General features: G+C 43.8%; 1 protein-coding gene across 2 annotated transcripts; it reads left to right on the top strand.

Annotated features, from left to right (window-relative positions):
- Positions 1-34,850: 34,850 nt before the first annotated feature.
- Positions 34,851-133,838, top strand: galnt12 (UDP-N-acetyl-alpha-D-galactosamine:polypeptide N-acetylgalactosaminyltransferase 12). Of its 2 annotated transcripts, XM_070881088.1 has the most exons (10): positions 34,851-35,557; positions 64,504-64,673; positions 80,163-80,352; positions 95,186-95,371; positions 107,193-107,310; positions 110,421-110,597; positions 114,211-114,342; positions 122,011-122,124; positions 130,093-130,248; positions 130,720-133,838. In XM_070881088.1, exons 1-10 carry the CDS (start codon positions 35,175-35,177, stop codon positions 130,858-130,860), a joined length of 1,767 nt encoding a protein of 588 aa, XP_070737189.1. In that variant the 5' UTR covers positions 34,851-35,174; the 3' UTR covers positions 130,861-133,838. The 2 variants fall into 2 exon arrangements, with proteins under 2 accessions (XP_070737189.1, XP_070737190.1); XM_070881089.1 differs by lacking the exon at positions 122,011-122,124.
- Positions 133,839-140,521: the final 6,683 nt, after the last annotated feature.

The raw sequence follows: 140,521 nt of genomic DNA, 5'->3' as shown, positions 1-140,521 counted from the left end.
AGATCTCTTATAAACTTATAAATTTATATAACTTATCAAAACCTTTTAATTTGAGGACAATTACATCAGTAACAACTATTATGTATGAATAAATAGTCTGACTGGATACTGTGAGCTCAAACTAAAGTGTGACCGTAGTCTTTTATTGCAGGTATCACAATGCAGATTTCGTTGCCTACAGGGCACAACAGACATGATCTTTGCAGCGCGAAAATTGCAGCAAAAAGGCAGGAAGCAGCGCCAGCCCTTATACATGGCCTTTTTCGATCTTACAAAGGCCTTTGACATTGTCGACCGAGAGGGTCTAAGGAGCATCCTCCTCCGTTTCGGATGCCCCCAAAAATTTGTCAACAGCCTTCGCCTGCTTCACGATGACATGCAGGCCATGATCCTTACCAATGGATCCACTACAGACCCAATCCACGCCCGGACCGGGATCAAACAGGGCTGCGTCATCGCTCCAACCCTCTTCTCAATCTTCCTCACTGCCATGCTCCATCTCACAATCAACAAGCTCCCCGCTGGAGTGGAACTAAACTACAGAACCAGTGGGAAGCTGTTTAAACTACGCCGCCTCCAGGCCAAGTCCAAGATCACCCCAACCTCTGTCGTTGAGCTGCAGTATGCGGACGACGCCTGCGTCTGCACATTCAGAGGCTGATCTCCAGGATATAGTCAATGTATTCACTGAGAAATATGAAAGCATAGGCCTTACGCTTAACATCCATAAGACATAGGTCCTCCACCAGCCTGTCACCACCGTTCAGCACTGCCCTCCAATCATCAAGATCCATGGTGCGGCCCTGGACAACGCGGACCATTTCCCATATCTCGGGAGCCTCGTCAACAAAGGCAGACATTGATGCGGAGACTCAGCATCGCCTCCAGTGCGCTAGTGCAGCCTTCGGCCATCTGAGGAAAAGAGTGTTTGAAGACCAGGCCCTCAAATCTACCACCAAGCTCATGGTCTACAGGGCTGTAGTAATACCCGCCCTCCTGTATGGATCTGAGGCATGGATGATGTATAGAAGGCACCTCAAGTCGCTGGAGATATATCACCAACGATGTCTCCGCAAGATCCTGCAAATCTCCTGGGAGGACAGGCGCACCAACATCAGTGTCCTCGACCAGGCTAACATCCCCAGTATTGAAGTACTGACCACACTCGATCAGCTTCGCATGCCATATACGAGACTCCCTAAGCAAATGCTTTATGCGGAGCTCCTTCATGGTAAACGAGCCAAAAGAGGACAGCGGAATTGTTATAAGGACACCCTCAAAGCCTCCCCAGTAAAGTGCGACATCACCATTGACACCTGGGAGACCCTGGCCAAAGATCGCTCGAGGTGGAGAGAGTACATCCGGGAGGGCGTTGAGCTCTTCGCAAAGAGCATGAAGAGTCCAAGCGCAGGCAGCGGAAGGAGCGCGCGGCAAACCAGCCCCACCGACCCCTTCCCTCGACGAATATCTATCCCACCTGTAACAGGGTCTGTGGCTCTCGTATCGGACTGTTCAGCCATCAAAGAACTCACTTTGGGAGTGGAAGCAAGTCTTCCTCGATTCCGAGGGACTGCCTATAATGATGATGATTGCAGATCTCCCGAGTGCCTCTCCAGACTGTGAGATCTCCTTAAGTACATGTGCTCCCAACTATTTAGAAGGTGAGTCGATCTGGGGCCTTTCTTTCCCTGGTTGATCGTCTCGGTGCAAATGCTGGTTTTGGTGAGTCGTTTGTTGGGCCCTCGCTGGGCTGCCATGCAGCTGGCCTTGCTGGGCTGCCTGGTGTGGTGAGTCCTGCTGGGTTGCTGCGGGTGATGGGTTCTGCTTCATGGCCAACCGCTGTGTCGGTTGTCACTGGTGTGTATGTTGGGGGGGCTCAAAGAAGGTAGGGCCCAAAGTGAACTGCTCAGGATAGTTTGTGAATCTGAGTTTGATTTGGTCCAAGTGTTTCCGGTGAATGAGTCCATTTGAAAGTTTGACCCGAAACACCCAGCTCCCCTCTTTGGTCACAATAGTGCCAGGCAGCCACTTGGGACCTTGTCCATAGTTCAACACAAATACAGGATCATTGATTTCAATTTCGCGTGACACATTTGCGCTATCATGGTATGTACTTTGTTGAAGCTGCCTGCTCTCTACCTGTTCGTGTAGATCAGGGTGAACTAACGAGAGCCTTGTCTTAAGTGCCCTTTTCATGAGCAGTTCAGCAGGTGGAATCCCAGTGAGCGAGTGGAGTCTCATGCGATAGCTAAACAGAACTCGGGATAGGCGAGTCTGCAGTGAGCCTTTAGATACCCTCTTCAAGCCTTGCTTGATTGTTTGAACTGCTCGTTCTGCCTGACCGTTGGACGTTGGCTTAAACGGGGCAGATGTAACATGTTTGATCCCATTATGGGTCATGAACTCTTTGAACTCGGCACTGGTGAAACATGGCCCATTGTTGCTCACAAGGATATCAGGCAGTCCGTGCGAGACAAACATGGCCCGCAGGCTTTCAGTGGTAGCAGCGGACATACATGCCGACATTATCTCACAATCAATCCATTTGAAGTACGCATCTACAACAACAAGGAACATTTTACCCAAAAACGGGCTTGCATAGTCGACATGAACCCTGGACCAAGATTTGGAGGGCCAAGACCATAAACTTAGTGGCGCCTCCCTGGGTGCATTGCTTAACTGCGAGCATGTGTTACATTTGTGCTTGCAGGACTCTTAAGTCTGCATCGATACCGGGCCACCACATTCAGGATCTGGTATCGCTTTCATCATTACGATGCCTGGGTGAGTACAGTGGAGGTCACTGATGAAAGTGTCCCTGTCCTTCTTGGGGACCACTACCCGATCACCCCACAGAAGGCAGCCTGCCTGTATAGACATTTCATCTTTGCGCCGCTGGTACGGCTTTATCTCTTCCTGCATTTCCACTGGGACACTGGACCAACTCCCGTGAAGCACACAATTTTTTACTCGGGACAGTAAGGGGTCCTGGCTCGTCCCGGTTCTAATCTATCGGGCTGCGATGGGTGATTGCTCACGCTCGAATGCTTCCATAACCATAACTAAATCTGCAGGCTGCGCCATTTCCACCCCCGTGGTGGGCAATGGCAGCCTACTGAGAGCATCGGCGCAGTTTTCTGTGTCTGGCCTGTGGCGGATGGCGTAGATGTATGCGGACAACGTGAGCGCCCATCTCTGGATGCGGGCCGATGCATTCGTATTTATCCTCTTACTTTCGGAAAAAAGGGATATCAGTGGCTTATGGTCAGTTTCCAATTCAAATTTGAGCCCAAACAGATATTGATGCATTTTCTTTACCCCATAACACACGCTAACGCTTATTTTTCAATCATGCTGTAGGCTCTCTCAGCCTTAGACAGACTTCTGTATGCATAAGCAACCAGTTGCAATTTCCCAAATTCATTAGCTTGTTGCAATACACACCCGACGCCATATGAAGACGCATCACATGTTAGTACATGGATCATACAACACAAGCAATTTGAGCATAACAATTTTCTCGCTTTTACAAAGGCATTTTCTTGGCTTTTGCCCCATACCCATTCATCTCCTTTACACATAAGGCGTGCAATGGTTCTAACAGTGTGCTGAGACCCGGTAAGAAGTTACCAAAATAGTTCAGGAGTCCTAGAAACAACCGCAGCTCCGTCACGTTCTGTGGCCTTGGTGCGTTCTCGATTGCCTCCGTCTTCGAATCACTGGGCCTGATGCCGTCCGCCGCGATCCTTTTTCCCAGGAACTCCACTTCAGGCGCCAGGAAAATGTTTTAGCCTGAGCCCCACGCAGTTGAGTCGACTAAGAACCTCCTCCTAGGTTCTGCAGATGCTCGAGTGTGTCCCGACCTGTAACCAAGATGTTATCCTGGAAGATCACCATGCGCTTCAGGAAGCTTTCCATGTTTCTCTGGAATATCGCCGCGGCTGATCGAATTCCAAATGGGCACCAGTTGTAGATGAAGAGATCTTTGTACGTGTTGATGCAGGTGAGACCCTTCGATGATTCCTCCAGCTCCTGCGTCATGTAGGCCGAGGTGAAGTCCAGCTTCGTGGACGTCATTCCACCTGCCAGCTTCGCAAAAAAGTCATCAGCCTTTGGTCGTGGGTATTGACCCTGCAGGGAGAAACTATTGATAGTTACTTTGTAATCACCACAGATTCTGACAGTGCTGTCTCCTTTGAGGACTGGAACAATCGGACTGGCCCACTCGTTGAATTCGATCGCCGAAATGATGCCCTCTCGTTGCAGCTGGTCTAGCACGATTTCTACCCTTTCTCTCATCATGTACGGTACTGCTCTCGCCTTGTGATGGATAGGTCGCGCCCCCGGAATTAGGTTAATCTGCACTTTTGCTCCTTGGAACTTCCCAATGCCTGGTTCGAACAGCAAAGGGAACTTGTTTAAGATCTGGGCACACGAAGTGTCATCAGCTGACGAGAGCGCTCGGACGTCGTCCCAGTTCCAACGTATCTTTCCCAGCCAACTCCTGCCGAGTAGCGTGGGACCATCACCCGGTACCACCCAGAGTGGTAACTCGTGTACCGCTCCATCATAGGAGACCTTTACGCTAACACTGGCAATTACGGGAATCAGTTCCTTTGTGTAAGTTCTCAGTTTCGTGCAAGTGGGAGTCAAGACTGGCCTTGAGGCCTTGCTGCACCACAATTTATCGAAAGTCTTTTTGCTCATAATGGACTGGCTCATGCCCGTGTCCAGCTCCATTGACACCGGGAGTCCATTTAATTCAACCTTCAGCATTATCGGGGGACACTTTGTGGTAAATGTGTGCACCTCATATACCTCTGCCTCCTCAGTCTGAGGCTCTGATTGGTCGTGATCTGCCGGGGATCTATCCTCTACAACATGCTGGTTTGCAGGATTAACAGGGTATGCAGCTTGCCTGCACATACATTGGAGGTGTCCCATTGTTCCACAGCCCTTGCAAACGTACCCTTTGAAGCGGCATGAATGGAAACGATGATCACCCCCGCAGCGCCAACAATGTTAATGGCCTTGCATTCATCACCCTTGATGGTGGACTCTGAGACATCTGTGGACATGTAGCTGCAGGCATGTGGGGCCTGCCCTGTACGTTGCGATTTGAAAACAACATCACTTTGTTCACAGTACTTGTAGCAGCACTCGTGTGCTGAGAGATTTGCTTAGTATTGTCACTGGTGGCAATGAACGCCTGGGCTATCGCTATGGCTTTACTCAAGGTTGGGGTCTCGACAGTCAAAAATTTGTGAAGTATCACTTCATGGCCAATGCCAAGTATGAAAAAGGCTCTGAGCATGTGCTCCAAATGTCCTTCAAATTCGCAATGTCCTGCAAGGCATCTTAGCTCTTGCCTAGGTGTAGAACCGGTACCTTGCCATCAGAATGCTTTCCTTCAGGTTCAGATGCTCCCAGACCAGTGTGCCCAAATCATTGTATGATTTCTCTGTGTGTTTCTCTGGAGCAAGCAGATTTTTCATGAGGCCGTACGTTGGTGCCCCGCAGACGGTGAGGAGAATCGCCCTTCGTTTGGCGGCGTTTGCTTCTCCTTCCAGCTCGTTGGCCACAAAGTATTGGTCGAGTCGCTCCACGAAGGTTTCCCAATGATCTCACTCCGAGAATTTCTCCAGGATGCCCACTATTCTCTGCATCGTTGGGTTCGTCATCTGTGTCTCATCACCAGTTGTTATGTATGAATAAAAAGTCTGACTGGATACTGTGAGCTCAAAGTAAAGTGTGACCTTAGTCTTTTATTGCAGGTCGCCCGAGTGCCTCTGCAGCCTATGGGCCTCCTTAAGAACCTGTGCTCTCAAGGAATTGTGGGATCCCTTGGGACTCCAGGGGATGAGCCCTCTGGTGGCTACACAAGGTATATACAGGTTTACATATATAACAACATCATCAACAACAGCAGCAAAGAAAGGCTGCACCCATCTCTCATCCCCCTTCGTCTAACCCCCCGGCTGCACTTGGTCTTGGACTCTCCACTACCCCTGCCCGCTGGCGCAGTGATTTTGGGCTTGGTACCAAGATTATTCCTTCTAACATCTCTGGTAATGCGTACTTCTTGATGTGGATGGGGGGGGCGGGGTCAGGTGGTAATGTGGAGGGCCCAGCTTGGGACTCTTCAGAGGCTGGTGTGGGGATTGCTGTGGGAGTGGCAGTTGATTCTGTCAATGGGCGCATGGTCTGGGCGTGTTCCCTTATTGCAGCAGCTAACTCACACATGCCATCCCTCATGCACCCTGACAGTTTCTCAGCGGACTGAAACATTCCCTCCTTGATGGCCTGTACTACCCCGACATTCCCTCACTCAATGCCAGTGCCATGCTTTGCACTACCTCTGACATTCCCTCCTTCACGGCCAGTCCCATGCTTTGCACTACTTCTGACACTCCCTCCCTCATGGCCATTGACGTGGTTTGCACTACCTCTGACATTCCCTCCCTCATGGACACTACTTGCTCACTGATAGTCCCAGACATTGTTCCCATTTCCCGTGTCAGTGTTGTTACTTCTCCCGACAGTCCCGCTACCTTATCACTCACCTCACTGATTGTGTCCAGGAGTGATCGGGTAAGGTCAATGCTCTCCGCATTCAATGACATCTTCTGAACCACATAGAAACATAGAAAATAGGTGCAGGAGTAGGCCATTCGGCCCTTCGAGCCTGCACCACCATTCAATAATATCATGGCTGATCATTCACCTCAGTACCCCTTTCTTGCTTTCTCTCCATACCCCTTGATCCCTTGAGCCATAAGGGCCATATCTAACTCCCTCTTGAATATATCCAATGAACTGGCATCAACAACTCTCTGTGGTTGGGAATTCCATGGGTTAACAACTCTCTGAGTGAAGAAGTTTCTCCTCATCTCAGTCTTAAATGGCTTACCCCTTATCCTTAGACTATGTCCCCTGGTTCTGGACTTCCCCAACATTGGGAACATTCTTCCTGCATCTAACCTGCCCAGTCCCATCAGAATTTTATATGTTTCTATGAGATCCCCTCTCATCCTTCTAAACTCTAGTGAATACAGGCCCAGTCGATCCAGTCTCTCCTCATATGTCAGTCCTGCCATCCCGGGAATCAGTGTGGTGAGCCTTCGCTGCACTCCCTCAATAGCAAGAACGTCCTTCCTCAGATTAGGAGACCAAAACTGAACACAATATTCCAGGTGAGGCCTCACCAAGGCTCTGTACAACTGCATTAAGACCTCCCTACTCCTATACTCAAATCCCCTAGCTATGAAGGCCAACATACGATTTGCCTTCTTCACCGCCTGCTGTACCTGCATGCCCACTTTCAATAACTGACGTACTATGACACCCAGGTCTCGTTGCACCTCCCCTTTTCCTAATCTGCCGCCATTCAGATAATATTCTGCCTTCCTGTTTTTGCCACCAAAGTGGATAACCTCACATTTATCCACATTATACTGCCATGCATTTGCGCACTCACCTAACTTGTCCAAATCACCCTGCAGCCTCTTAGCATCCTCCTCACAGCTCACACCACCACCCAGCTTAGTGTCATCTCCAAACATGGAGATATTACACTCAATTCCTTCATCTAAATCATTAATGTATATTGTAAAGAGCTGGAGTCCCAGTACTGAGCCTTGCGGCACTCCACTAGTCACTGCCTGCCATTCTGAAAAGGACCCGTTTAACCCGACTCTCTGCTTCCTGTCTGCCAACTAGTTCTCTATCCACGTTAGTACATTACCCCCAATACCATGTGCTTTAATTTTGCACACCAATCTCTTGTGTGGGACCTTGTCAAAAGCCTGTTGAAAGTCCAAATACACCACATCCACTGGTTCTCCCTTGTCCACTCTACCAGTTACATCCTCAAAAAATTCTAGAAGATTTGTCAAGCATGATTTCCCTTTCATAAATCCATGCTGACTTTTACCGATCCTGTCACTGTTTTCCAAATACGCTGCTATTTCATCTTTAATAATTGATTTGAACATTTTCCCCACTATTGATGCCAGGCTAACTGGTCTATAATTACCCCTTTTCTCTCTCCCTCCTTTCTTAAAAAGTGGTGTTACATTAGCTACCTTCCAGTCCATAGGAATATCTGTCACATCCTGCATCTCAGGAGAGCATGGTCGAGTTCTCCTTCCCCTCACCCTGGATGTGCCTCGCTGCATCTTACTGTGACCCGCAGCCTCAGACGGTGGGGCCCTGAGTGTGCCTCGCTGCATCCCACTGGGACCCGCAGCCTGGGATGGTGGGGCCCTGGGTGTGACTTGCTGCACCCCATTACTGGGACCCACACCTTACTCGGAAGGTGTGAAACCATGGAATGTCCCACCAATACTCAAACCACTAGTCACGGAAGGGGCTGTCAACTCCAAACCCGCCACCTCCTCAGGATTCAGTATAACAGTGTGGCCTTCATCCATCTCCATCCCCTCCCCCTCCCATTCATGCCCATGTATGGATTGGAAGATGTTCTCCTCTTCAGGCTTGTCCGCGTTTGAATCTTCTTCTACATCTTCAGGATTGGCCTCAAGTTCTGCAAAATAAAGCAGAACAGTCAAATAGTTAGCAGCAGAGGAGGGGGCAGAATGGGTGGCATGAGCAGGCTCATACATAGCAGGCCAGGCAGCAGGTTGATTTGAAGGGCCACGATTAATTTTCAGGACTTACCCTCTCCCTCGAGTGTGGGCCCAGCTTGTGCAATACTAACTGTTTTTCTCCAAGCAGGACCCATCAAAGCAGCATCCCTCTCTTCCAAGGGTGTCAGTGGGTGCAGATTTGGCGGGCCTCCTACTGTTCGAGTTCATTCCCTTTTGTTGTGGGCGAATTTTCTCTGCAAAGATGAAAATGCAACTTTTTAGAGAGGGTGCCTTTCTGCTGGGTGGGACATATACAGCTGGTCACATTTACAATTGCATTGAATAAATGAAAATATTACTTACACTAACTACTTGACCAAGGTCCTGCCATTTCTTTTTACACTGACTTCCAGATCTATTGGTGTTCACCATTGCGCAATAATCTTCTGCAACTTGGTTCCAGCGTTTATTCATTTCTTTTGGTGGCACTTTTATATGATCTCTGCTGGTATCCAGTTCCTGCTAACTGTTCTCAATCACAGTAACTAGTGCCTCCACTTCTTCCAGCAATAAATTCTTTGTCCTTGGTCTGCATTGCTGCATTGCTGTATTGCTGCAGCTGCTCTCAGCCACACACATCACTTTTTCAATGCTCTGAGACACACACAGCACTCCTTCTGGCGCACACACACACACGCTGCTCTTTAAAATTGGCCGATTGCCAACTTGGAGCGCTACTGCGCATGCGCGGCCATTTCAGAGACGTCAGGAATGTCACTTTTTTCCACCACGCTCGCGCAGAAGTCCCGGCACCTTTTTTCGGCGCAGACCGCGGGCTCCACTCCCGCCCCCCCGCGGCAACTGGCCACACTGCGCAGCTGCGGAGTAGAGGCCAAACATTGGGGAAACTAGGAAGGTGTTTACCTGGCACATCTACTGACGTAATGAAGCGACGCTACTCGGGCAACTACGCCAGAAATCAGGCTCAGGGAAAATTGAGCCCATTGTCAGGACTGAAAGATTGGATAGGTTGGGTTGTTTTCTTTGGAACAACTAAGGTTGAGCGGAGATTTAATTCAGGTGTATAAAACTATGAGGGGCCCAGTTAGAGTGGATAAGAAGGACATATTTCCTTCAGCAGAGAGGCCGATAATGAGGGGGCATAGATTTACAGTAATTGGTGGAAGGATTAGAGGGGAGATGAGATTTTTTTTCACCTAGAGGATGATGGGTGTTTGGCACACACTGTGTTATGTATTTAACCCCTTGAACCTGTATTACACTACCACCATCCCAGCATCCCTTGGGAGCACGGTATGAACATAAGAACATAAGAATTAGGAACAGGAGTAGGCCATCTAGTCCATCGAGCCTGCTCCGCCATTCAACAAGATCATGGCTGATCTGGCCGTGGACTCAGCTCCACTTACCCGCCCGTTCCCCGTAACCCTTAATTCCCTTATTGGTTAAAAATCTATCTATCTGTGATTTGAATACATTCAATGAGCTAGCCTCAACTGCTTCCTTGGGCAGAGAATTCCACAGATTCACAACCCTCTGACAGAAGAAATTCCTTCTCAACTCGGTTTTAAATTGGCTCCCCTGTATTTTGAGGCTGTGCCCCCTAGTTCTAGTCTCCCCGACCAGTGGAAACAATGTCTCTGCCTCTATCTTGTATATCCCTTTTATTATCTCAAATGTTTCTATAAGATCACCCCTCATCTTTCTGAACTCCAACGAGTAAAGACCCAGTCTACTCAATCTATCATCATAAGATAACCCCCTCATCTCCGGAATCAGCCTAGTGAATTGTCTCTGTACCCCCTCCAAAGCTAGTATATCCTTCCTTAAGTAAGGTGACCAAAACTGCACGCAGTACTCCAGGTGCGGCCTCACCAATACCCTATACAGTTGCAGCAGGACCTTCCCTGCTTTTGTACTCCATTCCTCTCGCAATGAAGGCCAACATTCCATTTGCCTTCCTGATTACCTGCTGCACCTGCAAACTAACTTTTTGAGATTCATGCACAAGGACCCCCAGGTCCCTCTGCACCGCAGCATGTTGTAATTTCTCCCCATTCAAATAATATTCCCTTTTACTGTGTTTTTTTTCCAAGGTGGATGACCTCAGACTTTCCGACATTCTATCCCATCTGCCAAACCTTAGCCCATTCGCTTAACCTATCTAAATCTCTTTGCAGCCTCTCTGTGTCCTCTACACAACCCGCTTTCCCACTAATCTTTGTGTCATCTGCAAATTTTGTTACACTGCACTCTGTCCCCTCTTCCAGGTCATCTATGTATATTGTAAACAGTTGTGGTCCCAGCACCGATCCCTGTGGCACATCACTAACCACCGATTTCCAACCCGAAAAGGACCCATTTATCCCGACTCTCTGCTTTCTGTTAGCCAGCCAATTCTCTATCCATGCTAATACATTTCCTCTGACTCCGCGTACCTTTATCTTCTGCAGTAACCTTTTGTGTGGCACCTTATCGAATGACTTTTGGAAATCTAAATAACCACATCCATCGGTACACCTCTATCCACCATGCTCATGATATCCTCAAAAAATTCCAGTAAATTAGTTAAACATGATTTCCCCTTCATGAATCCATGTTGTGTCTGCTTGATTGCACTATTCCTATCTAGATGTCCCGCTATTTCTTCCTCAATGATAGCTTCAAGCATTTTCCCCACTACAGATGTTAAACTAACTGGCCTATAGTTGTCTGCCCCCTTTTTTAAACAGAGGCGCTACATTAGCTGCTTTCCAATCCGCTGGTACCTCCCCAGAGTCCAGAGAATTTTGGTAGATTATAACGAATGCATCTGCTATAACTTCCGCCATCTCTTTTAATACCCTGGGATGCATTTCATCAGGACCAGGGGACTTGTCTCCCTTGAGTCCCATTAGCCTGTCCAGTACTACCCCCCTAGTGATAGTGATTGTCTCGAGGTCCTCCCTTCCCACATTCTTGTGACCAGCAATTTTTGGCATGGTTTTTGTATCTTCCACTGTGAAGACCGAAGCAAAATAATTGTTTAAGGTCTCAGCCATTTCCACATTTCCCATTATTAAATCCTCCTTCTCATCTTCTCAAGGACCAACATTTACTTTAGTCACTCTTTTCCATTTTATATATCTGTAAAAGCTTTTACTATCTGTTTTTATGTTTTGCGCAAGTTTACTTTTGTAATCTATCTTTCCTTTCTTTATTGCTTTCTTAGTCATTCTTTGCTGTTGTTTAAAATTTTCCCAATCTTCTATTTTCCCACTAACCTTGGCCACCTTATACGCATTGGTTTTTAATTTGATACTCTCCTTTATTTCCTTGGTTTTCCACGGCTGGTTATCCCTTCTCTTACTGCCCTTCTTTTTCACTGGAATATATTTTTGTTGAGTACGATGAAAGAGCTCCTTAAAAGTCCTCCACTGTTCCTCAATTGTGCCACCGTTTAGTCTCTGTTTCCAGTCTACTTTAGCCAACTCTGCCCTCATCCCACTGTAGTCCCCTTTGTTTAAGCATAGATGCTCGTTTGAGACACTACTTCCTCACCCTCAATCTGTATTACAAATTCAACCATATTGTGATCACTCATTCCGAGAGGATCTTTTACTAGGAGATCGTTTATTATTCCTGTCTCATTACACAGGACTAGATCTAAGATAGCTTGCTCCCTTGTAGGTTATGTAACATACTGTTCAAAGAAACAATCCTGTATGCATTCTATGAATTCCTCCTCAAGGCTACCCCAGGTGGCCTGCACTCTGGAATCTTATTAAAGGAGCTAAGTTCACACTTGCTCATTGTACACAGTACTCAGTTTCATTCTTTATTGTGAACGCATCAATTGGCGACGAGGTAACAAACAACCGAGCGAAAATGCAAAGAACAGTTGATAACCTGGAGAAGTTCTCAGAAGGGGACGATTAGGAGGCCTTCGTGGAGAGACTCGACCAATACTTCGTGGCCAACGAGCTGGAAGGGGACGAGAACGCTGCCAAACGAAGGGCGATCCTCCTAACTGTCTGTGGGGCAACAACCTATGGCTTCATGAAGAATCTGCTAGCTTCGGCAAAACCAACAGCTAAGTCATATGAAGAATTGTGTACGCTGGTCCGGGAGCACCTAAATCCTAAGGAAAATGTTTTGATGGCGAGATATCGGTTCTACACGTGTCAACGATTGGAGGGTCAAGAAGTGGCGAGCTATGTCGCTGAACTAAGGCGCCTCATAGGACATTGCGAATTTGAGGGATTCCTAGAACAAATGCTAAGAGACCTTCTTGTACTGGGCATTGGCCATGAGGCAATCCTTCGCAAACTGTTGACTGTTGAAACTCTGAATCTAAGTAAAGCCATAACGATAGCCCAGGCATTTATGTCCACCAGCGACAACACCAAACAGATTTCGCAGAGTAAAGAAGTTTCGGCCAGTACTGTGCAGAAGTAACGTCATTTTCAAGCAGGAATATACATGGCAGAACGTACACGCCAGCTGCTGCTGCACGACCTCAGATAATCCAGAGTCCGCCATCAATCATTAATGTGAGGCAGTTGATACCTTAATGGCGCTGTGGAGGTGATCATCGGCCCCATCAATGCCGCTTCCAGCACTATACGCGCAACCGTTGCAGAACAATGGGACACCTCCAGTGAATGTGCAGGCGAGCTGCAAATCCTGCAAACCACCACGCTGCAGAAGAAGATCGATCCACTGTGGATCAGGCTGAATTGGAGACTCGTACCGAGGAGGCAGAAGTATATGGGATACACACATTCACCACGAAATGTCCAACAATAATGTTGAAAGTTGAACTGAACGGAATTCCAGTATCTATGGAACTGGACACGGGTGCGAGTCAGTCCATAATGAGTAAAAAGACCTTTGACAGGCTGTGGGACAACAAGGCACACAGGCCCAAGCTCAGTCCCATTCACATCAAACTAAGGACTTACACCAAGGAACAAATCCCTGTTATTGGCAGTGCAGAAGTCAAAGTCTCCTATGATGGAGCAGTACACGAACTCCCGCTGTGGATTGTGCCAGGGGATGGCCCCACATTGTTAGGCAGAAGCTGGCTGGGAAAAATCCGCTGGAACTGGGACAACATCCAAGCGCTTTCGTCCGTCGACGATGCCTCATGTGCCCAGGTTCTGAGCAGGTTTCCATCGTTGTTCGAGCCAGGCATTGGAAGCTTCTCGGGGGCAAAAGTGCAGATCCATTTGGTTCCCGGTACACGACCCATCCACCACAAGGCATGGGTGGTACCATATATGATGTGTGAGAAAGTGGAAATTGAGCTAGACAGGCTGCAGCGAGAAGGCATCATTGCGCTGGTGGAGTTCAATGAGTGGGCCAGTCTGATTGTCCCGGTACTTAAAGAGGACGGCACGGTCAGAATTTCTGAGAACTTTCAAGTAACGATTAACCGTTTTTCGCTACAGGACCAGTACCTGCTACCCAAGGCAGACGACCTATTTGCGACCCTGGCTGGAGGAAAGACGTTCACCAAGCTGGACCTGACCTCGGCCTACATGACGCAGGAGCTGGAGGAGTCTTCGTGAGGCCCACCTGCATTAACACGCACAAAGGTCAGTTCATCTGTAACAGATGTCCATTCGGGATTCGGTCCGCCGCGGCAATCTTCCAACGGAACATGGAGAGCCTGCTAAAGTCGGTTCCTCGCACCGTGGTTTTCCAGAACGACATACTGGTTACAGATCGGGACACCGTTGAACATTTGAAGAATCTGGAAGAGGTTCTTAGTCGGTTGGATCGCGTTGGACTCGGGTTGAAACGCTCAAAGTGCGTTTTCCTAGCGCAGGAGGTCGAGTTCTTGGGCAGAAGAACCACAGCAGACGGCATCAGACCCACCGACGCCAAGACGGAGGCCATCAAGAACGCGCCGAGACCACAGAACGTGACGGAGCTGCGGTCGTTCCTGGGACTACTTAACTATTTTGGTAATTTCCTACCTGGGTTAAGCACCTTGCTGGAACCCCTACATGTGCTACTGCGCAAGGGAGATGACTGGGTATGGGGGAATTCACAAGAGGCTGCCTTTAATAAAGCCAGGAATCTGTTATATTCAAACAAACTGCTTGTCCTGTATAACCCTTGTAAACGATTAGTGCTAGCTTGCGATGCGTCGTAATACGGGGTCGGGTGTGTGTTACAACAGGCTAACGAATCAGGGATTTTGCAACCGGTCAATTATGCGTCCAAGAGTTTGTCCAAGGCTAAAAGGGCCTCCAGCATGATTGAAAAAAAGGCTCGGGCATGCATTTATCGGGTAAGGAAAATGTACCATTACTTATTTGGCCTCAAGTTTGAGCTTGAAACTGACCACAAGCCGCTCATATCACTGTTCTCTGAGAGCAAAGGGATTAACACCACTGCCTCTGCCCGCATCCAAAGATGGGCGCTCACACTGTCGACATACAATTATGTAATCCGCCACAGACCGGGTACAGACAACTGTGCTGATGCTCTCAGTTGGTAGCCATTGCCCACCACCGGGGTGGAAATGGCACAGCCTGCAGACTTGCTCATGGTAATGAATGCATTCGAAAACGAAAAGTCCCCCGTTATGGCCCACCAGATCAGGACCTGGACCAACCAGGATCCTTTACTGTCCTTGGTAAAAATCTGTGTCCTCCATGGGAGCTGGTCCAGCGTTCCAGTGGAGATGCAGGAGGCAATTAAGCCGTTCCGAAGGCGCAAAGACGAAATGTCCCTGCAGGCAGACTGTCTGTTGTGGGGTAATCATGTAGTCTTGCCCAAGAAAGGCAGAGATACGTTCATTTGTGAACTGCACAGCACCCACCCAGGCATTGTAATGATGAAAGCCATAGCTAGATCCCATGTATGGTGGCCCGGCATCGACTCAGATTTAGAGTCCTGCATGCGCCAGTACAACACTTGCTCTCAGCTGAGCAATTCACCCAGAGAGGCACCGCTAAGTTTGTGGACGTGGCCCTCCAAACTGTGGTCGAGGATCCACGTGGACTATGCAGGCCCATTTCTAGGCAAAATGTTCTTGGTTGTCATGGATGCTTACTCAAAATGGATTGAATGTGCAATAATGTTGTAAGCATGTCCACGGCCACTATTGAAAGCCTATGAGCCATGTTTGCCACGCACGGCCTGCCTGATGTCCTCGTCAGCGACATTGGGCCATGTTTCAACAGTGCTGAATTCAAGGAAATCATGAACCGCAATGGGATCAAGCTCGTCACATCTGCCCCGTTCAAACCCACATCCAACGGCCAGGCAGAACGGGTAGTTCAGACCATCAAGCAAAGGTTGAAATGCGTGTCGGAAGGCTCCCTGTCGACCCGACTATCCCGAGTGCTGCTCACCTACCGCACCAGACCCCAATTACTCACTGGGGTTCCACCAGCCGAGCTGCTCATGAAAAGGGCGCTCAAAACAAAGCTCTCTCTTGTCCACCCTGATCTGCATGATCACATGGAGAGCAGGCGGCATCAACAAAGTGTGTACCATGACCGCGCAAATTTCTCACGCGCTATTGAGGTCAAGGACCCTGTGTTTGTACTCAATTATGGATATGGTCCAAAATGGCTCTCTGGCACGGTCATAGCCAATGAGGGGAGTAGGATGTTTCAGGTCAAATTGGTCAATGGGCTAATGTGCAGAAAATATTTGGATCAAATCAAATTGCGATTCACCAACAGCTACGAACAACCCGAAGAAGACACCACCAACTTTGACCCTACAATACACACACAAGTGGCAACTGACATCACGGTTGACCATGAAGTCGAACTCACCATCCCCAGCAGCCCGGCAAGGCCGGCTGTCCACCAGCCCAGTGAAGAACTAACCAACTCACCCACAACCTTTGAATTACCCGCATTTGTACCGAGACGATCAACAAGGGAGCAAAAAGCCCCAGATCGCCTCACTTTGTAAATAAGTGTACATTTGACTTTATGGGGGAGTGATGTTATGTATTTAACCCCTTGCAACCCGTATTACACTATCACCAGAGGGCCTACCTGTTGGAGTTCCAAGGGATCCCAGCATCCCTTGGGAGCATAGTATATAAGCAAGCCACCCACAAGATACCTGCACTCTGGAATCTTATTAAAGGAGCTAAGGTCACATTTGCTCATTGTACACAGTACTCAGTTTCATCATTTATTGTGAACGTGTCACACTGCAGAGATGGTAGAGGCAGAAATCCTCTTGGCATTTAAAAAGTACCTGGGTATGCACTTGGAAGTGCCATAACCTACAAGATTACAGACCAAGAGCTGGAATGTGGGATTAGGCTTTATAGCTCTTTTTCGGCCGGCATAGACACAATGGGCCGAATGACCTCCTGTGCCGTAAACCTCTATGATTAAGAGCAGTGAGGCATATGACAATAGGAAATGTCAGCCTTCATTTAAAATAACACATTAAAATAAAAGATGTTTTCCCTCACTCGGTTTCAAAATAGAGGATGGGAGATGGGTTGTTTTTGAAATTGAGCTGGGAAACAGGGAGTTAATTCTGGGTGCAAATTGAATGTGCCTTGTCAAAACTTTAGCAGGCACCTGAGATTTAGATGATGGATGATAAATTACTCTTGGCATTCTGTGCAATATTTCCTACTTACTGAGACGTTAATCAGGGGTGATTAATAGCATTGTCCTCTGGAACCACTTAAAATTGTTTAAAAATTATGAAGTTCTCCTCAATTGTTTTGTTCTGGCAAATGATCCGAACTCTGGATGAATTGGAATTCATGTCAGCTATGTACATTTGAAAGGCATACCAAGAGAAAAACTTGTCTATTTCATCCAAAAGTCCTGTTGCTCATCAGACTCCAAGAAATATATTTTTAAAAGAGTATATTGATACTATTTCAATTAGTTTTCAGAGCTTACTATTACAGTATTTTGTGGGGTCTTACTGCTTTTATATATTCAACCTGTAATCAAATCTGACCACCTAATTTAGCCTGTATGCAGTGGTCTGACAAAATCTTATTTTTCATGCACCAGAAGTGACAGGAGAATGTGGTGGACATCCCATGTATTCTCCTTGACCAATATACCACAACTAGAAGGTAATTTTTAAACCCATATATGACATGTGCAAGGGTTTGGTCATAGAAGGTTCATGCTGTTTATGGAAATCAATCTTTTCCATGAAAACAAGGCAGAAGTGTTGGGAAAAGATCTGAACCATAACAAGTAGCTCTTATGGTCCCCTCATCAGAAGCTGTTGCCCCTCCCTTTCAAAGGCACAGACACTACCCCCGCCTCAACTGGAGGACTTCTAACATTGCACCATTATTTAAAAGGGAGAAATAGATAGACTGAGTAATTACAGGCCAGTCAGCCTAATCTCAGTGGTAGGCAAATTATTGGAAAAAATTCTGAGGGACAGTATTAATCGTCATTTAGAAAGGCATGGATTAATCAAGGACAGTCAGCATATATTTGTTAAGTAAAGGTCGTGTCTGACTAACTTGATTTAATTTTTTGAGGAGGGTTGAACATAAGAATTAAGAGCAGGAATAGGCTACACAGTCCATTGAGCCTGCTCTGCCATTCAATAAGACCATGGCTGATCTTTGACCTCAACTCCACTTTCCTGCACTATCTCCATATCCCTTGATTCCCCGCGAGTCCAGAAAGCTATTTATCTAAGCCTTGAATATACTCAATGACTCAGCATCCATAGCCCTTTGGGGTAAAGACTTCTAAACATTCCCAACTCTCTGAGTGAAGAAATTCCTCCTCATCTCAGTCTTAAATGGCTGATCCCCTATCCTTAGAATATGTCCCTAGTCCTAGACTCTCTAGCCAGAGGAAACAAGCTCTTAGCATCTACCCTATCAATCCCCCTCAAAAACTTATATGTCTCAATGAGATCACCTCTCATTATTCTAAACTCCAGAGAATATAGGCCCAATCTACTCAATCCCTCCTCGTAGGACAACCCTCCCATCCCAGGGATCAATCTAGAAACCTTTGTTTCACCGTCTCCAAGGAGACTAAAACTGTTCACAGTACTCCAGGTGTGGTCTCACCAAAGCCCGGTACAATTGTAGTAAGACTTCCTTACTCTTGTATTCCAACTCCCTTGCAATAAAGACCAACATATCATTTGCCTTCCTAATTGCTTGTTGTACCTACATGCTAACTTTCTGTGTTTCCTGTCCGAGAACACCTAAATCTCTCTGAACACCAGAGAGTTGATGAGGGTAGGGTATTTGATGCAGCCTACATGAATTTTAGCAAGGCTTTTGACACGGTTCCACATGGCAAAAAAGTAAAAACCCATGGGATCTAAGGCAAGTTGGATCCAAAATTGGCTCAGCGGCAGTAAGCAAAGGGTAATGGTCGACGGGTGTTTTTGTGACTAGGAGGCTGTTTCCAGTGGGGTTCTGCAGGGCTCAGTAGTAGATCCATTGCTTTTTGTGGTAAATATCAATGATTTAGACTTCAATGTAGAGGGCACGATTAAGAAGTTTGCAGATGATACAAAAATTGGTAATGTGGTTGATATTGAAGAAGAAAGCTGTAGACTGCAGGAAGATATCAGTGGACTGGTCAGGTTATATGGGGGAGGTGCAGTGGAATCTCCCATCAAATGCCTCTATACTGGGGTGGTGGAGGCTTGCCGCGACCATCCCGGGTGAGGTCTTTATACCGGCGCTCCACCTCACATACAAGCTCCTCCAGCTCGTCATCATTAAACCAGGGAGCTCTGGCCTTGGCGCCATCAGACTTCTTGGAAGCTTTTTTTATACTCATTATTACTTTCCTTGATGGATGGCTGATGATGAATTTGTATCGCTCTCTCCAAAACTGACTCCTCTCCAACTGCAGGTGCAAGTGAGTGCACAGCTTTTATGAGCATGCACAGCTGTGCCATCAGCCCCAATCGCGGGAAAAATGATGTCATCGTCCAAAGGAAACTACAAAAAAAAATTCCAAGTCTCGCACATACGCGGTGCATGGCCTCCGATGATTGCCGAGTCGAGAGGTCTGCACCTAGCACCCGCTGCTGCCGTCGCCCGTTCGCTCCCGCCCGCCGACTTCCGCTGCCTGCCGCTGCCGCCGACATAACCGCAGCGAAACTCGCTCCCGACTGGCCCCAGCGGCAGCGGGCAGCAAAAAGGTACTTTCCGCCCGGGGACCGCCAAGAAATAGGCGGGCCTTAGCATTCACCAAGTTCGGGCCCTCTGTTCCCTTCACTCCAGCCTCTTGTACAGTCCCCTCCTTCCTTTGCTTTATTTTTGGCAGTTGTGCCATCAGCTGCCTAAACCTCACCCTACTATACTGCTCCACCTCCCTCTCCTCCTTCAAGATCCTCCTTAAAGCTCACCTCTGGCCAAGGTTTTCATCACCCCTCCTAATACTCCTTCTTTAATTAGGCAGCTTTTCAATTGAGAGTTGCAATTAACCTTTAATCGTGTACTGTAATGCTTTTAGTGGTTACTAACTGAGCATAGGGTCAACTTTCAACATTTGCTTTGTTGTGTTATTCTATTTCGGATTAGGATGGAAGAAGAAAGTTGTCCATTCTATTTATATGAACAAAACCTTAATTTCCATATGAATATAAACTTAATAAAATAGCTGTGTGACAAAAGCAGAAATTTTGTCTTTGAAAGGACATCATAGCAGTGAGCTTTTTGGGATGATTTGCCCCTTACAAGGCCATTGTTATATGGGGGAGGTGCAGTGGAATTCCCTAGTTCCAGACCTTCAGAGGGAGCTAGTGAATGAATGGCAGACAAAGAGACTACCTGAAGGTCCAAGCTGGGATTGAACCTGGGATCCCTGAAGATTTGCACACAATTCATTAAAAAAAACCATTTTAATCAACCCCCTTTTTAAGGGGACTATGAAAGTCCCTGTGGGTTTCTTTCAGGATTATCATGCCTCCCGATCCAGCATTCCTCTGATGGAATTTCTAGCCTTTCTGCTATGAGGGGCGCCAAATAATGGCACTCTAATTAGGAATCCTTTCCTGATCCAGGAAGGTCTACGGGAATCATAATGGAGGCGTCCAGGATTGTGTGATCCCAGCATAAGTTCCCAGATTGCTGAGAATGGATTTTTAGGGAAATGACCTTTAGTAAGTGCATGAATTTATGGTCTTTTAGCAACAATGTAAGAGAAACTTGGGCAAATGATGCCCAATTCACATTACTTCTTAAGGAATTACACTGTGCTTTGTATTATTTCATGATTTCACCCTAAAATGTTCTTTGATTTTTATATCAATTAAGCGAATATTACAGTGAAAAAAACTCACCTTAGTTTGGGGGCGGAAAATATGGAATGGCCTAAAAGATTGTCAATTTTTTTTAAATTTTGCACATTTTTAGGCAGAAAGGAATTAGAAAAGACCGGTTAGGCCTCAGCTGGAGTATTATGTCCGATTCTGGGTCCCACACGTTAGGAAGGCTGTCAAGGCCATGGAGTGTGTGCAGAGGAGATTTACTAGAATGGTACGAGGATTGAGAGACTTTAGTTATGTGACGAGACTAGAAAGCTGAGATTTTTCGTCTTAAAGCAGAGAAGGTTAAGGGAGATTTACTAGAGGTGTTCAAATGTTAAACTTTTTGATCGATAGGGAGAAACTGTTTTCACTGGCATGAGGATCAGTTACCAAAGGACACAGATTTATGATAATTGGCAAAAGAACCAAAGTGAGGAGAATTTATTTTATGCAGCAAGTTGGTATGGTCTGAAATACAGATTCAATAGTAACTTTCTAAAGGGAATTGGATATATACATGAAAAGGCAAAATTTTCAGGTGTATGGGAGTAGAACAGGCGAGTGGGATTAATTAGATACCTGTTTCAAAGAGCTGGCACAGGCACGTTGGGCTGAATGCCATTCCAACCCCTCCTCCACTTATGAGCTGTAAGATTGTATGAAGAGTTACATTAAAATGTTAAGCTTTTAAAGCAAAATATATCCATATAATTGCTAAAAAATTACTGTTGCAATGTAGGAAATGCAGCACAAGCAAGCTTCCACAAAAGCAATGTGTTTCCCCTCTTCCACTAATTTAAGGGGCAGCTCAATTTTTGGTTGCATTTCAGTCCCATGCTCTTTATCTTTTGCTCACCTGGTGCGGGAGGGAGCAGGTAAGTCAGAAGACCGCCTTGTAGGATTGCTCATGGGCCTGGCCATGGTGGCTATTAACAGGTCCAGGCAACAGGCGGTCAAGGGGGTCGTTCGGCCTAACTGGCTGCCTCCCGTCTGCAGCTATCTTCACACCTGGGTGACCCTGGAGATGGAGCACGTGGTGTCCACCGGCCTGCTTGAGGCCTTCCGGACCAGTGAGCATCATCACCCCGGAAAAGAGAATTTTGAGAATTTGTTAAGTTTCCTTTAATTTTGGTTTAACTTACAGTTTTTATTTTTTTTAAAGCAAGGTGATAATGACCAGATAATCTGTTTTAGTCTTGTTAGTTGAGGGATGAATATTGGCCAGGACACCGGGGATAATGCCACTGCTCTTCTTCAAAATAGTGCCATGGGATCTATTACATCCACTTGAGAGAGTAGGCAGGGCCTTAGTTTAATGTCTCATCCAAAAAATGGCACCTCCAACAGTGCAGCACTCCCTCAGTACTGCACTGGAGTGTCAGCCTAGATTTTTGCACTTAAGTCTCTGGAGTGGGATTTGAACCTACAACCATGACTCTGAGGCGAATGTGCTACCCACTCTTGTCTCTTAGGCAGTCCCCCGGAGTCGAGGATGACTTGCTTCCACACTAATATGAGTTCTAAGGTGACTGATAAGACCAATGCAGGATCTACAGTCTCTATCACAGGTGGGGCAGGTGGTGGTTGAAGGGACGGGTGGAAGGGGTGCTTGGTTTGTCGCATGCTCCTTCCACTGTTTGTGTTTGGATTCCGCGTACTTCTGACGAAGAAACTCAAAGTGCTCCTTGGATGATTCACCTCCACTTTGAGCGGTCTTGGGCCAGGGAATCCCAAGAGTCAGTGGGGATGTTTTTCAAGGAGGCTTTGAAGGTGTCCTTAAAGCGTTTTCTCTGCCCTCCTGGGACTCGCTCAGAGTAGACGGAACTCGGAGTAGAATGCTTGCTTCGGGAGTCTTTCATCAGGCATGCAGACAATGTGGCCTGTCTATTGGAGCTAATCGAGCATAGTCAATGCTTCAATGCTGGGGATGTTGGCCTGAGAGAGAACACTGATGTTAGTGTGCCTATCCTGCCAGTGGATTTGCAGGATTCTGAAGGCAGCATTGGTGGTACTTCTCTAGTGCTTTGAGGTGACTACTGAACATAATCCATGTCTCTGAAGCACATGGGGCGGCGGGCGGGGATGGGTGGGTATCACTACTGCTCTGTAGATCATGAGCTTGGTGCTAGGTTTGAGATCCTGGTCTTTGAACACTCTTTTCCTCAGGCAGCCAAAGGCTGCACTAGCACACTGAAGGTGGCATTGGACTTTGTCAGCGATGTCTGTCCTTGCTGATAGTAGGCTCCTGAGGTATTGAAAGTGGTCCACATTGTTCAAGGTCTCGTCATGGACCTTGATAATTGGGGGGACTGGCGGGGGCAGGTTGGTACAGAACCTTTGTCTTACGAATGTTTAATGTAAGGCCCAGACTCTCGTATGCTTCAGTGAAGTTGTCAATGATGGTTTGGAGTTCGGCCTCCGAGTGTGTACAAAAGCAAACGTCATCTGCATATTGTAGTTCAATGACAGTGGTTGGAACAACCTCGGATCTGGACTTGAGGCGATGGAGGTTCAACAGTTTCCTGTTTATCCTGTAGATTAGCTCCAGCAGCAGTCGGAGGGGCCCATAAAAGGGCCCGACCATCGGGGAGCGGCCACAGGAGTAGCCAGCAGGAGTTCGAGAAGCGGCCCATAAAAAGACGCAACCATTGGGGAGCGGCCACAGGAGCAGCCAGCGGGAGTTTGAGGAACGGCTGGTGCAGGGGCAGGGGCAGAAGGTAAGCAAAGAAATAAAAAGAAATTGGAGTGTGATGTCACAGTCAAGCTGGTAAGTGATTGGCTGGTGGATTGGTGAGTATTTGATCTTTTTCTTCTTTTCTTATCAGTAGGAAACCTTTGGCATTGTTGCCAAATTAAGTTAATCTAAGGGTTAAGTCATGACAGGAGAGCCCAGACCCATGTCATGCTCCTCCTGTGCTATGTGGGAAATCAGTGATGCTACCAGTGTCCCTGACGACTATGTGTGCAGGAAGTGTGTCCAGCTGCAGCTCCTGACAGACCACATTGCAGCACTGGAGCTGCACATGGACTCACAATGGAGCATACGCAATGCTGAGGATGTCGTGAATAGCATGTTTAGTGAGTTGGTCACACCGCAGGTAAAGGTTAATCAGGCAGATAGGGAATGGGTGACCATCAGGCAGAGCAGTGGAAGGAAGGTAGTGCAGGGGCCCCTGCGGTCATCTCCCTCCAAAATAGATACACCATTTGGGTACTGTTGGGGAAGATGACTCATCAGGAGAAGGCAGCAGCAGTCAAGTTCATGGCACCATGAGTGGCTCTGCTGCACAGGAGGGCAGGAAAAAGAGTGGGAGAGCTATCGTGATAGGGGATTCTATTGTAAGGGGAACAGATTGGCGATTCTGCGGCCACAAACGAGACGCCAGGATGGTATGTTGCCCTCTGGTGCAAGGGTCAATGATGTCTCAGAGCGGCTGCAGCGCATTCTGGAGGGGGAGGGGGAACAGCCAGCTGTCGTGGTGCATATAGGTACCAACGATATACGTAAAAAACGGGATGAGGTCCTACAAGACGAATTTAGGGAGCTAGGAGTTAAATTAAAAAGTAGGACCTCAAAGGTAGAAATCTCAGGATTGTAACCAGTGCCACGTGCTAGTCAGAGTAGGAATTGCAGGATAGTTTAGATGAATATGTGGCTTGAGGAATGGTGCAAGGAGGAGGGATTCAAATTCCTGAGGCATTGGAACCAGTTCTGGGAGAGGTGGAACCAGTACAAACCGAATGGTCTGCACCCGGGCAGGACCGGAACCTATGTCCAAGGCAGAGTGTTTGCTAGTGCTGTTGGGGAGTGGTTAAACTAATATGGCAGGGGGATGGGAATCTGTGCAGGGAGGCAGAGGGAAGTAAAAAGGGGGCAGAAGCAAAAGGTAGGAAGGAGAAAAGCAAGAGTGGAGGGCAGAGAAATCAAAAAGGGCCACATTACAACATAATTCTAAAAGGACAAAGAGTGTTAAAAAAACAAGCCCGAAGGCTCTGAGTCTCAATGCGAGGAGGATTCATAATAAGGTGGACGAATTAACTGCGCAGATAGCTGTAAACGGGTATGATGTAATTGGGATTACGGAAACATGGCTCCAGGGTAACCAAGGCTGGGAACTCAACATCCAGGAGTATTCAATATTCAGGAAGGATAGACAGAAAGGAAAAGGAGGTGGGCTAGTGTTGATGGTTAAAGAGGAGGTTAACGCAATAGTAAGGAAGGACATTAGCTTGGATGATGTGGAATCTGTATGGGTAGAGCTACAAAACACCAAAGGGCAGAAAGCGTTAGTGGGAGTTGTGCACAGATCACCAAACAGTAGTAGCAAGGTTGGGGATGGCATCAAACAGGAAATTAGGGACATGTGCAATAAGGGTACAGCAGTTATCATGGGTGACTTTAACCTACATATTGATTAGGCTAACCAAACTGGTAGCATAGCAACATAGAAACATAGAAAATAGGTGCAGGAGTAGGCCATTCGGCCCTTCGAGCCTGCACCGCCATTCAATGAGTTCATGGCTGAACATGCAGCTTCAGTACCCCATTCCTGCTTTGTGTGGATATTGTGGAGGAGGATTTCCTGGAGTGTATAAGGGATGCTTTTCCAGACCAATATGTCGAGGAACCAACTGGAGAGCAGGCCATCCTCGACTGGGTCATATGTAGCGAGAGAGGATTAATTAGCAATCTTGTTGTGCGTGGCCCCTTGGGGAAGAGTGACCATAATATGATAGAATTCTTCATTAAGATGGAGAGTGACACAGTTAATTCAGAGACTAGGGTACTGAACTTAAAGAAAGGAAACTTCAATGGTATGAGGCGTGATTTGGCTAGGATAGACTGGCGAATGATACTTAAAGGGTTGACGGTGGATAAGCAATGGCAGGCATTTAAAGATCACATGGATGAATTACAACTATTGTACATCCCTGTCTGGTGTAAAAATAAAACAGGAAAGTTGGCTCAACTGTGGCTAACAAGGGAAATTAAGGATAGTGTTAAATCCAAGCAAGAGGCATATAAATTGGCCAGAAAAAGCAACAAACCTGAGGACTGGAAGAAATTTAGAATTCGGCAGAGGAGGACAAAGGGTTTAATTAGGAGGGGGAAAATAGAGTATGAGAGTAAGCTTTGCAGGGAACATAAAAACTGATTGCAAAAGCTTCTATAGATATGTGAAGAGAAAGAGTTTAGTGAAGACTAATGTAGGTCCCTTGCAGACAGAATCAGGCGAATTCATAATGGGAAACAAGGAAATGGCAGGCCAACTGAACAAATACTTTGGGTCTGTCTTCACTAAGGAAGGCACGAATAACCTCACGAAAATACTAGGGGACCGAGGATCTAGCGAGAAGGAGGAACTGAGGGAAATCCTTATTAGCCAGGAAATGGTGTTCGAGAAACTGATGGGATTGAAGGCCGATAAATCCCCAAGGTCTGATAGTCTGCATCCAAGAGTACTTAAGGAAGAGGCCCTAGAAGTAGTAGATGCATTGGTGGTCATTTTCCAAAATTCCATGGACTCTGGATCAGTACCTATGGATTGGAGCGTAGCTAATGTAACCCCACTTTTTAAAAAAGGAAGGAGAGAGAAAACAGGGAATTATAGACTGGTTAGCCTGACATCGGTGGTGGGGAAAATGCTAGAATCAATTATTAAAGATGTAATAGCAGCGCATTTGGAAAGCAGTGACAGGATCGGTCCAAGTCAGCATGGATTTATGAAAGGGAAATCATGCTTGACAAATCTTCTACATTTTTTTGAGGGTGTAACTAGTAGAGTGAATGAGGGAGAACCAGTGGATGTGGTGTAGTTGGACTTTCAAAAGGCTTTTGACAAGGTCCCACACAAGAGATTGGTGTGCAAAATTAAAGCACATGGTATTGGGGGTAATGTATTGACGTGGATAGAGAACTGGTTGGCAGACAGGAAGCAACAAGTGGGAAAAACTGGTCCTTTTCAGAATGGCAGGCAGTGACTAGTGGGGTGCCGTAAGGTTCAGTGCTGGGACCCCAACTATTTACAATATACATTAATGATTTGGACGAAGGAATTGAATGTAATATCTCCAAGTTTGCAGATGACACTAAGCTGAGTGGCAGTGTGAGCTGTGAGGAGGATGCCAAGAGGCTGCAGGGTAACTTGAACATGTTAGGTGAATGGGAAAATGCATGGCAGATGCAGTATAATGTGGATAAAGGTGAGGTTATCCACTTTGTTGGCAAAAACAGGAAGGCACATTATTATCTGAATGGTGACAGATTAGTAAAAGGGGAGGTGCAACGAGACCTGGGTGTCATGCTACATCAGTCACTGAAGGTCGGCATGCAGGTACAGCAGGCAGTAAAGAAAGCAAATGGCATGCTAGCCTTCATAGCGAGAGGATGAAGGCCAGGGAGGTCTTACTGCAGTTGTACAGGGCCTTGGTGAGACCATACCTTGAGTATTGTATGCAGTTTTGGTCTCTAATCTGAGGAAGGACATGCTTGCTATTGAGGGAGTGCAGCGAAGGTTCACCAGACTAATTTCCAGGATGGCAGGACTGACATATGAAGAAAGATTGGATCGGCTAGGCTTATACTCATTGGAATTTAGAAGAATGAGAGGGGATCTCATAGAAACATATAACATTATGACGGGACTGGACAGGTTAGATGCAGGAAGAATGTTCCCAATGTTGGGGAAGCCCAGAACCAGGGGTCACAGTCTAAGGATAAGGGGTAAGTCCATATAGGACCGAGATGAGGAGAAACTTTTTCACCCAGAGAGTGATGAACCTGTGGAATTCTCTACCACAGAAAGTTGTTGAGTCCAGTTTGTTGGATATATTCAAGAGGGAGTTTGATGTGGCCCTTCCGGCTAAGGGGATCAGGGGGTATGGAGAGAAGGCGGGAGTGGAGTACTGAGGTTGAATGATCAGCCATGATCATATTAAATGGCGGTGCAGGCTCGAAGGGCCGAATGGCCTTCTCATGTTTCTATGAGATGAAGCATTTCAGCGAGGAGGATTGAGAAGAGCGTTGGTGTGATGACACAGCCTTGCATGACCCTGCTCTGTATTGGGTCTGTGGTGGATCTGTTGGTAAGGATCACAGCTTGCATGTCACCGTGAAGCAGGTGGAAGATGGTGACAAATTTTTGAGAGGGACACTCCATAATCCCTCACAGTTGACAGAGTTGAAGGCCTTTGTGGGGTCAAAGAAGGTCAGTTTAACGTCTCATATGAAAGATGGCACCTCCAACAGTGCAGCACTCCCTCAGCACTGCATTGAAATGTCAGGCTAGATTTTTGTGCTCAAGTCTCTGGAGTCAGAGACAAGAGTCACCACTGAGCCACGGCTGACACTTTAATATTAATCATAGGCTGGGGATACATAATTTCTTGATATGCTTTCCTGGTATGCTTCATGAGGAAAATATAAGTTGTAGTGACTTAGGTAAATATGAAATTGTGATGCCATTACAAACTAAAGAGTCTTTTGTTCTCCCTATTTGCATATGATGAATACTTTAGTAGTCTAAACATTTACATAAACAATGAGCTGCTGAAGGACATCAGCAGATAGGTTTAACTCAAAAATGCCATCGTTAGTCAAACCCACGAAATATGTGAACCAACATGTTAACTATATGAAAATGCTGCTGTTTAACATAAGGATCTATAATATTTCATTGTTGGGTGAGATTGATGTAATCAAACTAAACAAAGGAAAATATTGTTCTGTCAGATCATAATAATGTCTGTGTTTTTATTCAAAGATGCAACTTTTAACATTTTATAATATAACATTAAAGATGCTATATAAAGCAAGATGTTATTTACGCTCATAATACATCAGAGAAGCAAGCTCAATAAAAAAATATGCAGAGGAGAACTGAAAAAGGAAACAAAAAGGGGCAAAGAGAGTGTACAAGAATAGATTAGTGATAACATAAAAAAGAATCCTAAAGTCTATTATGAACATATATAGTAAAAGGGCAGCCAAAGGAAAAGTGGATCTAATTAGGGATGAAAAAGGATGAAATCTTGTGGAGGCAGAGGACATAGTTGAGGAACTAAATGTGTACTTTGCCTCTGTCTTCACTAAAGCAAAGAATGCTACCAATGTCACTGTAAATGAGAACGTAGTAGAGAAATTGGACTGGATAAAAATAGATAAAGAGGTACTTAAAAGGTTGGCAGTGCTCAAAGTAGAAAAGTCACCCTCGATTGCTGAGGGAAGGAAGGGAGAAGATAACGCAGGCTCCAGCTGCAATCTTCCAATCCTCCTCAGATATGGGAGCGGTGGCAGAGGACTGGAGGGTATCAAATGTTTAAAAAAGGGAAAGGATAAACCCGGCAATTGCAGGCCAGTCAGCATAACGTTGATCGTGGGAAACTTTTGAGACAATAATCCGAGACAAAACTGTCACTTGGAAAAATATGGGTCAATAAGTGACAGCCAAATGGATTTGGTGAAGGCAAATCGTGTTTGACTAACTTGATTTAGAGTTCTGTGGTGAATTAATGGAGAGGGTTGATGAAGCTAGTGCGGCTAATGTAGTGGCGAAAGGTTGCTTTTCAGATTGGATGAAGGTATGTATTGGTGTCCCCCAGGGGTCAGTATTAGGACCACTGCTCATTTGAATATATATTCATGACCTGGACTTGGATATATAGGGCATAATTTCAAGGTTTGCAGATGACACGAAACTCGGAAATATAGTAACCAGTGAGGTAGGATAATAAGACTCCAGGTGGTCACAAATTGATGAAATGGGCAGACACATGCCGATGCAATTTAATGCAGAAAAGTGTGAAGTGATTCCTTTTGGTAGAAAGAATGAAGAGAGGCAATATAAACAAAATGGTACAATTTTAAAGGGGGTGCAGGAACAGAGAGACATGTATGTACACAAATCTTTGAAGATGGCAGGACAAGTTGAGAAGACTGTTACAAAAAACACATGGGATCCATGGCTTTATAAACGGAGGTATAGAGTACAAAAGCAAAGGAAGTTATGCAAGACCTTTATAAATCACTCCAGCTGGTGTATTGTGGCCAATTCTGGGGACTACATTTTTGGAAGGTTGTCAAGGCCTTAGAGAGGGTGTGGAGGAGGTTTACCAGAATGGTACCAGGGATACAGTTACATTGCAAGACTAGAGAAGCTGGGATTGTTCACCTTAGAACAGAGAAGGTTAAGGGGAGGTTCAGAGGTGTTCAAAATCATGAAGGGTTTTGATAGAGCAAGTAAGGAAACCAATATCACATTGCGACTTACAGGTGAAACTGGTACTGCAGATACATATGCACAGTTTTAAAATGATTTACACCTCTATAAGCGTTTGTAATGTATTTTCAAATGAATTGTTGTGATTTGCCCAGTAATTTTAATGTGTTATCGATGTTTCAATACTTGGGCACATCTGCTGTGGTTATATAAAGATTTATCTGTCACATGGTAGTTTGGGAAGGAATGATATGTTGATGAACATACTAACATGGTAAATTGCAATATCATCATCAAAGGCAGTCCCTCGAAATCGAGAAAGATTTGCTTCCACTCTAAAAGTGAGTTCTTAGGTGACTCAACAGTCCAATACGGGAATTACAGCCTCCGTCACTCTTGGAACAGACAGGCGTTGAAGGAAAGAGTGGGTGGGGAGTCTGGTTTGCCGCACGCTCCTTCCGCTGCCTGCGCTTGTTTTCTGCATGCTCTCGGCAACGAGACTCGAGGTGCTCAGCACCCTCCCGGATGCTCTTCCTCCACTTAGGGCGGTCCTTGGCCAGGGACTCCCAAGTGTCGGTGGGGATGTTGAATTTTATCAAGGAGGTTTTGAGGGTGTCCTTGAAATGTTTCCTCTGCCCACCTGGGGCTCGCTTGCTGTGTAGGAGTTCGGAGTAGTGCACTTGCTTTGGGAGTCTTGTGTCAGGCATGTGAACAATGTGGCCAGCCCAACGTCTGTCTTCCCAGGGGATTTGCAGGATCTTGCGGAGACATTGTTGGTGGTATTTCTCCAGCGATTTGAGTTGTCCACTGTATATGGTCCACATCTCTGAGCCATACAGGAGGGCAGGTATCACTACAGCCCTGTAGACCATAAACTTGGTGCCAGATTTGAGGGCCTGATCTTCGAACACTCTCTTCCTCAGTGTCATGTATGTACTTTTGGGATCACTAGCCACTAGATGGTGTCACTGTTGGAAGCCATTGGGCTGCACGCACTGGTGTGCAGCCCAAGTATAAAAGGCCAGCCATTTTGTATATTAGTCACTTTGGGCCTTAATAAAGCAGAGCCAAGGTTATACCTCTTGGAGTTAAACAGTACTCAATCTAACAGTTATTGCATACACAACCCTCAGGTGGCCGAAGGCTGCACTGGCACACTAGAGGCAGTGTTGAACCTCTTTGTCGATATCTGCTCTTGCTGGTAATAGGCTCCCGAGGTATGGAAAGTGGTCCACGTTGTCCAGGGCCACACCGTGGATTTTGATGACTTGGGGGGGGGGGGGGGGCAGTGCTGCATGGCGGGTTCAGGTTGGTGGAGGACCTTTGTCTTATGGATGTTTAGTGTAAGACCCATGCTTTCATGCACCTCGGTGAAGATGTTGACTATGACTTGGAGTTCACCCTTTGAATGTGCGGACGACACTTGCTGTAGCTCGACAACAGAGGATGGGACAGTCTTGGATCTAGCCTGGAGGCGACAAAGGTTGAACAGGTTCCCACTGGTTCTATAGTTTTGTTCCACTCCAGCAGGGAGCTTGTTGAGTGTGAGGTGGAGCATGGCAGCGAGGAAGATCGAGAAGAGGGTTGACGTGATGATGCAGCCCTGCTTGACCCCTGTCCGGACATGAATTTGGTTTATGGAGTATCCGTTGGTAAGGATCACAGCTTGCATGTCGTTGTGGAGCAGGCGGAGGATGGCGACAAACTTTTGAGGGCAGCCGAAACGGAGAAGGATGCTCCATAGTCCCTTGTGGTTAACAGTGTCAAAGGCCTTTGTAAGGTCAAAGAAGGCCATGTACAAGGGTTGGTGCTGTTCCCTGCATTTCTCTTGCAGTTGTCGCACTGTAAAGATCATGTCCGTTGAACCCCGTAGTGGATGGAATCTGCACTGTGACTTCAGGAGGAGCTCCTCAGCCACAGGGGGAAGACGGTTGAGGAGGATTCTAGCGATGACCTTCCGATTTGCTGATCAGGGAGATTCCTCTGTAGTTACCACAGTCGGACTTGTCCCCTTTTTTAAAGATGGTTACGATTACTGCATCTCTGAGATCTCCCGCCATGCTCTCCTCCTTCCAGATGAGAGATGAGGTTATGCATTTGTGCCAATAGTACCTCTCTGCCATACTTTAGTGCCTCAGCGGGGATTCCATCCGCTCCCGATGCCTTGTTGTTCTTGAGCTGATGGATGGCCTTTTCTACCTCGTGCAGGGCTGGGGTTTTGCTGAGATGGTGGCAGATAGCATGCTGCGGGATAGAGTCGAGGATACTCGTGTCAAAGGCAGAGTCTCGGTTAAGGAGATCTTCGAAGTGCTCCTTCCAGCAGGTCCTGACTGCCTCAGTGTCCATGATGAATATCTCCCTGTTCTTGGCCAGCAGTGGGGTGGGGCCTTGGGTGCTTCGGCCATAGGTGGACTTGACTGCGGTGAAGAATCCTCGCACGTCATGGCTGTCGACCAGCTGCTGAATCTCCTAATATGGTAAATTGCAATACAAGTCTAAGGCAAGCATCATGGAATGAGAAGCAGATAATCTGATGGCCAAACCAAATGATTCAAGATTTTACATCTCAGTAGACTAAAAGCTGAAGTGTATTTCCCTCACGAAACACACTTGGATTAGATCAAATCAGGAAAATTAGGTAAGACGTGGATCGAACAGGTTGGCTGACGTGAAAAAATTTAAATATTAATGCTGGTACATTTATGCTGAAGTTGTTCTTGAGACATATTGTTGGGGCACAGTAAATGCAGATTTACTATACATCTGTGTGCGCTAATCTGGACCCATATGTGCTTGATGCTGACAATGGATGGCCAAAGTAAAAATATTTTGCATTTCTGTTTCACTTTGATAAGCACAAGTTCTGTGCATATATCATACACTTCATGGATGAAATGTATATAACTTTTGGCTTTTCAAATTACAGCATGCAACTTAACATAAAAGTGCAATTTTGTGGCACAATGCACACATCATCCTTAATTTTGTTACAGTGTAATTCCCTGGACTTAAGCAGTCAACTTCCTTCCTTTTACTGTGCCTGAGTCACTCAGCGAACCCCAATTTGGACAACCATCACAAAGAACACTGGGAGCCTAGACACAAATAAGTTGCTGAAAAAGATGTAAATGGAGGGGCCTTCTCGTACTTGGGACTGAAGCACAACCTAGTGCTGTTGATGGGATACCCTAGTTTAAAAAAATAACCTTTCCTCCCAGCATTGTTCTCTCACCATTCTGTCCACCCACAACTCCACTGTTTCTCCTTCATCTGCTCTTCTGCTATCAGGTAAAATTGCTGGTATTCCAAAGCCCATCATTGGTTGCTGGTGCCCAAAATGCTGGTGCCCAATGCTTCTGTTATGGGCAATGTGCCACGAGTGTCAAAAATATTTAAATTGCTTTATTGAGTGTAATCAACTTATTTCTGCATAGATACGTGTAGTGAATGGTTGTATTATTGGCTCATTTAACTTATTCTCTTCTCACACTGACCACAAACTTAAAAAAAAAGTTTCTTTTGTTTGCTGCTGGATCTTGGGTGTCACTGGCAAGGCCATGTTTATTACCTATCCCGAGTTGTCATGAAAAGGTGGTGGTGGACTTTCTTCTTGGTTTGTAGTCATTGTTTTTACAACTGTGTAGCTGACTAGGCCACGTCAGAGGGCATTAACCACGTCGTGGAACTGGAATCATATGTAGGCCAGACTAGTTATTGCTGCAGGTTCCATTCTCTGAAAGACTTGCAATGATATAGTGCTTTTCATGACCTCAGGGCATCTCAAAGCACTTTACGGCCAATGAAGTACTTTTGAAGTGTAGTCACTGTTGTAATGTAGGAAACATGGCAGCAATTTTCACACAGCAAGCTCCCACAAACAGCAATGTGATAATGGCCAAGTAATCTGTTATTAGTGCTGATGGTTGAGGAATAAATGGCCAGGATACCGGGGATAACTACACTGCTCTTCTACATCCACCCGAGAGAGCAGACTGGAGCCTCGGTTTAACGTCTCATTTGAAAGACGGCACCTCTGACAGTGCAGCACTCGCTCAGAACTGGAGTGCACTCCACAGCACTCGCACTGGAGTGTCAGCCTAGATTTTTGTGCTCAAGTCTCTGAAGTGGGACTCAGAGGTGAGTGAGCACGGCTGCAAATCCTTCCCTGATCCTGTGATACTAACTGGTGAATCAGTTGGGTTTTTATGGCAATCTGGTAGCGTTCGTGGTATTTTTTTGTTCTGGTGCTAAATCATAAATGATCGGATTTATTAAATCTTACTGCCTCAATTTGCGATGGGATTTAATTCTCCTCTTCGCAACGGTATCGCGCCAGGGCAGGACTTTCACCAGCTTTTATTTCAGCTCCGAGTACTAAACCTTTTCACTTTTTATTCCTGAGAAAGATCACGGAATAACAGACCGGCCTTTCCAGTACCCTGTTGCAGTGCAGTCTTTGCGCCGGCTGTAGCAGGGATTGAAGCAGGCAGTACCTTTCTGAAGGTGAGAACGAAGCCAAGGTGCATGTTGCCACCGAGTGCATTGGGGAGTTAGAGCAGCTGCGGGTTGGAGCGAACCTTTCCCTGACCTGAGCCTGAGCAGCGGGATAACAAATGAAAGAAGCCAGTGACTGTTGAGTGAATTGGCAAAGCTCCACCCACTCCGCGCCGCGGAGCTCCGTCTACAGGCCCCGTCCGTCAAACGCCCGTCTCTAGGCAACGGCTCACCATTCGGCGGGCTTCCGCTAGTGGGCCCGCCCACTCCCGTTTCTAGGTGACGACAGTGGCAGCATTTCCGGGAGCGGCCAGAGTTTTCCCAAATAAAGTTGGAAGCGGGACATGAGAGCACGGCTAGAGCCGGGGCGGAGCGGTAGCAAGGCCACCAGTTGAGGGCTGGCGAGTCCGGCCCGGGGTTTAGGCGGAGCTCGGTGAGCGCAGGCCTTCCCCCGACTCTCGGGCAGCGGCAGGAGCTGATGGTGGCGGTGTGAAGCCCCGGCACTCGGCTCCCCCGCCACCCCCCCTAGTCCCGGCCCCTGTGCTGGGGGCTCGGCCCGCGTCCCCCGGGGAGGGGGCTGGTGCTTACAGCTGTTGCCGCTGCTCTCGGGACGATGCTGCTGGGCAGGCGGCGGCGCTCCCGGCCGCTACTGCTGCTCTTTTGCGCCATGGTGGCCGTGGGCTTCGTGATTCTCAGCCGCAGCGGGCAGAGTGACGACGAGCAGGAAGCCGAGCGCCGGGGCCTCGCTGGTGGAGGTTACGGCGGCAAGTCGGAGAGTTTCGGGTACTCCGAGTATGAGCAGTTACAGAGACCGGTTTATGAGAAACCTCCGCTGGACCTGAACGCGCTCGGCGAGCTGGGCAGGGCGGTCCACCTCAACCTGGAGGGCGACGAGAAGAGGAAGGAGGAGGAGAGCGTCGGCAAGCATCAGATCAATATCTATGTGAGCGACAGGATCTCACTGCGTCGCCGGCTGCCCGAGAGATGGAACCCGCTGTGAGTAGGGAGCGGCGGGAACTCGCATCGACACAACACCCCTCCGAACAGCAACCCGTCCCTGAGGCCGCTCCCCCCCCCCCCCTTCTTGAATAATAGCAACTTGCATTTATATTGCACCGTTAACATAGTAACGAGTCCCAAGGTGCTTCACAGGAGAGTTATCAAACAGAATTTGACACCAAGCCATGAGATATTCGAGCAGATGATGAAAAACTTGGCGACAGAGTTAGGTTGTAAGGAGCATCTTAAAGTAGGAAAAAGGGGCGGAGAGATTTAGGGAAGCAATTCCAGTGCTTGGGGTTGTGGCAGCCAAAGGCACGGCCACCAATTATCGGGGATGCGCAAGAGTCCAGAATTGGAGGAGCACAGATCTCTCGGAGGGTTGTGGCGTTCGAGGAGATTAGAGAGAAGGAACGGCAAGGCTATGGAGAGATTTGAAAACAAGGATAAATTGAGGCGTTGCTCCGGCTGGTGCCAGTTTAGGTCCGCACAGGGAAGGGTGAATGGAACTTGGTGCGAGTTTGGTCACGGGCAGCAGAGTTTTGGAGCAGCTGAAGCTCATGGAGTGTGGAAGATGGGAGACTGGCCAGGAGTGTGTTGGAATAGTCAAGTCTGGAGGTAACAAAGGCATGGATGAGGGTTTCAGCAGCAGATAACCTGGGTCAGGGGTGGAGATGGGTGATCTTGGAGGTGGAAGTAGGCGGTCTTAGTGATGGTGTGGATGTGTGGTTGGAATCTCATCTCGGGGCAAAATACAACAGCGAGGTTGCAAACAGTCTGATTGAGCTTCATAGTTGCCGAGGAAAAGTATAGTCGGTAACAAGGGAACAGTGTTTGTGGCTGGGACTGGCTTCAGTCTTTCCAATATTTAGTCGGAGGAAATTTCTGCTTTGGAGAGGTTGAGAGAGGTGGTGGTGAGGTAGAGCTGGGTGTCGTCCATGTACATGCTCCGCAACACCCCTCCTTCCTCAATAGTCCACAACACCCTTCCTTCGTCAATACGCCACAGTTCACCTTGTTCAATATTCCCCATAAATGCCATCTTCCTCGATACTCTGCACAACTGTCTGCACACCAACACAGGCTGTCTGTCTGCATCTATATATAGCAACCTTTAGTCATGACCAATTAATGTATTGGGGAAAATCCACTGAAACGTAAATCATTTAAATCAGCCGTGTTGTTAAGGGGATTATTCAAGACCGGTTGTTCTCCCGTAACATTGATCATTGAGAAAAGTTAATTAAAATTGTGATTGAAAACTGAACTGTAAGGGAGGGTGTGGGGGAGGGGAGGGAGAGAGTTTACTGATCTGTCTTGAGTCTAGAAACTTTCCCTCAGAAACATGTGAAATCTGTTTTCACTTGTTACTTCATCATTGTGTTTATTATATCCAATGAAAAATGAGATTAATCGACAGCCTTCCAGTCTAATTGCTGATCAGTACTTTGTAAAGACATAATAAAATTGATTAAATCCTGGAATATGACATTTACCAGATTTTCTCGATGTAGGAAGTTTACAATACATGTCTAAATTGGCAAAAGTTGATCATGGTATGCCAGCTGATATGGTAATTTATAATCTGATCATTATACCAAAGATTGAAAGACTTGCATTTATAGAACATGTCTTGATATTCCAAAGCACTTTAGAGCCAATGAAGTACTTTTGAAGTGTAGTCACTATTGTAATGTAGCATAGAAGGCAGCCAAATTGCCCCACAGCAACGTTCCACAAATGGCAGAGATGACCAGAAAATGTGTTTTCAATGGTGCGAGTTGACTGCTTAATATAGGATAGAACACCAGGAGAACTCCTCAGCTCTCTTTCAAATAGTGCCATTAGATGTTTAAGGTCCACCTGAGAAGGCAGACAGGCTCTCGGTTTAACCTCTCATCCGAAAGATGACACTTCCCACATGTCAGTTTAGTTTATGTGCTCAAGTCTCTGGGGTGGGACTTGAACCGCAAACTTCTGACTTGGAGGTGAGGGTGCTACCACTGAGGCGAGGCTGAAACAATGTATTATATCAGTAAGGAATCCACAAGTTTTTGATATACATTGTATTTATACCCCATATATATGTTTACCAGTAAACCTGTGTTTCATAATGGGAGTTTTTAATGGCTCTTTTTCAGGAGTTAGGATGGTTTTGGCTAAACATCGGAGGGTTAAGCTCAGAAGGCGGCCCATCAAGCCCGTGCTGACCCTTAGCTAGTCTCATGCCCCTGCCCTTTCCCTGTAGCCCTGCAATTTGTTTTCCCTTTAGATATTTTTCCAACTCCCTTTTGAAAGGTAAAATTGAGTCTGCCTCCACCACCCTTTCAGGCAGTGCATTCCAGATCGTAACCACTTGCTGTTACGAGTTTTTTCTTGCATCGCCTTTGGTTTTCTGCCAATCATCTTAAATCTGTCTTCTCTGGCTCTCTATCCTTCTGCCAATAGGAACAGTTTCTCTCCATCTACTCTGTTTAGACCCCTCATGATTTTGAACACCTCTATCACATATCCTCTCAATCTCCTCTGCTGGGACATAAGAACTAGGAGCAGGAATAGGCCACCTGGCCCCTCGAGCCTGCTCCGCCATTTAATAAGATCATGGCTGATCTGATCAAGGACTTGGCTCCACTTCCCTGCTTGCTCCCCATAACCATTTATTCCCTTATCGATCAAAAATCTGTGTCTCTGCCTTAAATATATTCAATGACTCAGGCTCCACAGCTCTCTGGGGCAGAGAATTCCATAGATTTACAACCCTCAGAGAAGAAATTCCTCCATCTCAGTTTTAAATGGGCAGTCCCTTATTCTGAGACGGTATCTCCTAGTTTTAGTTTCCCCCTACGAGTGGAAATATCCTCTGCATCCACCTTGTCAAGCCCCCCTCTTTATCATATAAGTTTCATTAAGATCACCTCTCATTCTTCTGAACTCCAATAAGTATAGGCTCAACCTATCTTCAAAAGTCAACCCCCTCATCACCGGAATCAACCTAGTGAACTTTCTCTAAACAGCCTCCAATGCAAGTCTAACCTTCCTTAAATACGGAGACCAAAACTGTACGCAGTACTCCAGGTGAGGCCTCACCAATACCTTGTACAGTTGGAGGAGGACTTCTCTGTTTTTATACTCTATTCCCCCTTGCAATAAAGGCCAACATTCCATTTGCCTTCCTGATTACTTGCTGTACCTACATACTCACTTTTTGTGTTACATGCGCAAGGACCACCAGGTCCCTTTGTACCGCAGCACTTTGCAATTTTTCTCTGTTTAAATTATAATTTGCTTTTTTATTTTTTAATGCCAAAGTGGATAACTTCGCATTTTCCCACATTATACTCCACCTGCCAAATTTTTGCCCATTCACTTAGCCTGTCTATGGGCTCAAATTTCCCCAGGAGTTGCCCTGCTTTTTTTGGAGCAAGTAGCTTTTTTTGGAGTAACTTAAAAATCGCAAATTTCCCCATTCCAGTGTAAGTTAGTTTAGTTTTTTTTCTCCAAAAGGGGGCATGACCAGCCACTTGTGCCTGTTTTGGCCATGGAAGCAAATTTGGCCAGCTAAAAGTTACTCCAAACTAACTGAGGCCAGTGTATGTGGCCACTTTTGTAGGCACAGAAAAACTTTACCTACATTTAAGAAATCAGCGTAGGTAGCCATAGATAAGTGGGGTGGGTGGGGGGGGGGGGGGAGGAGGAGATGAGTTAAAGGATTCGAAAGCACGAAACACCTTCACAGCATCAGCACAACATTAAAACAACTTCAGCACAACATCTTCATGACATCATCAAAAAGTAAATGAAAGATAAATCAGCTGCTGAAAATAGAACAGTCCTGCCTTGCCGATTGCAGAATGCACCGGCTAACACTTCGGCCAGGACTAGGGGTGGCAGGCATGCATGACTGTGGGGTGGAGGGGAGAGGAAGGGAGGGAAGGAAGGAAGAAAGAGTAGGAGAGGAGAGGAGAGGAGAGGAGAGGAGAGGAGAGGAGAGGAGAGGAGAGGCTCGTGTGGGGGGGGGGAAGGATAGGGGGGGGGGTATATGGGGGGTGCTCGGAGTGGGGGTGTGTGTGTGTGGGGGGGATGTGCTCTGGGTGGGTGTGTGTGTTGCGGGGGGGGGGGGGGGTCGGGGTGGGTGTGTGTGTTGGGGGTTGCTCGGGTGGGTGGGTGTGTGTGTTGGGGGGGGGGGGGGGGGGGTGCTTGGGGTGGGTGTGTGTGTTGGGTGGGTGTGTGTGTTTGGGGGGGGGATGCTCGGGGTGGGTGAGTGTGTGTGTGTTGGGGGGGGGGGGGTTGCTCGTGGTGGGTGTGTGTGTTGGGGGGGGTGCTCGAGGTGGGTGTGTGTGTTGGGGGGGTGCTCGGGGTGGGTGTGTGTTGGGGGGGGGGGTGGGTGCTCGGGGTTGGGGGGGGTGGAGGAGACGTGGTGGGGCTCGGGGTGGGAGTGGGGGAGTGCGGCTTGGGACTGGGGCAGGGGGGTTGCTGGGGCCAGGCTCGACGGGGGCAGGGTGGGGGGCTCGGCTGGGGGGCTGTGGCGGAAAGATTTACGAGAATGATTCCATTATTATGAATGCGAACCCCCCCCAAAAAAAAACATTAATAAAAGATAGAAAAAATACACTACATATTTAACATTAATTTAAATTCGTTATTTATATATTAAAAAAAATATTTCCAATTTTTAAAAGTTTTTTAAATTATGCTTTAAAATAAATTTAATATAGTTGACAGGGTTTATAAAAATAAGATGTTTTTTATATATTTTTTTATGTTTTAAGTGTGTTTTAAAACTCTTACGTCTGTAAAAGTAGGCTATGCACCTGTTTTTATCAGGCGCAAGAGTTTTCAGGACATTTGCTGGGCAAGATATGGGTAAATACCACAATCTTGCCCATACAAATGTCCTGGTCTGCCGAGATCGGAAAGGCCGTTTTTCAGCACGTGTGCATGGCTAGGATCTCTTGAGAGTTTTAAGCCCTGATATAATTGTTCCTTAAGCACAGCTGAGTAGCATATTAGTCTTGACTGACATGGAAAGCACTGGACATGATATGAATGAAAGTATGTATATAACATGATTCAAACTGAACTGATAATGAAGTTTCCTGGTACTCTGACCTTATATGTACTATATGTTGAGTAATCGATTTCTGAGGGTGATTGCAAGGTAAAGATCTAATGGAAAGGCTCACCCATTTTGCCAAATTAAAGAGCAATGCTTGACTGGTTTGTCAGTTATCTGGATACCAAAAGTATATCTTAATTTCAAAATTAGTGCGCTTTCATTTTATATGGGGTTTTATTCTAGTTTGGATGTTGGCAGTGGTTAGCACAAACAGCAACTGTCAGTGTGCTCTTTTCTTGATGTCATGATGTTGATCAGGAGGGTTAACAATTATGATCTTGACCAAATGTACAATTGAGCCTCGAGCAAGACATTAAAGGAGTTTAGTGCAATATTCTGACAACGCTGACAATACAGTTGTGGCCGCCTCTGTATGTAGTCAGCTCACTTGTGATGCAATCCTAGATATCGTTCACAGACACAATTTTGGAGGCGAGGGAAACTGGATAAATGACTTGAAAGGAACACGGGTCCACGAGATTGAGAATTGCATTTAGCAATGGACCAGTGACAATGGAATGCAACAGTTGCAAGAAATGCTTGCTTATTTGGTTAACATTCTGGTTCATTAGACCAAGACAGTTGAGCTTGGCTATCTTTCAACTTTCTCCCAGTCAATAAATTGAATTTTATCTTGAATTATTTCCAAAGATACATAAGTAACACAGTCCATAATTATGTAGGTTCTTCCGTTCAATAAGTAGATCTTATTAGTCCACACACTATTAAAGTGTGACTTTTGTTGATAATGTACAGGCAGACCTTTGTTTCTAGGATTTTAACAGTCCAGTAGCTTTTACTGAAGAGCAGCCTGACTTTTATGTGAGCTATTTGCTTAACAGCCTTAACTTTGAACTCTTGAGAAACGTCTGTAAAATTCTTCATCCTGGATCCTGTTTTTAAAAAAAAAATTCTAAATGTTAGTCTGTACATTGTGTATCTAGTTAAGCTTTGAGTTCAGAGTGGTCTTGCATGTGCTGTGCATCTTTTGGGCAATGTTAAATGCTTGAGTGACATTATGCAGGAGGTTGTTGGAGTAGATTGCTGGTTGTGGTTCGATGAAGCAAGTAAATGGCTGGGTGCTCCACATAGTCAAAAACTTCCCTCTCGTCCACTTCCCCATCTGAGAGATTCAATGCCACACAGTCTTTTGCTGCTCTGTTTACCTCTCTTATGGGTTGGTCTTTTGTTTGAATATTGCCGTAGTCCTTTCACTTCACCTTCACCTGTTTCTCGAGCCACTTTTGGAGTGCCCTGAAATAATTTGCAATGAAGCAGCATTTGGTTGAAAGTTCGGCTCATCTTCAATTCAGTACTAAGTGATAACAGTGTAGTAAAACATTAGACTCCATGGCAGTACTTTGCGTTTTCATGCTATGAGGCAGCTGTTGCTGTTCACAAGAGAAAGCTGATGAATACAACTTTTTAAAAACTTCCCTGGGATATCCTTTAAGACCTGTTGTGGTCTTTGAAGATATTAAGGGGAACTGAAAGGGTAAATAGAAACTATTTCCACTCGTTAGCAATGTAGGACTGGGGGACATAACTTACAAATTACAAATTCAGGAGTGAAGCTCAGAAGCTATAAAAGTTCGGAACTGTTCTGTAAAATGTAGTTGATGCTAGGCCAGTTAATTTTAAATCTGAGATTGGTAGATTTCTGTTATCCAAAGGAATGAAGGGATATGGGGCAAAAGCAGGTTTATGGAGTAAGGTCACATCAGCATTGAATGGTGGAAGAGACTCTAGGGGCTAAATGGCCTACTCCTGTTCCTATATACCCAAATTCCTGTATAATGTTTGACCTGCAAATTCCTAATACTGATGTATTGTGGAATTGTTTTATCTGTTACCTTTTTGAACACAAAGTTTACTTCACTTCTAGGGGTGAAATTAGGAGAATCTTTTTTAACACCATAAGTTATGATCTGGAATGCACTGCCTAAAAGGGTGATGGATGCTGATTCAATTGTAACTTTTGAAAGGGTATTTGAGAGATCACCCCCCTTTGCCAAGTGCATCACCATCCAGTGCGTGTGTGTATTTTATGACCATAAGTAACTAAATGCTATCTAGAGGAGGGCGTATGCATATTGTGCAATATGAACAGTTGCGAGGAGAATTAAAATTTTATCTAAAGCTTGTTCATATCTGGCTTCTGATCTGAGTGTTTGGCATTTGTGTGTGTAATCTACCTTGTCGAACACCTTTCAGGGTGCCACGGTCTGGGAAAATGTTAACTGAACTGCCTATTAATAAATAATGCACAGAATCCTGCTCAACCATAACGTGGTTAGCACAGCAATTATATTACTGATCTTATAGCAGTACCTTATGAAGTTAAAGCTGATGGTTGGGAGCAGATAAAGACTTGGAGAGATTGCTCATATACTGATAGTCTGATTCCCTGCAACCGAATGTTTGCTCTAGCAATCCAGATTCAGCAAGTAGTAGCCACTTCTACATGTGAACCCCTGTATATACCTGAAAAAATGATGTACCTGTACAAGAAAACATCAGCTGGTTCATCAAGATTGTCAACTTAACACCATGACCCCATCACCGTGCCCCCACATCCCCACCCACCACATAATATAAAGAGGCAAAAAAAAAAGAAAACTTTGGGCCAATTCAGAGGATGGGGTGAAAATTGAAATTCCTCCAAACAAAGTCCAGGAGGTTAGTGACTGAGTGGCACATTGCCCAATACCGCACCTACCTTTTAAAAGCTGAAATGTCAAATATTTATTTAAGAAGTTAATTGTACAATCCTTTTACAATAAACATCAGAGTTTAGTCACAGCAGTATCTTTAATTTAATTTTGGAATCTTACCACTAAAACCTGATGTATAAATCAGCACCTTTTGGGACAAGTAAGTTGCTCAATAATTTGTAGCTATTCCACTCACATTGGTACCAAGTTTTATTTTCACAAAATGCATGAACAAGTTTCTTGTTTATGATGTACATGGCAGTGATTGAGGCATTTTCACAACCAGACAGACCTATGTAATATGCACCTTTTTGAACTGTGGTCAGCATCCAAAAAACAAGTTAGTTCAGCAATTATAATGTCTATTGAAGTGTAACATTGCTTTCGGTTCTCGACTAGTGTATCTATGTTTTTTAAAATTTGGGATGTGGGCGTTGATGACGAGGCCAGCATTTATTGCCCATCCCTAATTGCCCTTGAGAAGGAAGTGGTGAGCCACCGCCTTGAACTGCTGCAATCCTTATGGTGAAGGTACTCCCACAGTGTTGTTAGAAAGGTAGTTCCAGGATTTTGACTCAGTGATGAAGGAACAGAGATATATTTCCAAGTCCAGATGGTGTGTGACTTGGAGGGGAACTTGATGGTGCTCCCATGCGCCTGCTGCCCATGTCCTTCTAGGTGGTAGAGGTCACGGGTTTGGGAGATGCTGCTGAAGAAGCCATGGCGAGTTGCTGCAGTTGGGAAGTGAGATACTCACTGCAGACTACCCAGCCTCTGATCGCTCCTGTTGCCACAGTATTTATGTGGCTGGTCCAGTTAAGTTTCTAGTCAATGGTGACCCCCAGGATGTTGATGGTGGAGGATTTGGCGATGGTAATGCTGTTGAATATTAAGGGAAGGTGCTTAGACTCTCGCTTGTTGGAAATGGTCATTGCCTGACACTTGTGTGGCACGAATGTTACTTGCCACTTATCAGCCCAAGTCTGAATGTCGTCCAGGTCTTGCTGCGTGCGGGCATGGACTGCTTCATTTTCTGAACACTGCAATCATCAGTGAACGTCGCCACTTCTGACATGATGGAGGGAAGGTCATTGAAGCAGCTGAAGATGGTTGGGCCTTGGACACTGCCCTGAGGAACTCCTGCAGCAATGTCCTGGGGATGGTATGATTGACCTCCAACATCCACAGCCATCTTCTGTTGTGCTAGGTATGACTCCAGCCAGTGAAGAGTTCCCCCCCCCCCCCTGCCCCCCGATTCCCATTCACTTCAGTTTTATTAGAACTCCTTGATGCCACACACAATCAAATACAACCTTGATGTCAAGGGCAGTCACACTCTCATCACCTCTGGAATTCAGCTCTCTTGTCCATGTTTGGACCAAAGCTGTAATGGGGTCTGGAGCCAAGTGGTCCTGGTGGAACCTGTGCTCAGGTTATTGGTGATCAAGTGCTGCTTGATGGCACCATCGACGATGAACTTAAATAAAGGTAATTGCAAAGGTATGAAGGTGGAGATTGTTAAAGTGAACTGGGAAAATATATGAAAGGGTAAGACTGCAGAAAACCAGTGGCAAACATTTAAGGAGATATTTCATAACTCTCAACAAAGATATATTCCAGTGAGGAAACATAGAAAATAGGTGCAGGAGTAGGTTATTTGGCCCTTCGAGCCTGCATCACCATTCAATATGATCATGGCTGATCATGCAACTTCAGTACTCCATTCCTGCTTTCTCTCCATACCCCTTGATCCCTTCAGCCGTAAGGGCCACATCTAACTCCCTTTTGAATATATGATATGAAAGAAAGACTCTGAGAAGGATGAACCATCCATGGCAAACTAAGCAAGTAAAGGATGGTATCACATTGAAAACAAAGCCATACAGTGTTGCAAAGAACAGTGGAAGGCCAGAGGATTGTAAAATTTTTAGAAACCAGCAAAGGACGACTAAAATAATGATAGAGAAGATAGCTTATGTAAACGAGCAAGGAATATAAAAACAGACAGTAAGAGCATCTACAGGTATACAAAAAGGAAGCGAGTAGCTAAGTAAACGTTGATACCTTGGGGGATGAGACTGGGGAATTAATAATGGGAAACCGAGAAATGGCGGAGACTCTGAACAAATATTTTGTATCGGTCTTTACGGTAGAAACATTAAAAGTGTCCCAATAATTGATAATCAAGGGGCCATTGGAAAGAGGGGGGTTGGGGGAGACATAACTATCACTACAGAAAAAGTACTATTGGGACTAAAGGTCAAGTCCCTGGACCTGATGGCCTGCATCCGAGGGTCAAAAGAGGTGGATGCACTAGTTATAATCTACCAAAATTCCCTTGATTCTGGAGGTTCCAGCAGACTGGAAAACCGCAAATGTGACGCCCCTATTTAAGAAAGGAGGGAGACTGAAAGCGGGAAACTATAGACCAGTTAGCCTAACATCTGTCATTGAGAAAATGCTGGAGTCCATCATTAAGGAAGTAGTAGCAGGACATTTAGAAAATCATGGTACATCAGTCATTGAAAGTTGGCATGCAGGTACAGCAGATGGTGAAGAAGGCAAGTGGCATGTTGGCCTTCATAGCAAGAGGATTTGAGTATAGGAGCAGGGAGGTCTTACTGCAGTTGTACAGGGTCTTGGTGAAGCCACACCTTGAATATTGTGTACAGTTTTGGTCTCCTAATCTGAGGAAGGACATTCTTGCTATTGAGGGAGTGCAACGAAGGTTCACCAGACTGATTCCCGGGATGACAGGACGGACATATGAAGAAAGACTGGATCGACTAGGCATATATTCACTGGAATTTAAAAGAATGAGCAGGGATCTCAGAAACATATAAAATTCTGACTGGATTGGACGGGTTAGATGCAAGAAGTATGCTCCCGATGTTGGGGAAATCCAGAACCAGGGGTCACGGTCCAAGGATAAGAGGTAAGCCATTTAAGACCGAGATATGAGGAGAAACTTCTTCACTCAGAATTGTGAACTTGTGGAATTCTCTACCACAGAAAGTTGTTGAGGCCAGTTCGTTAGATATAAGAACATAAGAATTAGGAACAGGAATAGGCCATCTAGCCCCTCGAGCGTGCTCCACCATTCAATAAGATCATGGCTGATCTGGCCGTGGACTCAGCTCCACTTACCCGCCCACTCCCCGTAACCCTTAATTCCCTTATTGGTTAAAAATCTATCTATCTGTGATTTGAATACATTCAATGAGCTAGCCTCAACGGCTTCCTTGGGCAGAGAATTCCACAGATTCACAACCCTCTGGGAGAAGAAATTCCTTCTCAACTCTGTTTTAAATTGCCCCCCCCCCATATTTTGAGGCTGTGCCCCCTAGTTCTAGTCTCCCCTACCAGTGGAAACAACCTCTCTGCCTCTATCTTGTCTATCCCTTTCATGATTTTAAATGTTTCTATAAGATCACCCCTCATCCTTCTGAACTCCAACTAGTAAAGACCCAGTCTACTCAATCTATCATCATAAGGTAACCCCCTCATCTCCGGAATCAGCCTAGTGAATCGTCTCTGTACCCCCTCCAAAGCCAGTATATCCTTCCTGAAGTAAGGTGACCAAAACTGCACGCAGTACTCCAGGTGCGACCTTAACAATACCCTATACAGTTGCAGCAGGACCTCCCTGCTTTTGTACTCCATCCCTCTTGCAATGAAGGCCAACATTCCATTCGCCTTCCTGATTACCTGCAAACTAACTTTTTGGGATTCATGCACAAGGACCCCCAGGTCCCTCTGCATCTCAGCATGTTGTAATTTCTCCCCATTCAAATAATAATCCCTTTTACTGTTTTTTTTTTTTTCTTTTTCTTCCCCAAGGTGGATAACCTCACACTTTCCGACATTGTATTCCATCTGCCAAACCTTAGCCCATTCGCTTACCATATCCAAATCTCTTTGCAGCCTCTCTGTGACCTCTACACAACCTGCTTTCCCACTAATCTTAGTGTCATCTGCAAATTTTGTTACACTACACTCTGTCCCCTCTTCCAGGTCATTTATATATATTGTAAACAGTTGTGGTCCCAGCACCGATCCCTGTGGCACACCACTAACCACCGGTTTCCAACGCGAAAAGGATCCATTTATCCCGACTCTCTGCTTTCTGTTAGCCAATTCTCAATCCATGCTAATACATTTCCTCTGACTCCGCGTACCTCTGTCTTCTGCAGTAACCTTTTGTGTGGCACCTTATCGAATGCCTTTTGGAAATCTAAATACTCCACATCCATCGGTACACCTCTATCCACCATGCTCGTTATATCCTCAAAGAATTCCAGTAAATTAGTTAAACATGATTTCCCTTCATGAATCCGTGCTGCGTCTGCTTGATTGCATTATTCCTATCTAGATGTCCCGCTATTTCTTCCTTAATGATAGTTTCAAGCATTTTCCCCACTACAGATGTTAAACTAACCGGCCTATAGTTACCTGCCTTTTGTCTGCCCCCTTTTTTAAACAGAGGTGTTACATTAGCTGCTTTCCAATCCGCTGGTATCTCCCCAGAGTCCAGAGAATTTTGGTAGATTATAACAAATGCATCTGCTATAACTTTCGCCATCTCTTTTAATACCCTGGGATGCATTTCATCAGGACCAGGGGACTTGTCTACCTTGAGTTCCATTAGCCTGTCCAGCACTACCCCTCTGTGATGGTGATTGTCTCAAGGTCCTCCCTTCCCACATTCCTGTGACCAGCAATTATTGGCATGGTTTTTGTGCCTTCCACTGTGAAGACCGAAGCAAAATAATTGTTTAAGGTCTGAGCCATTTCCATATTTCCCATTATTAAATCCCCCTTCTCATCTTCTAAGGGACCAACATTTACTTCAGTCATTCTTTTCCGTTTTATATATCTGTAAAAGCTTTTACTATCTGTTTTTATGTTTTGCGCAAGTTTACTTTCGTATTCTATCTTTCCTTTCTTTATTGCATTTTTAGTCATTCTTTGCTGTTGTTTAAAATTTTCCCAATCCTCTAGTTTCCCACTAACCTTGGCCACCTTATACGCATTGGTTTTTAATTTGATACTCTCCTTTATTTCCTTGGTTATCCATGGCTGGCTATCCCTTCTCTTACTGCCCTTCTTTTTCACTGGAATATATTTTTGTTGCGCACTATGAAAGAGCTCCTTAAAAGTCCTCCACTGTTCCTCAATTGTGCCACTGTTTAGTCTGTGTTTCCAGTCTACTTTAGCCAACTCTGCCCTCATCCCACTGTAGTCCCCTTTGTTTAAGCATAGTACGCTCGTTTCTGAGACAACTTCCTCACCCTCAATCTGTATTACAAATTCAACCATACTGTGATCACTCATTCCGAGAGGATCTTTTACTCGGAGATCGTTTATTTTTCCTGTCTCATTACATAGGACCAGATCTGAGATAGCTTGCTCCCTTGTAGGTTCTGTTACATACTGTTCTAAGAAACAATCCCGTATGCATTCTATGAATTCCTCCTCCAGGCTACCCCGTGCGATTTGAGTTGACCAATCGATATGTTGGTTAAAATCCCCCATGACGACTGCCGTTCCTTTTTCACATGCCTCCATTATTCCCTTAATTATTGCCCGCCCCACCGTGAAGTTATTATTTGGGGGCCTATAAAATACACCCACCAGTGACTTTTTCCCCTTACTATCTCTAATCTCCACCCACAATGATTCAACATTTTGTTCATTAGAGCCAATATCGTGTCTCACAACTGCCCTGATATCATCCTTTATTAACAGAGCTACCCCACCTCCTTTCCCTTCTTGTCTATCTTTCCGAATCGTCAGATACCCCTGTATGTTTAATTCCCAGTCTTGGCCACCCTGCAACCATGTTTCTGTAATGGCCACCAAATCATACCCATTTGTAATGATTTGTGCCGTCAACTCATTTACTTTATTTCGAATGCTGCGTGCATTAAGGTAAAGTGTTTTAATCCTAGTTTTTAAACCATGACTTTTAGTTTTGACCCCTCCTGCAGCCCCTTTATATTCATTGGCCCTTTTTGTTTTTTGCCTTGGGTTTCTCTGCCCTCCACTTTTACTCATCTCTTCCTTTTCTGTCTTTTGCTTTTGTCTCCTTTTTGTTTCCCTCTGTCTCCCTGCATTGGTTCCCATCCCCCTGCCATATTAGTTTAACTCCTCCCCAACAGCACTAGCAAACACTCCCCCTAGGACATTGGTTCCGGTCCTGCCCAGGTGCAGACTGTCCAGTTTGTACTGGTCCCACCTCCCCCAGAACCTGTTACAATACCCCAGGAATTTGAATCCCTCCCTGCTGCACCACTGCTCAAGCCACGTATTCATCTGCGCTATCCTGCGATTCCTACTCTGACTAGCACGTGGCACTGGTAGCAATCCAGAGATTACTACTTTTGAGGTCCTAGTTTTTAATTTAGCTCCTAGCTCCTAGCTCCTTAAATTCGTCTCGTAGGACCTCATCCCTTTTTTTACTTATGTCATTGATACCAATGTGCACCACGACAACTGGCTGTTCTCCCTCCCTTTTTAGAATGTCCTGCACCCACTCCGAGACATCCTTGACCCTTGCACCAGGGAGGCAACATACCATCCTGGAGTCTCGGTTGCGGCAGCGGAAATGCCTATATTCAAAAGGGAGTTAGATGTGGCCCTTACGGCTAAAGGGATCAAGGGGTATGGAGAGAAAGTAGGAATGGGGTACTAAAGTTGCATGATCAGCCATGATATTGAATGGTGGTGCAGGCTCGAAGGGCCGAATGGCCTAATCCTGCACCTATTTTCTATGTTTCTATAATGCAGTCAAGCAGATCAGCATGGTTTGACAAATTTGTATAACATTATATTCCATCTGTCAAATTTTTGCCCACTCACTTAGCCTGTCTGTGCCCTTTTGCAGGTTTTTTGTGCCCTCCTTACATATTGCTTTTCCTCCCATCTTTGTATCATCAGCAAACTTGGCTATGTTACACTCGGTCCCTTCATCCAAGTCGTTAATATAGATTGTAAATAGTTGGGGTCCCAGCACTGATCCCTTCGGCACCCCACTAGTTACTGATTGCCAACCAAAGAATGAACCATTTATCCTGACGCTGTTTTCTGTGTAGTTAGCCAATCCTCTATATATGCTAATATATTACCCCCAACCCTGTGAACTTTTATTTTGTGCAGCAACATTTTATGTGGCACCTTGTCAAATGCCTTCTGGAAGTCCAAATCCACCACATCCACTGGTTCCCCTTCATCCACCCTGTTTGTTACACCCTCAGAATTCCAGTAAATTTGTCAAGCATGACTTCCCCTTCATAAATCCATGCTGACTGCCTGACTGAATTATGCTTTTCCAAATGTCCTGCTACTGCTTTAATAATGGACTCCAACATTTTCCCAACCACAGATGTTAGGCTAACTGGTCTATAATTTCCTGCTTTTTGTCTGCCTCCTTTTTTAAATAGGGGCATTACATTTTCAGTTTTCCAATCTGTTGGGATCACTCCAGAATTCGGTAATTTTGGTACATTACAACCAATGCATCCACTATTCCTGCCGCTACTTCTCTTGACCCGAGGATACAAGCCATCAGGTCCAAGGGATTTATCTGTCTTTAGTCCTGTTACTGAGTACCACCTCCATTGTGATTAAGTTCCTCCCCCCTGATAGCCCCTTGACTATCCACTGTTGGGATATTGGTTGTGTCCTCTGCGATGTTCCCCATCACTAATTCCCCAGTATCGTCCTCTAAGGGACCAACATTTACTTTAGCCACTCTTTTCCTTTTTATATACCTGTAGAAACTCTTGCTATCTCTTTTTATATTTTGTGCTAGTTTACTTTCATAGTCTATCTTCCCTATCCTCAAAGAACTCTGGCAAATTTGTCAGACATGTAAACTTGTAAAGGTCTACATCTGGCTCCTATTTCTTATAAGAACATAAGAACTAGGAACACGAGTAGGCCATCTAGCCCCTCGAGCCTGCTCCGCCATTCAACAAGATCATGGCTGATCTGGCCGTGGACTCAGCTCCACTTACCCGCCCGCTCCCCGTAACCCTTAATTCCCTTATTGGTTAAAAATCTATCTATCTATGACTTGAATATGTGCTTATGCGTCGTGTAACTTGGATGTCATGAAAACATCCCTATGTCTTTTTCTATTAGCAATGTAATAATGCAGTGTAGTTCCCAAGAACAGTGATGAGGACAAACCTATTTGATTCAACAGTGGTTGTTGCTGCGGGCCTAGAATTGGTTGGATAAATTGTAGGGGGCTACTATTGGGTAGTCAGATTTCCTGCAGACTATTGCATGCTCCAGAAATTGGTACAATTTAAAGCTCTGCCAATTGTAGCAAGAAAGAAACAGCAAATATTAGAAATCAGAAATAAAAGTAAATACTGGAACTAGTTTTATCAGGAAAAAGATGTTAACGTTTTGGGTATGCCCACAATTTGCCAGAATTAGAAACTGAAAGACAATCAGTTGAATACTGAAACAGGTTTGCAAACTTGAAAGAGATGAAATCTAAAATTGATTTCAGAAAATCATCTCACGAGGCAACAAAAAAGGCATCAAAGGATATGAAAATAGAAGTGAGGTGCTGGAAAATACAATAAAAGGGGAAAAAAAAGTAAATGTAGAAAATCCGAAACAAATACAAATGAAATGCCATCCTTGCAGGTATTCTGCCAGAACTAACACATCAATGTGCCTCTTGGACGTAGCTATGGTTAGTGTTGAGATCAGAGTATGGTGCCCAGGAGAAAGATGAGATTCTGAAGCTTGTGTTGAACTTAGTTGGAACAGTATAGGACAAAAATGGATAGATTTGAAGTAACGAGCCTTACATTTTCCATCAGATTATTCAAGTGATCACCCAATTTGCTTTTATTCTCCCCAGTGTAGTGGTGACTACGCTGTGAGCAACATACACTATGCTAGATTGGATGAAGTACATGTAAATTACTGTCTCAAAAGGATGTGGGATCCTGGACAATAGTGTGAAAAGAGATGAGTAAACAGGTATTGCTTTACTTTTGAAAGCTGAGTGTCCTTTAGAAGTTAAGATTGAAAATCTCTGAGAACGTGTTGATGTTTATGGGGTTCCTTGCACAGAAAAATTTGAAAATCATCAATTTAAAGGATGGGTACTGCAATTGCTTACATTGTGAATTCATAATTTCTATCTGGAAGGTATAATTTAAATAAAGCCATATAGTGGTTGTGGATGGTATTGATATATTAATGCTATTCAAGTAGGCTGCAAATTCTTGCAAAGTGGTGGCAAAACCCAAAGTTGCATTTGTACACTGTCTAAAAATAAACAAACAGCTAGGAGGAAGGAAGTTACTACAGGTAATAGCAACTTAGTTGCTAAAACAACTATGGGCTAGAATTTCATCAGACTGTCATTTTTTGACAAAATGCCATTTTTGTGGAAAAATAAGAAACATTTCATCATTTTTTTGATGGGATAAGTTTGCCCAAAAACTATCCCTGTCGCTAAACGGCATTGCTGGAGGAATCCTGTTGGAAAACGCTGTCCTCTCCAACTTTATCGCCGATATCGTGAAAAATACAGGGGAAAAAACACCCAATTTTTTTCAAAAATAAAAAAAAAATTGAGAAAACATTCACAAAAGCATTAACAGAATTAGTGAAATTAAAAGAATTTAAAAAAAAAATTAAACTCGTGTATTTTGTAGGCCTTCTTACTTACTGATATTCTTGAAGCTGCAATGCAAGGTTTTTCAAAACGGTGATTTGCGAAGTGAGTACGATGGTGCCAAACTTAGGCTGTACGTTTTTTGGGGTATGGTACTGAAAATGGCTATTTTGACAACGGCATTGGAATTTTAAGCTGTTTATTTTTAGGGCACACAATTTGGTTTAACGTGGAAAAAAATCGCATTAAAACGCACGTTTTGAGTGGCAAAATTCTAGCCCATATATTTATTTATGCATATACATTGTGAACACTGACCTTTATTATTGGGCTACATAAATGGCATTATCATTTGAATGGTTTTCATGTCTTGCTGTGTATTGTATAGATGGCTGCAATTTTTATTTAATTGTTCACTTGTCTTGATCTGCAGTTGAGGATCATAGGTCTAAAATGATTACTTTTTAAAAAAAAAAAACAACCTACCATAAAGAAGGAACTCATTATATCTTCCCCTTTATGTCCTCTGGATGCTCCAAAGTGCTTTACTTAAGTTTAAAATATAATTTGCATTAGTCAGCATAAGATCATAAGAAGTAGGAGTAGGCCATATGCCCATCGAGCCATTCAATAAGATCATGGCTGAACTTCTGCATCAACTCCACTTTAAAGCCCTGCCCCCATATCCTTTGATTTCCTTAGTGCGTAGAAATCTATCGATCTCTGTCTTGAATATTCTCATTAAGCATCCGCAGCCCTCTGGGGCAGAGAATTCCAAAGATTCACCACCCTGAGTGAAGAAATTTCTCCTCATCTGTCTCAAATGGCCTTTTATCCTGATCAATGTTCCCTGTAAACTGCGGTGCCAAACAAAATTACAGAGAACATTGTCTGTGACCCCTAGTTCTAGACCCTCCAACCAGGGGAAACAGCCCCTCAATATCTACCCTATCAAACCCTCTGTTGATTTCTGGATTCTTTTACCTCAATCTGGTTCAGCAAAATTACTGAAACGAATACCGTTTGTGCTTTAAACAAAGCAAACTTTTATTTAAAAAGCAAATCCCGATTGGGGACTTTATCAGACAGAAGGAATGCAAGTCTGTTAGAACGCACCCACTTCCTACGGACAAAGTGACGTTACATTGTAAAGGGACGATGATTATACATTTTCGGCAAAAGATAACAAGATAGGGCTAGAGTGACATCCTAGTTCAACCTATCTCTTTTGATCCCTCTTTCCCTTTGTCCACTCATAAGCCGACCTAAGCATGGTCCGATTTTAAACAAAGACCGTCTGTCAATGTTTCAGGTTAATAACATGATTTAATAAGACCTTGAGGTTTTTCTGCAAGCTGTGGGTTTTGTTTCAATATGTGTTAGTGTTGTAACATTTCGCAGTCTCGAGTCTGAGATGTCATGGCTATTCCTCCATGAATTCTTTGTTAGCTTATACTGTCCCTATACAATTCCCACGTTCTCAACTTCAATGTCTCTATACATTTTTAAACATACACACCTCTAATCATTTTATATGTTTCAATGAGATTACCACTCATTCTTCTAAACTCCAGACAATATAGGCCCATTCTATTTAATCTCTTATCATCGGATAACCCACTTATCCCAGGAATCAATCTAGTGAACCATCGCTGCACCCCCTCCAAGGCAAGTATATCCTTCTTTGGGTAAGGAGACCAAAACTGTACATATTACTCCAGGTGTGGAGTATATCATTGCAGCAAGACTTCTTTACTCTTATACACTAACCCCCTTGCAATGAAGGCTAAATACCATTTGCCTTCCTAATTGCTTGCTGAACCTACAAGTTAACTTTCTGTGATTTGTGCACAAGGACCCCCAAATCCCTTTGAATACCAACATTAACTAGTCTCTCTTTTTAAAAATATGTTGCTTTTCTATTCTTCCTACCAAAGTGGATCATTTCCCCATATTATAATCTGTCTGCCACCTTGCCCAATCACTGAACCGGTCTATATCTCTGTGGCCAAGTTACGTCTTTCTCACAGCTTACTTTCACACCTAACAAACTTGGATATATTGTGCTCCGTCTCCTCATCTAAGTCATTAATATAGATTGTAAATAGCTGAGGCCCAAGCACTGATTCTTGTGGCATTCCACTATTTGCACCCTGCCATCCTGAAAGTGATCCGTTTATTTCTAACCTCTGTTTTCTGTCTGTTAACCAATCCTCAATCCAAACTAATGGCCTAGAAATCCCGGACCTCCGCTTCCCGCGGGCGCTCGACAGAAAATGGGGGTCCTACTGCGCCCACGAGAGATCCCGGTCCTGAGGCTTCCTCTCCCTGCGCATCGGGGTGCGTGCACGTCGGGACGTCCGTATGCCGGAGCTGGAGTAACATTTCACTGGCCAGCCAATCCAGGTAGAGTGTTTTCTCATTCTTCATAATGGGAACTCCGTAAGTAGGAGTTCCCATTATTATGATTGAGAAACACCCAAACACAAATTAAAAAAAAAACACATTTAAGATTAATTTAAGTTAGTTAATAAATGTCTTATAAAAATAAAAATATTTTTCTGCTTTTTTAAAGTTTTAAAATTATGGTTTAAAATAAACTTTCCTTAGTGGGCAGGGTTTTTAATAAAATGTGTTTTAAATTTTTTTTATTTTACTATATTTTTGTATGTTTTAAAACTCTTATGCATGTAAAAGTGGGCTAAGCGCCTGCTTTTACTAGGCGCAAGAGTTTTCGGGACATCCACTGGGCAATCTTGCCCATGCGAAAGTCCTGGCTGTGGGAATACGGAGGATCAGTCAAGCTGGAGCTTGACAGATCAGAAAAGTCGGTTTTCAGTGCATGCGCATTGTGCGCTGAAAACCGGCTTTTGTGATGCCTTCCCAGGTCCATACACACTCTGTACGGACCCGGGGAGGCCGGGATTTCTAGGCCATTATAACCTATTGTGTGGCATCTTATCGAATGCCTTCTGAAAATCCAAACATACTATATCCACCAGTTCCCCCTTATCTACCCTGGTAGTTATATCCTCAAAAACTCTAATAGATTTGTCAAACAAGATTTTCCTGAGTTTTGCCTCAATAATAATGTGATTTTCCAAGTGTCCTGTTACCCTGTCCTTAATAATAGATTCTAGCATTTTTCCTACTGCTGGTGTCAGATTATAACTAGCCTATAGATCCCTATTTTCTCTCTCCCTCCTTTCTTGAACAGCGGGGTCACATTTGTTACCTTCCAATTCATGGTGTCCGTCTAGAATCTAGGGAATTCTGGAAGATAAAAACAATGTATCCACTATCTCTGCAGCCACCTCTTTTAAAACCCTAGAATGTGGGCTATCAGGTCCAGTGGTTTTTTCCTCCAATAACACTTTTAATATTAATTACTTCACGTTCCTCACTTTCATTAGACCCTTAGTTCTCCATAATTTCTGCTGTTTTTTGTCTCTTCTACTGTGAAGACAGACACAAAATATTTGTTGAAAGTCTCTGCCATTTCTTTATTCCCATTATAACTTCTCCTGTCTCTGCCTCCTAACGGACACTTACTTTTGCCAATCTCTTCCTTTTTACATATTGTAAAAGCTTTTTCAATCTGTTTTTATATTTCTTGCTAGTTTACTCTTGTCATCTATTTTCTCCCTCTTTATCAATTTCTTGTTCATCCCTTGCTGATTTTTAAACCCCTCCCAATCCTCAAGCTTACTACTCTGGCAACATTGTAAGCCGCCTCTTTTAATCTAGTACTATTCTTAACTTCTCTAGTTAGCCATGGCTGTACCACTTCTCCAGTGGAGTTTTTATTCCTCAAGGGGATGTATATTTGTTGAGAATTGTGAATTATTTCTTTAAATATTTGCCAATGCTTAACTACAATCACATTGTAAAGTCTAATTTTCCAATCTATCTCAACCAACTCGCCTTTCATACCATTGTTATTGGCTTTGTTCAAATTTAGAACCCTAATTTCAGACTCGACCAGGCGCCACACAAACTTAATATGAAATTCTATCATATTGTGATCACTCTTTCCCCAGAGGTTCCTTTACTATAAGATTATTAATTAACCCAGACTCATTACACAATACTAGATCTAAAATAGCCTATTCCCTCGTTGGTTCCTTGACCTATTGTCAGGGATATGCTGGATGGACCAATATGTTTTGACCTGTCGGTTTGTATTTTGTATTACATAGCCAAACGCAACAGCCAAGGTCCCACATATCGCAAATAATTGAATGACCGAGTAATTTGTTTTTGCTTTTCTGCTAACTTAGTTGTGATGGTTAATAAAGCAAATTTGCAATGAATTATATAAGTAAAGAATTTTCATTGCTGTACACTTTCTTAATTAACATATTTAAATAGAATAATTCTCAATGCAATTGCTCTGAAAGAGTTTTGATTTTGGAAACCTGGGCTTAGTATTTTGATCAGATGGTTCTCCTGCCATAACTTGCAAATTTGACCCTGTAGTTTTTTTTACATTATTGACTTTAGCATGCATGAAATTTAGCAGTTTCTATATATAACACTGGAGGGCAGTAGTACTCTTTTGACATTCCAGTGCAATCACTTTAATTACAGAAATAACTACAGTATAAACAAACACCTCACAGTAAAAATTGTTCTCTGAAGGAAGGTCTTTTACTCCTATACAAGCCTAATTTATCTGATTTTCATTTGTAGTAGCCTGGATTTAAAAAAAAAAATCACTTGGGTGCAGCAGCCTCTCGTGGGTCCTTGTGTATTATGCACTGATACCTGCTATGAATACTAATCTGAGGTTTTTCCAAATGACTAAGCAAGTCTCCAACAAAAGAAAGTTCTGTTTACCGAATTTAGTAATGTAAGGTTGCAAGGTCAAGAATATGAACTGGGGCAAAGGGGGGAAAAGCAAACTCCTGATAAGAGAATTGATAATCTTTTCATAGCAAATTTGATATATATGCTGGATATGTCCAAGTATCCAGTTTGGTGAACAGGAAAATTGCTGTAACTTCCTTTTGTCCCTGGTCATAAGTGTAAGATAATTACTTTATCCTCTTTACAAGATAAGGAATCCTCTTCATAAGATCATCTTGTACAGTGTAGCTGTTGCTGGGAATGCTTCTATCGATTAGAATGTCTTCTGATATGAGCGGGTGGTTATATTTACCAAGAAATAGTAGTACAGCCTCGGGACTGTGACTGCTCTGGATTCTGTGTATTTCCGGACTTCGGAACATCTTTATGATGTCCCAAATCCAGAAACGCCCAAGCCCAGGTTCATGGATTTCTAGACATTGGGACATCTTTCTGACATTCCGAGTCTGAAAATGCCTAGTGGTGAGGTAAGGTGCCGTGGTAAGGAGCGAGGAGGGGGCGGGCCGACGTAAGGAACGAGCGGGCAGCCTGAGGTAAGGAATGGGTAGGGGGCGAGGGAAGGACCAGGGCAGGCGGCGGGCCCTGGGGAATCTGCGGTAGCCCGAAGCAGGCGAGTCCAGTAGCGGTGGCGGGTCCCGATTCAGGAACATATTCCGGACAACCCCGCCATGGATCCTCCCGGTGTCTGGATTCTGGAACAGTACGGATTCCGGAACTCCAGATACTCAACGCTGAACCTGTAATTTAAATGGTCTTTGTTTAAGAGCATGACCGAATATGCCTTCCTTGTGGAATAGCAAGAAAGGCTTGGTAAGATAATGCAGTATTTCCTGCACTTAAAAAATCACTGTTGCTGTTGTTAAATCAACATGGTATATGCACAAATATGTTTAAGTAATATGCCATAGCCCTCTCTGAAGAACTTAAAGAAAGCTCTTTCAAAGAGCCAGCCAAGGCTCAATTGACTGCCGCCTTTTGTGATGTAGGATTCTGTGAAAGAGTGGAACCTGTATGATCCTATTAAGTCACAAGGATACTATTTTTAGCTTCAGTTCCATAGCAACATATAAGAACATAAGAAATAGGAGCAGGAGTAGGCCATACGGCCCCTCGAGCCTGCTCCCCCATTTAATAAGATCATGGCTGATCTTATCATGGACTCGGCTCTGCTTCCCCGCCTGCTCCCCTTATCCCCTTATCATTTAAGAAACTGTCTATTTGTGACTTAAATGTATTCAATGTAGAAGCTTCCACAGCTTTGAGGCAGTGAATTCCACAGATTAACAACCCTCAGAAGAAATTTCTCCTCATCTCTGTTATAAATGGGCGGCCCCTTATTCTAAGATCATGCCCTTTAGTTTTAGTCTCCCCCATCAGTGGAAACATCCTCTCTGCGTCCACCTTGTCAAGCCCCCTCATAATCTTACACATTTTGCTAGATCACCTCTCATTCTTCTGAATTCCAATGAGTAGAGGCCCAACCTATTCAACCTTTCCTCATAAGTCAACCCCCTCATCCCCAGAATCAACCTAGTGAACCTTCTCTGAACTGCCTCCAAAGCAAGTATATCCTTTCGTAAATATGGAAACCAAAACTGCACGCAGTATTCCAGGTGTGTCCTCACCAATACCTTATATAGCTGTAACAAGACTTCCCTGCTTTTATACTCCATCCCCTTTGCAATAAAGACCAAGATAATACCATTGGCCTTCCTGATCACTTGCTGTATCTGCATACTATCCTTTTGTGTTTCATGCACAAGTACCCCCAGGTCCTGCTGTACTGTAGCACTTTGCAATCTTTCTCCACAGCCCTGCCCACAATCTTAAGTTAAATGCTGCAGGATTTACAACTTGTAATAGAAGGACATTGTTCAGTTAATTCTAATTCGAAGGCAAGCTATTCTTTCATGAATGAAAAATAGAGATATTCGGGAAAATATTTCAAACTTTAATCTCTCCCAATGAGAAATTACTAATTAACTTGAGAGTTCAGTGGGCGGCGGGCCGAGATAAGGAGCAGGGAGTCCGGCGGGCAGCGGGCCCTGGGGAGTCGGCGGCAGCCCAAGGTGGGGAGAGGTCGGCGGTGGCCCGAGGCGGGTGAGTCCAGCAACAGAGTGGTGGTCTCTGATTTCTTCAAGCCTGATTATTTTGGTAGGAAGTGTGATGGTGTCCAGAGTTTTTCATTATTAGAGGTAAATAGCCTACTTCCATGTTCACATAATCCAGAAAACTTGCCAAAAACTGACTTGAGCAGCCCAACTGTGAAATATGTGTTTGTGTGCCAAAGATGAAACTGTGACCCGTGACGTTTTGACCAGAAGCTGAGTACTCCAGCACCTGTGCTATTCGGCTCGGTCTGTGCTGCATTTACCATGCAACCCTGCTCCAATTTTTATTAGGCCTACTGGGTCTCCTGTAGCATTGGTTATTGATCGAGGATTTGTTTTATGGAATAATATCAGGACTACTGATTTATAGGGGCTGACATTCAAGGTCTGAGACCCGTTAATGCCTGTTTGTGGAGGCCATTCCTAAAAATCGAATGGCCACCGCTTTGGGGTCAACATGCCGACCCGACTTAAATTCAGATCGGGGAATTTTCGGCCTGGACCCCAACCCGCCCGAGTGGTTGCCCCGCCAATGAAAACAATAAAAAAAAAAGCAATAAAAATAATTACCCATCGATTTTCACCTGAATCCATTGATCCCCCCCCCCCCCCACCACCCCCACCACGCGGTGTCCCCGACAGATTTTTCTGCCGGTGCACCATCTCCGCACTGAGTGCGGCCCGGCAGCACGGCCGCCCTTAAAGGGGATGCCCCACTGCCGCGGCGCCAATGGAAAAATTTTTGCTGGCTGATTTGCTGATCGGCCGGCAAAATACTGCCCCTGGGTACAGCCGGGCCGCCAACGGGCAGCCTGGCACCCCCTCTAGTGCCAGGCCACTGGTCCGTCCGAAACCCTCCCTGGTGGCCCAGTGGTCAAAGTTTAAAAAAATGATAGATTCTCTCCCCTTTAACGGAGGGGAGAGAGCGTGGTGACTCTCACGCACTGTGACGTCATTACAACTCCACCGCTGATTGAGAGCGGCGGAAGCTCCGACCGACCCATTTTCAGCTTTGAAAAAATTTTCAAGTCCTGAAAATGGATCTACTTACCGTACCAGGAGTTCCAGCGGTAAGTGCCACTCCAAAAATCATCGGTGCGCCAGCTTTCTGATGCACCTGAATTTCGACCTCATAGTGAATACGTGAAATTGTGGTTTTATTAAAGTAGTGTGGAGTGTTGGCATTCTTTTACAGTTCAATTTTGTGTTGATGCTTATCTTAGTGTAAATTGATTAACCTGTTTAGTTATGTACTGTATTTTATGCATTACCTTTTTTAAAGTCCACAATCCATATCAAGATGGAGGGAAGATGTTCCAAGTGGTAGGTAGGCGGCAGGCCAGTAGAAGTACTGAGGGTGAAGGTGTTTTCATGTGGATTGGGAGGCTAGTTTGTAAGAATGGTGGAATGTAAGAGGAGCTTTGGGATGTGGAAGTTTGGAGGCAACAATTCATTAGGCCTTGGAATAGTGGTAGGGGTTTTTTGAGTCTTGGGGCTAGAATTTGCACTACATCCTGGTTTCTCGGTGGCATTGGTTGGTTTGGGCGAAAACCGGTTCGTCAAATTTCCATAGAGCTCTGCCGGCTGGTTTGAAATATTGCTGGGGAGCGACTGCGAGCGTGCACCACCAAAAAACTGCTCTCGCCCGAGTTTTGACTCAACGGTGACCCGTAGATAAGTTTTTAAAAAAAAAACGGCCACGAGAAGCAGCGGGAGCTGGGCGGTAGGTAAGTAGCCCTGCAAAAAAAGGTAAGTTAATGGGTTTTTAATTTTAAAATTCTTTTACAGTGATTAAGGTGAAACGGATCCTGAGAATGTGTTCAGATTTTTTTAATTTTATGCTTTCAGAAAAAAAATCTTGTTTTCGCCCCTCCTAAGCCGAACCCGTAGCCTTGGTCTAAATTTTAGTAATTACCGACCATTTTGTTTAAGAACCGCCCAATTGGCCCAAGGTTGCGTTTCCGCCGTGAATCGGGATGAAAGGTCCATTTTTTTTTTGCTGGGCGGAATTTTTTCCTTTTTTTGTGCAATTTTTCACCCATGGTAATTTTAAAATCTTAGTGGTATTTTGGATGCCAACCTGGCACTGGCGGATTTTTTGGAAATTCTAGCCCTTGGTGTGATGGGGGTTAGTGACGTGTGACAGTTGTTGAGGTTGGTCTTGGGCTGTGGCACCACTGCGACAATGGTGGATGGGGTGTGGGGGAGTGAGTTTTCTTGGCGTGAGAGTACTGGGAAGTATTCCTGGTGGATGGGAGAAGTTATGGGGGCGGGGGAGGGAAAGAGTGGCACTGAGAAGTGGTATTGCCACATTCATGGCTGTCACCTGGAAATGCTGAGTTCTTGAAAGCAGTTTCTGCTTTTTAAAGAGCTTAAAGCTAGTGTGTTTTTAGGGCTTCAGCAGATATTTCCCTCTTGCTGAGCACCAAGACCACGCCTGTAAATGAACCATCATTCTAGTGAGCCTGCCTGTGACTATATATACCTAAAACCTGAATGTAGCATTGCTAAAGAAGGGTCAAACTGAGCTCTTAATTTGTTGAATTGATAGCAGAAGAGAAACGCTGTTCTCTCTCTATGCCGTAGGGTACAGAGAAACATAGGAAATGGGTGCAGGAGTAGGCTATTCGGCCCTTCGAGCCTGCACCACCATTCAATATGATCATGGCTGATCATGCAACTTCAGTACCCCATTCATGCTTTCTCTCCATACCCCTTGATCCCTTTAGCCGTAAGGGCCACATCTAACTCCCTTTTGAATAAATCTAACAAACTGGCCTCAACAACACTCTGTGGTAGAAAATTCCATTTACACTGCATCTCTGCAATGACTTTAGCTTCACACAGGCACTAAACTGACTGTAAATCTGGAGTTAGTGCCCAACCTGACTCCTGAGTAGAGTGAGATTCCCTAGGGGGGGGGGGGGGGTTATTTTTGTCTGCGCTTTGACCCTGCAAATTCAGTGCGCTATTAAACCTGGTTTGCAAAGTTTTCAGGCATCTGTGGGACCCTGTGGGGACTTTTTAGACCTGCCTTATCTCCATTTAAATTTTTGGAGACGAACTCTCCACACTTATTGTTGTCTAAGCATCTACAAGTCTTTTTTTTATATCCAGACATATATAGTCCTAAACAGCACTATTAATGTTCCAGTCAGGCAGGAGTCGAGCAGCAGTGTAAATAGGGTTCTCTCAGCATTATTGTAAGTGTAAATGCACTCTACGGTTATAAATTGCAAATCAGGTTAAGTAAAAAGTAACAGAAATTTAATGCAGCAAAGGTTTCACTTGATTACAGAACATTTAAATGTATACCTTGTTGGATGCAAACAAATAAACTATGCAATACTGCACAGAACTTATTTTGTATTAAACCTGGACCAGCATCCACAACACTATTTATTTGAGACTTTGAGTTTGCAATCAAAACACATTTGCCTATGAACAATGCATTGTCTTTGAGTACTTCCTTCACAATGGCAATTTCCCATCACCTGCAGGGAAAAAGCACATGTGCTCAGGGTAAGTAAAAGTGGCAATTACAGTACTGTATAAATGCAGTATGCCCTTTAAATAAAGCTTTCACCAGTTTCATGGCTTGGCTGGGAATATGACTTTGGGAATTTCTTTGGTGCAGGATGGGGGAAGAATGATGTGCTGGAAGAATGATGTGTATGGGAGAGGTGGAAAGACTGGTCGTGGGGAAATAGGAAGTAGTAGTGGGGCAAACGTGATTTCTACAAGTCTCCAGCAGGCTTTGCTGCAGACAATAGCACCAGCTGCCAAAGTCACAGAGCTGGAAGAACTCCATGAGATGGAAGTATGATAAATAGGTAAGGTTGAGTGTGGTACAATGTTGGGCATGTCAGAAATAGCATGGAGGAAAATTCTTCTACACAATAAATGTATTACTAGCTGGAATTGCAGGCTATATGCAGTACTTTTAATATCTTAGTTGGTCTTCTATGATGGTGCTCCAGGTAATTTGGAGGATGGATTGGTTTATAACCAAGGTTGTGATGCCATGAAATTACAATGATTAATGATGACTAAATAAGTAACATTTGGGTAAACTTTCCACAAGCCCCTCACCGCCCGATTGTTGCCCAGAAAATACCGCTAAGCTTCATCAGTTAACGCCGGCAAAAGTTTCCACTAATTAGGTAATTAAAACCGCCCGCCCGAGAAAATGGTTCTTACACCAAGATTCTCAGCAGTTTCTGGCCGGTTACAGCCGAAAGTAGCAAACGGGCGGTTCCTAAAATTAAAAAAAAATGTAATCTGAGGTTGCGATTGGGCCTAGGGAAGGGGAAAAACTTGTTTTCACTTAAACAAAAAATAAGTTATAAAACATTCCCAAGGCACTTTTAATGTAGTCGTTTTAGAATTTTAAAAATAATTGCCTACCAGTGAATATGGCAAACGTGTTGCAGTTCTGTTGCAAAGGTACATAATATATTTTTAATGTTTATTTACATCTTCAGGTGTAAAGAGAAGAAATATGATTATCGAAACCTTCCCACCACATCTGTAGTAATAGCGTTTTATAATGAGGCCTGGTCAACACTCCTGCGGACAGTTCACAGCGTTCTTGATACTTCACCTGATATTCTGTTGAAGGAGCTCATCATAGTGGATGATTACAGTGACCGAGGTAGATATAATCTTGTCAGTTGCATTGTTTCTCTTATTTATTTGAATCACAGATGCGTACATGTACACACATTTGAATTCGACTTGTAAAGAAACTCATTAAAGATTTTATTTGAGTTATGTGCTCAGTCTTGGCTGAAACACTGGAAATTTAGAGTTTTCTCTTTCTCACCATATCATTTAGATCTAAAGATCAAGTAGCGGATGTGGTGATGTGCTTCTGCAGTCATTTTATTTATTTAGCTGCAAGTATTACTGATAAGAAATTCTGCAGTTTCTCTGTTTTATTTTTGTCTAAACAGAAATTATTTTCTGTAGATTTTTCTGGAGCTCCACCAAATGTATTCTGCATCCAGACACTACACTCACAAGAGCATAAGTATTAGGAGTAGACCATATGGTCCTTCAAGCATGCTCCACCATTTAATAAGATCATGGCTGATCGTCGACCTCAACTCCACCTTCCCATTTGATTCCCCTAGAGTCCAAAAATCTATCTCGCTCAGCCTTGAATATACTCAATGGCTCTGCATCCAAAGCCCTTTGAGGAAGAGAATTCCAAAGATTCACAAACCTGAGTGAAGAAATTCCTCAAATAGCCGACCCCTTATCCTGAGACTGTGTCCTCAAATTCTAGATACTCCAGCCAGAGGAAACAACCAGTCAGGATCTACCCTGTCAATCCCCCTCAGTGTCTTATGTTATCACCTCTCATTCTTCCAAACTCCAGAGAATATAGGCCCAATCTACTCGGTCTTTCTGCCTAGCATAACCCTCATTCCAGTGAACCTTCATTGCACTATCTCTAAGGCAAGTATGTCCTTCCTCATAAGGAGACCAAAACTGTGCACAGTACTCCAGGTGTGGTCTCGCCAAAGCCCTGTACAATTGTTGTAAAATTTACTCTTGTACTTCAATCCTCTTGCAATAAAGGCAAGATTCCATTTGCATTTTTTAATTGCTTGCTGTACCTGCATGCTAACTGTTTCCTGTATGAGGACACCTAAATCTCTGAGCACCAATATTTAATAGTTCCTCACCATTATATAATAGCTGAGGCCCAAGCTGCAACTGATCCTTGCAGCACCCCACTTGTTACAGCCTGGCAACTGCAAAATTACCCACTTCTCCTTATTCTCTGTTTTCTGTCCGTTAAGCAATCCTCTATTTGGAAATCCAAATATACGACATCCACTGGTTCCCCTTTACCCGTCCCACCCACCTGTGACAGAGACTGTGGCTCTCGTATTGGACTGTACAGCCACCAAAGAACTCACTTCAGGAGTGGAAGCAAGTCTTCTTCGATTCTGAGGGACTGCCGATGATGATGATGATTTATCCACCCTCCAAAAACTCTCATACATTTGTGCAACATGATTTCCTTTTCAGAAAACCATGCTGACACTGTCTAATCATATGATTTTCAAAGTGCCCTGATACCACTTGACAATGGATTCCAGCATTTTCCAGACGACCGATGTCTGGCTATACTGGCCTTTAGTTCCCTTTTTCTCTCTCCCTCCTTTCTTGGATAGTGGAGTTACATTTGCTACTTTCCAATCCGCTGGAACCTTTCTAGAATCGATAGACATTCTAAGACTTCAAGCAGCCAATCTTTTCTTTTTCCCAGCCCCTGCTATCTCTGAGTTCCAAGCCCTTAAAGCTCAGTGACTGCATCTGAAGTCTAGTTATGGTTGTGCAATTGCATTTGATCTGCTTAATCTGACCCTACTCAGCTTATGCTTTACCTTGCATTTGGCCAACTCTGGGCTTGACTTTGTACAAGAAGCAGTTGCATCACCACCTCGTCCAATCCTTAGAAAAGGGGCTATTGTTTATTGCAAATGTTCTGTTTGTCATTACTGTATTTGTATTTTGCTGCAAGTGATCTTTCTCCGAAGTTATTCTGTGAAATGCTATCGTTGGGATACATTGAAGTTAATTTGCAAAGTAATTTTAGAATGCATGTTTGAAAACTGATGTGCAAGACTGCAGGGCAGTGACCCAAATAATTTAGATTACATAAACAAAAGAGCAAAGCTTTCCTTTTTTGTCATCCAAACACTGAATACCGGACTGCCTTGACACTCGCTTCTAATTGCTATTAATAACCTGAAGTAAGTACTTCATGCAGGTTTTTGTGTTAAATGGAATGGATATATTTCTGTGCTGGGATATATTTATATGCTGGTATGCAACTTTTAGGGGTTTTCATTGAATGGATTGTTATGAAATAGTGTAATGACAGGTCAGGTTATTTAGTGCTTTTTGAAATTTCAAGTGTAGCAGCCCCCGGTGCTGCAGTCGGTCAGTAGAAAATGTTTTGTTTTATTAATTTTTTTAATTAATTTATTTTTTGCTTGATTTATTGATGTATTTATCATTTATTTTTGATGATGGCTCTTTATTTGGAAAACTGAAGTTTTTAATGTTTGTAAACTTCCCTTTAAGCCCCCCCCCCCCCCCCCCAATTCCCCACTCCTGATTTGCAACCTATGGCTGATTTTATGAGCGTACAAAAATCTACACCTACTCCATTCTAAGTTAGTTTGGAGTAAGTTTTCACTGTCTAAACTTTCAAAACGGGCGTAAGTGGCCGGGCACGCCACCTTTTGGGGAAAAAAAAGCTGTTCCAAACTGAAACTGTTCTGACTGACTAGAACTGGAGCAAGCTAAATGCCGAGAATTGCAATTTCTAAGATATTCCATTCGAAACCAGTTGCTCCAAAGAAACAGGAGCAACTCAGGCCGAAACTTGGCCCCATAAAAACTGACTGCAAAAGTTTCTACAAGTACGTAACAAGAAAAAGATTAGTGAAGACAAATGTAGGTCCTTATCGACAGAAACAGGAGAATTTGTAATGGGGAACAAGGAAGTGGCAGAACAATTAAATAAATACTTCGGTTCTGTCTTCATGGAAGAGGACACAAATAACTTCCCAGAAATGCTAGGGACCCAAGGGTCGAATGAGCAAAAGGAATTAAAGGAATTAAAGGAAATGATGATGATGATTAGTGAGAAAATAGTGCTGGAGAAACTAATGGGACTGAAGGCAGATAAATCCCCAGGGCCTGATGATCTGCATCCCAGAGTACTAAGAGGTAGCCATGGAAATAGTAGATGCATTGGTTGTCATCTTCAAAAATTCTATAGATTATGGAACAGTTCCTGCAGATTGGAGGGTGGCAAATGTAACCCCACTATTTAAAAAAGGAGGGAGAGAGAAAACAGGGAACTACAGTAGTAGGGAAAATGCTGGAGTCTATTATAAAGGATGTGATAACGGAACACTTAGACGGGATTAGACAAAGTCAACATGGATTTATGAAAGGAAAATAATGTTTGACAAACCTGGAGTTTTTTGAAGATGTAACTGATAAGATAGATAAGGGAGAACCAGTGGATGTAGTGTATTTGGATTTTCAGAAGACCTTTGATAAAGTCCCACATAAGAGATTAGTGTGCAAAAATTAAAGCACGTAGGATTGGGGGTGATGTATTGGCATGGATTGAAAATTGGTTAACTGACAGGAAACTGAGATTAGGAATAAACGAGTCTCTTTCGGGGCGGTGGGCAGTGACTAGTGGGGTACAGTGCTATATGTATGTATGTGGGTCGTGTAGTGTGTGCGTATGTATATGCATATACACACATTTTATGTATATATTTGTATATATGTATATATGAATGATTTGGATGAGGGAACCAAATGTAGTAATTCTAAGTTTGCTGATGAGACAAAACTAGGTGGAATTGAGAGTTGTGAGGAGGATGCAAAGACGCTGCAAGGCAATTTAGATAGGTTGAATGAGTGGGCAAACACAAGGCAGATGCAGTATAACGTGGATAAATGTGAAGTTACCCACTTTGGTAGGAAAAACATAAGGACAAAGTATTTAAATGGTGATGGCTTGGGAAGTGTTGATGTACAGAGGGACCTGGGTGTCCTTGTACACCAGTCATTGAAAGCAAACATGCAGATGCAGCAAGCAGTTAGGAGGGCAAATGGTATGTTGGCCTTCATTGCAAGAGGATTTTCAGTACAGGAGCAAGGATATCTTACTACAGTTATACAGGGCCTTGGTGAGACCACACCTGGAGTATTGTGTGCAGTTTTGGTCTCCTTATCCAAGAAAGGATATACCACACCTGGAGTATTGTGTGCAGTTTTGGTCTCCTTATCCAAGAAAGGATATACTTGCTATAGAGGGAATGTAGCGAAGGTTCACCTGACTGATTCCTGAGATGGCAGGACTGTTGTATGAGGAGAGATTGGGTCAACTAGACTTGTCTTCACTGGAGTTTAGAAGAATGAGAGGGGATCTCATTGAAACGTATAAAATTCTGACTGGGTTGGATAGACTTGATGCAGGGAGGATGTTTCCCCTGGCTGGGAAGTCTAGAACAAGGGGTCACAGTCTCAGGATACGGGATGGGAGAAATTTTTTCACTCGGAGCATGATGAACCTGTGAAATTCTCTACCACAGAAGGCTGTGGAGGTCAAGTCACTGAATATATTTAAGAGGGCGATAGATAGATTTCTAGAGGGAGTATGGGGAAAAAGTGGGAATATGGTGTTGAGATAGAGGATTAGCCATGATTATATTGAATGACGGTGCAGACTTGAAGGGCCGAATGGCCTACAACTGCTATTTTCTATGTTTCTACGAAAGGGTATGCTTTACATATTCTGGTAACTTGGAGTCTGTATTATTTGGGGTTTTAACAGTGTTGGTGCATATGCGCTGAAGACTGCAGCGCACTGGTTCCTGGCTAGGTTGAGCTGAAGAATTATGAGGCGTTCGTTTATCCTGCAAGGGGAGTCTCTGAGACGGCCCACTAACTCATTTTTTTTTTACGGTGAAGCCGACCCCATGGAGGCAGTGTTCTACTTCTGATTTATCTTTCCAGAACAAAGTGTAGCCACCACCTTGTTCTTTGAGCTGGCCTTCCCCTGCCCGCCGGCTCTCGCTTAAGGTGGCAATGTTGACGTCGAAGTGCCCGAGTTCCCGGGCAACGATAGTGGTGTGGCGTTCTGGTCTGATGTTGTTGGGGTTGCCCATGAGGGTCCTGATGTTCCAGGTCCCGAACTTCATCTTAAAGCATGGAAGATGCCTGTGTGTGAATTCTTTTAACCTGGGGTGGCCGTTGCACACCAGCTGCACCACGGACTTGACAGAGCAAGGTCTTGGCCCAGTGGCAAGGGGATCCAAGGTGACTGGAGACCAGGCTCCGTTGTATGGGCCTAGTACATACACACACACATTTTAACAACCACTGCAATAGAAACAATGTTGATTCGAGAAGTATGTAGTAATGTCAACAAGAGTAGACATTGACGATGAGATTCAACACCGACTCCAGTGCAGCCTTCGGCCACCTGAGAAAGAGTGTTTGAAGACCAAGCCCTCAAAACTGTCACCAAGCTTATGGTCCACAAGGCTGTAGTAATACCCGCCCTCTTGTATGGCTCAGACATGGACCATGCACAGTAGACACCTCGTCGCTGGAGAAATACCACCAACGATGTCTCCAAGATCCTACAAATCCCCTGGGAGGACAGACGCACCAACATTAGCAGCGTCCACCAGGCCAACATCCCCAGCATTGAAGCACTCGCCACACTCTATCAGCTCTGCTGGGCAGGCCGCATTGTTCATGTGCCAGACACGAGACTCTCAAAGCAAGTGCTCTACTCGGAACTCCTTCATGGCAAACGAGCTAAAGGTGGGCACCGGAAACATTAGAAGGACACCCTCAAAGCCTCCCTGATAAAGTGTAACATCCCCACTGACACCTGGGAGTACCTGGCCAAAGACCGCCCTAAGTGAGGAAGTGCATCCGGAAGGGCGCTGAGCACCTCGAGTCTCATTGCCGAGAACATGCAGAAATCAAGTGCAGGCAGCGGAAAGAGCATGCGGAAAACCAGTCCACCCACTCTTTCCCTCAACGACTATCTGTCCCACCTGTGACCAGGACTGTGGTTCTCTTATTGGACTGTTCAGCCACCTAAGGGCTCATGAGTGGAAACAAGTCTTCCTCGATTCTGAGGGACTGCCTATGATGATGATGATGTAGTAATGTCCAAAATGCTTCAACAGTAAATAATTGACTTTTTATGATGCAAAACCTCTAATCTGACAGCATTAGCTGAATTAATTTACATTGATGTCGTTTTACTTTTGGTGTAGTGCTACATATTGCTCATAAGTGTCTGACTCTTAAATTTTCAAAACTTAAATATATTTGGTCCATGAATGATTTCCCATGTATATGTCTCTATAAAATATTTCTGTATATAACAAGGAAGCTTACATTTTTACTGTTACAAATCTTCTGACTTAATTTTACAGCAAATACACATTTATGTGGTTTCGAGCTTTGTACAGCATGCATTGCACAAGATAATCATGACGAACAAGTTTACAGAAAAAGGTCACTCGTCTAGATCTTCCTCATTAACAAAATAACTTTTGTTTAAAATTAACCCTTTGGCATAAATTTGTGCTTAAATTTCAGGTGCTTCAAATTTGCATCTTATTTAAGATGCTGATAAGTGCTTGGATTATTCTTTCTTGAGTTTTGATTTGAAGAAAGTCTGCAGCAGTGATGTCCTTGCCAGTCAACATTTAATCTGTGAATGTGTCCCATGCAACTAGCTATTATCATTACCACTTTAGATTCTGATCTGATCTGAAAAATGCAGTAGATATTCATGCATATTTTCTTGGTTAATTGAACAGTGCCCAAGGTCTTGGCCCAGTGGCAAGGGGATCCAAGATGACTGGAGACCAGGCTCCGTTGTGTGGAGTGTTTTGAATCCGTAAGTGCTTGGTGGATAAGCAACTGAAGCTTTTTTCAGCAATGACTAACTCTTATTTTAAGTTGATGGGCTTTAGAGTAGTTGTTATGGTACATGTATATTTTCAAGTAATCCTGAAAAGCTGCTTCGCTCTATGCTTTCCCTCCAACTGAGCAATAATCCAGTGATAGTGGTGCACAATTTTCTTATTTTTCTACCATGCGTTTTCAGAGAGCTGTTTGGTGAGGGAACTGATCCATTGATTCATGAATAGGATGCTCGATTCTCCATTTGGAGTTTTCCCACGGTGCCGGCAAAGCTCTTATAGAGGCACTGTTCACAAAATGTTTGTTTAGCATGCATACTTCAGTATTACTGCCATAGAAAGAATTGTAAGTTCACGTTGGTTTGACTACAATTTGGTAAGTTCCAAATCTTGCATGCACTTCAACTGCTTCAGCTCTTTATTGTATTAAAGTCTGAAGTCTGAACTCACATGTTTTTCAATGTTTTTAAAAAAAAAAAGTTTCTGCTGTTCGTGAGTAGTAATTAATTCCTTTGGTGCCTGTTGATCTGGTATACACGCAGCTTTCTGAAACTTCATTTAGAAACAGGTTTGGTTGCTTTAACATTAGTTTGTACAAAATTTATGATGTGTGATATTCCCTGTGCTGTACAAATCATACAACATCAATTTGCATTTTTATAGCATCTTTAATGCAGTAAAATGTCTCGGTGTTTCACAGGAACGTTATCAGACAAAGCTTGACAACAATCTATATAGAGATATGTGCTTGGTTTTAAGGAGCCACTTAAAGGGGAGAGATTGAGAGCGGATTATCTCAATTAATTTTGTTTGTATATAGGTTAGGTTATAAAAGAAGAACCAGCCTGATGTAACTGACAAGATTAAATTATTTTCCACCTTTCTATCTTAGCATAAAACCCTGGGCTAAATCTTGCCAATAATTATGAGACTGCTTCAAGGGGACTTCAAGGACAAGATATATCAAAAATTAAAGGCTGGATAAGAGGATGTGATTGTGCCTGATGGTTCTATCAATAAGCAGGTGGAGGATGAAGTTTAGGAATCTAAATTTGTTCTCTGGACAATCCATTGTTGATTTGGCCAACTATATTATAAGACAGAATGATGTGCTTGTGGACTAATATTAGCATTTCATCGGGGAAATGAGAAAAAAAGAAACCCAAGCTTCCATTCATTTTAAATGATATTCGAAACATAGAAACATTAAAAAATAGGTGCAGGAGTAGGCCATTCGGCCCTCCGAGCCTGCACCACCATTCAATAAGATCATGGCTGATCATTCACCTCAGTACCCCTTTCCTGCTTTCTCTCCATACCCCTTGATCCCTTTAGACGCAAGAGCCATATTTAACTCCCTCTTGAATATATCCAATGAACTGGCATCAACAACTCTCTGCGGCAGGGAATTCCATAGGTTAACAATTCTGAGTGAAGACGTTTCTCCTCATCTCAGTTCTAAATGGCCTACCCCTTATCCTTAGACTGTGTCCCCTGGTTCTGGACTTTCCCAACATCAGGAACATTCTTCCTACATCTAACAGTCCAGTCCCGACAGAATTTTATGTTTTTATGAGATCCTCTCTCATCCTTCTAAACTCCAGTGCATAAAGGCCCAGTTGATCCAGTCTCTCCTTATATGTCAGTCCTGCCATCCCAGGAATCAGTCTGGTGAACCTTCGCTGCACTTCCTCAATAGCAAGAACATCCTTCCTCAGATTAGGAGATCAAAACTGAACACAATATTCCAGGTGAGGCCTCACCAAGGCCCTGTACAGCTGCAGTAAGACCTCCCTGCTCCTATACTCAAAACCCCAAGGTATGAAGGCCAACATACCATTTGCCTTTTTCACTGCCTGCTGTACCTGCATGCCAACTTTCAATGATGAACCATGACACACAGGTCTCGTTGCACCTCCCCTTTTCCTAATCTGTCGCCATTCAGATAATCTGCCTTTGTGTTTTTGCCCCCAAAGTGGATAACCTCACATTTATCCATATTATACTGCATTTGCCATGCATTTGCCCACTCACCTAACCTGTCCAAGTCACCCTGCAGCTTCTTTGCGGCATCCTCACAGCTCACACCGCCACCCAGTTTAATGTCATCTGCAAACTTGGAGATATTACACTCAATTCCTTCATCCAAATCATTGATGTATATTGTAAATAACTGGGGCCCCAGCACTGAGCCCTGCGGCACCCCACTAGTCACTGCCTGCCATTCTGAAAAGGACTCGTTTATCCCGACTCTCTGCTTCCTGTCTGCCAACCAGTTTTCTATCCATGTCAGTACATTACCCCCAATACCATGTGCTTTGATTTTGCACCCCAATCTCTTGTGTGGGACCTTGTCAAAAGTCTTTTGAAAGTCCAAATACACCCCATCCACTGGTTCTCCCTTGTCCACGCTACTAGTTACATCCTCACAAAATTCCAGAAGATTTGTCAAGCATGATTTCCCTTTCATAAATCCATGATCGTGTCACTGCTTTCCAAATGCACTGTTATTTCATCTTTAATAATTGATTCCAGCATTTTCCCCACTATAATCCGTTTTCTCCCTTTTTTTTAAAAAAAAAGTGGTGTTACGTTAGCTACTCTCCAGTCCATAGGAACTGATCCAGAGTCAATAGACATTTGAAAAAAGATCACCAATGCATCCACTATTTCTAGGGCCACTTCCTTAAGTACTCTTTGATACAGACTAGCAAGCCCCGGGGATTTATCGGCCTTCAATCTCATCAATTTCCCTAACACAATTTCCCGCCTAATAAGGATATCCTTCAGATCCTCCTTCTGATTAGACCCTTGGTTCCCGAGTACTTCCGGAAGGTTATGTGTATCTTCCTTCGTGAAGACAGAACCAAAGTATTTGTTCAACTGGTCTGCCATTTCTTTGTTCCCCATTATAAATTCACCTGAATCTGACTGCAAGGGACCTACGTTTGTCTTCACTAATCTTTTTCTCTTTGCAAAAAGCTTCTATAGATATGTAGTCAGTTTTTATATTCCCGGCAAGCTTTCCTCTCATACTCTATTTTCTCCCTCCTAATTTAAACCTTTGTCCTCCTCTGCTGAATTCTAAATTTCTCCCAGTCTTCAGGTTTGCTGCTTTTTCTGGCCAATTTATATGCCTCTTCCTTGGATGTAACACTTTCCTTGATTTCCCTTGTTAGCCACGGTTGAGCCACCTTCCCCATTTTATTTTTACTCCAGACAGGGATGTACACTTGTTGAAGTTCATCCATGTGATCTTTACATGTTTGCCATTGCCTATCCACCGTCAACCCTTTAAGTATCATTCGCCAATCTATTCTAGCCAATTCACGTCTCATACCATCAAAGTTACCTTTCCTTAAGTTCAGGACCCTAGTCTCTGAATTAATTGTGTCACTTAATAAAGAATTCTACCATATTATTGTCACACTTTCCCCAAGGGGCCTCGCAAAGCAAGATTGTTAATTAGTCCTTTCTCATTACACATCATGCAGTCTAGGATGGCCAGCCCACTATTTGGTTTCTCAACATATTGGCCCAGAAAACCATCCCTACTACACCAGAAATCCTCCTCCACCGCATTGCTACCAGTTTGGTTAGCCCAATCTATATGTAGATTAAAGTCGCCCATGATAACTGCTGTATCTTTATTGCATGCATCCCTAATTTCTTCTTTGATGCTGTCCCCAACCTCACTACTACTGTTTGGTGGTCAGTACATAACTCCCACTAGCGTTTTTTGCCCTTTGGTATTCTGCAGCTCCACCCATACAGGTTCCACATCATCCAAGCTAATGTCCTTCCTTACTATTGCTTTAATTTCCTCTTTAACCAGCGATGCTACCCCACGTCCTTTTCCATTCTCTCTATCCTTCCTAAATGTTGAATACCCCTGCATGTTGAGTTCCCAGCCTTGGTCACCCTGGAGCCATGTCTCCGTGATGCCAATTATATCATATTCATTAATTGCTGCCTGTGCAGTTAATTCGCCCACCTTATTATGAATACTCCTCGTATTGAAGCACAGTGCCTTCAGGCTTGTTTTTTAACACACTTTGCCCTTTTAGAATTTTGCTGCAATGTGACCCTTTTTGATTTTTGTCCTCCACTTTTACTTCTTTCTATCTTTTGCTTCTGCCCCCATTCTACTTCCCTCTGTCTCCCTGCATAGGTTCCTGTCTCCCTGCATAGGTTCCCATCCCCCTGCCATATTAGTTTAACCCCTCCCCAACAGCACTGGCAAACACTCCCCCTAGGACATTGGTTCCGGTCCTGCCCAGGTGCAGACCGTCCGGTTTGTACTGGTCCCACCTCCCCCAGAACCGGTTCCAATGTCCTCGGAATTTGAATCCCTCCCTTCTCCACCACTCCTCAAGCCACATATTCATCTGAGCTATCTTGCGATTCCTACTCTGTCTAGCACGTGACACTGGTAGCAATCCTGAGATTACTACCTTTTTGAGGTCCTACTTTTTAATTTAACTCATAGCTCCCTAAATTCAGCTTGTAGGACCTCATCCCATTTTTTACCTTTATCGTTGGTACCTATATGCACCACGACAACGGGCTGTTCATCCTCCCCCTTCAAGATGTCTTGCAACCGTTCCCAGACATCCTTGACCCTTGCATCAGGGAGGCAACATACCATCCTGGAGTCACTATTGCGGCTGCAGAAACGTCTGTCTACTCCCCTTACAATAGAATCCCCTACCACTATAGCTCTCCCACTCTTTTTCCTGCCCTCCTGTGCAGCAGAGCCACCCACGGTGCCATGGACTTGCTGCTGCTGCCCTCCCCTGATGTGTCATTTCCCCCCCCCCCCCCCCCCCCCCCCAACAATACTCAAAGTGGTATATCTGTTTTGGAGGGGGATGACTACAGGGGATCTCTGCACTACCTTCCTTCCACTGCTCTTCCTGTTGGTCATCCATTCCCTATCTGTCTGTGTAACTTTTACCTGCGGTAAGACCAACTCACTAAATGTGCTATTCACAGCATCCTCATCATTGCGCATGCTCCAGAGTGAATCCACCCGCAGTTCCATTGCCGCAATGCGGTCTGTCAGGAACTGCAGCAGAGTACATTTCCCGCACATGTAGTCGTCAGGGACACTTGAAGCGTCAGGGACACTGATACCACGCTGCCCTGGACTCCCGCCTCCGCCGACTGTTGGGCCTTTTATAGGCCTCTTCGACGCTGCCCCGGCCTCCCCCTGCTTGAACTCCCGCCTCCGCTGACTGAAGTTTCAGGGTTCAATGTGTTAACATGTAAATCCTATTCATTGAAGTAACTCAAATGAACCAATGAAATACAGCTTCAGATCCGACAAGGCCAAATATGAGAACATAAGCTGGTAGTGTTAGCAAGTAGCTTATTTTGGAAGTTAGTGTTTCCATTTTGTGTCACCCAGACTCTGGCCAGAATTTTAATTTGGAGGCAGATGGTGATTGGGTGTGTGGTGGAGGGAAGGGGAGGTAGAAATCTGGGGAACGGGTTTTCTGCAGGCACTGCCGAATTTAACGGCAGGGCCCGATTAGCATTTTGAATCTCTAATTCTTACCCACAGCCAGCCAGCCAGGCTGGCTTGCTGTCTGATGGGTAAGTCTGCAGCACCAGGCAACAGGCATGAGGGAGGAATTGTGGCGGAGGAGAGGGGGGCAGGCCGAAGGGGTGAGAGGGGGACAGGTCAGAAGGTGATTGAGGAGCTGGTCGGAAGTTGGTAGGCCGGGATTTGGGGGGGCTGGGGATGAGCCTGGAGTCAGGAATTGGAGGCTGAAAGCGTGATTGGAGATCGAAGGTCTCAATGCGGGGCAGGGAAGGCGGAGAAAGAGAGGAGAGAGTGAAGAGTGGAGAGAGTGAAGATCGGAAGATGTTGGGGGGATGTCAATCGTGGGGATTGGCAAAGCAGAGCACTGGATCCAGCAGATAAGTGGAAAGGTGGTTACCTCTTGGATCCAGCAGTCCTCGCCTCTCAAGCAGGCGGGTTCCTCAAAGTCCAGAAAACTCGCCCGACCACAGTTGAAAATGTGGTCCATCGACTTCTCAGGCCCTTATTACTGCCATCTGTGGTTGTCCACTAGGAGGCACTATTCAGGTAGAATGCACTCAGCTAGAATATTCTGCCTTCCATTTGCTATAAACCAGTTGAACAATGAGAAATGCGACCCAGACTCGAAGCAACTAAGAGATATGAAAATCTCAAACTGCTGGTTAAAGAGAATGAACTATACCTTGAGAGGTAACTGCAGTTTGGAATGCAGAGTTCCTCGCAACTGGCAAATTTTGTGTCATGAGTACACCTTTTAAATATATACTCTTCCTTCAAGGACTCCCTACTGCCTCCCACCATCATACTTTCTGTCTTCCACTCTGGTCACTGGGTTCCCTACAACTGGCAGCAATATCATTCCATGGTGTGCTTTTGGATAGCAGGCCTGGTCAGTGCTCCAGTTTGTAGTCGCTTATCTGAAAACTGCTGGAACAAATGCAGTTAGTTTAAATGGATTCAAGTCCCAGCGCTTTACTTAAGAGTTAAATGTTCTAATGCTAAAGTGAATGGAACCCCCAGGACTTTGTTCTTTTCCAGCCCTCTGCTCCAAATTTGCTGCCCCCTCATGTCCTTCCCAGTCAAGTATCCAAGACGGTAAAATGGACAGACTGCTCCCAGACCACCCACCAATGCCATACTCTTGCATATCAACTTAAGGCGGCACAATGGAGATCCCATCCATTTCTTCCCCTGCTTTCAAGATGAACCTGCCTGGTTACCTCTCTACAGTTGACACTTATCCAAAACTGTCCTGTGATCTTGTCAACCGCTGGAATGGGCTACCAGGAAATAATGGCTGTGGTCAGAACAGTGGACTAATTTAAAGAACAGCTAGAAACTCAAGATAATATGGTTGAGATTCTGCAAAGCAAATGTGGCAAAATGAGCAGGGTAGAGATCTAAACCAGTTTCTTGTCCCCTATTGGTGACTGTTTTGTTTACATATAAAATGGACTAGTTAAAAATGCATTGTAGACATTTATTTGTTACCTTCAGAATAAAGATGCATTAATTGTCTTCCAAATACTAAAAATGTTGCAACAACATACATAGGCAGGTATACATACACCATGGAATCTGATCAGCTGGAACAAAAAAAATGCAACAATTCACTTAGTAAGTTTAGTCAAAATTAATTTTTGAACACAAAAGCCACGGCTGTGCATTTAACAAGTACATCACGAACACACAAAATTTGTTTCACTTCTCTGATATATAGCTTTATTAAATGGCTAAATAGCCACAGCTTCAGATAACCAGAACATTGCAGACAAGACACTTGTTTGGCATCTTGGTTGTTACAATTTGAAGCCCAGCATGGGACCCTACCTAATCTCCTTATCCAACTGGCTTTTGTTAACTCTCAAACTGGTTATCTCAATAAGCTGGTATTCTCCAAATAAGCCTCAGGAAAAGAGATGATCACAACTATAGTTTTAACACACCGAATGATCATAGCAGTCAAACACACACTTGGCTGATAATTCTAATTTTAGTAAAATCATTTGTTCCCAGAAAAAATTACATTTCTTTCAATGATGTAACATAACAGAGCTCATGGCAATGTTAGTTTAATCCATATTATGACATCACGAAAGGTATGCAGCCTCATAATATTTAAAGTGCCAACCCACCTGCTGGAAGTGGCTTGGCTGCCCTTTCAAAGGCAGAGGTGGAGGCATTCAGCAAGGGAATTTCTAGAGTTAAAATTCCCCCCGATTTTTCGAACACTAGTGGTCTCCCAATCTGCACACTCCATCACCTCAGTGGCTCCCTGATCTCTAATGCATTGAATTTAAATCTGTACAAATCCTTCCATGGCTTTGACCCAACCTAATGCTGCACCATCTTCAGTCTTAATCCTCAGTCTCCTGTGCCTTTCCTCTGCTCTACCACTGACCGTCTCAGCAAAGCTTTCTGAATTCCCGTGCTGAACGCCTCCACCTCTTTCTCGGCCTTTAAAAGCCTTTTGAAAACTCATCTCTTCACTTCCTCAAAGGCATGGCATCCACCCCTTTCACTGCAACACCTGGAGAAGTGTTTCTACATTAAAAATGCATATAAATGTAAGTCGTTGTTGCAATTATTGTAGGTAGCATTCCAATACTACATATACAACGAGAAGGGAATGACAGCTGGGTCATACAGAAACATTCCGAAGTGTTGTTCTATTGTAAATAATGACTCTCTAAGCTTGATCCTTCTATCTCAGTGTCTTTGAAAATATTTTTACATCAATTTCTTTTTTGTATCCTGTGCGTAAACTGCCTCCCATAATGGGTTATTACAAATGCAGAGTGCATCAGAAAGATTTTTGCCTTCCTGCTCAAGTAATGTGAATCTTGTGAAAGGAAAATTGACTGCCACAACAGAAAGACCTCATTTTTGAATGAGCTTTAAAGCTGTAACTGAAGAGTATTAAAGAAAATAGGTGTGTGTGTGGGGGTGTGTGTGGGTAGGTAGGTAGGTGTGGAGAGTCTGGTATATTTAGTGCATAATTATACTTTTAAAAATTCTCAAATTGACCCAAAGCAGAAGTATATACACTTAACATCTATCCTTTAATTTTTTTTTCTCTTTGTTTTAACAGAACACCTAAAGAAGCCGTTGGAACACTATATAGCTGATCTTCACAAAGTGCGGTTGGTCCGCGCACGAAAGCGAGAAGGTTTAGTTCGTGCACGATTACTGGGTGCATCTATAGCAACAGGTGATGTCTTGACATTCTTGGACTGCCACTGTGAGTGCCATATAGGTTGGCTGGAACCATTATTGGAAAGGTAGATTGAACTCTCAATTCTGGGATAGCCCCTTGTAAAGGTTCATGATGTTGAAGGGATTAGAATTACATAGAATGTACAGCACAGAAAGAAGCCTTTCGACCCAACCAGTCCATGCCAGTGTTTCTGCATCGCTCAAGCCTCCTATCCTTCATTGAACTCTATCAGCATAACCCTCTATTCTATTCTCTTCTCATATGCTTATCTGACTTCCCATTAAATGCATCTACACTATTTGCCTCAACTACTCCTTTTGATAGTGAGTTCCACATTCTCACCATTCTCTGGGTAAAGAAGTTTTTTCTGAATTCTTTGTTTTCTAGTGACCATAATATACGTTTCAAGATAATTGCAAAGGACATAGTGTGACGAAAACCAGGATAATATATTGGAGAAAAGCTGATTTTGAAAGGCTGAGAATAGAACTTGGGAAAATAAAATGGGCAACAATATTGACAAAAAACGATGTAGAGCAGCAATGGGAAATATTTATAAGAGTTCAACAGAGTGCAGGAACAATATATTCCGCTAAAAGGAAAGAGCAAACTAAACACTAATGAGACTCCATGGATGAATAAAGCCATAAGGGAAAATTTAGGGTAAGGAAAGAGGCGTACATTAAGTATATAGACAGCAAGGGAGTGCATGATGAGGGAGAATACGAAAAGATTTGGAGAGATGTCAAAAGAACAATTAGGAAGGCGAAGAGGAAATATGAAATTAAATGATCAAGCAACGTAAAAAAAAAATATATAATATATAATATATTTTACGGGCAAATCAATAGAAAAAGGAAGGTCGGATGGGAAAAGGGCTATTAAGGGACAGACAGGATAATACAACAGGTAATGATAGAAATGGCAGAAATATTAAATCATTATTTTGCTTCAATATTTACCAGGGAGATAGAACAGATGGACATGACATTGGATGATGAGATTAATAATGAGAAGTTCATTTAAAATAAAGGGGGGATATATTAAATAAACTAATCAAACTCAAAGGGCTGGAATTTGGTGAGCGTTTCCACCTGGTTTTTCGGCGGCAAACCACCGGCGGAAATTTCATCAGAGTTTTATCAGCAGTTTTGTAATACTGCTGGGGAGCGGACCACCGGAAAAACTGCTACTGCCCATAGGTGACCCATAAGTGAGTAGAAAAAAAACGCCCATGAGAAACCAGCCGGAGCTGGGTGGTAGGTATGAAGCCCTGCAAAATAAGGCAAGTTAAAGTTTAAAAAAATATATATATATTTTACAGCGATTAAGTGGAAAAGGGTCCTGAGAATGTGTCCTGATTTTTACATTTTTTTCAATGGAAAAATAGTTCCCCCCCGGCCCAACCCACAGCCTCGGACTAAATTTGAGGAAGTACTGCCCAATTTGACCAGGATCGTGTTTTCTGCCGCGAATCCACGTGCAAGAGAGATTTTTCCCGCTGGGTGGATTTTCTTTCCATTTTTAAAAATAAATTTTCTGCCGGCCTTAATTTAGTAATCTTAGCGTTTTTTTTTCGAAATTCTAACCCATTGAGTATAAAACCCCTGGTCTGGATGGATTGCATCCACGCATTTGAAAAGAATAGGGAAGAGCTAGCAGAGGCGTCTCTGCGCATATTTAATAATTAGTTAGAAAAAGGTGTAGTGCCAGAAGACTGGCGGATCGCTAACTTAATAGCTATATTTAAGAAGGGAGATAGAACATGTCCAGGGAATTATAGACCAGTCAGCTTAACATCGGTGGTAGGAAAAATAATGAAATCCCTCCTAAAGGAGAAAATAGAACTGTTAGAAACCAAAAATATAACAACAAATAGTCAGCATGGATTTCAAAAGGGAAAATCTCGCATGATGAACCTTAGTGAATTTTTTGAAGAGGTAACAGAGAATAGATAATGGTAATGCAGTAGATGTAATTTATCTAGGTTTTCAAAAGGCCTTTGATGAACAAGGTCAGAGAATGCTGAGTCAGGGGACAAGTAGCAGAATGGCTAGCTAGTTGGCTTCAAGGCTGAAAGCAGAGAGTTAGGTGTAAAAGATAGCTATTCGCAGTGCAGAAGGTGGGTAGTGGTCCACAAGGATCAGTGCTGGGACCACTGTTAATTTATTAACGATTTAGACCTTGGAATCAAAAACACAATTTCTAAATTTGCAGATGACACCAAATTGGAGGGGGGAATCATCAATACTGAGGAGGACTGCAACAAATTACAGGAGGACATTAATAAACTTGAAGAACGGGCATATCTTCTTGGGCAGTCCCTTGGAGTCGAGGATAATTGGCAAATGAAGTTCAACATAGATAAATATGAGGTATTTTAGTAGCAAGAATAGGGAGGTCACTTAGTACTTGGCGGGTGAGAGTTTAGGTGGGGTAGAAGAACAAAGGGATCTCAGAGTACAAATCACTAAAAGTTGTGACACAGGTTTGCAAGGCTTATAGAAAAAGTAAACCAAGCAGTAGGGTTTATTTCTAGAGGTATTGAATTGAAAAGTAGGGAAGATATGCGAAACCTGTATCGAACCTTGGTTAGACCACACTTAAATACTGCATACAGTTCTGGCCGCCATATTATAGAGGCACTATAGAGGGTGCAGAGAGGATTTGCAAGGATGATAACAGAAATGAGAGGCTAACATATCAGGAAAGGATGAACAGGCTGGGTCTTTTTTTTTTTCTCTTTTTTTAAAAAAAAAGTGTACTGAGGAGTGAACCTAATAGGGATCTTTAAAATTATGAAAGGTTTTGATAGTGGATACAGAGAATGTTTCTACTTGTGGGAAGAGCATAACTAGAGGCCATCAATATAAGATAGTCACCAAGAAATCCAATAGGGAATTCAGAAAAAAATTCTTTACCCATAGAGCGATGAGCATGTGGAACTCACTACCAAAGGGAGAAATTGAAGCAAAATAGTATAGATGCATTTAAGGGTAGGCGAGACAAGCAGATGAGGGAGATGAGAATAGAGGGTTATGCTGATAGATTTTTATGAGGAAAGACAGGAGGAGGCTCAAGTGGAGCATAAACGCCAGCATGGACTGGTTGTGCTGAATGGCCTGTTTCTGTGCCGTATATCCTATGTAATCTTAGTGACTGTTATATTGATGGCCTCAAATTTTTTCTTCCCCACAAGTCGAAACACTCTTTATTTACTTATCAAAACCTTGCATAATTTTAAAGACCTCTATTAGGATACCCCTCAGCCTTCTCTTTTCAATAGAAAAGAGAGCCAGCCTGTTCATCCTTTCCTGATGGGCATAACCGCACATTACTGGTATCATCCTTATAAATCATTTTTGCACCCTCTTCAGTGCCTCTATATCCTTTCTGTAAGATAGCAACCAGAATTGTACAAAGTATTCCCAAATGTGGTTTAACCAACGTTCAATACAAGTTTAGCATAACTTCTACTTTTCAATTCTATCCCTCTAGAAGGAAACCCTAATGCTTGGTTTGCTTTCGTGATGGCCTTATTGGCCTGTCACAACTTTAATGATTTTTGTATTCGTACTCCCAGATAGATTCCTTTGCTCCTCTACCCCATTTCGATTCTTATTTTCCAACTAATGTTACCTCCAAAGAGGTACTGAGGTGAATGATCAGCCATGATCTTATTGAATGGTGGTGCAGGCTCGAAGGGCCGAATGACCGACTCCTGCACCTTTTTCTTTGTTTCTATTTTTCTTACAAAACTGTTATACTTATCTCTGTTGAAATACATTTGTCCATTTTAAACCCATTCTGGAAGTTTATTAATGTCGTCTCGTAATTTGTTGCAATCCTCCTCAGTATTTACTATCCTCCCAATTTGGTGTGTTTGATTCCAAAATATAAATCGTCAACCGTGATCCCAACACAGATCCTTGTGGGACCCCACTTCTCATCTGCCACTCTGAAAAGCTACCTTTTACCCCTATTCTCTGCTTTCTGTCACAGCCAACTAACTGTCCATTCTGCTACTTGTCCCCTGACTCCTTATTCATTAGGCTATTATGTGGTACCTTATTGAAGACCTTTTTGTAAATCTAGATATATTGCATCTGCTGCATTACCTTTGTCTAGTCTCTCTGTTATCTCTTAAAAGAATTCATTGAGGTTGGGCAAGCTAGATTTTCCCATTTGACTATTCATTGTTATATTTTTGGTTTCTAGACGTTTTTTCTATTTTTCCTTTAGTAGGGATTCTATTATTTTTCCTGCTACCGATGTTAAGCTGACTAGTCTATAGTTACCTGGACATGTTCTATCTCCATTCTTAAATATAGGTATAATGTTAGCTACCTGCCCGTCCTCTAGCACTACATCTTTATTTATTAATTATGTGTAATAATGCTTCTGCTAGATGGATGGGACAGCAAGTTGTGAGGAGGACACAAATAATCTGCAACAGGATATAGATGGGCTAAGTGGGAAAAAATTTGGCAGCTGGAGTATAATGTGGGAAAATGTGAGGTTATCCATTTTAGTAGGGAAAAATAAAAAAGCTAATTATTTAAATGGAAAGAGATTACAAAATGCTGCGGTACAGAGGAATCTGGGGTCCTTGTACATGAAACACAAAGTTAGCATGCACGTACAGCAAGTAATTTGGAAGCCAAATGGAATGTTGGCCTTTATTGCAAAGGGAATGGAGTATAAAAGTAGGCAAGTCTTGCGACAGCTGTACAGGGTGTTGGTATAGTCAATGTATTCACTGAGGCATATGAAAGCATGGGCCTTACGCTTAACATCCGTAAGACAAAGGTCCTTCACCAGTCTGTCATCACCCGCACAGCACTGCCCTCCAAATCATCAAGATCCACGGTGGGGCCCTGGACAACGTGGACCATTTCCCATATCTCGGGAGCCTCTTATCAACAAAGGCAGAGATTCAGCATCGCCTCCAGTGTGCCAGCGCAGCCTTCGGCCGCCTGTGGAAAAGAGTGTTTGAAGACCAGGCCCTCAAATTTACCACCAAACTCATGGTCTATAGGGCTGTAGTAATACCTGCCCTCCTGTATGGGTCTGAGGCATGGACAATGTACAGAAGGCACCTCCAGTCGCTGGAGAGATATCACCAAGATGTCTCCGCAAGATCCTGCAAATCTCCTGGGAGGACAGGCGCACCAACATCAGTGTCCTCAACTATGCTAACGTCCCCAGTATTGAAGCACTGATCACACTCTTAACAGCTTCGCTGGGCAGACCACATAGTACGCATGCCAGATACGAGACTCCCTAAGCAAATGCTTTATGCGGCGCTCCTTCATGGTAAACGAGCCAAAGGAGGACAGCGGAAACGTTACAAGGACACCCTCAAAGCCTCTCTGGTAAAGTGCGACATCACCACTGACACCCGGGAGACCCTGGCCGCAAACTGCCCGAGGTGGAGAAAGTCGATCCGAGAGGGCGTTGAGCTCTTTGAAGCTCGACGCAAGGAGCATGAAGAGGCCAGGCACAGACAGCGGAAGGAGCGTGTGGCAAACCAGCCCTATCGACCCCTTCCCCCGACGAATGTCTGTCCCACCTGTAACGGGGTCTGTGGCTCTCTTATTGGACTGTTCAACCATCAAAGAACTCACTTTGGGAGTGGAAGCAAGTCTTCCTCGATTCCGAGGGACTGCCTATGATGATGATGGTGAGACCACACCTGGAGTACAGTTTTGATCTCCTTTTATTTAAGGAGGTATATACTTGCATTGGAGGCAGTTCAGAGAATTTTCACTAGATTGATTCCGGAGATGAGGAGGTTGACTTATGAAGATGGGTTGAGCAGGTTGGACTTATATTCGTTGTTTAGAAGAATGAGTGGTGATCGTATTAAAATGTATAAGATTCTGAGGGGGCTTAACAAGGCAGAGATGATGTTTCCCCTCATGGGAGAATCTAGAACGAGGAGAGACAGTTTCAGAATAAAGGGTCGTCCATTTAAAATTGAGATGAGGAGGAATTTCTTCTGAGGGTCGTGAATCTATGGAATTTTCTACCACAGAGCAGTGGAGGCATGGGTCATTGAATATATTTAAGGTGGATATAGACAGATTTTTGAATGATAAGGGAGTCGAGGGTTATGGGGACCTGGTGGGGAAGTGGAGTTGAGGCCAAGACCAGATCATCCATGATCTTATTGAATGGTGGAGCAGGCTCGAGGGGCCAAATGGCCTATTCCTGCTCCTATTTCTTATGTTCTTATGTTCCCTAGATTCTTTTAAAATGTGCGGATGCAATCTGTGCGGACCAGGGGTGTTATCCTGTTTGATTAGTTTATTTAATATTTTCCCACTTTTTATTTGAAATGTGGTTATGTCTTACTCTCATCTTCCGATGTCATGTCTACCTGATTTATCTCTCTGATGGATACTGAAGCAAAATAATTAGTTAATATTTCTGCCATGTTCCTATCACTGCCTATAATTTTATCCTGATCGTCCCTTAGCGGATCTCTTCCCATCCCGACACTACTTTTTAAAATTTATGTGCCTGTAAAATATTTTACTATTGTTTTATGTTCCTTGAATTTCATAATACCTCTTTGTCATCCTAATTTTTTTTGTCTTCTCTCCTAGTCTCTTCGTATTCTTCCTAGTTATGCTCTCCCCTGCTGTCCATATATTTAGAGTATGCCTCTTTCCTTACCCTCAATTTCTCCCTTTTATTTATTACAGATAAGGCCATTTCTGACCATTTCCTTGTATCGCTCTCCACCCACATCCCCCTTCCCCCACATAACCATATTTCTGCATCCACCACTGGAAAAAAGCTCTCTTACAACTGCACTTATCAACTCCAAACTATCCAGCCTTTGGCCCTCCTTTCACCATGATATTTCTGCAGCCACCAATCTGCTCAACCACACCCTCACCAGCACCTTTGATGCCCTAGTCCCTATTAAAACCGTTACACTCTCTTACCCTGGCCTTTCCCCCTAGTACAGCCCTCATCTTCGCTCCCTCAAATCCAAGGGGCGCAGACTTGAATGGATATGGCGGACAACTAGTTTAGCCATTCACTGCCAGATCTGGCTGGACCACATAAAGCATTATCGGGTCCTAGTCTTGTCTGCAAAAACTGCTCACTTTTCCAGGATCATTCTGGAATGCAAAGATAACATCTAGCTGCTGTTCTCTACTGTTAACTGTTAGTCTTCTTTAACACCTGTCTCCACCACACTCTTCCCCCAACAAATGTGAGGAGCTCATGGACTACTTTGTTGCAAAGATTGAGACCATCCGATCAGCTACCTCTGCGAGTTCCCTTCCATCCCCTAGCCCACCGGGCCAAATTTACTCTGATGCTCCCCCCTGCCCTAGCCCTAAACTCGCACCTTTCTGATCTCCCCTCTTGACCTCTCCATGCTCATCTTGTCCATGAGACCCACTCTTTGCTCCCTTGACCCTATTCCCACTAAACTGCAGATCACCCAACTTCCTTTTCTGGCTTCCATGTTAGCCGACATTGTTAACGGTTCTCTTTTCACGGGTACTGTCCCCCTATCCTTCAAATCTGCCATCATCACCCCTCAAAAAAACTAACCCTTGACCCCATTGTGCCTGCTAGCTACTGCCCCATCTCCAACCTCCTTCTCTCCCAAATCCTTCAACGTGTTGTCGCCTCCCAAATCTGTGCCCATCTTTCCTAGAACTCCATGTTTGAATCCCTTCAATCTGGTTTCTGCCCCTGCTACAGTACCAAACCAGCTCTCGTCAAAGTCACAGATGACATCCTTTGTGACTGTGACAAAGATAAACTATCCCTCCTCCTCGTGTTGAACCTGTCTGTAGCCTTTGACGCAGTTGACCACTCCATTCTCTTCCAACTCTTCTCCACCATCGTCCAGCTGGGTGGGTCAGCAATCGCCTGGTTCAATTCTTATCTAGCTCATCGTAGTCAGAAAATCTCCTGCATTGGCTACTCTTCCCACTTCCGCATCATTACCTCTGGTGTCCCCCAAGGATCTATCCTTGACTCCCTCCTATATCTCATCTATATGCTGCCCCTTGGCGATGTCATCCGAAAACCCGGAATCACTTTCTAAATGTACGCTGACGACACCCAGCTCTATCTCTCCTCCACTTCTCTCGACACCTCCATGGTCTCTAAATTGTCAGATTGCTTGTCTGACACCCAGTACTAGATGAGCAGAAATTTTTTCAAATTAAATATCGAAGACTGAAGCCATTGTCTTTGGTCTCCGCCACAAACTGCATTCCCTAGCCACTGATTCCATCCCTTCCTTAGCATCTATTTGAGGCTAAACCAGACTGTTCGCAACCTAGGCATCATATTTGACCTTGAAATGAGCTTCCGGCCACATTTGTGACATAACTAAAACTACCTTATTCCACCTCAATAACATTGCGCACCTCCATCCCTGCCTCTGCTCATCTGCTGCTGAAACCCTCATCCATTCCTTTGTTATCTCTAAACTTGACCACTCCAATGCACACCTGGATGGCCTCCCACATTCTATCCCTACGTAAACTTGAGGTCATCCAAATCTCGGCAGCCCATGTCCTAACTCGCACTAAGTCCCCATCATCCCTGTGCTCGCTGACCTACATTGGTTCCCGGTTAAGCAGTGCCACGATTTCAAAATTCTCATCCTTGTTTACAAATCCCTCCATGGCATTGCCCGCCTTATATCTGTAATCTCCAGCTCTATAATCCCCCAAGAACTCTGCGCTCTGTCCATTCTGACCTTTTGAACATCCCTGATTTTAATTACTCCACCAGTGGCGGTCGTTCTTTCAGCTGCCTTAATTCAAAACTCTGGAATTCCCTCCCTAAATCTCTCTGCCTCTCCACCTTTCTTTCCTCAAAACCTAGCCCTTCAACCAAGCTTTTGGTTATTTATCTTAATGTCATCTTATATGGCTCGGTGTCAATATATATTTTTTGATAACACTCCCAGAAGCTGCCTTGGGATCTTTTATTACATTAAAGGCGCTATATAAATATGTTTTTTTAGCAGAATATATTTTTCCTGAGCTCTGTTGAGCACCATTTTAAATGTTTCCCATTGTTGTTCTATATCATTGTTTGCCAATATTGTCCACTTTATTTTCCCAAGATTTATTCTCAGTCCCTCAAAATCAGCTTGTTTCCAATCTATTACCCAGGTCTTTGTCATGCTTATGCCCTTAGACAAAGGAATTGAATGTAATATCTCCAAGTTTGCAGATGACACTAAGCTGGGTGGCAGTGTGAGCTGTGAAGAGAATGCTAAGAGGCTGCAGGGTGACTTGGACAGGCTAGGTGAGTGAGCAAATGCATGGCAGATGCAGTATAATGTAGATAAATGAGAGGTTATCCATTTTGGTGGCAAAAACAGGAAGGCAGAATGTTATCTGAATGGTGACAGATTAGGAAAAGGGGAGGTGCAACGAGACCTGGGTGTCATGGTACATCAGTCATTGAAAGTTGGCATGCAGGTACAGCAGGTGGTGAAGAAGGCAAATGGCATGTTGGCCTTCATCGCGAGAGGCTTTGAGTATAGGAGCAGGGAGGTCTTATTGCAGTTGTACAGGGCCTTGGTGAGGCCACACCTTGAATATTGTGTACAGTTTTGGTCTCCTAATCTGAGGAAGGACATTCTTGCTATTGAGGGAGTGCAGCGAAGGTTCACCAGACTGATTCCTGGGATGGCAGGACTGACATATGAAGACAGACTGGATCGACTCGGCATATATTCACTGGAACTTAGAAGAATGAGAGGGGATCTCATAGAAACATAAAATTCTGACGGGATTGGACGGGTTAGGTGCAGGAAGAATGTTCATGATGATGGGAAATCCAGAACCAGGGCCCACAGTCTAAGGATAAGGGGTAAGCCATTTAGGACTGAGATGAGGAGAAACTTCTTCACTCAGAGAATTGTGAACCTGTGGAATTCTCTACCACAGAAAGTTGTTGATGCCAGTTCGTTAGATATATTCAAAAGTGAGTTAGATGTGGCCCTTTCGGTAAAAGGGATCAAGGGGTATGGAGCGAAAACAGGAATGGGGTACTGAGGCGAATGATCAGTCATGATCATATTGAATGGTGGTGCAGGCTCGAAGGGCTGAATGGCCTACTCCCGCACCTATTTTCTGTGTTTATCAATTATTATCCTAAACTGTATTATATTATCACAATTGCCTAGATATTTCCATATGTTTACTTCTCATCTGTTCTGGTTCATTCCCAATTACTAGATCCAGTAGCAAATCCTCCGTTGTTGGCCGCCTTACATTTTGGGTTAGAAAAGAGTTTTGTGCACATGGTAGGATCTCCATTCTCTTATCCCCTTTATCTACCTCTTCTAGCCAATTGATTTCAGGGTAGTTGAAATTCCCCTTGATAATTATTGTATGTTTTTTACTCATTTCTGTAATTTGTTTGCATATTTCTTCCTCCACCTCCCTTCCATTAGTTTGATCCTTTATTACCTTTTATCTCTGTCCACATGGATTCTATTTGTCTTACTGATGGCTGCGCCATATTTTTCTACTACGAGTGTTATCTCTAAGTACAGCTACTTCATCTTTTTTCCCCAATATCTTTTCTAAAGATGTTATACCCTGCAATGTTTAATTCCCAGTCCTGATTTTCTGCAGCTATTCTCAGTAATCCCTATTTATATTTGCTTCCTCGCAATGTATTATTGCCTCCAGTTCCCCTGTTTTATTATGGGCACTGTGTGCATTGCGGTACAGGCAGTTTACCTTATTTTTAATAGCTGCTCCTCTCCCTTTATTTGTGACCATCTTTTTACACTCTAACTCTATTCAGTCCCTGGCCATATATGCCTGTCCTGTGCACTCCCTTTTTTGTTTATATTTAAACTTGATTCATTTCTTGTCGATTATTATTTTAAAGCCTTTGCCACCTCCCTACTTACCCTTTCTGCTAGGACGCTGATCCTATCCTGGTTCGGGTGGAGCCCGTCCCATTGGTGCAGCTCCTTCCTGTCCCAGTACTGGTGCCAGTATCTCATGACAAAGAACCACTCATTCCTACACTAGCCCTTTAGCCACTCTACTGATCTGTCTACTTCTATTTCACTTTAATCCAGAGATTATTGCTTTTGAATTTAGTTCCTAACTCTCTCTCCCTCAGCAAGGCCACTTCCCTGTTCCTACTTATGTCATTCGATCCAATGTGAACAACGGCAACTGGATTTCCCCCCTTCCTTTCCAAATTCCTCTCCAACTGCCTCAAAATATCCCTTAACCTGGCACCAGGTAGGCAACACACCCCTTAGGACTCTTGTTTGTGGCTGAAGACGTTATCTATTCCCCTAATTAAAGAATCCTCTATCACGACCACATTTCTATTCTGCTGTCATGCACAACCCCCTGCGCAACCTTGGACAGCCTTCTGAGTCATGGTGCCTTGGTCTGCATTGTGACTGTCTTCCCCAGAATCTTCCATCTTTTCCTCACAGGTAGTGAGCACATTGTACCTGTTGGACAGGAGCAATGTCTGCGGGACCTCCTTCTTAACCTCTCCTAAGTCCCAGCTTCCTGGCGGTCACACCTTTCCCTTCTGGTACCTGTGCTTTCCTCTGGGGTATGAATGTGTTCTAGATAAAACTATCAAAAATTCATCCCCTCCCTTATGTTTTGGAGTGTCTCTAACTCGTACTCCAGCTCAATGAGCCTAAGCCGAAGTGACTCAAGGCAGAGACATTTCCTGCAGATGTGGGAATCCGGGACAGTCTCGCAGTTCCTGAACTCCCACATGTTGCATTCCCGACACAGCCTGTCCTGCCATCTCTAGTCTTTTTTAATTACTTGTTTATTAGCCTGAATTAAAATTAGGTAGACAGCTTTTGTTAACAGAAAAATTACTTGCTGTTTACTCACCCGATTTACTCACTCTCCAAGCTCCTCTTCCGTGCTCACTTGATATTTTTTCAGATTTTTCTTTGCATTAGTTTCACTGCCTGCTCGACTCAGTGCTGCTCTCCTCTTTTTAAACTAATTTTTAAATTGGTCATTAATGCAAATGTAATGCCCCTATTTAAAAAAGGAGGGAGGCAGAAAGCAGGAAACTATAGACCAGTTAGCCTAACATGTCATTGGGGAAAATGCTGGAGTCCATTATTCAAGAAGTAATAGCAGGACATTTAGAAAATCATAATACCGTCAAGCAGAGTCAGCATGGTTTTATGAAAGGGAAATCATATTTGACACATTTTCTGGAGTTCTTTGAGGATTTAACAAGCAGGGTGGATAAAGGGGAATGAATAGATAGTCATGTATTTGGATTCCCAGAAGGCATTCAATAAGATACCACATAAAAGGTTACTGCACAAGATGAGAGCTCACGGAGTTGGGGTTAATATATTAGCATGGATAGAGGATTGGCTTCTAACAGAAAACAAAGAGTAGGGATAAATGGGTCATTTTCAGGTTGGCAAACTGTAACTAGTGGGGTGCCACAGGGCTCAGTGCTGGGGCCTTAACTATTTACAATTCTATACTAATGACTTGGATGAAGGGACCAAGTGCAATTTAGCCAAATTTTCTGATGTTACAAAAATAGGTGAGAAAGAAGTTGTGAGGAGGACGCAAAGAAGCTGCAAAGGGATTATAGACAGGCTAAGTGGACAAAAATTTTGCATATGGAGTATAATGTGGGAAAATGTGAGGTTATCCACTTTGGTAGGAAAACTAAAGCAGATTATTATTTAAATGGGGAGAGATTACACAATGCAGTACAGAGGGATCTGGGGGTCCTTGTACATGAAACAGTGTTAGCATGCAGGTACAGCAAGTAATTAGGAAGGCAAATGGAATGTTGGCCTTTATTGCAAGGGGGATAGAGTATAAAAGTAGCAAAGTCCTGCTGCAATTGTACAGGGTTGGTGAGACCACACCTGGTGTACTATGTACAGTTTTGGCCGCCTTATTTAAGGAGGGATATACTTGCATTGGAGGCAGTTCCGAGATAGTTCATGAGGTTGATTCCTGAGATGAAAGGGTTGTCTTATGATGAAAGGTTGAATAGGTTGGGCCTCTACTCGTTGTTTAGAAGAATGAGAGGTGATCTTATTGAAACTTATAAGATTCTGAGGTGGCTTGACAGAGTAGATGTAGAGAGGATGTTTCCCCTCATGAGGGAATCTAGAACTAGGGGGCATAGCTTCAGAATAGGGGGTCGCCCATTTAAAATGGAAATGAGGAGGAATTTCTTCTGAGGGCCATGAATCTTTGGAATTCCCTATCCCAGAGAGCTGTGGAGGCTGGGTTATTGAATATTTTTAAGGTGGAGATACAGATTTTTGAACAATAAGGGAGTCGAGGGTTAAGGGGAGCAGGCCAGGAAGTGGAGTTGAGGCCAAGATAAGATCACCCATGATCTTATTGAATAGTGGAGCAGGCTTGAAGGGCCAAATGGCCTATTCCTGCTCATATTTCTTGTTCTTATGTTCTTCTGAATATTTATTGTGCTATTTATTTACAGTCTAGTTTGAAAGAAAAGTATATAGTAAATTAAATAATTAGCTCAATTTTCTCTGGATCCGCTGCTCTGCACTTGTGGTGATTGAGGTGATTATAATTTTGATCTGGGTTCTTTTAAATGCTGGGGCTGGGCTGCTGCGGGTCTCCTTTTAAACTGCTCCAGTTCCCTCTGCTCTTAACTTTTATTGGTTCAGACATAGCTCAGCTACATTTAGATTGTTTGTCACTGAGCTTACCGAAAGAAAAACTGATTAAACTGGATTTATTACATTAAATGGTTTCATGTGTATGAAAATAGGAACTGGTTGATTTTCAATTTTGTAATAAGTAATTTATTATAAAAACAATGGAAAAAATAATGGAAGTTCCAACAATACAAGGAGTTTTGATAGAGTAGATCGGGAGAAACTATTTCCACTACAGGAGGGTCGGTAACCAGATAATTGGCAAAAAAGCCAGAGGGGAGATGAGAATTTTTTTAATGCAATGAGTTATGATTTGGAATGCACTGGCTGAAAGGTTGATGAAAGCAGATTCAATAGTAACTTTTGAGTATATATACTTGAAAAACAGAAATCTGTACGACTTTGGGGAATGAGCGGGACTAATCTGATAGCTCTTCAAAGACACGGAATGAACAGCCTCCTTCCATCTATGATTCTAATAGCATAGTCATAAACCTTTTGTGCCAGTTTAATTGTCTAATGCCTTTTTTTGTTTAAAGAGATGGGCTCTTAAATTTGAGGTGAATGCCTTCATGACGTAATTCAAATTGGACCAGTTTAGGCCATTTATGAATTGGCTTAGTAGCAGTGTTTGATTTAACCATGTGGGATAGTTTCTGATGCCAATTAAGCATCATGGAAATGAGCAAAGGTGGTCAGATTGCTCATGTTATTAATAATGGGGGAAAAAAGGTTACTGCAGTATTCAACTGCTACTGGATATCACTACATTAAGAAAACCAGATAATCTTTAGCCAATTGCAAAGCATGCTGGAGGCATTTTGATCATTTTCTCCATTTGACCAGCTCATGTTTCAAGGTTATTAAGTGGTCGTACATTGGAACCTGTGCATCTTCATTTCCTTGCATTTTATTTGAAGCAATCTTTCAACCCTTCTGAAGTTATTCCTTTTTTCTAATGCAGTACATCACAAATGGGTAATGGTTGGTTGAAAGGGTGTTTACCTGGTATTGGCTATAAGACGCTGTCTGAGGTTAATTTTTTTAGTGCTCCTGTAATATCCCCTCCCCAATAATGAACAAATATATATTTAATGTGAAGTGTGGATATAGACATTACAATATTATTTGGCAGCAGTTTAACTCAAAGCAAGAACCTTTACAATGATTGGCGATATGCAGGATAGTTCTGTGACTTATGCGAGTTTTCTTCTGACAGAATCCATGAAGATGAAACTGCTGTGGTCTGTCCTGTGATTGACGTCATTGAATGGAATACCTTTGAGTTCCTGGGAAATTCTGGAGAGCCTCAGATTGGTGGGTTTGACTGGAGGCTGGTCTTTACCTGGCACACGATTCCTGAGCATGAGCGGAAACGAAGGCGATCCCCTATTGATGTTATTCGGTGAGTTACAGATCACTGATTTAACAGGACTCGATGTATCCAACACCTTTGACAATTCTCTCAGTTCACTAAAGTCCAGGGCCCTGATATTGGTGGCTTTACCACTCACTGCTGCCGAGTTTTGCTGCCGGTCTCTTCCCCGCCCCCCCCCACACCCCCCCACCCGCCTCTGCCAGTTTCCACTCGGGCTGCAGTGGGCGGGAGGGGAGTTCTGCTGAGAACCGAAAGCTGCTTGTGGCCAAGTAGCGCAAGTGTCCTCCTGACTGCCGAGCTGCCAGACTGGTGTGGGTCGAAGTCGGCGCCAGCAGGGTGAAGTATGAAGACCTGCAAAAAAAGGTTAATGAACATCTTTATTTAATAAAAAAAGAAAAAGAAAAAAAAATGTTTTAGAAACATAGAAAATAGGTGCAGGAGCAGGCCATTCATCCCTTTGAGCCTGCACCGCCATTCAATATGATCATGGCTGATGATTCAACCTCAGTACTCCACCCCAGTCTTCTCTCCATACCCCCTGATCCCTTTAGCCATAAGAGCCATATCTGACTCCCTTTTGAATATGTCCAACGAACTGGACTCGATAACTTTCTGTGACAAAGAATTCCACAGGTTCACAACTCTCTGGGTGAAAAAGTTTCTCCTCATCTCGGTCCGATATGGCTTACCCCTTATCCTTAGACTGTGTCCCCTGGTTCTGGACTTCCCCAACATTGGGAACATTCTTCCTGCATCCAACCTGTCTAAACCCATCAGAATTTTAAACGTTTCTGAGGTCCCCTCTCATTCTTCTGAACTCCAGTGAATACAAGCCCAGTTGATCCAGTCTTTCTTGATAGGTCAGTCCCGCCATCCCAGGAATCAGTCTGGTGAACCTTCGCTGCACTCCCTCAATAGCAAGAATGTCCTTCCTCAAGTTAGGAGACCAAAACTGTACACAATACTCCAGGTGTGGCCTCATCAAGGCCCTGTACAACTGTAGCAACACCTCCCTGCCCCTGTACTCTAGAAACAATTAGTGCATTGTCCATGAGTTAGCATCTCAGCATACACAAGACATGAATTATTAGGTAGCATGACTGGACCCAACCAGTTCTGTAATGAGAGCAGATGCATTTCCAGATTGATCTGAGTGGTTGCAGAGATTGCAACAGCCCTGGAGAATTTGCTTTGAGGATGCACAAGATAAGGTTTCACCAGCCTATTTCATCCCTCAACAGCACCCATTCAAAGCATGATAAACTTTAGTTGAATTGCATTGTACAAGAGATGAAGTTCCAAACTAACTGGAATAATAATTTCACACAGGTGAAACAGTATAAAAAGCCACAATGTTGCTGATGCATATGAATTTTTTGGGGGGGTGTTGGACAAGTGCAGCTTGTATTGCTGGCATCAATGTATAGACCTAACTTAAGCAATGGGAAAGCTTACGATGCTGTTCAGCTATGATTTTGGAGAGGATTGATAACCCAGCACATCTGCAATGTTGCAGACATTTGACTCCAATGTGGCAAACAGCAATCTTATCCAGTCCAATGTGTCTTAACAGTTTGGGATTGTGCAGGAAGTTTTCTTCCTATATCAGAGTTAGAAACTGATTAGTTACCTATAAACTTTGTGTTTAAAGTTGGATTCAAATTTATTCAAACTATTTCATCTTAACAGTCATTTGGAGTATGTTGAGGACCTTTTTATTTATGGCTGTATGATTATTCACAGGAACTTTAAATTGTTTCCAGTATGGAGCAAATTTATTCCAAGGCTAAAGATTAGCACAAATGTTCATTTTAAAAATAGGGTATCACTTGACTACCAAAAGAAAAGCAATTTTATTCTGGTCGATTTTAGTGCCTAGATGCTATTTTAAAATATGCATTTGTGTGAAATGGAGTCACTATGAATTATGTTTACATATTTGTTACTTGTTACTGACTTTTTTTTAACATGCATAAGATTTTCTTAATTTTTTTCATGGAGCTATTTTTGTGGTCACTGGTGACATTTCCAGTTTTATAGATGTTGCAATGTTTCCTGTTAATTTAGTTTATTTTATACTGTAGGGACTACTGACATTTGAATACTATTGTGCTCAATCCTGTGAAATGGATCATAAATTGAAATGCAGCTTAATAGAAAATGCATCATGCATCATCCATCCAATAGTGGATAATCAAGGGGCTGTAAGGAGGGAGGAACTTAATACTATCGCTAAAGAAGTAGTACTCGGTAAAATAATGGGACTAAAGGCGGACAAGGCCCCTGGACCTGATGGCATGCATCCTAGGGTCTTAATGGCTGCAGAGATAGTGGATGCATTTGTTGTAATCTACCAAAATTCCCTGGATTGTGGGGTGGTCCTAGCAGATTTGAAATGTAACTCCCCTATTTTTAAAAAAAGGAAGCAGATAAAAAGCAGGAAACGATAGACCAGTTAGCCTAACACCTGTCATTGGGAAAATGCTGAAGTGCATTATTAAGGAAGCAGTAGCAGGACATTTGGAAAAGCATAATTCAATTAAGCAGAATCAGCATGGTTTTATGAAGGGGAAATCATGTTTGACAAATTTGGTGCAGTTCTTTGAGGATGTAACGAGCGGGATGGATAAGGGGGAACCAGTGGATGTGGTGTATTTGGATTTCCAGAAGTCATTTGATTAGGTGTCACAAAAGGTTACTGCACAAGATAAAAGTTCACTGGGTTGGGGGTAATATATTAGCATGGATAGAGGATTGGCCAGCTAACAGAAAACAGAGTTAGGATAAATGGTTCATTTTCCGGTTGGCAAACAGTTACTAGTGGGGTGCCGCAGGGATCGATGCTGGGGCCTCAACTATTTACAATCTTGGATGAAGGGACCGAGTGTAATGTTGCCAAGTTTGCTGATACAAAAATGGTTGGGAAAGCATCTTGAGAAGGACACACAATCTGCAAAGGGATATAGACAGGCTAAGTGAGTGGGCAAAAATTTGGCAGATGGAGTATAATGTGGCAAAATGTGAGGTTATCCACTTTGGCAGGTAAAATAGGCATGCAAATTATAGTTTAAATGGAGATAAATTGCAAAGTGCTGCAGTACAGAGGGACCTGGGGATCCTGTGCATGAAACACAAAAAATGAGTGCCGATACAGCAAGTCATCAGGAAGGCAAATGGAATGTTGGCCTTTATTGCAAGGAGGATAGAATATAAAAGCAGAGAAGTCCTGCTACAACTGTACAGAGTATTTAGTGAGGCCACACCTGGAGTACTGCGTACAGTTTTGGTCTCCGTATTTAAGGAAGGATATGCTTGCATTGGAGGCTGTTCAGAAAACGTTCACTAGGTTGATTCTGGAGATGAGGGGGTTGACTTATGAAGATTGATTGATTAGGTTGGACCGATACACATTGGAGTTCAGAAGATTGAGAGGTAATATTATCGAAACATAGAAGATAATGAGGGGGCTCGACAAGGTGGATGCAGAGAGGATATTTCCACTCATAGGGGAAACTAAAACTAAGGGGCCGCCCATTTAAAACTGATGAGGAATTTCTTCTTGGAGGCTTGTAAATCTATGTAATTCTCTGCCCCAGACAGCGGTGGAGGCTGTGTCATTGATTATATTTAAAGCGGAGATAAACAGATTTTTGAGCAATAAGGGAATGAAGGGTTATGGGGAGTGGGCAGGGAAGTGGAGCTGAGTCCATGATCAGATCAGCCATGATCTTATTAAATGGCAGAGCAGGCTCGAGGGGCCAGGTGGCCGCCTTCTATTTCTTGTGTTCCTATATGCTGTATTAAGATCAAATCTGTTTATATATGCGGACTTGTATTTATTCTGTACAGCCACCAGAGGGCTCATTCCCTGGAGTCCCAAGGGATCCCATAATCTCTTGGGAGCACAGGTATTTAAGAAGGCTTCACAGGTTGGAGAGGCACTCTGGAGACCTGCAATAAAAGACTAAGGTGTCATGTTACTTTGAGCTTACAGTATTCAGTCTGATTCTTTCTCCATACACAACAACTGGCGACGAGATACAAATAGCGAACCCAAAGATGCAGAGAACAGTGGGCATCCTGGAGAAATTTTCAGAGGGAGATGATTGGGAAACTTTTGTGGAGCGACTGGACCAATGCTTCATGGCCAACGAGCTAGATGGGGAAGAGAGCGCTGCCAAACGAAGGCCGATCCTCCTCACCATCTGTGGGGCACCAACGTATGGCCTCATGAAGAATCTGCTGTCTCCAGCGAAACCCACGGAGAAATCGTATGATGATTTGTGCACACTGGTCCGCGAGCATTTGAACCCGAAGGAAAGCGTTCTGATGGCGAGGTACCAGTTCTACACCTACAAAAGGTCTGAAGGCCAGGAAGTGGCGAGTTGTGTCGCCAAGCTAAGACGCCTTGCAGGACATTGCGGATTTGGAGCACGTGCTCAGAGACTTTTTCATACTTGGCATTGGCCACGAAACCATATTCCGTAAGCTTTTGACTGTAGAGACCCCAACCTTGAGTAAGGCCATAGCGATTGCCCAGGCCTTCATTGCCACCAGTGACAATACTAAGCAAATCTTTCAGCACACAAGTGCTGCTACAAGTACTGTGAACAAAGTGATGTTGTTTTCGAATCGTAACGTACAGGGCAGGTCACACATACCTGCAGCTACACGTCCACAGATGTCTGAGTCCACCATCAAGGGTGATGAATGCAAGGCCATTAACACCTTGTTGGTGCTGCGGGGGTGATCACCATTTCCATTCATGCCGATTCAAAGAGTACGTTTGCAAGGGCTGTGGAACAATGGGACACCTCCAATGAGTGTGCAGGCGAGCTCCAAAACCTGTTAATCCTTGCAACCACCATCTTGCAGATGAGGATCACGATGAAACACAACCTCAGATAGAGGAGGCAGAGGTACATGGGGTACACACATTCATCATGAATTGTCCCCTGATAATGCTGAATGTTGAACTAAATGGACTCCCGGTGTCAATGGAGCTGGACACGGGTGCAAGCCAGTCCATCATGGGCAAAAAAGACTTTCGAAAGGTTGTGGTGCAACAAGGCCTCAAGGCCAATCGTAACTCCAATTCGCACGAAACTAAGAACTTACACAAAAGAACTGATTCTTGTAATCGGTAGTGCTACCGAAAAGGTCTCCTACGATGGAGCGGTGCACAAGCTATCATTCTGGGTGGTACCGGGCGATGGTCCCACGTTGCTCGGCAGGAGCTGGCTGGGAAAGATACGCTGGAACTGGGACGACGCCCGAGCGCTGATGACACTTCGTGTGCCCAGGTCTTAAACAAATTTCCTTCGCTGTTCGAACCAGGCAGCGGGAAATTCCAAGGAGCAAAAGTGCAGATCCACCTAATTCCGGGGGCGCAGCACATCCATCACAAGGTGAGAGCGGTACCATACATGATGAAGGGGTAGAGATGGAGCTAGACCGGCTGCAATGAGAGGGCATCATTTCACCGATCGAGTTCAGCGAGTGGGCCAGTCCCATTGTCCCAGTCCTCACACAGGAGATGGCACCGTCAGTTACTTTGTAATTGCCACAGACTCTATCAATCGTTTCTCCCTGCAGGACCAATGCCCACTACCAAAAGCCGACGACCTCTTTGCAACGATGGCGGGAGGAAAGATGTTCACGAAGCTGGATTTGACTTCAGCCTACATGACGCAGGAACTGGAGGAATCATCGAAGGCCCTCACCTGCATCAACACGCACAAAGGTCTTTTTGTTTATAATGGATGCCCATTTGGAATCCGATCAGCAGCGGCGATATTCCAGTGAAACATGGAAAGCTTACTGAAGTCAGTCCCGCACACCGTGGTCTTCCAGGACGACATCTTGGTCACAGGTCGGAACACAGTCGAGCATCTGCAGAACCTGGAAGAGGTTCTTAGTCGACTCAGCCGTGTGGTGCTCAGGTTAAAACGCTTGAAGTGCGATTTCCTGGCGCCTGAAGTGGAGTTCCTGGGAAGGAGGATTGCGGCGGACGACATCAGGCCCACCGACGCGAAGACGGAGGCAATCAAAAACGCACAGAGGCCGCAGAACGTGACTGAGCTGCAGTCGTTTCTGGGACTCTTGAACTATTTTGGTAACTTCTTACCGGGTCTCAGCACCCTGGTAGAACCACTACATGTCTTACTACGAAAGGGGGGCGAATGGGTTTGGGGCAGAAGACAAGAAAATGCCTTTGTAAAAGTGAGAAAATTGTTATGCTCAAACAAATTGCTTGTGTTGTATGATCCATGTCAGTGTTTGGTACGAGCATGTGATATGTCGTCATATGGCGTCGGGTGTGTATTGCAGCAAGCTAATGATTTTGGGAAACTGCAACAGGTTGCTTATGCATCCAAGAGTCTGTCTAAGGCTGAGAGCCTACAGCATGTTTGAAAAAGAAGCGTTAGCGTGTGTCTATGGGGTAAAGAAAATGCATCAATACCTGTTTGGGCTAAAATTCGAATTGGAAACTGACCCATAAGCCACTTATATCCTTGTTTTCCAAGAGTAAAGGGATAAATACCAACACATTGGCCCGCATCCAGAGATTAGTGCTAACGTTGTCTGTATACAACTACGCCATCTGCCACAGGCCAGGCACAGAAAACTGCGCAGATGCGCTCCGTAGGCTGCCATTGCCCACCACGGGGGTGGAAATGGCGCAGCCCGCAGATCTAGCCATGGTTATGGAAGCATTTGAGAGTGAGCAATCGCCCGTCACTGCCTGGCAGATCAAAACCTGGACAAGCCAGGACCCCTTATTATCTCTAGTTTAAAAACTGCATCACTGGAGCTGGTCCAGTGTCCAGTGGAAATGCAGGAAGAGATAAAGCCGATCCAGCGGTGCAAAGATGAAATGTCTTTACAGGCAGACTGCCTTCTGTGGGGCAATCGAGTAGTAGTCCTCAAGAAGGGCAGAGACACCTTCATCAATGACCTCCACAGTACCCACCCAGGCATCGTAATGATGAAAGCGATAGCCAGATCCCATGTGTGGTGGCCCGGTATCGATGCGGACTTAGTGTCCTGCGTTCACAGATGTAATACATGCTCGCAGTTAAGCAATGTGCCCAGGGAGGCGCCGCTAAGTTTGTGGTCTTGGCCCTCCCAACTGTGGTCTAGGGTACATGTCGACTATGGAGGCCCGTTCTTGGGTAAAATGTTCCTTGTGGTTGTAGACGCGTACTCCAAGTGGATTGAATGTGAGATAATGTCGGCTAGCACGTCCGCAGCCACGACTGAAAGCCTGCGGGCCATGTTTGCCACTCACAGCTTACCCGATGTCCTGGTGAGTGACAACGGGCCATGTTTTACCAGTGCTGAGTTCAAAGAATTCATGACCTGTAACTGGATCAAACATGTCACATCTGCCCTGTTTAAACCAGTGTCCAATGGTCAGGCAGAAAGAGCAGTGCAAACCATCAAGCAAAGCTTGAAGAGGGTAACTGAAGGCTCTCTGCAGACTCTCCTATCCCGAGTCCTGCTTAGCTACCACACGAGACCTCACTCACTCACTGGGATCCCATCTGCTGAACTGCTCATGAAAAGAGCACTTAAGACAAGGCTATCGTTAGTTCACCCTGATCTACATGAACAGGTAGTGGGCAGGCGGCTTCAACAAAGTGCACACCATGATAGCGCAAATGTGTCACGCGAGATTGAAATCAATGATCCTGTATTTGTTTTAAATTATGGACAAGGTCCCAAGTGGCTTCCCAGCACTGTCATGGCCAAAGAGGGGAGCAGGGTGTTTCGGGTCAAACTTTCAAATGGACTCATTCACCGGAAACACTTGGACCAAATCAAACTCAGATTCATAGACTACCCTGAGCAACCCACCTTGGACCCTACCTTTTTTGATGCCCCAACATACACACCAGTGGCAACAGACACCACTGTTGACCACGAAGCAGAACCCATCATCCACAGCAGCCCAGCAGGACCCAACACACCAGGCAGGCCAGCAGCCCAGCGAGAGCCCAACAAATGATTCAACAACACCAGCTTTCACACCGAGACGATCAACCAGGGCAAGAAGGGCTCCAGATCGACTCACATTCTAAATAGTTGCACTATTGACTTTGTGGGGGAATGTTATCTATGTGGACTTGTATTAACTCTGTACAGACACCAGAGGGCTCATTCCCCGGAGTCCCAAGGGATCCCATAATCCTTTGGAAGCACAGGTATTTAAGAAGGCTTCACAGGTTGGAGAGGCACTCTGGAGACCTGCAATAAAAGACTAAGCTCACATGTTACTTTGAGCTCACAGTATTCAGTCTGACTCTTTCTCCATACACAACAAAATCTATAATGTTTCATTTGTAATTCGGACATTGTGCGTGTCATACATTCTAAGCTGTTACAACATCCCAACAAATATCTGATTTTTTTTTTCTGTTGTAATGGTAAAGAAAATAAGGTCTGTACACACCAATTCATGGTGATCATTGGAAAAAAAACACATTAGGAAAAAGATGTGTATGTAGCCATTATGTAGGATAATAGTTTAATATTTTTAAAGACATTATCCTATTAAATCCTGGCTTTTCTAGCATTCTTGTATATTATTGATGTATATTACTGATGTAATATGTGTCTATACTAGTCAATATTCATTTTGCAATAGTGCCCGAAAGTAGTTACAAGGTTGTTTTTTTCCCTTTGACTCTTAAACTGAGATGTGCTCCCTGTGGCTGCACTTTGTGTTCATTGTGTTTTGTAATATATTCGATATTGCCTTTTCTTCAGAATATTTTTAGAAAGGAAATGTGGTGGAAAACTTCCTATTAAAATAAAACGAACAGCCCTCCAGCCCTAAAAAACTGCAATATCTGCATTGTATGTGCTAATGGATTGGAGAATGCTACAAGGCAGTAACATCGTTGAATGGATTCATCAGATCTGTATTGCAGGAGTAGACTTTAAGTGGTTTATATTTTCTGAAACCAAGATAGTGGTACTGTAATTCTTTCCTACCATTTTTATTAAAATGTGAAATTTCATTTATTTTGTAATGTTGGAATCACTACGATTAGTTCTCTTCTGCATTGATCAATGCATCATTGAAATCATGTTGCTTTGTTTTTCATACATGCAACTTCTTTATGTAGCCAACAGTTACCACATCTCACCTTTAGCTTTAGTCTTCAGTCCTTTCCCAATCCAAGTAATATATTTGATCTCACCATCTTTGATCTTTTATGGAAGTGTCTCATCTTTTCTAAAGCAACCCCCAGGAAGCATGCTATCCTCTTTCACAGCAATCACTTTTTTCCCCCTCAGCGAATCATAATTCTGCATAAAATCCGAGTTTGCCTGAGACTTGAATCATGCTCCCATAACCAGGCAGGCTTCTCTAGCATCTGAACAGGATGAGTTTGTCTGGGATGTTTGTGTATGTCGCTTGCGTGTGCTATCTTGCTCTGTTTCTTTTATACACGTCGAAGGAGAGAGGCTCACTCTCCCCTCCCTCTCTTCCCCACGTTTGGACTTGTCCATTCCAGTCAAAGTAAATTTATCAGTTTTAATTACTGCCATCAACCTCTCTGGCATTGAAAATTAACTTTTACAAGTCTAAAGTCTCATTCCTTCAGATTTTAATTATTGTGGGAGATTTAAAAAAAACATTTATTTTTTCTTAACTCTCTCTATCTCAATCCCATCTTTCTTTCCCTCTTTATTTTGCTTTCTGTACCTGATTTAACATTAAATTAAATATTCTAACTGACACTTCCTGGTTCGGACTCTGTGCTGCTCGTTAACGATTCTTCAATCTGATTCGTTAAGGAGATACACAGTTGCTCGTCCTGTTCACACAGGTCCCAGATCCATTGTAGAGTGTATGTGCCATTTTGGGCTCTAATTTACAGTAAGTTCCAGTGCAAAATCCCATAGAAAGTGTGTGCAAGTGTAATGAATAGCTGGTGCCATTTGTTTCCCACTGAGAGCAAAATCTGGCCCAATGGTAGACTAAAACATTTTTTCGGAGTCTGAAAGAGTATACTGCATCTGACTCTTGGTAAGGTTTGGAATACAGATGGTGGAGTTTTTCTGCAGCCCACCCAATTGGTTCATGTTTGCTTGGAGGAATAGATCCACTGTACAATAAAATGGATTAAAGAGATCACGTTATGTTAAGTGTAGTCACACGCATTATTTTTCAAGAAAAATTACCTTTGTAGAGATTTGTCATTCTTATGAAATGAAAGGTGTCCTTTTTTAAGGCAGCGATGAGTTAGCTTGAATACATAACCAGTCATTTCCATGTGAATCTGCTGGATCCTGTCCTTAACTAACATTCACACATTTCAGCAGCTCTCACTAGACAGCAATCAATACTGAGAACCTAGCTTGACTTTTGACCTCTCCACCCAGCTCCACAATGCTGATGGCAATTGCAGTGCCCAAAGGGTTGTTTTGGCTCAGATTATCAAATACTGCACAGGCCAGAGATTGAATCTAGAACCTTCTATACCACAGTGGAACTTTTAATCTCTGGTATCACTTAAGCATACGGATTCTTCCTCGTCTAACTCTAACAACATAATCCACTATTCCCTTCTCCCTCATACTTATCTAGCTTCCCATTAAATGCATCTATATTATTTGCCTCAACTACTCCCTATGGTAACAAGTTCTACATTCTTGCAGCTCTCTGGGTCAAGAAGATTCTTCTGAATTCCCTATTTGATTTCTTGGTGACTGTCTTATATTGAAGACCTCCAGTTTTGCTCTTCTCCACAAGTGGAAACACTCTCTATCTGTGTCTACTCTATCAAAACCTTTCATAATTTTGAAGAAACCTTTTAGGTCACCCCACAGCCTTCTCTTTTCAAGGGAAAAGAGACACAGCTTCTTCAGTCTTTCCTGATGGATATAACCTTGCAGTTCTGGTATACTCCTTGTAAATCTTTTTTGCACCCTCTCCAGTGCCTCCATATCATCTTTCTAATATGGTGAGCAGAATTGTGTACAGTACTCAGTGTGGTCTAACCAAAGTTTAGCATAACTTCCCTACTTTTCAATTCTATTTCTCCAGAAATAAATTCTAGTGCTTGGCTTGCTTTTTTATGGCCTTATTAACCGGCATTGCTACTTTTAGTGATTTGTGTATTTGTACTTCCAGAGCCCTTTGCTCCTCTACCCCAATTAGATTCTTATTTTCCAAGTAAAAGTGGTTGCCTTATTTTTCTTACCAAAATGTTATACCTCACATTTATCTATGTTGAAATTAATTTGGTAATTATATGCCCATTCTGCAAGTTTTAGTGTCTTCCTGTAATTTGTTGCTGTCTGCAGTATTGAATATTGATCCCAATTTGGTCTTCTCTGCAAATTTAGAAATTGTATTAATGATTCCAAGGTCTAAATTGTTACTAAATTGTGAACACTGATCCTTGTGGGACCCGACTTCCCACCTTCTGCCCTTTACTCCTATTCTCTGCTTTCTGTCTTGCAGCCAGCTAGCCATCCATTCTGCTACTTGTCCCCTTACTCCCCAAGCCCTGACCTTATTCATTAGTCTATTATGTGATACATTATATATTGTACTACATTAACATTGTGCGAAGTGAATATGAAAATTTTATGCAATCATAATGTGCATGTATATAGACTTGTCTAATAAACGTGACTTAAAATTAAATCTGAAATTAATTCTTAATGGAAATATTCAATTATAATCACAACCAATTCTTTGAAGGGTTGGGATTCTGAACTGAAACATAAATGTTGGTTAAAAATTAGTTATTGTTACTTTGCTTGTGAATTTTGCTGATTAGAATCCAGTTATTTCTAAATAATTGAAGTAGCTCTGTCTCAACAGGTCTCCCACCATGGCTGGAGGGCTGTTTGCTGTCAGTAAGAAGTACTTTGAGTATCTGGGCACGTATGACACAGGGATGGAGGTCTGGGGAGGAGAGAACCTGGAATTTTCCTTCAGAGTAAGAACTTAATTTGTCCTTAAGTTAGATATGTAGAATTTTAAATTGAAAGTTATTCCCTTGGTGATGCTTTGGAGGGAAAGCTAGGATGGTCTCTGGCTAATTCTGTGGACGAGAACTATTCCTGTTAAAGATACTGCTTCAGTAATGAAGTGACATATATTTAATCTTTACAGTGCAGATGGGGTGTCTGTAGGTATGGGAAGAAAATACATTTCAAAACAATGGGCCCAAGTTTCCACATGATTTGCGCCTGATTTTTAGGAGCAACTGGTGGAGAACGGACTATCTTAGAATTCGCAATTCTCCACATTTTTTTTTCTGCAGTTCTAGTCAGGTAGAACAGTTCTACTTTGGAACAGAATTTTTTCTTCAAAAGGGGGCGTGTCTGGCCACTGGCGCCTGATTTGAAAGTTTCCACAATGAAAATGTACTCCAAACTAAAGTAGAATGGAGCAAGTGAAGATTTTTGTAGAACTGAAAAAACCTGTTCTACACATTAAAAAATCAGGCGCAGGTTACAAATTAGGCGTCCAGAACGAGGTGGGGGGTGGGGAGGGGGGGCGGAAGGGAACTCATTAAATTCTACAATCAATCCTTATTTATACTTATACAAATATTATACAAATAAATCCAACCTGAATAAACATTTATAAGCAAAGAAAAGATTAAATAAACCATCTTCCTACCTGTGTGAAAGTGCTTCAGCCAGGAAGAATGGTGCAGCAAGCCTCACAAAACGAGGGAGCCGACCGAACGCGGGCGGGGGGGAGGAGGGAGCCGACTGAACGCGGGCGGGGGGAGGAGGGAGCCGGCCGAACGCGGGCGGGGGAGGACGGACCCGAACGCGGGCGGGGGGGGGGGGCGGAGGGGAGAGAGGAGGGAGCCGACTGAACGCGGGCGGGGGGAGGAGGGAGCCGACCGAACGCGGGCGGGGGAGGACGGACCCGAACGCGGGCGGGGGGGGGCGGAGGGGAGAGAGGAGGGAGCCGACCGAACGCGGGCAGGTGGGGGGGGGGGGGGAGGAGGGAGCCGACCCAACGCGGGGGGGGGGGGGCGCGGTGGAGAGGAGAGGAGGGAGCCGACCGCGGGCGGGGTCGACGGACCCGAACGCGGGGGCGGGGGGGGCGGAGGCGAGAGAGGAGGGAGCCGATCGAACGCGGGCAGGTGGGGGGGGGGGGGGGGGGAGAGGAGGGAGCCGACCGAACGCGGGGGGGGGGGGGAGGAGGAGGAGGGAGCCGACTGAGCGCGGGGGGGGGGGGGGGGAGGAAGAAGAGAGAACGAGGGAGACGACTAATGCGGGGGGGGGGGGGGGGGGGTGGGGGAAGGGAGCCGACGAACGTGGGCGGTGGGGGAGGGAAGGGAGCCGACCGAACGCGGGCCGGGGGGAGGAGGGAGCCGACCGAACGCGGTGGGGGGGGGGGGGGCAGGACGGAGCCGACCGAACGCGGGCCGGGGGGAGGAGGGAGCCGACCGAACGCGGGGGGGGGGGGGGGAAAGGACAGAGCCGACCGAACGCGGGCCGGGGGGAGGAGGGAGCCGACCGAACGCGGGGGGGGGGGGAAAGGACGGAGCCGACCGAACGCGGGCCGGGGGGGTGGAGGAGGAGGGAGCCGACCGAACACGGCGGGAGGAGGGAGCCGACGGGCGCGGGGGGGGGGGGGCAAAGGGAAGGGAGCCGACGAACGCGGAGGTGGGGGGGGAAGGGAAGGAGCCGACTGAACGCGGGAGGGAGGGAGCCGACCGAACGCGGGAGGGGGGGTGGAAGGTAATGGAGCCGGTCCAGACGGCTGGCGTGAAAGAGAGAAGACTGCAGGAAGCCTCAGAAATTGAGGAGCCATTTCCCGACGGCAAAAGGGGGAGGTCGTCGGGAAACGGCTGCCTCAAATTTCTGAGGCATCCTGCACCCTTCTCACTGCGACAAGAAACCTCTGCTGATGGCAATGTACTTTTATTAAAAAATGTTCAAAAACTAAACAGCTACAAAGAACTACAAAAATGGCCGAGTGCCAATGTTTTTTTCACACTGAGCATGCACGAAAGCTCCAACGCGCACGTGCAGCGTTGCTGGCAGGAAAAAAACTAATTTAAATAGTACCCGCCCCCTCCCACTTACAAAATCGGCACGAGTGTAGGCTCTGCCCCCCTGGGCGCCGTGCCAAGCAGACAAGGAGCTGCAAAGCGCTCCAGAATCGCTCGTTTTCTTTCCAGCGCGAAAAACGGGCGCCCAGCTCGGAGGGTCGCCCGTTTTTTATCATGTGGAAACTTGGGCCCATTGTGTTTTGGATTATCACATCATAACAGAATACTAGTTTGGATGCTAAGATTACTGTTATCACCAATTGTGTTTACAGAAATTAAGATGGAACAGGATTTCTGCAGAAAATTTTCCTGATAAATCTGTGATTTAGTAACCTTTCTGACTTAACAACAAAGGAAGTGAAGTTAATGTAATTGGATTTGGCATCGGTGTGCACCAGCTATTCGTATTTCAATTCCATATTTATTTAAACCATTTTTGTAAAGCATTTAATTACAAACTAGGTTTGCTGTTCTATATACTGGCATTTAAAAAGTTATGCTCAAGGTATATAACCCATATACTGGATTCTGTGAATGTATCTGGCACAAAGCAACTCCTTGCAAACTGCTTTATTTCAGTGTCCTGCAGCCTTATAATGCCTCACGTGAAGATGCAGTCGTGGCTCTCGTGCTAGCTAAATGTGGAAGTCCACTGCTTGGTGTGGTAGTTGTACAGACCAGGAACATCCTGGGGTTGATCTATATCCAGTGTGGGCTTTGCTGATCACAGTCACTGCAGTGGTGGGGAAGCTGCGATTAGTCTCCGCATCTGGGGTAGGAATGAGAAAAATTGACGTGTGTTCTTGTCCTAATTATCATTAGTTTACTTCCTATCACCCCTCCATCCCCAAAATACATGTTTCAAGTGGTTGGGCTTAAAGAACCATAGCTTTTAAAATGATCAGTTTTAGGCAAGTCCAGAAAATAGTGAACCATAACTAGATGTAAGGAATGGGAGCATAAAAATATTGATCAATGTACAAAATGAATTAGTATATTTCTGTCAAAACAACTTGCTTTTTTTTCAGATTTGGCAGTGTGGGGGTTTCTTAGAAATACATCCCTGTTCTCATGTTGGCCATGTTTTTCCTAAACAAGCTCCTTATTCAAGGAGTAAAGCTCTGGCAAACAGCGTACGTGCTGCAGAGGTCTGGATGGATGAATATAAAGAACTGTACTATCACAGGAATCCACACGCCCGTTTGGTGAGCAGTATCCATTAAATTTGCATCCTCAGCATAAAGTATTCCAATATAAACCGTGTACAATAGGTGATTATTAAAATTAAAGCTTTGTACCCATTTTAGGAGTTGAACTTGATTGTTTTTTGTGTAAAGAGAACCATTTTCTGATTTTTGAAGTTGATTTAATCTTTAAAGTTCAGAAACTAGAATTAATTCAATAAGTGAAAAGGAAACTTCTGGTAGGCCGCATTGTATTTGGATGATGGCACATACAGTTTGAAGACAAAATTACGGAAAGAAAAATTTGAAACTTAAAATAAAATGATTTCAAAACTCGAGGTTTAAAGAAAACATGCAAAATCGTAAAAAATCATACTTTTTTTACCCTTGGCTTTGGATATTTTTGAGTTTAACTCAAATAGGTCCACTTGTGAAAAGGTAATTGGAGTGATTTTCTCTTCGGTACATAGTTTTATTTAAATACTCCTGCAAAGCAGAAAGGTAGAAAAAGATTCCAGTTTGCTTTAGTCACAATTTAAACTTTCCCACCTATTTGATTTTTATTTTATGAGCTATACTTCAATATTTTAGAAGAGCTGTTTTATTACCTATTGGATTTTGCATGGGTGTCTAGGATTCTAATGTTTAGACAGTGGATATTAGGAATTTTTTGAGGATGTAACTATTAGTGTGGACAAGGGAGAACCAGTGGATGCGGTGTATTTGGACTTTCAAAAGGCTTTTGACAAGGTCCCGCAGAAGAGATTGGTGTGCAAAATCAAAGCGTATGCTATTGGGGGTAATGTACTGACGTGGATAGAGAACGGGTTGGCAGTGTGTCGGGATAAACGGGTCCTTTTCAGAATGGCAGGCAGTGACTAGTGGGGTGCCGCAGGGCTCAGTGCTGGGACCCCAGCTCTTTACAATATACATTAACGATTTGGATGAAGGAATAGAGTGTAATATCTCCAAGTTTGCGCATGACACTAAACTGGGTGGTGGTGTGAGCTGTGAGGAGGACACTAAGAGGCTGCAGGGTGACTTGGACAGGTTAGGTGAGTGGGCAAATACATGGCAGATGCAGTATAATGTGGATAAATGTGAGGTTATCCATTTTGGGGGCAAAAATACGAAGGCAGAATATTATCTGAATGGTGGCAGACTAGAAAAAGGGGAGGTGTAATGAGAGCTGGGTGTCATGGTTCATCAGTCACAAAGTGGGCACGCAGATACAGCAGACGGTAAAGAAGGCAAATGGTATGTTGGCCTTTTGAGTATAGGAGCAGGGAGATCTTGCTGCAGATGTACAGGGCCTTAGTGAGGCCTCACCTGGAATATTGTGTTCAGTTTTGGTCTCCTAGTCTGAGGAAGTACGTTCTTGCAATTGAGGGAGTGCAGCAAAGGTTCACCAGGCAGACAAATGGCAGGTAACTATAGGCTGGTTAGTTTAACATCTGTAGTGGGGAAAATGTTTGAAACTATCATTAAGGAAGAAATAGCGGGACATCTGGATAGGAATAGTGCAATCAAGCAGACGCAGCATGGATTCATGAAGGGGAAATCATGTTTAACTAACTTACTGGAATTCTTTGAGGATATAACGAGCATGGTGGATTGAGGTGTACCGATAGATGTGGTGTATTTAGATTTCCAAAAGGCATTCGATAAGGTGCCACACAAAAGGTTACTGCAGAAGATAGAGGTACGCGGCGTCGGAGGGAATGTATTAGCATGGAGAGAGAATTGGCTGGCGAACAGAAAGCAGAGAGTCGGGATAAATGGGTCCTTTTCGGGTTGGAAATCGGTGGTTAGTGGTGTGCCACAGGGATCAGTGCTGGGACCACAACTGTTTACAATATACATAGATGACCTGGAAGAGGGGACAGAGTGTAGTGCAACAAAATTTGCAGATGACACTAAGATTAGTGGGAAAGCGGGTTGTGTCGAGGACTCAGAGGCTGCAAGGAGATTTGGATAGGTTAAGCGAATGGGCTAAGGTTTGGCAGATGGAATACAATGTCGGAAAGTGTGAGGTCATCCACCTTGGGGGAAAGAAAACAGTAAAAGGGAATATTATTTGAATGGGGAGAAATTACAACATGCTGTGGTGCAGAAGGACCTGGGGGTCCTTGTGCATGGAACTCTTTTAGAGTCTACCTGCAAAACATAAAACAGACCTGGGTGATAATTACATCGGTTGCGATGGCCAGGAATCGAACCGAGGTCACCTGCTTGGAAGGCAGCTATGCTCACCACTATACCACCATCGCCCACAATTCAATATTTTGAAACAACTGCCTCCCCGTCGGGGAATTGAACACCGGTCTCCCGCGTGACAGACGGCATGAATCCCAAAAGGTTAGTTTGCAGGTGCAGCAGGTAATCAGGAAGGCGAATGGAATGTTGGCCTTCATTGCGAGAGGGATGGAGTACAAAAGCAGGGAGGTCCTGCTGCAACTGTATAAGGTATTGGTAAGGCCACACCTGGAGTACTGCGTGCAGTTTTGGTCACCTTACTTAAGGAAGGATATACTAGCTTTGGAAGGGGTACAGAGACGATTCACTAGGCTGATTCCAGAAATGAGGGGGTTACCTTATGATAGATTGAGTAGACTGGGTCTTTACTCGGAGTTCAGAAGGATGAGGGGTGATCTTATAGAAACATTTAAAATCATGAAAGGGGTAGACAAGATAGAGGCAGAGAGGTTGTTTCCACTGGTAGGGGAGACTAGAACTAGGGGGCACAGCCTCAAAATACGGAGGAGCCAATTTAAAACCGAGTTGAGAAGGAATTTCTTCTCCCAGAGGGTTGTGAATCTGTGGAATTCTCTGCCCAAGGAAGCAGTTGAGGCTAGCTCATTGAATGTTTTCAAGTCAAAGATAGATAGATTTTTAACCAATAAGGGAATTAAGGGTTACGGGGAGAGGGCGGGTAAGTGGAGCTGAGTCCACGGCCAGATCAGCCATGATCTTATTGAATGGCGGAGCAGGCTTGAGGGGCTAGATGGCCTACTCCTGTTCCTAATTCTTATGTTCTTATGATTCCAGGGATGGCTGGACTGTCATGAGAAGAGACTGGATCAATTGGGCCTTTGTTCACTGGCATTTAGAAGGATGAGAGGGGATCTCATAGAAACATAAGATTCTGACAGGACTGGACAGGATAGATGCGGGTAGAATGTTCTCTATGTTGGGGAAGTCCAGAACCAGGGGACATAGTCTTAGGGTAAGGGATAGGTCATTTAGGACTGAGATGAGGAGAAACTTCTTCACTCAGAGTTGTTGACCTGTGGAATTCCCTGCCGCAGAGAGTTGTTGATGCCAGTTCATTGGATATATTCAAGAGGGAGTTAGATATGGCCCTTACAGTTAAGGGGATCAAGGGGTATGGAGAGAAAGCAGGAAAGGGGTACTGAAGGAATGATCAGCCATGATCTTATTGAATGGCGGTGCAGGGTTGAAGGGCTGAATGGCCTGCTCCTGCACCTATTTTCTATGTTTGTATGAAATCTGAGTAAGCTGGTTTAAAAATGGTACAAATTACGAAGGCAAAAAGATTTTGAATTCCATTGAATGTTCTTGAAGTTACTGAGGCATGGTTTTAATTTTTTTTACCACATTTGCTGATTTACAGGAACCTTATGGTGATGTAACAGAGAGGAGAAAGCTCAGAGAGAAGCTACAATGTAAAAACTTCAAATGGTTATTGGAGAATGTTTACCCAGACATTCATGTACCTGAGGATCGACCAGGTTTCTTTGGAATGGTAAGTATATTGTGCCATATCTGGACAAATGTCACTTTATCACCATCCCCTGTATTGACAAACATACCGAGTGGCCTTGTCCAATGTTCCCTCTTATTTAAAAAAAAATGTTGTACTGCGCAGGCCACAAAATCTTTTGAGCATGACCTTTTTGTTCATGGGCAACTTTTACTATAACAACAACAATTATTTTACAGCAACGACAATAGCAACCACTTAAAAGTATATATACAGTAATACCATATTGCCACCCCACCATCTCTCATCATGAGATAATCAGACAAACTCTTAAAAATCATGAAATCAGTTGCTCTTTTTTGCTCATTAATGGCTTTATTTACTCTTTTGCAAGTCACAGCTCTTACAAAAACTATATTGCAGGTGTCTTGTGTTCGAATTTGCTCTGTCAGGTGTCCCAAAGTGAATCATAACATATCTCGCTCATTGTCCGGTTAGGATATGGTAATATTGGAGATTAGTAGGGACAGTGAGAGAGTAGGAAGAAACAAACGGGTTGGCATCATCCCATGTGAGATATTAATAGCATGTTGGTCAGAACAATGAAGGTATTAAAGCTAACACATCAGCAACTATTAGCAAGGTCACATTAACTGTCTGGGATTGTCCAAGTCATCTGTTCCTTTATAAATGCAGACAGGAAACATTTGGTTAAATTTATTAGCAGTTAACCCATCAAAATGGCCATTATGTCAAGGTCTGGAGGTTTGGTGAGAAGGAACCTTGCTTCAGTATATATTCTGGGCATCATGTGATTTAACTCGCATTAAAGTCTTACGGAAGCCAAGCTTCAGTCAGTAGATTGCAGGCCAGTAACTCTCAGATCATTCCAGCACAGTGCGAAAGGGTAAACCTCTACAGTACATGTGGTTTATAACAACAGGCATGGTTTATTCAGCAGTCTAAGAGCCTTGGATCTAACTCCATAGAATCACAGAAAATAGATGCAGGAGTAGGCCATTCGGCCCTTTGAGCCTGCACCACCATTCAATAAGATCATGGCTGATCATTCACCTCAGTATCCCTTTTCTGCTTTCTCTCCATACCCATTGATCCCTTTAGCCGTAAGGGCCATATCTAACTCCCTCTTGAATATATCCAACAAACTGGCATCAACAACTCTCTGCGGTAGAGAATTCCACAACTCTGAGTGAAGAAGTTTCTCCTCATCTCAATCCTAAATGGCTTACCCCTTATCCTTAGACTGTGTCTAACCTGTCCAATCCCATCAGAATTTTATATGTTTCTATGAGATCCTCTCATCCTTCTAAACTCCAATGAATACAGGCCCAGTCGATCCAGTCTCTCCTCATATGTCAGTCCTGCCATCCCGGGAATCAGTCTGGTGAACCTTCGCTGCATTCCCTCAATAGCAAGAACATCCTTCCTCAGGTTAGGAGACCAAAACTGAACACAATATTCCATGTGAGGCCTCACTAAGGCCCTGTACAACTGCAGTAAGGCCTCCCTGCTCCTATACTCAAATCCCCTAGCTATGAAGGCCAACATACCATTTGCCTTCACAGCCTGCTGTACCTGCATGCCAACTTTCAATGACTGACGTACCATGACACCCAGGTTTCGTTGCACCTCCCCTTTTCCTAATCTGCCGCCATTCAGATAATCTGCCTTTGTGTTTTTGCCTCCAAAGTGGATAACCTCACATTTATCCACATTATGCATGCATTTATCCACATCTGCCATGCATTTGCCCACTCGCCTAACCTGTCTGAATCACCCTGCAGCCTCTTAGCATCCTCCTCACAGCTCACACCACCACCCAGCTTAGTGTCATCTGCAAACTTGGAGATATTACACACAATTCCTTCATCCAAATCATTAATGTATATTGTAAATAGTTGGGGTCCCAGCACTGAGCGTTGTGGCACCTCACTAGTCACTGCCTGCCATTCTGAAAAGACCCGTTTATCCCGACTCTCTGCTTCCTGTCTGCCAACCAGTTCTCTATCCACATCAGTACATCACCCCCAATACCATGTGCTTTAATTTTGCACACCAATCTCTTGTGTGGGACCTTGTCAAAAGCCTTTTGAAAGTCCAAATACACCACATCCACTGGTTCTCCCTTGTCCACTCTACTAGTTACATCCTCAAGAAATTCCAGAAGATTTGTCAAGCATGATTTCCCTTTCATAAATGCATGCTGACTTGGACTGATCCTGTCACTGCTTTCCAAATGTGCTGCTATTACATCTTTAATAATTGATTCCAATATTTTCTCCACTATTCCCTCTTCTGATCATGCCTCTGTGCTGTGCCTTGGGATGTTTTTCCACATTAATAGTGCTATATAAATGCAAGTTATGCTGAATAAATAGTACATCCGAAGTGTTATATGGTAAATAGCTCTTAGACTGCTGAATAAACCATGTCTGTTGTTATAAACCACATGTGCTGTACATAGGTTTGCCCTTTCGCATTGCGTTACTGGCCTGCAATCCACTGTCTGAAGCTTGAAGTTTATTTTGCCTCATTTTCCCTGACGATAATATATTTTGAAATTCAGCTAAACTCTTTCATAAGCTGTCGATCTTTGACTGGTTTAGGATTTATTTTAAATCACTGATAGCAGCAGTCATTGCTCAGCATGTTGGTGCAGTGCTGGACTATCTGTACTGAAAGATTTGGAGGCTGCAGCTTTCTAATGTGTGCAGTAGATCAGACAGAGAGGAAAGAGACTTTCCCCATCAACTGGAGGCAAAACCCCAGGATGACCTTGAGCTGATTCTCTAGCCAACTTCTTCCTCCTCTTTTGCTGTTGCCTGCACTTGCTCCTTTCATTCATGCTGTGTGTTTTTACTTCATTGCTTCCTGCTCCAAACCTAACTCTGCACCTTCTCCTAGAGTGAATATTCCTGGGTTGTTGCTAGCTGCAGATACAGCAATCGATGCTGTTTCATGCAAGATGAATGAGCCTACGCCCTTGATCCCTGCTAGCTGATGCTGCTTAACTGTCCCTACGGGCACTCAATGGAGAAAAAGCATCAACTGCAATATGTAAAACATTACTTGTAACACATTTCGGTAGCCTACACATACTGTAATATGCTGCTGTGGTGCCTCGTTAAGTTCCCTATGTTTGACAAATATAGAGGGAATCAAAAGTTGTAAAAATGGGTACTAAGCACTAGATACAGGATGGCTACTCGAGTGCCCCTCTTCAATGGACCCCACAAAGTGATGATTCACTATAGAATCTGCTCCTCCAGGTAGTTTAGAGGCGGAGGTTGGGTGTGCTGCATCAATTGACCGACTCTTTCTTCTGTGGGCTTCTTTTTCTGACACTCATGAGTTTGGTGAATTGCTGCTGTTTAATGAGCCCTGCTATAGCTGTACAATTGACTACTTTTCCAAGCAAGAGTGAAAAACATCCAGGGTGCAAGTGGGTGTTGGAGGGGGGATGGGGCATCCCCCCCACATACTGTTACACATCCACAACTCTCCTTTCTCTGCATTACACTGCATGAACTGAAATGTGGAACATAAAAACAAAAGTTGCCAGAAGAGGTTCACCAAGATACTTGCTGTCTAGAGATCGGGAAAGTTCTGAAACATCGAGGGGTGATAGTCCACCTTTTGCAAAGCTGCAACACATCACCGTCTTCCTCTTGGCTTCAATTTCAAAAAAGTTACAAATTTTTACGGCTTTAAAACCCGAGCGATGTTTTTAAAAAAAAAACTTGGACGTTCATGTTTGTTTACTTAAAAATAAACATTTACATTAAATATATGGACACTAAACGTGAATTTTTTAAGTTAACCTAAATTAATATATTCCAGCAAGCAATATATTGCATATCTCCTTCCTTCCTGGTTTGGAGTGCTTGGGAAAGTAGGAATGGCCACTTACTATGGGCCAAATGCTTGGTGGAAAAGGCATTTGATGTTAAAGTAGTACAGGTGCAGCGCCTAAAATACAGAACCCGAGGCTGTTCCGGATTCCGGACTTTTCTGGACTTTCGATTTCCTTTGACGTCACTAATCCAGAAACACCCGAGCCCAGGTTTGGGTATTTCCGATTTCAGAACGTCAAAGAGGGGTTGGGGGAGGGGGGGGGATTCCCGCCAAGGAGCTGTTCAGGCTGTTCGGCCCCACCGAGGAGGATGTTGTCGGCAGGGCTCCGCCAAGGTTGTCGTCGGGCGAGTTGGCCCCACAGAGGTGCTGTTAGCCTCGGGTGGGGCCCCACTGAGGAAGTGTTCGGGTAGGCAGGCCCTGCCGAGGAGGCGGTCGAGCGGGCCAGTGAGGAGGCCCCGTGGTAAGGGCAGCGGTGGTGAGGTGAGGCCCGAGGTCGGCAGGAACATTCCAGATTCTAGAACTTCAAATGATGCTGCACCTGTAATCTCAAGCAGAGCATGCCGCCCATCTGAGTAGTCCAGGTGTGTTTGGCTGTGAATTCCTGGTAGTTTCGGGTGATGATGTCTGTTGGAGCAACCCCAGTTGATGCTGATGTATTTTCTGTAGTGAGTTTTCAGATTCGGTGTATTCTGTGCCCATAAAAGGAACGTGAACTTTCTCTGATCAATAATCAGTTCCAAGGTGCAGTCGCCGCTCAGTCCCTGGGAACTGACTACACGGGTCTCCATGGGAAAAAGTACCGACAGAATCCCGAGACAACGCTCATTGGGTTCCAGAGCAAATAAAGCAGTCAAAAACAAACCAAGAGCACCTGTGTACAATTGGAAATTTACACAGCATAGTGTGTCCTGGGCTATGGTCTTGCTGTACACCATATGATGCTGACCCACAAGACATGCCTACATCAAAACAGTGCAGTCCAAATTCAGTCCACCACTAACTGATAGATCGATGCTAACAGGTGGTCTTATGATTGTTGCGCAGAGATATTCCTCCAAACATCACAATCCCATCCATCCATCCATCCCATCAAACCTTGCAGAGGTGTAGTTTTGGGGCGGTGTTTGTGTTAATTAGTTTCAATTTAGCTTCTGGTTAAAATGAACTGGCACAATGATGCATATCTTGGGGGTTTTATGACGTAGAAGTCGGAGACCATCAACAATATCATGGCCTTTTTAGTTCAGCATGAACTTTCCTCAAAACCTATAATCCTACAATTTGTCTTGGAATGCATATCATTTCAAAAGAATAGAGAAACTACCTAGCAGATAACCTATTCTTGGGATATGGATGATATGAGCAAGGTTTCCAAAATTGCTCATCTCTACATAAGAACATAAGAAATAGGAACAGGAGTAGGCCATACGGCCCCTCGAGCCTGCTCCGCCATTCAAAAGGTGATGGCTGATCTGATCATGGACTCGGCTCCACTTTCCCGCCCGTTCCCCGTAACCCCTTATCGTTTAAGAAACTGTCTATTTCTGTCTTAAATTTATTCAATGTCCCAGCTTCCACAGCTCTCTGAGGCAGCAAATTCCACAGATTTACAACCCTCAGAAGAAATTTCTCATCTGTTTTAAATGGGTGGCCCCTTATTCTAAAATCATGGCCTCTAGTTCCAGTCTCCCCCATCAGCGAAAGCATCATCTCTGCATCCACCTTGTCAAACCCCCTCATAATCTTATACGTTTCGATAAGATCACCTCATTCTTCTGAATTCCAATGAGTAGAGACCCAACCTACTTGACCTCTGCTCATAAGTCAACCCCCACATCCCCAGAATCAACCTAGTTGAACCTTCTCTGAACTGCCTCCAAAGCAAGTATATCCTTTTGTAAATATGGAAACCCAAACTGCACGCAGTATTTCAGGTGCGGCATCACCAATACGTTATATAGCTGTAGCCAGTGCTTTTATACTCCATCCCCTAGGCAATAAAGGCCAAGATACCATTGGTCTTCCTGATCACCTGCGTACGCTCCTTTTGTGTTTCATGCGCAAGTACCCCCAGGTCCCACTGTACTGCGGCACTTTGCAATCTTTCCCCATTTAAATAATAATTTGCGCTTTGATTTTTTTTCTGCCAAAGTGCATGATCTCAGACTTTCCAACATTATACTCCATCTGCCAAATTTTTGCCCACTCACTTAGCCTGTCTATGTCCTTTTGCAGATTTTTTGTGTCGTCCTCACGCATTGCTTTTCCTCCCATCTTTGTATCGTCAGCAAACTTGGCTACGTTACACTCGGTCCCTTCTTCCAAGTCGTTAATATAGATTGTAAATAGTTGGGGTCCCAGCACTGATCCCTGCAGCACCCCAGTAGTTACTGGTTGCCAAGCAGAGAATGAGCCATTTATCCCGACTCTCTCTAATGTCTGGGTGACTGCACACTGCAGGGTTTTTTTTAATACAAGTAGATTTCCTGTAGTGTTGCACATGGCAAGTTGAAGAATATGGTTGGTCTCTATATATTCGGGTCTCTAACTCTTTGCTTTCATCTGTTCTCTTCTTCTCCTCTTTCCTTGCAGGTAGGAGGTTGGGTGGTATAGCATGATGTGATAGGGAAAGGAGCTGCTGAAGATTGCAAGGTGCATTTTCCATTGAGATTTGTGGTGAAAATGTGCCCTTGATTTGCTGGCTTTTTCATTGCATTTGCAGGGAAATGGCTCTGAATTTATGGTCACAGGGGTACCTCCGGAGTATGTCTCTGACCCGCGAAACATCTACAAACTTGCCTCCAGGCTCCAAAGCTATGGAGAGTTCGGGTCTTGGGCCTCCATGCGTACGCCTGCGTAAAGGCCCATGGATGCCAGGGAAGCAGGCAGTTCGGAAGCCTACCTGGGATCACGTGGGCCCGATCCTCCAATGAGAAAGGAAGATTCCAATGCAGTCATTTCCGAAGGGAATCGCCTAATGACATGCAATAGAATCCCCAAATAATTAAATAATTTAGACAATTCTACTAAATATAAATGTTAGGATTTTCAAATCGAATTAAGTCCTTTCATTACACCAAATACAATAAAAATGTAATGTTTTGAAAAATAATTTTAATCTGGGCCAATATTTACATAAACTAAGTGTGATTTTTAATTTATTAGTTTAGGATTTATAATTACCCTTAAGCTAGTGAAAGTGGGTCTTCTGCCTGCTTTTACCAGCCGTAAGAGTTTCGTGGGCATTTGGGCAAGTAGCCCAACTCTGCGCCAGTGAAAGTGCTTTTCCAGTCGGTTCATATGATCTCCCAGGTGTACCTTGACAGGTTATAAGTTTCGGGTTTTTGAGCATACGGAAACCCGGAATTTGCGGGCCTTTCAGAAGGATTAAGATGGTGCACGCTGTCGAAGACACTAACTTCTGGCCCATTGTTTCCTTAAAAACCAGCCTATATCTTGAAGTAATTTCCAGACATCAAACTGTATTTGGATTGTTGCTTTGCGATTGCCTCGGGTATTGGCTGAAATATGTTTTCACTGACATCCAGAAGCCCTTATCCCATGAACACATTAAGGAATGTTCACCCTTTTACCATTATTGTTTCTGGATGGTGGAAAGCGCATCTTCCTAGCACCAAAAATCCTTTTGATTATACAGTTCGAACTGAGGGAGGTTTTGGCTGATGTAACATGAATTTGAACAAAAACATTGCAGTTTTGCTTTGTAGAAAATAATATATTTCAGTTTTGAGAAGTGATTAGGGAGCTACATTTAACTGTCTGATATCCACTGCAATATAATGTAATATCCATACTTCTCTTTGTTTTATTCAGCTAAAAAACAAGGGAATGATGAACTACTGCTTCGATTACAATCCACCAAATGAACACAATTTGGTAGGAGAAAAAATCATCCTGTACCAGTGTCATGGTATGGGCCAAAATCAGGTGAATGGTGGCTTATCTTGTTAATTAAAGTTTTAAAAAATTGTTACCCGCCTGATGGTCTTGTACGTAATGGCATTGCACTGTTGCTGGAAAGTGCATGTCCGATGAGAACATTGACCTGGCTCAGCTGTGATTCCCTCCATTGTTGAATGCTCTGTCAGAGTTCTTTGTCTATCTACACACATGAAAATTTGGCAGATGGAGTATAATGTTGGAAAGTGTGAGGTCATGCACTTTGGCAGAAAAAAATCCAAGAGCAAGTTATTATTTAAATGGACAAAGATTGCAAAGTGCAGCGGGACCTGGGGGTACTTGTGCATGAAACGCAAAAGGATAGTACGCAGGTACAGCAAGTGATCAGGAAGGCCAATGGTACTTTGGCCTTTATTGCAAAAGGGATGGACTATAAAAGCATGGAAGTCTTGCTACAGCTATATAAGGTATTGGTGAGGCCACACCTGGAATACTGCGTGCAATTTTGGTTTCCATATTTATGAAAGGATATACTTGCTTTGGAGACAGTTCAGAGAAGGTTCACTAGGATGATTCAGGGAATGAGGGGGTTGACTTATGAGGAAACATAGAAAATAGGTGCAGGAGTCGGCCATTTGGCCCTTCGAGTTTGCACCACCATTCAATATGGTCATGGCTGATCATGCAACTTCAGTACCCCATTCCTGCTTACTCTCCGTACCCCTTGATCCCTTGAGCCGTAAGGGCCACATCTAACTCCCTTTTGAATATATCCAATGAACTGGCCTCAACAACTTTGTGGTAGAGAATTCCACAGGTTCACAATTCTCGGAGTGAAGAAGTTTCTCCTCATCTTGGTCCTTAATGGATTACCCCTTATCCTTAGACTGTGACCCCCTGGTTCTGGACTTCCCCAACATAGGGAACATTCTTCCTGCATCTAACCCGTCCAATCCCATCAGAATTTTATATGTTTCTATGAGATCCCCTCTCATTCATCTAAATTCCAGTGAATATAAGCCCAGTCGATCCAGTCTTTCTTCATACGTCAGTCCTGCCATCCCAGGAATCAGTTGGTGAACCTTCGCTGCACTCCCTCAGTAGCAAGAATGTCCTTCCTCAAATTAGGAGACCAAAACTGTACACAATATTCAAGATGTGGCCTCACCAAGGCCCTGTACAACTGTAGTAAGACCTCCCTGCTTCTATACTCCAATCCCCTAGCTATGAAGGCCAACATGCCATTTGCCTTTTTCACCACCTGCTGTACCTGCATGCCAACCTTCAAATGACTGATGTACCATGACATCCAGGTCTTGTTGCACCTCCCCTTTTCCTAATCTGTCACCATTCAGGATCTTCTGCCTTCCTGTTTTTTGCCCCCAAAGTGGATAACCTCGCATTTATCTACATTATACAGCATTTGCCATGTATTTACCCACTCACCTAACCTGTCCAAGTCACCCTGCAGCCTCTTAGCATCCTCCTCACAGCTCACACTGCCACCCAGCTTAGCGTCATCTGCAAACTTGGAGATATTACATTCAATTCCTTTGTCTAAATCATTAATGTATATTGTAAAAGCTGGGGTCCCAGCACTGAACCTTGCGGTACCCCACTAGTCACTGCCTGCCATTCTGAAAAGGACCCTACTCTTTGCTTCCTGTCTGCCAACCAGTTCTCTCTCCACGTCAATACATTACCCCCAATACCATGTGCTTTAGTTTTGCACACTAATCTCTTGTGTGGGACCTTGTCAGAAGCCTTTTGAAAGTCCAAATACACCACATCCACTGGTTCTCCTTTGTCCACTCTACTAGTTACATCCTCAAAAAATTCTAGAAGATTTGTCAAGCATGATTTCCCTTTCATAAATCCATGCTGACTTGGACCGATCCTGTCACTGCTTTCCAAATGCGCTGCTATTGCATCTTTAATAATTGATTCCAACATTTTTCCCATTACCGATGTCAGGCTAACCGGCCTATAATTCCCTGTTTTCTCGCCCTCCTTTTTTAAAAAGTGGGGTTGCATTAGCTATCCTCCAATCCATCGGAACTGATCCAGAGTCTATAGAATCTGTTGGAAAATGACCACCAATGCATCCACTATTTCTAGGGCCACTTCCCCAAGTACTCTGAGATGCAGACTATCAGGCCCTGGGGATTTATCGGCCTTCAATCCCATCAATTTCCCTAACACAATTTCCTGCCTAATAAGGATTTCCTTCAGTTCCTCCTTCTCGCTTGACCCTCGGTCCCCTAGTATTTCCGGAAGGTTATTTGAGTGTTCCTTAGTGAAGACAGAACCAAAGTATTTGTTCAATTGGTCTGCCATTTCTTTGTTCTGACTGCAAGGGACCTACGTTTGTCTGCACTAATCTTTTTCTCTTCACATATGTATAGAAGCTTTTGCAGTCAGTTTTTATGTTCCCTGCAAGCTTACTCTCATACTCTATGTTCCCACTCTTAATTAAACCCTTTGTCCTCCTCTGCTGAATTCTAAATTTCTCTCAGTCCTCAGGTTTACTACTTTTTCTCGCCAATTTATATGCCTCTTCCTTGGATTTAACACTCCCTAATTTCCCTTGTTAGTCACAGTTGAGCCACCTTCCCTGTTTTATTTTTAAGCCAGATAGGGATGTACAATTGTTGAAGTTCATCCATGTGATCTTTAAATGTCTGCCATTGCCTATCCACCGTCAACCCTTTAAGTATCATTCGCCAGTCTATCCTAGCCAATTCAAGTCTCATACCATCGAAGTTACCTTTCTTTAAGTTCAGGACCCTAGTCTCTGAATTAACTGTGTCACTCTCCATCTTAATGAAGAATTCTACCATATTATGGTCACTCTTCTCCAAGAGGCCTCGCACAACAAGATTGCTAATTAGTCCTCTCTCATTACACAACACCCAGTCTAGGATGGCCAGCTCTCTAGTTGGTTCCTCAACATATTGGTCTAGAAAAGCATCCCTAATACACTTCAGGAAATCCTCCTCCACCGTATTGCTACCAGTTTGGTTAGCCCAATCTATATGTAGATTAAAGTCACCCATGATAACTGCTGTACCTTTATTGCACACATCCCTAATTTCCTGTTTGCTGCCATCCCCAACCTTATTACTACTGTTTGGTGGTCTGTACACAACTCCTACTAGAGTTTTCTGCCCTTTGGTGTTCCGCAGCTCGACCCATACAGATTCCACATCATCCAAGCTAATGTCATAAGAACATAAGAATTAGGAACAGGAGTAGGCCATCAAGCCCCTCGAGCCAGCTCCGCCATTCAAAAAGATCATGGCTGATCTGGCCGTGGACTTAGCTCCACTTACCCGCCCGCTCCCCAATGTCCTTCCTTACTATTGCGTTAATCTCCTCTATAACCAGCAACGCTACCCCACCTTCTTTTGGTTGAGTAGGTTGGGCCTCTACTCATTGGAATTCAGAAGAATGAGGTGTGATCTTATCGAAACGTATAAGATTATGAGGGGGCTTGACAAGGTGGATGCAGCCAGGATGTTTCCACTGATGGGGGAAGATTAGAACTAGAGGGCATGATTTTGGTATAAGGGGCTGCCCATTTAAAATAGAGATGGGGAGAAATTTCTTCTGAGGGTTGTAAAATTGTGGAATTTGCTGCCTCAGAACTGTGGAAGCTGTGACATTGAATAAATTTAAGACAAATAGAGAGTTTCTTAAATGATAGGGGGGTTACGGGGAGCGGAGCTGAGTCTATGATCAGATCAGCCATGATCTTATTGAATGGCAGAGCGGGCTTGAGGGGCCGTATGGCCTACTCCTGTTATGTTCTTATGTTCTAAGGTTGGGCAGTAGGCAGCGTACTGGACGACTGCCCTTATACCTGAATTCCAGCAAGAATTGCCACCTTTATAGAAGGAGATATAATTGGAGAATTTTTTTTAATTGAAGCTCTTCAAATCGATTTGAGGCAGAACAAAAATAGGGAGGAGCTGGGCTATGAAGGGACTTCAACAGAGGAATGAGAATTTTCAATTTAAGGCATTGGGGTGGGGGGGGAGGAGGAGGAGGAGGAGGAGACTGGGAGCCAAGGTCGATCAGTGAGGACAGGTGATGAACGAGCGGGAGTTGTTAGCGGGAGCTGGATAGAATAAGATAGCAGCACTTTGGATGAGCTAAAGTTTCTGAGGGTGGAAGATGGGAGACCAGCCGGGAGAGCTCTGCAATTGTTAAGTCTGGAGGGGGCCAAGACCTGGCTAAGTATTTCAGCAGGGCTGAGGTAGTGCAGAAGGAAGCGGTTATGCAGGTGGAAGTAGGCGTTTTTTGTTGAAAAGATACGGAGATTGTGAACAGTTAGGTTTAATGGGGGAGGAGCATAGAATCTGTACTAAGAATTTGTTTAAAAATATAATCGAATTTTTTAAAATTCGGTCTGGATTTTCAGCTTGCTTGTGTCTCTGTTAGCGCCCTGGAGGGGCGGTAAAGGGTGTTTCTCGGCGTTACAGCAGGCTTCCAGCTTTTACTGCCCAGTTAGCAAATTCAGCTCATGCTTTGCAGTGGCGCAAAAACATACCGCCCGCCCCCCCCTCTGGTTTCACTGGGATCATGATGTCAATCGTCGTGCAGCGCTCTGCTAGAGCCCCGAATGCAAAGCTAGGCCCTACCGCCTCATACAGCCGCCCCAGCAAACTTCTGAAAAACCAGGCGTTCCCAGGATGCATTAGGAGATATTGGCGGCGTATTTAAATGGAGCGATCCTACATCGCAGGTCACATTGACTGCAACGATTGCACACATTGCGCTGCGTGAAGCTCCGACTTGAAAGCGGCAGTTTTATCTGCCATTACAGTGTCCTTTACAATGTCAGTGAGAATTTAATGGGGGCATTACTCGTTAGCCAGCATATCATGCTGCATGCTATTGCCAGGCGCCGTCCAGCTCGAAGAAGGGCTGTTAGCTATGTCAGCCCACGGATGAGAGGCAGAGGACGTCTGGGGAGAAGGGCTTACCCCCCCCCCCCCCCCCCCCCCCCACGGGTTTACAGGCACCAACGCTCATACCTCCAGCTTTCTGAGGAGCAGTGTGTGAGAAGGCTGTGCTTCCGAAAGGAAGTACTGACAGGGATATGCCATCTCCTACAGGCAGAGCAATACCTGGATTGCTATGGAGGCAGCCTTCAATACACTCAACAGGTATTTGAATTCATTGTGGTGTGCTGCATGCTGCACAACTTGGCCATCATGAGCCAGGCATTGCCAGTGGGCATTGCAGGCCCACCTCAAGAGGAGGAGGAGGGCAATGAAGAGCCTGGCGAGGCCCCCATTGGATAGCCGCACCATCCACGGGGGAGGCAGCGTGGAGATGCTGCCGGACCAAGAGTCGCACGTCGCCAGCTCATAATGGACCAGCTCTTCTAACTGGAGGAAACTGAGGGATGGAGCTAATACTGGACACGCTATGTGCCCCCATGAAGGCAGATCTCTGGTGAACGTTGGAATGATGCACAAGGCACCAGTGGCAAAGGATGAATCCTAAATTTTACTGCAACATAGTAACAAAAACTCCCCCCACCAAAATAAAACCAAACAAGATACAATATTGTTGCAGGACACTGAACAACAATGAAGTTAAATCAACAAAATCTCTAACGCCACGATTTTCGGCTGGGGTGCAAAAACTTCCTTGTGTAATGCTTGATTTTGCGCCTTTGATCATGGAACCTCATTTTTTGCTGAATTTTGCAGATGTCAGCACAAGCTTTTTCCAGGCGGTATCAGGACCGCCTTACCATCACAAAAGCTGAAAACCTAGCCCTAGGCCAATTTAAGGAAAAAGAATTCTAGGAAATTCCCCTCTGATCTCTGAAGGTGATCAAAATGTGTTCCAAGGCACCACAGTGATCATGAGGCACATCACCCAACATCCCAACTATCATTTTTGTTGCAGTGATATCAGCCTTAGCCAGGAACTCATCTGGCTCCCTTTTTGAATAATCCTCACCTGTTACCATTGAAAAAATATTCGGATTTGCATTCTCTGACCTTACACTTCACATTGAGCTCCATCTGCCCTAGTTTTGTCCACTCACTTAGTCTGTTTATGTTCCTTTTGTAAGTTCCTACTCCCAACCACACAACTTACTTTGCCTTCTAACTTAGTGTGATCTGCAAATTTGGATATACAACTCTGCTCCTTCATCCAAGCCATTAATGTATATGTTGAAAAGCTGAGTCCCCAGTACAGATCCTGGGGAACATGACGCGTCATATCCCAACAAGCCAAGCACATTCCCTTTATCACTACTGTCTCCTACTTCCCAACCAATTACCAACTCGTGTCGTAATTTTTGCTAATCTCTTGTGCGATATGTTTTGGAAGTCCATAGAGGCAACATCCGTCAGACATGACCTACTTTTCACAAATCCATGTTGACTCTCTTTAATCAGCTCATACTTGTCCACGTACTCAATCTCTGATAGATTCCAGTAACTTCCCTACAATTGATGTTAAACTGGTGTTTCCCTCCCCATCCTTCTTAAATAATAAAATAACATTTGTGATTTTCCAATCCAAAGGCACAGTTCCCGAATCTAGAGAACACTGGAAAATTGTGATCAACATATCTGCAATTTCCTCACCAATTTATTTTAATATGTTGGGTGGAAACTGTAAAGGGAAAATGGGAACGCTTCTCCTTCCACGAGCGGGCCCCCTGATATAGAGGGTCAACGCTCGCCCCAACCCGCGTAACAGCCCCCGGAGTTAGCAGGCAGAGACGGATGGCAAGGTATAACGATCTTTTATTACGAACGTCCGGGAACACCTCTTATCACAGCCGTCTGTGAGTGGAGATGCTCCCCGAACAGCACAATCATACAACTTTTATACATTTCGAAAACCCCTCTGTTCCCTGGTAAGACCTCCCTAGATCTCTAATTGGACTGCCTTATCAGTGCTACTTCTCTAATTGGACTACCTTATTAGTGCTACTTTGGATTGACAGGCCAAGACCCTCGTGACCACCTTAGACCGTGACTGGAATGACTTCATTAGGTCAGAATTTGTTGATTCTCCTTGGTGCCCGTGAGTCCGCCTCGAGCCTCTTCGCAAGGTCTTATCAATGTCTGTTTAGGTTCTAGGTTCTCGCATCGAATCTTGTCGCAATATTATTGAATTGATAACTTCTGGAGCCTTGGTACAAGGCCAAAGAGAGGCCTTTTACCTCCTTATGGGTCGGTGCAGGAACCAGTACTTTAACCCTTGTCCTACTGGTACCCCTAATGCCAAATTTCTCTTACAGAAAACATCAAATGCTAGAGATTTATTTATCTTAAATCTCATTATTTTCTTCATTACCTTTTTTTTTTAAACGTATTATAGCAACTAAGATTTCCCCTGTGACTTATTTTTATGTCCCCTTATTTTGTCCACTTCCTCCACTGTGAAAGCGGATACAAAGTATTTATTTAATACGCCTACCATTTCCTTATTGTCTATTATAAGTCAGGAAATCTGATCGAGCCCGTCGCACTACAACTATTTTTCCCCAAAATAAATGAAGCAGTTTACCCTGTCAGAGGATGCATTCTCTATATAACTTTTTCATAGTACTTGGTGGCAGGGAGCGAAGGAAATAATGCTTTAGATTAAAATTATTCCGCTGCCCATCATGGGAATTAGACCCATTAAGTAAGTATAAATGTATCTCATTTATCAATTACAGCTTCATTAAGTATTTATGAAATTGTATAGGGATTGTTTTTTGACTATTCTAAGTGATTGATTGTGCTTGCATAGCAATACAACAAGACCTGCCTGTACCAACCACTTTACCCTGCTCTTCAGGTTTTATGATAGGATTCAAACCACACACCTACTCTATTGGATTCCTCTTATTGCCCTCTAATGTGCCGAGGGTTGGATAGTCATTGCCGTGTACCTTCTAATTATTACCAATGAAGCTGTGACTCCATTTGCGTTCTTTAAGCACGGAACATTTTTTCTTTGTGCTTCTAGTTTTTTGAATTCTCTTCACACAATGAAATCCGTTATAATACTCGCCAGCCTGAGGCCTGCGCTGCAGCCGAAGTTGGCAATGACTACCTGACAATGAATCTTTGCCGAGAGAATAACAGGCCTGTGCCTGAAAACCAGAAATTCATTTTTAAGGAGGTAAGACTAGTTCTAAAAGATTTTTACTGTGCTTTTTTTCAAATACATATTTAAAGCTACTACCTTGTTGTTCAGTGCACCTTCAAAGGTTATGATCACATGTACATATAATTTTCAAGACTTTCTACATTTTCATTGACATGTGATAATGTGTGTTAAGTATGACACTGTAACTGCCTGTCAAGAGTGAGTGCAAAAATACTCAAACTACAAGTGCCAAATACAGTCTCCCAAGAGAGACTTCCTGTATTTGGTTTTAAACATCAAATTATTCTATTTTACATAATAGAAATGGAAAACTTGTAAGAAATATGTTGTTATAGACTTTGATTTATGTGGTAGGATTATGACAATTGCAGGATATGCTGGTTATGATGTGATTACAGGATGACATTCTGTTTGATCCCTTACTTTAATTAGTCCCTGATCTTGATTATTTTTGTTTTTGAATAATTTTTTTTGTCTTCTAAGGATGGCTCGATCTACCATGTCCAGACACAGAAGTGTCTGCAGGCCATACCTAATGCATTCAGTAATGGTCATCCAGGACCATTACTGCGACTATGTACAGATACCGACCACCAGAAATGGTTCTTTCAAGAAAGAAGATGATTTGTACATGTTGACATCCATTAGCAACTTGACAAACACGAAGAATGCATTATTTCTCCATAGCTTCAGAAAATGACCATGACCAAAAATGCTGCTGATTTTTCCTAAGAACTATAGGATCTTATCAAATGTTTGAATAGTCTCCTTTAGAATACTTCAGTATGGAATTTTAATATTTGCATAGTGGCAGTAGTGACATCTTTGTACCAATTTTATCACTAAGAGCAGTTTATTTTTAATAATGCCTTAAATTTACAAAAAAAATCCTCAATTTTAAAAGGGCTATTTAAGTGCGGAGTTTTCTTATGCAATTGATAGATAATTGGACTATATGTGATTAATATATATGGTGAAAAACCTACTGGGTTCAGACTGTGACTTGTGAAAAGGCTTTAAAACTATTATGGTTTGAAAATAAAAAGTGGACTTTATACAAGTCATTTCATGTCTTGTTGAAGTTCGTCATCTGTGATGTCACAGTTATGTAAAGGGAGACAAAATTGCCATCCCCAATTCGTTTAAAATAAAAGCAAGTAACTTTTCTTTGCCAAGAAAGAGAGTAAGAAATGTAGGTGTTTTTCTTCAAAACGCTGCAGTTTTGAGCTTATCAACTTGTTTTAGTGCACTTTAGGGAATATACTGTATTACATCTTTGGATGCAATCTCGGATGATCTCTGGTCTCAAATCTTTTGAATTCCAAAATCTTGCCGCCTTTCAATCTAATGTGAAATTGAAGCTGTCCATGTCCACAAACTTTAGCTTTAAACTAAAGAGGACATGTCTTGGAAGTTGTTCTTGTAAGATTTATTTAAACAGATGACTTTGAGCAGTATAAATATCATGGAAATAAATGTACGGTTTAAAAGGGGATAGAAACAGAAAATAAAATGATCTCAAATTTACAGCTGATACCAAGACCGATTTTTCAATTTCTGGGATTGAACTGAGGAGATTTGTATTTTTGCACCGGAACGAAGAACAATAAAGGTAAGCTGAGGTCTCGTACCAGAGATCTGTAAACATTTAATCTGGTTTTGTAGGCCCAGTGAAAAGGAGCTTGCATTTATATTTTATATAGTGCTTCACCACTAACTCTCTTTGAAGTGCAGTCACAGTTTTGCAGGCAATGAGATAAATGACCTGTTGATCTATTTTGGTAGTATTAGTTGAGGGATAAAGGTTGATCAGCACAGTGGGGAAAACCCCTCTGCCCTTGTTCAAATAGTGCCTTGGGAGGTTTGCCATCCACCTGAACAGGTAGATGGGATCTCGATTTTAATGTCTTAGCCGAAAGGTGGCACCTTCAAACAGTGCAACACTCCCTCAGTACTGTACTGAAATGTCAGCCTAGATTATGTGCTCAAGTCTCTGGATTGGGCTTGAAGCCATGACCGTCTGACTCAAAGGTACTACCACTGAGACAAGCAATGGTTGAACTTATCCCACCATTTTTTACCCTTGAAACATAGGACCCACCTAAATGAGGTGTTAAATAGAGACATGAGAAGTAATCATTACAGTGATACCTTGTTAACCCAGACTTTGCTAAATCCCATTGTCCCAATTAATTCTTGATTTAGAACTGACTATATAGGTGGGTATTTGTGGCAGTTGCCAGTAGTGGATTTGAGATTAGGATGTGGAAGAACTTTAGCTTTACATTTTTAAATGATTCTATGCCTAGTTGTGGGATGATGAATGTTCTTCAGCTTGACGAGAAGTTTTAAAAAAGTTAAAAGATCCTCTACCCATAATTTAATGTTGATTTGTCACCACATCAGGATAAATTGTGAAAATTGATTTAATATTTTTGTTTTAGATTAATATGTATTGGCCCATTCCTGCATATGTAGCTGTAATATAATATGTCACAAGTGAAAAGCAAATGTGTAATGGCTCATTTGAATACAGTAGAGGCTTTTTATTTTGATATAAAATTTGAAGGAGCTCTATTTTTTGCACTCATTGCAAAATGCAGTTATCTTGGCGTTACTACCAATCTGGTATTAATGGCGGTGTTGAAATATGCTCTATTTTAACCCTTCCCTCACTGTCCAACTTTTAAAAATGAAGTAAATAGCCAAAAATGTATATAACATTCACAAATGTGTGCCTATGTGTATGAAAAGGCTTGCCAAACAGTAGAAGGCTGGGCTGGATGGCCTCCCTCACTTGAACTTATCTTTGACATCATGCTAACTGTATTCTGAAGGCTGGGGAATATAATGAGCAGTTTTAAATAATTGCTTTTGATAGATACTGATTGCTCCAGACAGCAAATCACTCTTCTATAATGACTAAAGGACTTTATTGACTTGTAAAAATTAATTATCTCTTGGGCTTCCATAATGTGATATTTTGATTAAAACTTTTTTACATTCTTATTGAGGGAACTTGCTTTCTGTTCAAATCTATTCAATGTTCCGATATTGACATTTTTGTACAGCAGGTGAAAGATTGTAAAATGTGTTTCAGTTGCTACTGCTCAGCAGACGTGTTAGCATTAGAACTACACCTAGTCTTGACAATAGGTGGAATTTGACAGCAAATGTTTACAGAATATACTATTTTGGATGTGAATTTAAATATGAAAGGATTTGTATTTTGTCAAATATTTGGATATCTTTTTTAATGAACACTAATTTTCTAATCAACCTGCTTTATAAATTGTCACAGTATTGCTGCTCTTCGGCATCAGATACGTGCATCGAAACAGAGTCTCAGCAAAAGGAATGCACAGCCTCTTAGTGGCTGAATTGTATGTTACCTAGTTGCCTACAAATGTCCAAGCAACAGTACAATGAAAATGGAGGATATTTATTCTTGACAATTACAAAAATCAATACCCCCTAAATCTTTTTATTATGGTGCTTTCAGGTATGTCTGTTAGAGTTTTTATGGGAATTATGGGAATAAACTTGCAAAATGTGCACAACTTTTTCTTCAATTAAAAATATTGCAAATGATAACTTTAAAACTGTGAGCTCTGTTATTTACCTGGACTTTTGTGCGATCATTAGGATGTAATGGTAAATCTATATGAAATCTTAGTAAGACCACAGTTAAAGTTAGTGTGCATTTTGGGACTGTGAGGCAATAGACCTGGTACAGAGCAGACTTGCTTACTATAAAATAGAAATGTAGTAGCCTATGGAAGAATGAGCTGAGAAAATCCAACAATAACTTGGAAAAATTAGGGCTTTTTTTATTGCAGCAGAGATTAAGGGATAATTTGATGTATTTAAAAGAATGGGACAGAATAGATAAGAACAGACTATTTCCAGTGATTGAGGGATCTACAAGTGGGCATAGATATTGAAATCTAGGACAGAGACTTCCTGTATTTTTGGAGTCCTGGAAACATTAAACAGGGTCTTGCTTACCTCCATTAATATTTTGACACGTGTATATCCCAATATTACAAAAAGGATATAGAAACACTAGGGAAAAGTGCAGAAAAGATTTACAATGATACCAGAACTATGAGGTAACATCTATTAAAGACAGAACAAGCTGGGACTTTTTTCTCAGAGAAAATTGAGAGGTAACCAGATGCAGTCTTAAAACTACAAAGGGGTTTGCTAGGGTAGACGTAGAGAGGATGTTTCCACTTTTGGAGGAGTCCAAAACTAGGGGCCATAAATATAAGATAGTTGCTAATAAATCCAATAAGGAATTCAGGAGCAACTGAATTACCCAGAGAGTGGTGAGAATGTGGAACTTGCTACCACATAGACTGGTTGAGGCAAATAGCATAGATGCACTTAAAGGGCTGCTAGATGAGTATGTCTTGCTCTCCAATAAAAGAAAATGAGATGAGTGTGGAGGAGGGCCTATCCCAGCACCAACAGCTGGAATTCTTTGAGGATGTACCGAACAGGGTGAATAATGGGGAACCAATGGATGTGGTGTATTTGGACTTCCAGAAGGCATTTGACAAGGTAGGTGCCACATAAAAGGTTACTGCACGATAAAAGTTCACTGGGTTGGGGACACTATATTAACATGGATATAGGATTGGCTAACTAACAGAAAAGAGAGTCTGGGTAAATGGTTCATTCTCGGGTTGGCAACCAGTAACTAGTGGGGTGCCGTAGGGCTCAGTGCTGGGACCCCAACTATTTACAATCTATGTTGACTTGGATGAAGGGACTGAGTTTAACATAGCCAAGTTTTCTGACTGTACAAAGATGAGAGGACAAGCAATGTGTGAGGAGGACACACAAAAAACCTGCAAAAGGACATAGACAGGCTAAGTGAGTGGGCAAAAATTTGGCAGATGGAGTATTCTGAAGTGTGAGGATATGCACTTTGGCAGAAAAAAAATTGAAGAGCAAGTTATTATTTAAATGGAGAAAAATTGCAACGTGCTACAGCACAGCAAGACCTGGGGGTCCTGGTGCATGAAACACAAGGTTAGTATGCAGGTACAGCAAGTGATCAGGAAGGCCAATGGAATCTGCCTTTTATTGCAAAGGGGATGGAGTATAAAAGCAGGGAAGTCTTGCTACAGTTATACAGGGTATTGGTGAGGCTGCACCTAAACTACTGTACAGTTTTGGTTTCCATATATACTTTGGAGGCAGTTCAGAGAAGCTTCACGAGGTTGATTCTGGAGATGAGGGGGTTGACTTATGAGGAAAGGTTGAATAGGTTGGGCCTCTACTCATTGGAATTCAGAAGTATGAGGTGTGATCTTAACAAAAAGTATAAGATTAAGAGGGGGCTTGACGAGGTGGATGCAGAGAGGATGTTTCCACTAATAGGGGAGACTAGAACTAGGGGGCATAATCTTAGAATAAGGGCCGCCCATCTAAAACTGAGATGAGGAATTTCTTCTGAGGGTTGTAAATCTGTGAAATTCGCTGCCTGAGAGCTGTGGAAGCTGAGGCATTGAATAAATTTAAGGCAGAGATAGACAGTTTCTTAATCGATAGTGGATTAAGGTGTTATGGGGAGCGAGCAGGGAAGTGGACCTGAGTCCATGATCGGATCCGCCATGATTGTGTTAAATGGCGGAGCAGGCTCGAGGGGCAGTATGGCTGACTCCTATTCCTATTTCTTAGGTTCTATAAGTTGTTCATCGGTAATATCTGATCCTAATGAAAGGTCATCGACCTGAACCGTTAACCCCACATTCCCCTCTTCACAGGCACTGCCGAACCTGAGTGTTTCCAGCATTTTCTGTTTTTTTTTTTATGAACCTTTTTGTGGCTTGCTTGTATTAGTATGAAATCGAGGAAGGCATGGCTGTACATCCGACATTCAAACTAGTGGATGAAGTGCTACTTACCAACAGCACTGCATTTTTTTATGGTTGAAAACAACTGACCACGTTGTGTGTTCTTTTCAGGAATTAAAATGTGAAGAATAACGACTGGAGCTTGCTTTAAATTTAAAAGCTAGCCTTTTTTGGATGGTATGCGGCAGCTACTTTTGAATCTGCAATTTGTCCATTGCCTTCATGAATAAATGAATTCTTCACATCAATCTTTAACAATTCTGCCATTTCTTAGTCTTCCCCCTTCCCCCAATTTATCATTCAAAGAACCTTTCAAATTTTAGCACTTGCAATTTTGTTATATAGCTTTAAAAGGTTATATGCAATTTTGCTTCTTGACGCTAGCTGTAGTTATTTTAAGCGCTTCTGATGTATATCTTAATTATTCTAATTGTTTATGGCTTCCAGTCCTCATTGCTTTCTAATTTATTTTATATTTAAATTAATTTTTGTTTTGTTGCTGTTTATTGAGCACAAATACACACACATGTATTATGTGCAAACTAATGCAATTGTCCTCAGCAAGATGTTCTATATGGCAGTATCAAATAGATTATTTTGTCATATCTGGGAAGCAAAATGGAGCAAACACAACAAATGCTATCTCTAAGTTCTTGGTTTAGGAGAATGCTCACTGAAGACTGTGAGGAAGATGGTTTGTATCATTCAAATCTAATGATTTGATCCTAAACCTGTTACTCCATATTAATACATTTGATTTTTTGGTGGGGCAATCTCTTCAGAATGATCAGTAGTTGTGTTACAGCTATGTTTAATAATTGCATCAATCAGTAGCTAACATAAAGCCAACATCACATTTCCCCTTCATTTTCTTATCTTCTATCCTGAATGTATTAACTTCTTGCTGGGGTATGATTTCATACTCATGGCCACCTTCTGTTCTCTTGTCAAAATGGCCATCTGCACATGAGACTGGTAGTGCTCATCATCATCCGTGTTTTGGAGCTTGAGCGGCAGCTGGGGTCACTGCGGTGCACCCGCGAAACTAAGAGCTATGTGGATAGCACGTTTCTAGAGGCTGTCACCCCACAGCTGACCCCGTGTGTATTTGGTGACCCCTGGACAGAAGCGGAAGATATGCCATATAGTGCAGCAGTCCCCTGAGTCCATCTCGCTCTCCAACCAGTACTCTGTTCTGAGTACCGATGGGGACGATGGTGGCTCTGGGGAGTGCAGCCAGAGCCAAGTCCACGGCATCACGGGTGGCTCAGCTGCACAGGGGGGGGGAGGAAAAAGAATGGAAGAGCTATAGTGGTAGGGAATTCGCTAGTCAGGGGAGCAGACAGGCTCTCTGTGGCTGCAGACGTGACACCAGGATGGTATGTTGCCTCCCTGGTGCCAGGGTCAAGGATGTCGCTGAACGGCTGCAGGGCATTCTGGGGGGAGAGGATGAACAGCCAGAGGTCGTGGTCCACATTAGTACCAATGACGTAGGTAGGAAGAGGGATGACGTCCTGCAGGCAGAGTTTAGGGAGCTAGGAGAGAGACTAAAAAGCAGGACCTCAAAGGTAGTAATCTCCGGATTACTCCTGATACCACAAGCTAGTGAGTACAGAAATAGGAGGAGAGAGCAGATGAATTCATGGCTGGAGTGATGGTGCAGGCAGGAGGGCTTTAGTTTCCTGAGGCATTGGGACCGCTTCTGGGGGAGGTGGAACCTGTACAAGCCGGACGGGTTGCACCTCAACAGAGCCGGGACCAATATCCTCGCGGGGGGGGTTGCTAGTGCAGTTGAGGGTTTAAAAGTAGCTTGGCAGGGGGATGGGAACCTGAAAATAGATTTAGTAGGGAGGGGCGTAAAGCTGGAATTAGAAAGCAAAAATAAAGAAAATGATTTGGAAGGAGAGGGGAAACTAGCAGGAAAAAAGGGTAAAAAACCAAACTTAAGGCTCATTGTCTAAATGCACACAGCATTTGTAACAAAATAGATGAGTTGAGGGCACTAATTGAGACAAATGGGCATGATCTGATAGCCATTACAGAGACGTGACCAGGACTGGGAATTAAATATTCAGGGGTACTTGACAATCTGGAAGGACAGACAGAAAGGAAAAGGAGGTGGGGTAGCTCTATTGATAAAGGATGGAATCACTGCAATAGTAAGAAACGATATTGCCTCAAATGATAAGGATGTTGAAACAGTTTGGGTGGAGATAAGGAACAATAAGGGGAAAAATTCACTGGTGGGTGTAGTCTACAGGTCCCTTAACAGTAGCAACTCTGTTGGTTGGACCATAAACCAGGATATGGTGGGGGCTTGTAAAAAGGGAACAGCAATAATCATGGGTGATTTTAACCTGCATATTGATTGGACAGGGTAGCCTTGAGGAAGAGTTCATAGAGTGCATAAGGGATGGGTTCCTTGAGCAGTATGTAACAGAACCAACCAGGGGGCAGACTATCTTAGATCTGGTCTTGTGTAATGAGACAGGATTAATAAACAATCTCTGAGTAAAGGATCCATCCCCTTGGAATGAGTGATCATAGCATGATTGAATTTCAAATTCAGGTGGAAGGTGAGAAAGTTGGATCTCTAACCAGTGGACTAAGCTTAAATAAAGGAGACTGAAGCTATGAGGGCAGAGTTGGGTAAAGTGGACTGGGAAAATAGATTAAAGTGTAGGATGGTTGATGAATAGTGGCGTACACACAACTCTCAAGAAAAATTTATTTCCAGGAGGAAAGGGTGTAAGAGAAAAGATAGCCATACATGGCTAACTAAAGAAATAAAGGACAGTATCCAATTAAAAACAAGGGCATACAAAGTGGCCAAAACTAGTGGGAGGACAGAAGACTGGGAAGCTTTTAAAAGCCAGCAAAGAATGTCTTTTTTTTTAAATGATTATGAAAGGGAAGATAGAATACAAAAGTAAACTAGTACAAAATATAATAACAGATAGCAAGAGTTTCCAAAGCCACTCTTTTCCTTTTTATATACCTAAAATAAATGTTGATCCCTTAGAGGACAAGACTGGGGAATTAGTAATCTGGAACATGGAGATGGCAGAAACTGAACAAATATTTTGTATCAGTCTTTACGGTAGAGGACACTAAAAATATACCAACAGTGGATTGTCAAGGGGCTATAGGGGGGGAGGAACTTAACACTATCACAATCACAATCACTACGGAGGTGGTACTCTAAGACAATGGGACTAAAGGCAGATAAATCCCCTGGACTTGATGGCTTGCATCCAAGGGTGTTAAGAGAAGTAACGGCAGGGATTGTGGATGCATTGGTTGTAATTTACCAAAATTTCCTGGATTCTAGGGAGGTTGCAGCAGATTGGAAAACTGCAATTGTAACGCCCCTATTTAAAAAAGGAGGCAGACAAAAAGCAGGAAACTATAGACCAGTTAGCTTAACATCTGTGGTTGGGAAAATGTTGGAGTCCATTATTAAAGATGCAGTAGCAGGACATTTGGATAAGCAAAATTCGGCCAAGCAGAGTTGGCATGGATTTATGAAGGGGAAGTCATGTTTGACAAATTTGCTGGAATTCTTTGAGGGTGTAACAAACAGGGTGGATGAAGGGGAACCAGTGGATGTGGTGTATTTGGACTTCCAGAAGGCATTTGACAAGGTGCCACACAAAAGGTTACAGCACAGGATAAATGTTCACGGGGTTGGGAGTAATATATTAGCATGAATAGAGGATTGGCTAACTAACAGCAAACAGAGAGTCAGGATAAATGGTTCATTCTCTGGTTGGCAACCAGCAACTAGTGGGGTGCCGCAGGGATCAGTGCTGGGACGCCAACTATTTACAATCTATATTAATGACTTGGAAGAAGGGACTGAGTGTAACGTAGCCAAGGTTGCTGCTGATACAAAGATGGGAGGAAAAGCAATGTGAGGAGGGCACAAAAATCTGCAAAAGGACATAGACGGCTAAGTGTGTGGGCAAAAATTTGGCAGATGGAGTATAATATTGGAACGTGTGAGGTCATGCACTTTGGCAGAAAAAAAAAATCAAAGAGCAAGTTATTATTTAAATGGAGAAAGATTGCAAAATGCTGCAGTACAGCGGGACCTGGGGGTACTTGTGCATGAAACAAAAAGGATAGTATGCAGGTACAGCAACTGATCAGGAAGGTCAATGGAGTCTTGGCCTTTATTGCAAAGGGGCTGGAGTATAAAAGCAGGGAAGTCTTGCTACAGCTGTACAGGGTATTGGTGAGGCCGCACCTGGAGTACTACGTGCAATTTTGTTTCCATATTTACTTGCTTTGGAGGCAGTTCAGAGAAGGTTCTCTAGGTTGATTCCGGAGATGAGGGAGTTGACTTATGAGGAAAGGTTGAATCGGTTGGGCCTCTACTCATTGGAATTCAGAAGAATGAGAGGTGATCTTATTGA

Source organism: Pristiophorus japonicus, chromosome 5 (genome assembly GCF_044704955.1).
Source record: "Pristiophorus japonicus isolate sPriJap1 chromosome 5, sPriJap1.hap1, whole genome shotgun sequence".
In the NCBI taxonomy this organism is placed as follows: domain Eukaryota; kingdom Metazoa; phylum Chordata; class Chondrichthyes; family Pristiophoridae; genus Pristiophorus; species Pristiophorus japonicus.
This window is presented reverse-complemented; position numbering and strand designations above follow the sequence as displayed.

Bases quoted from the DNA above. Each gene is read 5' to 3' on its own strand.
- galnt12 (XM_070881088.1), top strand. From the start codon at position 35,175: ATGCTGCTGGGCAGGCGGCGGCGCTCCCGGCCGCTACTGCTGCTCTTT. The intron at 80,353-95,185 runs GTAGATTGAACT...TTCTTCTGACAG, and splicing joins CTGGAACCATTATTGGAAAG to AATCCATGAAGATGAAACTG. The intron at 130,249-130,719 runs GTAAGACTAGTT...TTGTCTTCTAAG, and splicing joins AGAAATTCATTTTTAAGGAG to GATGGCTCGATCTACCATGT.